This window comes from Hemiscyllium ocellatum, chromosome 3, assembly GCF_020745735.1.
Source record: "Hemiscyllium ocellatum isolate sHemOce1 chromosome 3, sHemOce1.pat.X.cur, whole genome shotgun sequence".
Lineage (NCBI taxonomy): Eukaryota > Metazoa > Chordata > Chondrichthyes > Orectolobiformes > Hemiscylliidae > Hemiscyllium > Hemiscyllium ocellatum.
The window spans coordinates 80,099,379-80,219,742 of NC_083403.1; the positions used below are offsets into that span (position 1 = coordinate 80,099,379).

At 40.5% G+C, this 120,364-nt stretch overlaps 1 protein-coding gene across 1 annotated transcript; it reads right to left on the minus strand.

Moving 5' to 3' along the window:
• Nucleotides 1-27,992: 27,992 nt before the first annotated feature.
• Nucleotides 27,993-109,636, minus strand: LOC132833043 (adhesion G protein-coupled receptor F5-like). Its single transcript, XM_060851276.1, has 17 exons — nucleotides 109,519-109,636; nucleotides 107,474-107,513; nucleotides 106,727-106,785; nucleotides 88,951-89,067; nucleotides 84,421-84,487; nucleotides 75,138-75,296; nucleotides 72,291-72,638; nucleotides 69,753-69,859; nucleotides 67,974-68,032; nucleotides 62,256-62,380; nucleotides 55,016-55,188; nucleotides 54,174-54,341; nucleotides 41,997-43,379; nucleotides 38,938-38,979; nucleotides 38,793-38,849; nucleotides 33,960-34,026; nucleotides 27,993-30,111 (listed from the first exon to the last, which is right to left on the minus strand). Exons 4-17 carry the CDS (start codon nucleotides 89,065-89,067, stop codon nucleotides 30,038-30,040), a joined length of 2,946 nt encoding a protein of 981 aa, XP_060707259.1. The 5' UTR covers nucleotides 106,727-106,785; nucleotides 107,474-107,513; nucleotides 109,519-109,636; the 3' UTR covers nucleotides 27,993-30,037.
• Nucleotides 109,637-120,364: the final 10,728 nt, after the last annotated feature.

Genomic DNA, 120,364 nt, shown 5'->3' on the forward strand with positions numbered 1-120,364 from the left:
TCAGAGTACGCAACCACATATATATATTTTTATCATATTGTCTTGCTGTTGCAACACCCTTAGCCTTTCAGGACTAAACACTTCTGTCTGACCGTCTGTCTGTTCAGGCTTTTCCTGCACCATTACATCAAACAGGGTATCTGCTAACCGAACTTCAACTCCCTCATCTTTTTCTTTTCTTTTCACTTTGTGCTGTGACTTATGATAGTGGGATCTGGTTACCACACAGTCTGGGAAAGTACCAGGACATTTCTGTATTAACTCCTCAGTTTCTTGGTCTTCCTTGGGCTTCTCCACAACAAGGGATGTCACTCCCACAACAAGGGGTATCACTCCCCACCTTGGATCCTGCCAAATCATTCCCAAGAACAAACTGAATTCCTAGAACTGACACTCTATCAATCAGATTAGATTACTTACAGTGTGGAAACAGGCCCTTCGGCCCAACAAGTCCACACCGACCCGCCGAAGCGCAACCCACCCATACCCCTACATATACCCCTTATCTAACACTACGGGCAATTTACCATGGCCAATTCACCTGACCCGCACATCTTTGGACTGTGGGAGGAAACCGGAGCACCCGGAGGAAACCCACGCAGACACGGGGAGAACATGCAAACTCCACACAGTCAGTCGCCTGAGGCGGGAATTGAACCCAGGTCCCTGGCGCTGTGAGGCAGCAGTGCTAACCACTGTGCCACCGTGCCGCCCTAACACTCCCACTGTAACATCCCCAGTCTTTAGTTGGCACTCCACCCTAACCTTACATAGGGGATTGCTAAATTTCCTGTCCATACATCTCCCAAATTACCATACTCTCAGGTAACAGATCGGAAAGAGTGCTTATTCGCTCATCTCTTACTATCAGCGACTGGTTAGTTCCTGTATCTCTCAAAATTATAACTTCTTATCCTTCTCCCCCTGTTCTTTCTGAGTAACCTTTACCCAAAGAGGCAAATTCTTTGTAGAGATCAGGTACTAACTCCATACCCAGCCCCTGCCTAGGCTGTGCACTCTCCTGCAGCTCCACAGCTCTTCTTGGGGTCTCCTTTACTACTTTTAGTAATGCCACTGGCTTAGCTTCTTTTACCACATCTTTTCCCACAGTGCCTTTATTTAATGACCAGCACTGTGACTTTACATGTCCCACTTTACCACAGTGGAAACACCTGAAGCCTTTCACCTCCCTTCCACCCTCTTGGGCTTCTTTTTTATCCTGTGGTAAATTCTTAACAGCGCTCTCTACTCTTGGTTTCATAGTGTAGGATCTCCCCTTCCCCCAACTTCTATCCCTCTCAAATTCTGGTTGGAAGCTTGTCTTATGCACCAACGTATCTTCATTTGCTAATTTTGCTGTCCTTCTCACTTCTTGAACTTTCTGTTCTCCACACGAATTCTCACCATCTCTGGAAATGAGTTTTAAAACTCCTTCAGCAGAATAATCTCTCGTAGAGCCTCAAATGTCCTATCGATTTTCAAAGCATACACCCATCTATCAAAATGACTGCATTTAAATCTTTCGAACTCAACATAGGTTTGACCCTGGTTTCTGACCTGTTGTCTATATGCTTCTGGTACCAATTCATAAGCACTTGAAATAGCCTGTTTAATCTCATCACAATCTCTTGACCCCTCATCTGACAGTGCGGCAAGTACCTCACTAGCTCTGCCGACCAGTTTAGTCTAAACTAGCATTACCCAAAAATCCTCAAACCACTCCATCTGCCTAACCAATTTTTCAAATGAAATAAACAAAGCTTCAACATCTTTCTCATCAAAATGTGACAGAGTTTTTATATATATATATATATATATATATATATATATATATATATATATATATATCACTGCCTTCTCTTTTCATTTCCCTCTTACTAACTGATTGCTGATGAAGTCACAACTTCTCAAGTTCAAATTCTCTCTCTCTTCTCTCTCTCTTTCTTCTCTCTCGTTGCTCAGCTAAGAACCTCCTCTCTCTCTTTTCCCTCTCTCTCTTCTCTATTTCTTTCTCTTTCTCTTTCCCTCTCTTCTCTCTCTTTCTCTCTCCCCCTTCCTCTCTTTCGCTCTTTGTTTATCTTCTAACTCCATTTTCCTTAATTGTAATTTAAGTTTTTCTACCTCTACTGCACTTGTCTGTTTCTCTGATATGCCTGAGTGCTTGAGTAACTCCCTTACAATTTCAGCTTTACCTTTGTCCTTGTTTAAACTCAAATCTAACTTTGTGGCTAATTCTAAAAGTATGGCCTTTTTCTTTCCTTCTAAACATTCTTGGCAAATTTGAGAATCATCTTCAAATCCCAGAACCCCTTTAGCAATTTTAAGAGCCATTCCTCTCAGTTTTAATTTAATCACCACAGGTCAACAAAATTAAACAAATTGCCTCACCTATGTTTTATTTAAAGAAAAGTATATTCCTGTCAGGGTGAAAGGGAAGGCTGGTAACTATAGGGGATGCTGGATGACTAAAGAAATTGAGGGTTTGGTTAAGAAAAAGAAGGAATCATATGTCAGGTATAGACAGGATAGAACGAGTGAATCCTTAGAAGAGTATAAAGAAAGTAGGAGTAAACTTAAGAGGGAAATCAGGAGGGCAAAACGGGGACATGAGATAGCTTTGGCAAATAGAATTAAAGAGAATCCAAAGAGGTTTTACAAATATATTAAGGACAAAAGGGTAACTAGGGAGAGAATAGGGCCCCTCAAAGATCAGCAAGGTGGCCTTTGTGTTGAGCCACAGAAAATGGGGGAGATACTAAATGAATATTTTGCATCAGTATTTACTTTGGAAAAGGATATGGAAGATATAGACTGTAGGGAAATGGTGACATCTTGCAAAATGTCCAGATTACAGAGGAGGAAGTTCTGGATGTCTTGAAATGGCTAAAGGTCGATAAATCCCCAGGACCTGATCAGGTGTACCCGAGAACTCTGTGGGAAGCTAGAGATGTGATTGCTGGGCCTCTTGCTGAGATATTTGTAACATTGATAGTCACAGGTTAGGTGCCAGAAGACTGGAGGTTGGCAAACGTGGTGCCACTGTTTAAGAAGGGTGGTAAGGACAAGCCAGGGAACTATAGGCCGATGAGCCTGACCTCGGTGGTGGGCAAGTTGTTGGAGGGAATCCTGAGGGATAGGATGTACATGTATTTGGAAATGCAAGGACTGATTTGGGATAGTCAACATAGCTTTGTGCGTGGGAAATCATGTCTCACAAACTTGATTGAGTTTTTTGATGAAGTAACAAAGAAGATTGATCAGGGCAGAGCATTAGATGTGATCTATATGGACTTCAGTAAGGCGTTCGACAAGGTTCCTCATGGGAGACTGGTTAGCAAGGTTAGATCTCATCGAATACAGGGAGAACTAGCCATTTGGATACAGAACTGGCTCAAAGGTAGAAGACAGAGGGTGGTGCTGGAGGGTTGTTTTTCAGACTGGAGGCCTGTGACCAGTGGAGTGCCACAAGGATCGGTGCTGGACCCTCTACTTTTTGTCATTTACAAAAATGATTTGGATGCAAGCATAAGAGGTACAGTTAGTCAGTTTGCAGATGACACCAAAATTGGAGGTGTTGTGGATAGTGAAGAGGGTTACCTCAGATTACAATGGGATCTGAACCAGATGGGCCAAAGGGCTGAGAAGTGGCAGATGGAGTTTAATTCAGATAAATGTGAAATGCTGCATTTTGGGAAAGCAAATCTTAGCAGGACTTATACACTTAATGGTAAGGTTCTGGGGAGTGTTGCTGAACAAAGAGACCTTGGAGTGCATGTTCATAGCTCCTTGAAAGTGCAGTCACAGGTAGATAGGATAGTGAAGAAGGTGTTTGGTATGCTTTCCTTTATTGGTCAGAGTATTGAGTACAGGAGTTGGGAGGTCATGTTGCGGCTGTACAGGACATTGGTTAGGCCACTGTTGGAATATTGCATGCAATTCTGGTTTCCTTCCTATCGGAAAGATGCTGTGAAACTTGAAAGGGTTCAGAAAAGATTTACAAGGATGTTGCCAGGGTTGGAGGATCTGAGCTACAGGAAGAGGCTGAACAGGCTGGGGCTGTTTTCCCTGGAGAGTCGGAGGCTGAGGGGTGACCTTATAGAGGTTTACAAAATAATGAGGGGCATGGATAGGATAAATGGATAACGTTTTTACCTTGGGCTGAGGAGTCCAGAACTAGAGGGCATAGGTTTAGGGTGAGAGGGGAAAGATATAAAAGAGACCTAAGGGGTAACTTTTTCAAGCAGAGGGTGGTACATGTATGGAATGAGCTGGCAGAGGATGTGGTGGAGGCTGGTACAATTGCAACATTTAAGAGGCATTTTGATGGATATATGAATAGGAAGGTTTGGAGGGATGTGGGCCGGGCGCTGGCAGGTGGGACTAGATTGGGTTGGGATATCTGGTCGGCATGGAGGGGTTGGACCAAAGGGTCTGTTTCCATGCTGTACATCTCTATGACTTATGACTCTATCTAGGACACTAATCTGCGAGTGTTTAAATCTGCTAGGATTATTCGTACCCCCAAATCTATTCAAATCTCTCTAAACCAGTTCAAATCCCGGACAAACGCCCAAACTGCTATGCCACGGGGTAAACCCTCTTGCTTAATTTAAACCAGCAACATAGAAAAGATTTATCTCGTGCACTAATCTGTGAAAATTCAAGACACCAAGTATTTAAAGTAAAAATTAACAACTTTATTTCTTAAAGTATAATGGAGAATAATTAACTAACTACTATTTATGACTCCTTCCTCTCACCTGTCTTTTACTTTCGCTTCTATTACACTAGTCCGATAAAACCCCGATTAAGATTTACTGGAAAAGTCAAATTTTAAAACCTGTCAGTGAATGAATCTTCTCTTCATATCTTCCTCTGCAGATTTGCTCTCCAGGTCAGTGTAGATGTTTCTTGTTGTGCAAACTCCTTCTCTAGACAGGTACCTCTCAACCAGTTCTGCCTAGCAGCCTACATCTGTTGGTCTTTTGGCAGTTCTCCCCCAACTGTTGAATCTTTCCCAGTCTTATATCCCCAAAGCATTGTATTGTGTCATTTGCTTTTAATATTGTCAATATACTAAATTCAAACTCGATTGGAGTTTGGTATTTTTGGGGCGTATAATTTAAACTGATTGGTCTAATTCAAGTTTGTTTTTATCTCCAGACAACCAGCTACATGAGCTGCCGGACCAAAAGGTTATATTATACTTTGTTCAGAACATTTGGTGCTGTCAGATAGTTCTGCTAGCTTTTAACTTTCTTAAAGGTACAATATACCCACATCTTCATAACAGTATGGAATGAAGACTTAATGCCCATGAAGACAGTACAATATGTGAAGCTATCCAGGATCCAAAAAGTGCCAATAAGTGATCCAACAGTAGTACAAATGCATTAATTGTCATTTTCAAATATTTCAAATGTAACAGGAACAAGGCACATAAGTGAGATGATTGCCAGCATGGGAATGTGAATGCCACAGTTGTAGTCAGCATCCTTTTCATAAATATTGTCATTCTAAACCTGAAAGTAATGAAAGTAAATGGCAAAAAAATTTAAAACACAATCAGATCCAAAAGTAAAAGAGTCAAAGCCATCGATGTTAAGCAACTTTGGAGAGCTCGATTGACTCGATGTTGTATACCGGCAGAAGTGAGTGCTGCAGATGCTGGACATTAGAGTCAAGATTAGAGTCATGCTGGAAAAGCACAGCAGGTCAGGCAGCATCCGAGGAGCAGAAAAATCGATGTTCTGGGCAAAAGCCCTTCATCAGGAAAGTCCTTCATAGATGTTGTATATGCTGGTCATAGAAGGATATAGAAAGACATTCGACTGAGTTTGAATTGTACTTTGGTACAGGGATCAGTATATTGAAATAATTAAAACAAATGAACTTAAAACCTTTTTAAACCATAGAATCCCTACAGTGTGGAAGCATATTATTGGCCCATCAAGTCCATACCGACCCTTCAAAGAGCATCCCACCCAGATCCAAACCCACCCTTGTAACTGTCCGTATCCCATAGTGATTCCACCTAACTTTCACATCTCTGGACAATTTATTATGGCTAATTCCCCCTAACCTGCACACCTTTGGGCTGTGGGAGGAAACACACGCAGACATGGGAGGAATGTGCAAACTCCACATAGACAGTCGCCTGAGGGTAGAATTGAACCCAGATCCCTGGAAGCAGTGTTAACCACTGAGCCATCATGCCACCCACAAACTACAGGGCCCAGAAAAAAAAACCAAGGCGACAAAGTATGGTACTGGAAAAGCACAGCAAGTCAGACAGTACCCGAGGAGCAGGAGATTTGACATTTTGGGCCCAACACTTCATCGGGAATGTGGAGGGGGTAGGGGGCTGAGAGATAAATGGGGGGTGGATGTGGGCTGGGCGAAGGTAGTTGGGATGGTGATAGGTGGATCCAGTAGGAGGTAATTGTGATAGATTGGTGGGAAGGGTGGAGCAGATATGTGGGAAGGAAGATGGACAAGTAGGACACATCTAGAGGGTGGTGTCGAGTTGGAGGGTTGGATTTGGGATGTGGTAGAGGGAAGGAAACCTGTCCATCTTCCCCCAGCCCCACACAAATCCCCCCCACCCTCCCACCCCGCTCCCTATTTATTTCTCAGCTCCCTCTCCCTCCACATTCTTGATGAAAGGCTTATGCCCAAAACATCGACTATCCTGCTCCTCAGATGCTGTCTGACCTGCTATGTTTTTCCGCATTTTTTGATTCTGACTCTCCAGCATCTGCAGTCCTCACACCTCCCAGAAGAACAACTGTAAAGGTCATGTCATGGCACCATTAAAGTGTTAAGTCAGAGCATTAACCAGACTGTTTTGTATCTTACAGAGGAAGGAATGCACTTCTCGGCAAATCAACATGGAAGTCAATATAGAGTCACAGAGCATAGAGTCATAGAGCACAGAAACAGATCCTTCAGTTCAACTCAAACCAAATCAGTCCCACCTACCTGCTCCTGGCCCATATCCCTCTAATCCTTTCCTATTCATGGACTTACCCAAATGTCTTTTAAACATTGTCATTGTGCCCACATCAGGAAGTTCATTCCACACACAAACCACTCAGATTAGAGTCAGAGAGTCACAGAGATGTACAGCATGGAAACAGATCCTTCGGTCCAACCCGTCCACGCGAACCAGATATCCCAACCCAATCTAGCTCCACCTGCCAGCACCCGGCCCATATCCCTCCAAACCCTTCCTAGTCATATACCCATCCAAATGCCTCTTAAATGTTGCAATTGTATCAGCCTCCACCACATCCTCTGGCAGCTCATTCCAGACAGGTACCACCCTCTGCGTGAAAACGTTGCCCCTTAGGTCTCTTTTATATGTTTCCCCTCTCACCTGAAACATATGTGCTCTAGTTCTGGACTTCCTGACCCCAGGGAAAAGACTTTGTCTATTTATCCTATCTATGCCCCTCATAATTTTGTAAACCTCTATAAGGTTTAACCTCCGCCTCAGAGGGTGTAAACCTCAGCCTCTGACGCTCCAGGGAAAACAGCCCCAGCCTGTTCAGCCTCTCCCTGTAGCTCAGATCCTCCAACCCTGGCAACATCCTTATAAATCTTTTCTGAATCCTTTCAAGTTTCACAACATCTTTCTGATAGGAAGGAGACCAGAATTGCATGCAATACTCCAACAATGTCCTGTACAGCCGCAACATGACCTCCCAACTCCTGTACTCATTACTCTGACCAATAAAGGAAAGCATACCAAACGCCTTCTTCACTATCCTATCTACCTGCGACTGCACTTTCAAGGAGCTATGAACCTGCACTCCAAGGTCTCTTTGTTCAGCAACACTCCCTAGGGCCTTACCATTAAGTGTATAAGCCAAGATTTGCTTTCCCAAAATGCAGCACTTTGCATTTATCTGAATTAAACTCCATCTGCTACTTCTCAGCCCATTGGCCCATCTGGTCAAGACTCTGTTGTAATCTGAGGTAACCTTCTTCGCTGTCCACTACACCTCCAATTTTGGTGTCATCTGCAAACTTAGTAACTGTACCTCTTATGATTAAAGCACATTGTTTAAGTAGAGTAAATTGTTCATGAAGACAGCAACACAGAATTTAGAGAAGCATTTCCTAAATTATTTTCAGGATGAGTAAGCTGAGAAATCATTAACATATTACAGTAAAGTCAAATATATTGCCTATTTGCCTTTTTACTGCAAGGGAGGTATATACCTACTCATGCGAAAAGTGAAATAATGCAGTAAAAGGGGTAATTTCATCAATTACATTCTTACTAACAAGTGCTCAGATGTGGGCACTGTTTCTAAACAAACTGAAGTATCAGGATTTGTGTGTACCTAATGCAATTTAACTCGGTTACATAAGGGAAATATATCCAATGTCATTAGTTGATAATAGCTTAGCAAAATTGATAAATAGAACACTGCTCTCTTAATTAGATGCAAACAGTGGATTTTGGCAAGTATTCTTAGACAAGGAGTCAAGATTATTAACTCATTTTATAATATATTTTTATTGATATTTTTTAAATTGACTCATTTGGAATAGCATCAACAACTCAAAACATTCTCAAGAACAATATCCAACAAAGGAAGGGTAGTATGCATATGGATGAGCCCCGAATACATGGTTCAAAGAAAGAGAATGATGGTCGTAGAATTCAATACATTCCAAAAATACCACAGTAATGCCTGAGCTTCAATGTTCTGATCCATTGAACTCCAGCTTCATAGCTATTCAGGTAAAACTCCTGCAAAATCAGTTACAATGGATTGAACACTGCCCTTAGGATTCATATGTGTCTTCTCCACCAGTCCCGACTTTCTCTAATCTACAATGGCAAGTATTCCAGGAGACGATATTTAAAATGCTACCAAAACACACTGAAGTTTTTCTTGAAGTACTGTAACATTGTCATTCTTCTCTGAGAAGAGATTGCCATAAGACATTCAAAATGTTAAAAACTACATCATACTCTACGTCCAGATGGTTTAATAATGATACAAGGCAGTGGCAGAGAAGGAAAGAAAAGCAAACAAATCTTGGTCATTGGAGCCCACTGCTTCCAGCAATAAATTTCCCCATGTGCTCCAAGATCTATGGGTTAAGAATTAATCTGTTCAGTCACATAAGAATCCAAGGCAGAAACTCACAACCCTGAGTGGGTGATATCTGTAACTCAAGGCAACAATGGTGATTTGCTGTGTTTGTGACTAGTTTTCAAATAGCATGCAGCGATTAGCTGGGTATTACAGAGATCAGTGCTAAGACCCCAGTTATTCACAATATATATTAATCACTTACATCATGGAGCTAAGATAATATTTAATGCTAATATAGTTAATTTAATATCTCCAAGTTTACAAATGACACAAAGTCAGGTGGGGAAGTGAGTTGGGAGAATGTAGAGATTCATTCAGTATGATTTCAACAAGCTGAGTGAGTGGGCAAATACATGGCAGATGCAGTTTAATGTGGATCAATGTAAGGTTATTCACTTTGAGCGGAAAAACAGAAAGGTGGATTATTATCTGAATAGTTATAAATTGAGGGAGGAAAATGTGCACTGAGACTTCGGTGTACTTGTACACCAGCAACTGAGGGTAAGTATGCAGATGCAACAACCAGTTAGAAGGCAATTTGGTTAATAGTTTGAAGGTGACTGGGAGAGTGACATTTGGGGTTTGGGAAGTTTGCTGGCTAATGTATAATTTTGGAATATTCTGTGAAAATAAATGAAAACAAATAGAACACAACAAAATATGAGAGAACATTTCCTCATCTGCATCACACAGAACATCTCATACTCTTTTCTGAAATATGGATTTATGAGAACAAGTGTGCTGAAAGACCATCAATATTTCTTCATATCTGCTTTAATCCTCATTCAATCTCGTTGCCCCAAATCCTACACACAGACCTACAGCTACTTTTTCACTGGGTGATTATACTTACCATGAAGTCTGTCCTTCTCAACTCCCCCCCTTGTCTGAGGTGTGGTATCCCACAAGTTAAATGATCACCAGTTGTCTCTGTCTAATGATAGAGTAACCCAATGGCTTGGTAAAACTATGGCGACTTTATGTTCACTGCCTAATCTTGTAATATTTCCCAGCCAATTTATAGTATAAGTCATACAAATATTTCCATTGATAATAATAGTCACATATCAAATTTAAAGAAAAAGAAACTGTCAAGGTCAGAAATAGATTGCAGGGTATAACTGAATGTGGGTATCGCTGGCAAGGCCAGCTTTATTCCCCAGCTCTAATTCCCCAGCAGGGAGGTAAGATACCGTGTTGCTGTGGATCGGAAATCATGGGTTTCTGATCATTTGAAAGAGAGTAATGACTGTTTAATAATTTAAATAAGCATATTTCAAAACTTTAATGATGCATTGCAGCTAAATAATTCAGCTCTTTAAATGCTGACTGACCTGCTGGACATTTAGCAGGTCTAATGTGACAGTTCTACCTTTTGATTTTTCCTCCAGCATTTCAACTATTTCCAGCTATTTTTAGCAATGCTGTACATTCATATAACCTTTAATTACTAAAAAGGCTCAAGGAAATTTAGAGAATGTCATCGAGCAAGCACATTTGTTCTGAGACGCTTGGTTAATAAGAACCTCAGATCCTGACTCTGTTGATGCACAATTTTACAGGGAAATCTGCAATATGCAAAGGGAAACTGTCAAGACCTGAGTCACACTGCAGATTTTAGCTGGCTATGACTCAGACTAATCACTAAATCTGCCATCTTTACCTGGTCTGGCCCACATGTGACTCCAGACCAACAGCAATGTACTGGACTCTTGACTTCTCTCTCAACAAGCCATTCAGTTCATGGGTGATTAGGTATGGGCGACAAATCCAGACCTTACCCATAATCCACATTCAATGAACATTATTTTAAACTCCAACACAGTCTACAGCTCCATACATTCCTACTCCTACAGATACAAAAACTCAATTTTCCAAAGTTTTGGCACACAAATGTAACATTAAAACACTGAATTTCAAGTATTCCATCAATGTAAGTCAATTTAGCCATTTCCAACATAACAATGACAAATTGGAGTTGCACTGCAAATCCTGTGAAACCCCAGCCATTTTGTCACAGAGCATCAGTACCATTCTAAATTTACGCCGCTACCTTTAGATCCATACACATCTGAATTCGCTCAACAGCAATATAAAAGTCAGAATCGAACTGCGATAACAGGTGACTTTAGAGTCATAGAGATGTACAGCACGGAAACAGAGCCTTCGGTCCAACTCGTCCATGTCGACCAGATATCCCAACCTAATCTAGGGACTTTAACATTGATATCATTGTCACAAACTCTTCTAATGTTCCCTGATATAAAGAGCTTGACTATTTCGAAGAGGGAGAATGACCTCTTGTTGGGTGAGTGGTAAACTTGTTTATAAACAACCAGGTTACGATCTCATTGAATATCACACACAAAGGAGATCTTCCACCTATCACAATGTCAATCTGGAAATGTATTTCAGCTTTAATATATGTTTTCTTTGAAGACTTATGTTTACGAACACTTTTCTTTCCGAAACGGGCAGTCTTTCTTACCTTTGATTTTCCTCCGAGAGAAAGGCTGATTCGGTTTACATCAAAGCTGTTCTTACCCCGTCTGAGGATCGCTGGCAAGTTTTGAGTCCAGTCCAATCGGGTAATGTACTTCCTCCTCTGTTCCAGAGTCACTGAGAGTGACTTCAGGCAGGTCCAGGCACCGCCCACTAGCCCCAGGTTAAACTGCGGGATGCCTGAACCAGAAACCGCCGAGGCAGTACAGCGGAGGGGGGTCAGTGGGACAGCTATATCCCGGAGAGATATGTAAAACCTTAAACTCATGCCTAATTTCCTTCTCTAATTTAAAATATTGAAGACGTTAACTTGTGCTTTCATCAGTTCTTTTTCTTGTACGGACGGTATAGCTGGTACCCAGTTCAATTAAATGCTGAGAAATTTAGTCGGATTCAGAGTTAGACTTCGCTTTGCATCAATTTCAAAGTTAAAAATCACACAACACCAGGTTATAGTCTAACAGGTTTAATTGGAAGCACACTGGCTTTCGGAGCGCCGCTCCGCGACAATCACCTGATGAAGGAGCGTCGCTCCGAAAGCTAGTGTGCTTCCAATTAAACCTGTTGGACTATAACCTGGTGTTGTGTGATTTTTAACTTTATACATCCCAGTCCAACAACGGCATCTCCAAATCATCAATTTCAACAACGTCTTCAAGGAATTTTATGTGGAGGGAAGAAAGTATGAAGTCAATAAAATGATAATTCTAATATTTTATAAAACAATAGGGGTAATATGCAGAAGGAAATCTTTCCCAATGTGTATATAATCTGTTGAAGTTAACTAAAAACTCGTATTTTTTTCATATTATTCTTGGAGGTCACCAGATTAATTTCTTTTGTTGTTATGTATCCAGAGTGCTCCTACCACAACTGGGCATCTTTCCTACCACCAAATCACCATGCTGGGTTTTTTTTGTGTTTTTAACTATTAACTGCCACCAGGAAACCAATTTCATTTTTTTCAGTTCAAGTGGCAATGATGGGTGACTTAGCATCAACTCTAGAAAATTGTGATTACCTTTGATTTATTAATTGATGATGATTTGATTAATAAATACAGTTTCAACAAAGGAAGTTGAGCCGTGCAAATAGGGCAGAAATAAGACCATCATGACCTGGAATCGCTGTCTGAGAGTAATGTCATTACATTAATTAAAGTTTCCAGGAAATTAAAAGGCAGGGCATGCCAGTGGTAGAAGCAATATTTAATTAAAACAAGAGAAACAACTTGACCCTTGTGGTTTCAAAATACTGTGTAACAGCTGTGGTATGAAGTATGCTAATTTTTAAGATGAAAATATTTTAAAATATCTAAACAAAGGTAAAATATTTTAAAATTGTCTGATTTTGAATTTGAACATCTTTGTGTTTACTCACTGATCAGTCAGTTTGTGTTGAATAATTGTGTTAAATTTGTGGGTCAACTACAAGGAAGCCCATTTTTCCCCTACCATTATTTATTAATAGGTCAAGGACTTAACTAAAAGATAAAAAAGGTGGATGTATTTAAATAGTTTTCATTCCACATTTTCACATACATAATATTGGCTTTGACAGTTTTACATAATTAAAGGGTATGAATAGTTTCAAAACATTTACAAAACTGCTGCTGTCTAGTAAACCTTGTGGCAGTTTATTGTTATTATTTCTTGATATGAGCCAGGTGATGTACCTCTGAAATCTGAACAATCGGTTCAGCACATACCAACAAAGCCATTTAATTTCACTGATATTCGGAGGAGACTTATTCACTTCGGTTCACTTCCCACCAATCAGGAATGTGTGTGGGAAAATTGTCTGCACTACACCCCTACTATCTCTTGGCTGTCTTTTAATGGATGGAGATGCACTGGCATGAATGTTCAGCATGGATTAGAAATACTCTGTTAGTTTGTAAGATTATCCTACAATATTAATTTCAATAAGCGGCCTGCATTTATATAATGCTCAAAAATATGTTTGCAGTATATTTTTTTCCTATCTACAATATTACTTTGACCATCAGTTAAATAATTGAATGTTGTTACATCTTTCTTCACATTTATATTTTCCATATATTATCTTACCCATAATTATGTAACATATATAATGCAAGGATGGTTGTTTTGTAGTAGATATTGATTCTTGTTGATTTTGTTTAGAACAAGGCAAGAGAAATGTGGTTGATTGATTTTTTTTTTGTGTTTCTGGTGGTGATGGCAAGCTTTTCTTAAATGTCAGTAGTTTATAAAACTAGCATGAATAATGATTATTAAAGGTAATACTTAATGAGAGACTCATGACTTATGATTGCATTCTTCTTAGTGTGATTCCAAGAACAACATTTAGATTTTAGAAGCAATAATGAAGGAAAAAAATCAATGGCCACTTGTGCAAGCGTGCATTGGTTAGTGATAGCCAACAAGGATTTGTAAAAGTCACACGATGCTTGATTTATCTGTTTGAATTTCTTGATGAAGTAACAGAAGATGTTGGTGAAGATATTGTGGCAGATGTTGGCTATATGGATTTTAAGAAAGAATTTGACAAAGTACCATCTGACAGGCTGGTTAACAAGCTTGAGGCATATGGAATAGCAAGGATAGAGTAATACATAGAGTAAATAATAAATTTACGTAAGGACTGAAAACAGTGAGTCATGGTAATAGCTTATTTTTAGGTTTGAATACAGTCGTGACATTACTCAAGAGTCAATCCAGGGCCACTACTTCTTTAAAAAAATGTAAGTTGGATATGGATACATAGTGAAATTTAAAATTTGCAGATAATGCCAAACTTGGATGAGTAATAAAATGTGAGATTGATACTAATTGATAAGCTAGCAGAATGGTAAACCAAGGGCAGATTCAATTTAATACAGAGGAATTTGATGTGATGCATTTGCTCAGAAGGGATAAGGATAGGCAAGGTAGAATTCATGCTAATATTCTGGAGTGGTTTCAAAAACAGAGTCTTTGAGGTACTTGCGTATAACTCCCTAAAGGTGACAGGACATCGTGAAACTATATTGCACAAAATAAATAGGATATTGAGCTTCACAAATAGAGGCATCGAATACATTATAATGAATTATAAAGTTTGGATTAGACAACAATTACAATATTTTAATCCAGCCTGGTCACCCTTCTTTAGGAAGGGTGTGAAATTCTTTGAAAGGATGAAACAAAAGACTTACCAGAATGGTCTTAGGGATGAGAAATCCAGGAGATAAGGTTAGGTTGGACAAGATGGCATTTTTCTCTTTGGAAAATGGAACTTGTTGGTAGATTTGACAGAGGTGACCAACATAATAAGAGGTTTAGATAAAGCAGCAAGTAAAGCTGTTTCCTTTAGTATAAGAGGGAGCTAGGGTTTGGGTAAATGACTCAAGGATTTGGGTAAATGATGCAAGGGACTGATGAAAAATATTTGTATGTGAGGAGTAGTGATAATCTGGAACTTGCCTCATACGAGGACGATGATGAAAAGAAAATTGAATGGGCACTCAAAAGCAATAAATGTGCAAAGATATGGGAACAAAATTGGGAAAGGGACCAGACTGAGTTGCTCTAGAATTGATGGATATGATGGGTTGAATGGTTCCCTTCGGTGCCATAAGCAGTTGTTTCTGAGCAGCTTCATCATGTTTAAAGAAACATTCCATGTCTGGCCTTGAAGTTCACTTGCAGAGGTTACATAAACTCATGTCTTTCTTTTCACCATTTGTGTATCACCAATGTTGCTCATATTACCTTTTAATGAACTGTATAAAATTGTGATCTCCCTTGTGTTCCAATTGCTAATCATGTTGTGGAACAATGGTGTTTAGTAAAACAATTTTTATTCTTTCGTGAAATAATGAATTTAGATTACAGCAGAGTCCTAATTTAAGAAAGGTTGAATTAAAAACTATAAGGTATAGGGTTAAAATTGTGCAGAATAAGGGAACAGGTGTTGTTTCTGCAAAAGCTTACATTATAAAATTAGGTTGCGCATGGAAATACTAAACAGTGAGAAGCGAAAACAGATAGAATTATCTATGACTAATAAGGCAGAGCAATCGTGGAGTGGGATGTACCAGGCATAGGAAAACAGAAATAAGCAAAAACAGGTAGAATTATCTCTGACTAATAGGGCAGAGCAATTATGGAGCAGGATGTACTAGGCATAGGAGAATAGGAGAAGCGAAAACAGGCCGAATTATCTATGACTAATAGGGCAGAGCGACCGTGTAGCGGGATGTACCAGTAACAGGAGAATAGTGTGCCAGTCTCAGGAGGGATGTGGCCAACGGATGGAATTTAGTTTGGCAGGATGATCGCACGAAGACAGCAAACTATGCCAGGATAGTCACATATAAGGACTGAGATAAATAAAAGTAAGGGGCAACAGGCTTAGAGTAATGGTAGAAGTAAACAGAGGCGGAGAGAAGCTAGACAAAGGTGGAGCGAAGCTACAGCTTGTGATAGGCTATGCGCTACAGTAAAAGTAATTAGTGGGGTGAAAAGGGAGGACCGAGAGATGCAGCTGAACAGCATAAATCAGAATGTAACTCTCAGATCGGTGTGCTTACTCATTAGGCACCCGTTCTTGCAAGTACATATCAATAAAATTCGCTGCTTCAGAATTTGACTCGGACTGAAATTTACTAATATGTGAGTTTTGTTTCTCACAAAAACCCAGTTTTGGAATATGATTATTTGTTTTAAGTATCTGCTCAATTATTTTTCCCACTAAGCCTTGTCAGATCAGTGTATTGTTTTTCTTCAGATGTAAAAAATACTAATCATATACACGGATTTGTGAAACAATACTCTGAGGTCTGTATTTGAATATAAAACTATATGCAGATAGAGTTGACAGGGAGATGAACTAGAAGGCATTTGATCTCCACGCTGCAATGCAGGTTGACTGCAAATCATGAGAATAATACATTATTATCTGTTGAGGTAGAAACTATTAACCGTCGTTTAAGTTCCACTCCCTTAAAATGTATCCGCAATGAATTACGACATCAACTTTGTTGCAACTATATGTTTACCCTGAAGGGATCAAACAATTTCTATTAATCCAAAACAAAGTGACATTGCATTTGATGTGATTTAACACAGATTAATAAATTTTCAAGTCTCTGAGATGTATTGGCAGTCTGCCTATCTGTCCAGGTTTAATTATGGTGATCATTGCTGGAGGTTGCTGTTGATGTACAATGTTTATATTGTTATTTTTAGATTGTGTTCTCACTATAAAGAATTGATTGCAGTTTCTGGTTGTGGTATAATTCTGATTTGAAATCTGTTTCATCGCACAATCATGATATTTAGTGCATGCACTTGAAATTACCTTAAGTTTCAGCATAAGCTGACGATTTTTGTTGGATTCTAGGTGCCATCGGTTAGGTGTTGTGCTGAAACTTTCTACCCAATGTTTCCATTTGTAGTTCATTACTTGCATACTATTCAAAGACATCTTTCATTTTCCCCTTGTATTTAAGTAATGCATTGTGTACTCCAGTTTCTATCCATGAGTGATGACTAGAAAAGTTTGTCTGCACTAATCCTCCAAATAATAATTCAGCATTGGTCCCTCAGTGTAACACTTGCATGTTTGGAAAACATTCAATTCAAACAGTATCATGTAGCCTTTTGACTGGTGATTGATAATAATAGAATCCCTACAGTGTGGAAACAGGCCATTTGGCCCAACAAGTCCACACCGACCCTCCAAAGAGTATCCCAACCAGGTCTATTCCCCTGTCCTATCACTTTACATTTCTCCTAACTCATGCAGCTAATCTACATATCCCTGAACACTATGGGCAATTTAGCAGGGCCAATTCATCGAACCTATTTTGCAGAGTTGTGATCATCTCCTAGTGTAAGCATAAGAGTTCTGGTGGTGCTGCTTTTGGTCTGTGGTATTCATCATTGTCTTGATAATACACATAGATGGTGACCAAGTACAGGTTCCTGCATGCCATAGCCCTGCAATCAGTGGAGCAGTGGTGTTCATAACAGAGATATTTGGAATAACCAGTCACCAGATTTTTGCAGCAATACCTGAGTTAATGGATTCCAGAGTCAACATTCCAGTAGAATGTTTCAGAGTTAATGCTTCTGTTGAAGGGTCACAGACATTATACATTAATTTTGTTTCTGTCAACAGATGTTGCTCTTCGCTGCTGAATTTCCAGCTTTGGGTAAAAAATGAGGTCTGCAGATGCTGGAGATCAGAGCTGAAAATGTATTGCTGGTTAAAGCACAGCAGGTTAGGCAGCATCCAAGGAATAGGAAATTCGACGTTTCGGGCATAAGCCCTTCATCAGGAATGAGGCGAGTGTGCCAAGCAGGCTAAGATAAAAGGTAGGGAGGAGGGACTTGGGGGAGGGGCGTTGGAGATGTGATAGGTGGAAGGAGGTCAAGGTGAGGGTGATAGGCCGGAGTGGGGTGGGGGCGGAGAGGTCAGGAAGAAATTGCAGGTTAGGAGGGCGGTGCTGAGTTGAGGGAACCGACTGAGACAAGGTGGGGGGAGGGGAAATGAGGAAACTGGAGAAATCTGAGTTCATTCCTTGTGGTTGGAGGGTTCCCAGGCGGAAGATGAGGCGCTCCTTATTGCAGGTTAGGAGGGCGGTGCTGAGTTGAGGGAACCGACTGAGACAAGGTGGGGGGAGGGGAAATGAGGAAACTGGAGAAATCTGAGTTCATTCCTTGTGGTTGGAGGGTATTGCAGGTTAGGAGGGCGGTGCTGAGTTGAGGGAACCGACTGAGACAAGGTGGGGGGAGGGGAAATGAGGAAACTGGAGAAATCTGAGTTCATTCCTTGTGGTTGGAGGGTTCCCAGGCGGAAGATGAGGCGCTCCTTATTGCAGGTTAGGAGGGCGGTGCTGAGTTGAGGGAACCGACTGAGACAAGGTGGGGGGAGGGGAAATGAGGAAACTGGAGAAATCTGAGTTCATTCCTTGTGGTTGGAGGGTATTGCAGGTTAGGAGGGCGGTGCTGAGTTGAGGGAACCGACTGAGACAAGGTGGGGGGAGGGGAAATGAGGAAACTGGAGAAATCTGAGTTCATTCCTTGTGTATTGCAGGTTAGGAGGGCGGTGCTGACCTCTCTGCCCCCACCCCACTCCAGCCTATCACCCTCACCTTGACCTCCTTCCACCTATCACATCTCCAACGCCCCTCCCCCAAGTCCCTCCTCCCTACCTTTTATCTTAGCCTGCTTGGCACACTCTCCTCATTCCTGATTAAGGGCTTATGCCCGAAATGTTGAATTTCCTGTTCCTTGGATGCTGCCTAACCTGCTGTGCTTTAACCAGCAACACATTTTCAGCGCGAATTTCCAGCTTTTGTCTGTTTTTATTTCAGATTTGCAGCATGTGCAGTATTTTGCTTTTCAATTAGAAAAATTACTTTGTATCAAACAGCAACCAAAACAGATTAAGCAATCAATTCAAATTTGTCAAAATTTGTCATGAAATAACAAGCACTCAGAAAATGACCAAGCAATTTGCCCACCTGAGTCGGAATTTACCCAAATCCTGATTGATGTGGGTCAAGGTGAAAAAAAAGGGAAAATTGGGTGAGACATTTAGGTAGGAGCTTCTCAATGAGAGAACAGAAGTCTCAGTGTCCAACCAAGTGTTCAACAGTGAAATGCCATTCTCACTGGTGAGAGACAAGGCCCTATATGCATTCTTGTGGGTGAATCACCACAAGTTACCTTTATTCAGCTACTTATTAAGAAATCTCACAGACTATCAAGTATTGAAACAATGATTTAAACTTTATTGCATTTAACAACTAAAATAAGGCACCTCAAGTAAACAAGTTAAGTCTCAGAATCCAATTTGGATATTATCCCAGTAATGGTGGAACTTGGCCACAATTCCACCAATACTGTCTGTCTCTGTTTGTGACCAATCTTTATGCAGTGTTGTTCTTCAGAGTTCTGCTAAAGGGTGAGTTCTGGTGTTTGATTCTTATATAAATATATATTTATATCTTGATATGATATTTTATATATTGATGTGATATACTGATGATTCCCCAGAGTCGTTTCATCCAAAATATTGATTATTCTCCTGGAGTCCTTAAGACTGCAGCTTGCTTCCTTATGAGAAGTAACTTCTTTGTTCCTTGTTACATTTAACCTTAACTGCTTGTTTGAAGACACAGCTTTCCTGTGATTACTTAATTCTTCTGCAGGGCAAACCTTGTCCTTTGTGGCAATAAGGCATTTAGTTTACCAGAAGGTGTCAAAACAGTTTTGTTCATGTAGTTTCAACTCCCTCTTTTCATAAATTGTTTCAATTCCTGTAGAGGTTTGTCCTTATTTTTAATAGTTTCATTGAGATGGAATTATTTCTGCTTCTCCTCTCTGACTTGACAATCCTTAGCTTCCTTTATTGCCACAGTGAATCAGACCTCAAATTGAAGGAACAACACCTGCCAGGGCAGCATCCAGACCAGGGGATTCAACATTAAGTTCACCAATTTCAAATAAGCTCTCTTCCCAACCCCTGACTTCCTTTCCAGACCCGACCCTTCCTCGTCCCTTCCATTCCACTTATCGATCCTTCCTTCTAGTCACCAATTGGATTCATTCCTCCCATGACTAACCAGGCCGTACCCTCTACCTGTATTCACCTATCACTGCCTCACCATTCCCCCCCTTTCCCATGCAAAACCCTCTCCCACATCCCGCTTATCTGCAGCTCCCCCCGCCCCCGCACACACCAGCCTCAAGGAAGGGTTCTACCCGAAACATTGACTTCTCTGCCTCCTGATGCTGCCTGGCTTGCTGTGTTCTTCCAGCTTCCTGTTTGTCTTCTTTGGATTCCAGAATCTGTAGTATTTTGTTTGTCTCTTTCCATATGTACCAGTTCATTTTTTGTGGAATCATTCAATCCATCATCTGTCATTAAAGTTCTGCAATTTATAATTTCACGGTATGCATTAGCATTTCATTATTACTTCATCTTACCTCAATAATATACAGTTTTCCCTTCTTACTCTCACCAGATAAAGACTGGATGCTGAGAATTCCCAGCATGAAAATGAGAATGGTTACCCAGCGACTCCAGCTTGCCACTTGCTCCTCCAGATCTCTGCCTTAGACAACTGGCACAAGTATCTCAAGGCACGTTCCATAGACAGGTGATTGCACACATCCAGTGTCCACAGAAACTGGCAACTGACAGGAACCAACTTCACCTCACATTAAACTCGTGGCACAGCTTTGATTAATTTAGAATACCTTTCTGCCCTTCAGTGCTGCACTTTAGACCACATGGTGCTTATCATTGGAGTGTTGCTGCAAGGACATTTGCAAGCAGGGATGTGCACCCAGCCCATTGATTGGACCAGGAAGCATCTCACTCTTTGTGCTGACTCACTTTAGGCCTACTTTAGGTTCCAGCCTTGTCTTTCTGTGCTTTACCTCTTCAGTCAGCACTTAAAGACTCATGGTACTTCTACCCTGTCTCATTATTTAGTGCAGGCACAAAGCCAACCAGTTTTCTTATGGTTGTCAGCAGTCATTCATTAAGGGTGTGGACACCTTGTTGGACAGCACATTACTAGGCTACTCTCACACATGCACCATGTATCATCTGTATGCAGATCAAACACACTGCATGTTTTTCGAGCAAAACTCCCGGCAAAAGTGTAAGGTGAATAATTCTCAATCTGGAATTCCATACAAAAGACAATTGGGGAGCTGTACAGATCATAACTCAGAGTTGTCCATTTCAGTCACTCAAGGGGATGTACTATAGTCAGCCCTCAGAATCCATGTTTAGTCTGATTTAATCAGTCAGGAAAATCAAAGACTTTGAGTAATTTGACTAAATCTTGGGATTATATTTCAGTATGGACTGGTTGGACCAAATAGTCTGTTTCTGTGCTGACTCTATGACTCTAAGGGAACTTGAATATCAGTGCACTTTCCCAAGTGGGTCATGGCACAGAAAAGGGGTAATGCATTTGAATGTTAATCAAAAAAATTAAGAAATACGACAGGTTTATAGCCAAACTGAAGAATAGCCGGTTGTGATTATGAATTGTTTTTGATACATTGTTTTCTGGAAATATGATGACTTTAATATGAGACAAATTGATGACAGTGAAACTTTATTTCCAGCACTGCACTACATATAAACTAATTAGAGAAACAAAAAATCTTTTGCACCTTTTGAAAAAGACTTTCAAAGTGACATACTTTCAGCATTCTAGATTGCAATAGTTCCTTTTAAGTTTTCTTCCCCAGAAAGGGAATTAACCCTTTTCCCTCCTTCCAGCCTGTTTTATGTTGCTTAGATAATAACATGTTTAGACACTCCTGTATTGTTGCCACAGCAGCTTACGCTACATCATTACAGGTTGGCAGGTGGAGTGGTGTAAGCTTTCATTAATATAGGCAGGGCTTTATTTTAAGCATTAAATGACTCATAAGTGATGCCCTGAAGCCTGCAGTGTCTTTTTCATGTCTATATTGAAAAAAAAGACATTATGAGCAATCTAAAGCTCACTGCGTGAAGGGTGGTACTTAGAATGCCTAAGGTATGGAAACAGACTCTTCAGCCCAACAAGTCCACACTCCAAACAGTGACCCACCCAGACCCATTCCCCCTACCCTACATTTACCACTGACTAACGCACCTAACCTACACACCTCTGAACACTATGGGACAACTTTGCATGGCCAATTCACCTAACCTGTACATCATTAGACTGTGGGAGGAAGCCGGAGGACTTGGTGAAAACCCACACAGATACGGGGAGAATGTGCAAACTCCACACGGACAGTCACCTGAGACTGGGATCAAACCGGGGTCTCTGGCGCTGTGAGACAGCAGTCACTGAGTCACCCATTTTAATGACCACACAGAAGCTTATTTTGTTGCATTGTCAATTTTGACTGTTTTTCCTAACATTAGTGGATTTTCTTTTGTCTCTCATGACTGTAGTATCATTTCTCAGCACCATTACACTCAGCAATGGATGTCCAAATGGGAATGCTCCGTTCTGAGATACTGAAAAGAGAAAAATCCTGCAATAATGATAGGCATATTGCAATAGAGGAAAGGGCTCATTGTGCAGCCATTAATACCAACAATGTCCTCTGCAGCTAAAACTAACTAAACTTTGTTTTTGTACATGTTCAGTACAGGGAAAGATTATAAGAAAAAGCTACCTGAATTATTTGAAACAGAAGACAGTTGCATCTCTTCGGCTTCAGTGGTCTGATTTGGTCAGTGTTCTGAGACAGGGCAGAATTACTGTGAGTGAGGTAGGTAAGGGGACCTTGAAGCTAGAAGCACGGGAGTCTCAGCCTTTTCAATTTCAGCCTTTTCAATTTCAGCCTAATAGATTGGAGAATCTTACAGTTTGTTTGGATTAAATTGAGGGCTGCAGCGTGACTAGGCTGACTGACCACAATACCACATTACAAGAAGCCATTCAGGAGGGGAGAAGTAAGGAAGAATGAAGTGTTAATGTAATAATATAATGGGAGGGGGATTGATACTATTCTGCAGCAAAATGAATCCAGGCAACTATATTGCCTTCCCCATGCCAGGGCTCAGGACACCGGCTAAAACCAGTGAGGAACTTGCAATGGAAGGCATTGGATCCAATTGTCATTGTTCGTTTAAGTACAAAAATTAGCAAGACATAAAAATAGAGATTCCACATTGTCAGTATGAAGTACCAGTTGCCCCATTAGGAAGTAGAATCTCAAAGATCATTACTTCTGCTTTATTATCTGAGTCATGTGTAAATTGGACCAATGAGTTTAGAGAGATGAATGAGTGGGTCAGAGATATTTGAGTTCGAATGATCAACCTTATATATGAACATATAAATTTAGAGAATGAGCAAGCCATTCTGCCCCTTCGGCGTGCTCTGCCATTCACTCAGATCATGGTTGATCTAGCTGTAACATCAAACTCATGCCTATTTCCAATAAACTTCCACTTACTTGCTTTACATGAACCTATCTATTTCTGCCTTAGAATATTCAAAAATATTTTGTTTCAATTGTCTTTTTAGAAAAAAAAATCATGTTGTGGGCTTTGAAATGTCAGGACACCCTCAGAATTAGTTGATTAGTTAATCCTATCTCATTCATAATACCAAGTCTAGCATAGATCGCTCCTTGATCGGTTCAGAACGTGCTGGTCAAAGGAACTGTCGCAAAAATGATGGGACATATCTAGGCTAGCTTTGCACAACTGACACTTTCGATCTTTATGGATTAAAATCCCCCATGCTTATCACTGTGCCTTTCTGAGAAGCTTTCATTATTTCTTCCTTTATACTAAATCCTGAGCATATGATTATTGTTAGGGGGCCTGTACACTACTCCAATAATGACTTCTCATTATCATGAACTAACAAAGGCATACGCCCAGTTTTTGCTGCTTTCCTGTTGTACATAAATATTTTGTACTCTTCAAGATTCAGGGCCAAATCTAAGTCATCCTGCAGCCACTTGTCTTGAAAGGCTACCAGATTGTTTTAATTAATTTCCTCTCATTTACGTTTCTTACTCTTACTTAGACTTTCTGATGATCTGTTTTGTTTCAAATACCAAATGAATTTAGATATAGAATCTTTAATTTTATCATTTTATTCTCTGTTTAAAAATTCTAGTTTTAACTTTTCATTAACTTTTGGATTCATACTCTTTTTGTCATACTCCCTTCTTGCAATGATTTGTTTATAATTTCTTGCATTACTACCTTTCCCTTTGATCTTAACTCTACTGTTTGATATATCACATCATTTTAAATTTGTCCCTTTCCCCACTATTTCATTTAAAATCCTCTTTACTTCCCAGTCATGTGACCAGCAAGTATTGGATTGCAATTTTCTGAGTACTCAGTGAACTTGAGCACATTTCTCCTAGAAAATGCAGCAAGTGGAGCATATGAGGTACAGGGTGTACCGATGGAAGTGGCCACCTTGGCCAGGCCGACTGAGCTGGGAAACACCACTTAAGTGTACGCAGTTCCACAGCCTCATGCAGAACATATACTGAACAGAGGGAACTCTAGATTAGCCCAAAGCAAACTCTCAAAACATGCTATTGTAGTTGCTGCCAATATGCAGACATGAGACAGCAAAAAAAGTCCCACTGGGCCTGAATTGGGTAGGCTGGTATCCAGGAGAGTGCACACCCTGGAATGTCCACCTACGTCTGGCTTGGAACAGCCAAATTGCTTAACAAATTCCAATTCAAAACATTTAAAATGAAGGTTTGGTTAAATGGTCACCTGATTTCCAATGGAGGGTGTTACCAGCATGGCTATGTCAGTGATTGCAGAACCAGTCCTTAACAAAATTCAGTCTGAACTCCAACTTTTAAGTTTGTGTTAGCCCTTGGCTAGACTGAGAATCTATACAAGGGAACTTTCACAGATGAAGGGTACAACTTCAGTTCCTGTCTCATACAAGAAGTAACTAGTGCAGTTAACATCGATTGTAGCAAAAGGCTTGGATCCAAGCTTGAAATTGGTTGAGAAAGTTTCTCCTTGATTGGCTCAACATTTTTTGACTAGAAACTGGCTGCTTGACTGAAATCCTCATAAACCAGAAGTTTTCAGGAAGGTCTCGGGGCTATCAGAACAGCAAGGCTACCTTGCATGTTGACCAGGAAGCAATTCTGTAAGGTTACCCAGTACCATTTGCTTTATGAACAAACGTAGAGGCAGAAATCAGGAGGCTGGAAAGCGGAGGGATCATCAAACCAGCCCAGTTTGTGGAATGGGTAGCCTCGGTTTTACTGTGGAGCCCGACAGGTCATGTCGCCTTTGTGGGGAATTTTAAACAAACGGTAAACTGCTTCTCGTAGCTGAATAAATATCCAATCCCTTACAAGAGGATTTATGAACAAAGCTGGTGTGGGGCCTGTCCTTCACGAAGCTGGACATGAGCCTGCAATTGTGGTTAGATGAGGAATTCCAGAGGTATGTACAATTAATACCCATAAGGGTTTTTAGGAGTGTACAAGACTACCTATTGGGGTGTCTTCAGCCTGTGGTATTTTTCAGTATAAAATGGAGAATATTTTAGCCCAGATTGCAGTTTATCTGGATGACGTGCTAATAACAGAGAAGACCAACAAAGAGCACTTAGATAATGTTAGAATACTCCTTAGACATTTCTCCAAGGTGGATGTACACCTTAAAAGGGGAAAATATGTGTTTCAGGCACCCCCAGTGACCTACTTGGGCTGCACAGTCCACAAGCCCAGGGTACGCCTGTTGGAAGATAAAGTGAGGGCGATCAAAGGTGTCCCAGCTCCCACGCCTGCCCTGGAGTGTAGATCTTTCCTGGGTTTGGTGAATTATTATGGAAAGTTCATACATAATCTGGCCTCCATTCTGGCATCTTATATCTGCTACTGAAAATGGGTCAGCCTTGGAAATGGTCTCGTAGCCAAGACGTAGCCTTTAGGTAAGTGAAGAAGCGGCTATCATCTTCTAAGCTGATGGTGTACTATAATGCCAAGCAAGATCTACTTCTGATACCTTGCCTTCCCTTATGGTATCAGGTTAGTGATGGCTCACAGATCACCCAAAAGAGGGGAAGATCCAATAGCATATATTTTCTTCACGCTGGCTGTTGCACAAATACATCCAGATAGAGAAGGATGGTTTGGCAGTAATCTTTAGTGTGAGAAAGTTCCACCCATACTTTTACAGACATACATTTGTAGTAGTAACAGACCACAAACCCTTGCTAGGTGTACTCAAAGAGGACAAGTCTGTGCTGTCCATAGCTTCAGGTCAAATTCAGCAGTGAGTTCTCATTCAAAGTGCTTATAAATACAAGGTGAAACACTGTCCAGGAGGCCAACTAGCAAATGCGGATGGCTTGAGCCGCTTCCTGCTGGCAGATACACCATCGGTGGTGCCTTCCTGGAAGAGTTTCATTTGATTTTAAACTTTCTGGATATCCTTCATTCACCACTGACAATATCAGACTGTGGACATAAAAAGTTCTGGTCCTGGCAAAACTGAAACACCTGGTGGTGATGGGGGAAATAAAAGAGCCATCACAACAAGAACAGAAACCTTTCTGCAGTTGGTGAGACCACATCAAAGTAGAGAATGTCATTTTACTATGGGGAGCAAGAGTGATCGTCCTGAGCAAAGGTCACTGCAGATACTGGCTGAACTCCACCAGGATCATCCAGGGGTGTCCAAAATGAAGATGTTGGTGAGAAGTTATGTCTGGTAGCCAGGACTGGATGAAAATACAGCTGTGTTGGTGGATCAGTACCCAGAGTGCCAACAAGGACACATATTACTGCTCGTAGTTCTCCCACATTCATGGGAATGGCCAAGAAAACCCTGAACTCCATTACATATTGACTGTGCTGGCCCTTTCACCTTAAAGTGGCTGGATAAGCATAGTGTTCATTTGTCAAACATGGAGCAATGATACAAATTTGGTGTCATTGTTGTGTTTTTAACTTCAAGCACATCTATTCTGCTCTTCAGCACAGTCTCTACTTTTGAATTATCCCCTTGTTTGTTTTCCAAACCATCCTCTGTCTAATTGCAACAGCCTACAACTTGCAGTTATATCCCTGTTCATAGAATTCCTACAGTGCAGAAAGAGGCCCATTGAGTCTGCACCAACTCACTGAAAAGCAATCCATCTAAACACAGCCCTCCTGCCTCTTCCCCACCCTCACCCATCCCCCAACCACTTGCCTGTAACCCCACATTTATCACAGCTAATCTGCTCGCCTGCACATCTCTAGACCAGAAACCAGAACATCTGATGGAAACCCATGCACACACGGAGTGAATGTGCAAACTTCACACACACAGTCGTCCCAAGCTGGAATTCAAACCAAGTCCCTGGCGCAATAAGGCATCAGTGCTAACCACTGAGCCATGCTGACACCATGTTCCTATCAAGTTTTTGGTGGATAAGTTGAAATGTATTACTTTACCATCATCATTTAAAAGATTACCAGAAGACAATAATTACTGAAATATGAAACATATAATAATACAAAAACATCTATAAATCTGCATTCTACATGTAAAACTTAGGTCACCATAATTTTAGAGAACATAGGGGTTCTTTCTTGTTCGAGAAAGATGACTGCTGGTGGTTTATCCTGAGGCTCACCATGGCTCAGGCAAGAAGAGACATTGGGAAGGACAATCCTTCTTGGTAACCTCAATTGTTGTAGGAATTGAACACGTTGTTGGCATCAGTCTGCTTCACAAATCAGCTGTCATGTAACTCAAATGGCACAGAGAAAATTCAATAATGTTACACTGAAGGTCCCATCTTTACAAACGGTTTTGTTTCTTTATTATATCATTCCTTCTTTAACTAACAAATTGTGTTCAAAAAGAGTTGTATCATGTAATCACAAATTTCATAAAAATACACAGAGGAAATATCTTATATGAAGAAAATGAAAAGAACAGAACAAATTCATATTTGAACTTCATGGTAATTTCTAAATGACAATTTTGTTTGGATATAATTCCATTCACAGTAATATATTCGTAATATTTAAACCAGAGCTACTCCTTCATAAGTTTAAGTAATTATTCAAAAGAATTTTAAATTCACAAGTTAAAAAAGAGATTTCAAGTCTACTATAAAAGACATTTTAGCGTAAAATTCAGCAATCCTATGCTAATAACTGTAATTGCAGTTTATACCTAACCACATTGTTAAATTTAGTTACATTTACTATAAATAAAATGCAAATTATTTTCTCATATGCTTCCTTTCAAGTATTTTATTTCACGTTACTCAATGGTTTTGAGTTCACTGAGTATTTCATATAGATGAACAAAGGCTTTAGAATTTATTTGAAGATGAGCAAGACAATTATTTTCCTTTTCTATTTTGTAGAAGGTTTTGTGTTGTAGATCCATGAAATTTAATCCATGGAATGGCTTTTGCCTTTGAGGAAACAGCAAGCTGTGCAAACAAAGGGGTGAGTTGTAGTATGTAGTGATATTGGAGGAGATTGGTGGAGGAGGAAGGGAGTGATGGAGGGAGGACGGGGTTACTAAAGCATTACCCAGCTTCCTGGTAAACCTAGAACTCCATATTGCAGAAAGAGGCATTCAGCCCAGCGGGTCTGCGCCGACTCCCCCCAAAGAGCATCCAACCCAGAAGCAACGCATCCCACATTCATCATGACTAATCCACGTAGCCTGCATATCCCCGGACACTATGGGACAATTTTGCATTGCCAATCCACTTGATCCACACATCTTTGAGCTGTGAGTGAAAACAGCAGCACCCGGCAGAAGCCCACAGAGAACATGCAAACTCCATACAGATGGTCACCCAAGGCTGGAATTGAACCTGGGTCCCTCATGCTGTTCGGCAGCAGCACTAACCACTGAGCCATCGTGACATCATCTTTGGCAGCAGGCATTTTTCATTTTTTTTCCTATAACTAATCCTACCAGAACAACTGTGCCAACCTGAGTTATTGAGAACAAACCAGAATGTAAGTTTCCTGAGGAAAGTTTCACCAAAATTCTAGATAACAGAAAATCAAGTAAATTTTCAGTGCCCTACACCAATTTTACATTCTTGTAAACATTTGAAGCCCAAGAATTTAAGGGATTCTGAGCAGACCCATAGTAGGGCCTGGTGGAAAATACCCAAGGTATTTGAAGGGGAAGGAGAGAGAAAAAGAGGGATAAGCACTTTAACAATTAAACAAGACAGGAAAACACTTTTCTAAAGATACTAACAATGTTGTCTGCAAAAATAGATTGATTATAAGAAAAGAAGAATCTATATTAATGGATAAGTCTCTAATATTAATATAATCTTAAAATGAGCTTAATAGCATTGCAGGCAATCATGAGTTTACATCACATTATGGAATCCCTAGAGTGTGGAAGTAGGCCCTGTGACCCAACAAGTCCGCACGAACCCTCCAAACAATAACCAACCCAGACACCTTCCCTATTACCCTACATTTACCCCTGACTAATGCACGTAACCTACACATCCCTGAATACTATGGGCATGGCCAATTCACCAGACCTGCACATCTTTGGATTGTGGGAGGAAATCCACGCAGACACAGGAGAATGTGCAAACTCCACACAGAAAAACACCCAAGGCTGGAATCAAACCCAGGTCCCTGGCGCCGTGAGGCAGTACTGTGCCACACTTGCTCTTATGTTTACTTTTGTTGATAAGAACTATTTCCTCAAGACACAAGAAGATATTTCTGATTGCAATTAAAATAATCATTGTTCATGTCCCATGGTACATAGTTTTACGCATTTTAATTTCTTACATTCTTCAGATAAGCAATATTTTATTTCTTGAATTATTTCTAAAATGTTTTCTAGGGATGTAAATGCATTTTAATTTTTCCTCCTGCATCGAAATATGCTCAGTTTGATGTATTGAGTTCCAGCAGTTAACTCAGACTTGAATAGCTAAGAGATGGGTTGTTATCACTTGAGTGAAGTTGCTGAGTTAAATTGTAACTTTCTGAAAGAGTGAAGAAAACAACAAGATCAGGAAGAGTTGAAATTCAGACAACAACACTGGATTATTCTAAATTAACTTATCTGTTCAGCTTTTATTTAAACTACGGCATTGGGCTACAACAACAACAATAATTTGCACTTCATAGCACCTTTTGATGCAATAGAAACATCTGAAATGGCTTGGTTTTAGGACACTAGTAGTGATGGAAGGAAGGTAAAGCAAAGTAAAATAATAAAAAGGTAAAGATTGAAGATGTGATCCTAAAAGTGAATTATGAAGAGCTTTTCATGTGGTGTGAAGGGATTGTGGAAAGTCATAAAAATATGGAGTTGAGAAAGCTGAAGGTTATAATCTAATGAAATGATGACAGGGTGAGATGGAAAAACTAGAGGGCATGTTCTGGAATGTAGATCTACAGGAACTGGCAGACATAGTGAGAGTTAAGGCAGATTGAGAAAATAATTGAAATTGATAAGAGCTAGAAGATGAAGGAGCAGGATTCCTGGTATACAGCAGAGCTTTGAAATTTGGATGGTTGACAAAAGACCACTACAGTAATGGAAGTCAGAAATGAGGAATACAAACAGAAAGTGCTGGAGAAACTCAGCAGGTTTGACAGCATTTGTAGAGAATGAAATAAAACGGGCAGTTCATGACTCTGTGCATGAGACAAATATTGCTGAGGTGCAAGCTGATAGTCTTAGTAATGGATCCAATGTAGAGTTTGAGACACAAGTCAAGGTCAAACACAATGCTAAAGTTCTGCACAATCTACCAAGAGGGGGGAAAGCAACCTTTAGCACTAGAGCATAGACTTTGTTTGGCAAAGTTGAACAACAAGACTGTGTTAAAAATTTCATTGAAAAAAATAAGATGGAGACCTTTATAACAATGTCACATGCCACGATGTCACCAAGTTGCCTTAAAGCTATATTGCCTTCCGAAGTAATAACACAGCAAAACTTTCTTAAATGCTTCAGGCATTTGCAATAAGATAAACGAAAATGACAAAATTTAAGGTAAATGATTTAGTTCTAGTAGCGATTAAAGAGGCATGGTGATCAAGAGTGAGAAATAAATATTCCAAGGTTCATAATGTTTGGGAAGACAGGCAGAATGGCAAATGATGAGAAATAGCTTTGAGAGTAAAGGAGGACATAAAGACATGAGTGAGAAAAGATATAGTGTCAGAAGATCATGAAGTAGAATCAATATGGGTGGAAATTAGAAAATGCAATTGTTAGAAAACATTGTAAGGGCTAATTTATATCCCTCTTTATAGGAATTACTGTATTATGCAGAGCATTAAACAAGAAATTATTACATGGAATTTTAATCTTCAATAAACTGGGATAATAAAAATTGGCAGGAGTGCAGCAGAAGATAAGTTTGCATAAACTTTCCTGTGTTGGTTCTTGAAGTAATAGTCAACTACAGTAAAGCCATCTTAACTCAAATATCGTGTAATGAAGCAGAAATAATAAGTAATGTCACAGTCAATGATGCTCTGGGAAAAAGTGAATAAAACAAATTGAACTCAATGTTATATTTGAACATGATACTACAAATTTAAACAGTGATCTTTAAATTAAACAAAGCCAGCTATATGAGTATGAGAGGAGAGCAGGCTAAGATTAATTGGGCAAATAGACTAAATGCATATAGCTGGAAGTGAACAGTTAGAAAATTTAAAGAAATAATTGAAAATATTCAACAACAAAAAATACATTGAAACTGAGTTCAGCAAACATAACCATCTGTTGGTTCACTTGGGAAAATTAAGGATAATATTAGAGTGAAAAAAGGCTTATAAAACAGCAGGTTTTAGATCTCAGGTTTAGATGTGTTTTACAAACCAGTAAAGGATAACCAACACATTAATAGGAAGAGAAAAAGTAAAATCAGAGACATGTCGACTAGAAATGGAAAAGCTGATTGTAAGATCTTTTACAAGTACATAAACATATTAAAGTAAAGCTAAGGTGGTTAAAATAAACCCTGATGAAGGGCTCCTGCCCGAAACGTCGATTTTCCTGTTCCTCAGATGTTGCCTGACCTGCTGTGCATTTCTAAGTTTGACTCTAATCTCCAGCATCTGCAGGCCTCGCTTTTTCTCAGCTAAAATAAATGTCAGTCCATTAGAAGCAGAGAGATGAAAACTTATGATGGGGAATAAAGAAATGGCTGAAGCATTGAACAAATATTTTAAGTCTCTCTTTACAGTAGAAGACACAGTTTTCTTTCCAGAAATAGATGGTAACCTAGGGGCTAAAGGGAGTGAAGAATATTAACGTTTTGGGGAAACTTAAGGGTCTAATACCTTCCTATCCTTCGGACCCAATGGATTACACCCTAGGCTTCCAAGAAAGATATCTGCAAAGAGAGTCAGTTTCCTGGTTGCCATTGTCTAAAACGTCTTAGATTTGTGAATGGTCCTTTCAGATTGGAAATTGTCAAATGTTACAATTTTTTTCAAGAAGAGAGGGAGAGAGGAACTAGAAATTACAGGCCAGTTAGCCTAACATCAATTATTAGGGAAAAATTGGGATCTATTATTAAGAAAATTTGAGCAATACTGTCAGAAAAGCTTAATGATTAGGATAAACCAATACGGTTTAATAAATGGATATCCCATTTGATATATCTATTGGAACTTTTTGAGGTTGTGACTAGAGTTAAATGAAGTGCAATCAGTTGATGTAGTATATCTGGATTTCCAAAAAGCATGAAGTATTATGCTGCACAAAAGGTAAATAGTCAAGTTAGGGCTCATGGAGCTGAAAGCAATATATCAACAAGATGATTATCAAACAGAAAACAGTAATATACATATATGTGATATTTTTAACTAGGCAGGCAGTGCATGGTAGAGTGCCACAAGTGTCAGTGCTGGGTCTCAATTATTTATAATGTACATCAATGACTTAGTTGAATAAACAGAGAGTAATGCATTAAGAATGTTGACAATATAAAGCTTAGAGCAAAGGTTAGCAGTAGAGAGGATATGGTAGAGTGCGACTGCAAAGGGATATAGTCTGATATAGGGACAAAGATATTGATGAATTGAGTGGATAACAAGCTGACAAATGAATTATATTGTCGGGATGTGTAAAGTTATTCCCTTTGGTTATAAAAATTGAAAAACTGTGAAGCCTGTAGGTGTAGGTGTTCAAAGGTGTACCCATGCAAGATATGCAGAATTTTATTATGCAAGTATAGCAAGCAATTAGTAAGGCAATATAGCATGTTGGCTGTTATTGCAAGGAGGCTGAAGAGAAGAATAATGAATAATTGTTGCAACTGACCACATGTGGGATACTGTGTGGAGTTTAAAAACAATTGCATTGGAACAAAGATTCAGTAATTTATTACCTTAGTTGAGAAGGTTGTATTATAATGTTCAGGATGTTGAAAAGGTAGATGGTTAAAGATTGAAAGATGTTTGCTGGTTCAGCAGTGATCATATTGAATTGTGGAACAGGCTATCATTCCCCAATTCTTGGTGTTCTTATAAGTTCAGGGACTCAAGCATACATTTACTCTCTGTCAACAGGCAGACATAGACCTGCATGATAATATATTTCTTCCTGCTGACTTCCATTCATGCTTGGCCATTAAAGTCCACCAAGTTTTCTTCTGGTGCAGATGGGCAGAGAAACTCAAATGCAGTTTCTCACCCGAAATCTTCATGTAGTAGAAATTTAGGGCCAATTTGATCACTTATTATACAGAGCAAGATCTCTTCACTTCAGTAACAATCATTAAATTACTGCTAATTGCATAAAATATTTTTTGGATAGCTTCATTTGTGGTTCCTTTTTTTTGTTCGAGTTCATTATTATACTTACTCCTTTTAGCACGAAATCGAGGATGAGGTTTTGAGGAAGGCTTTGCAGTAGAAACGTTCTGACTAGTCTGAAAAACAAAAGAAAACATGTTTTAATGTATGGTCGCATACATGTTTATTCAGTTCTCACTTTTATTCCTGCTTTTCCCATTTCTCTGTTCCCTGTAGAGGGATTTGATAAGGGTTAGAGCTCACTGGGAGCATGTCTCAGGAAATTACCAGCAATCAGCTGGTAATGACAAATCATGAGATTTGTCTCTACAAGCACCACTTGTAGAGACAAGATTGTGACAATTAGGCTTTTTTTTCAAATTTACATAATTCCCAAAGGGAGCCATCAGCAGACAATTTACCTCCATGTCATTTTGTGTCCAGACACCTGTTGTTTGAAAATGGCAAAAGTAATTCATTAGCATTCTAATGATTTTAAGGGCAGCCGAGCTGACCAAATGACCGTGCCACCAATCTATAATATAGTATCTGCAGTTTATCACATTGCAACATCAACCCATTATTGGATCTAAGGTAGTTGGGAACATTGCTAATTATTTCAAAATATCTTATCATATTGTTATCCTCATATTTTAGTGTCCAGTCACCAGGTATATCAGGAATTGGATCCATTCATATATATTCAATACAATTCATCCCTCCAGTTATCAACCTAATATCCAGAGCTGGCACATCCAAAAAACAAAATTATTTCAATGCATTTCATTTTTAAACTCAGAGACAGGGATGTTACCAATAAACTGAAGGTTCAGTCCATTGAACTTAAGATGATCTCGACATTGGGCAACTCCTTGCGAGCTCTCTACAGCAGATCTTATTCTAACATTTCTTGTTTGCTGAGCTGGAAGGTTTGTTTTCAGATGTTTTGTCACCATACTAGGTAACATCATTGAGCCTCCGGATGAAGCACCACTGATATTGCCCACTTTCTATTTGGTGACGAAACGTCTGGGAATGAACCTTCCACCTCAGCGAGCAAATCTACATCCAGAACTACAACCTGAGCTACAAATCTTTTCAAAACTTGTTAATTTCTTGTAAGCATTTCACACTTTGCAACCTAAATTCTAAGTTTGTAAAAATTGCTAATAATGTTCTTTTAAATCACCTCCTGTGCAATGTAACTTGAATGCCTCACTCTGTCTAAGCACCCTATGATCTGAATGTTCTTGCTTTCTATGATCTGCCTGTACTGCTCACAAACAAAGCTTTTCACTGTATTTAGGTACATGTGACTACAGTAAATCAGTAAAATCAAATTTACTTCATAAAATTGAACAATTTCAAGGAGATACAAAATATAGAAATTATAGAGAACTGTAGATATAGGAAACAAAAACAGAAATTTCCAGGGAAGCTCTGCAGGTGTGACAGCAACTATGGAGTGAAAAGGAGTCAATGTTTCAGGTCCAGTGACTATTTTGAGTTCCATCACTCAAATAATACCTGCGTCTTTCATGGACTAAAGTTGTTTTTAAAAGCCGCCAGCAAAACTGACTTATGGTAGTCATAGGTGCTACCTGACTTGCATAGTTTGGCTAAATGTAATCAAACCAATGTGGCTTAAACAAGGAAAATCTGAGCTCCTTTTATTTCCGACCAAGGCTAGTGAGGCAGTCAAAATTGGAGAACAGCAATATTCCTCATAATGGAATTAGAGTATTAATTGAGACAAAATATCAGCCAATTTTTGTCAAGATGGTAATGATACCTACAGTGTTGAAACTGCCTGAAGAGATTAGGTGTTCAAAGTCCATTCTCAAACTTTGCATCTTTAATTTTTGCAGTTGTGGGATTGGGCTGGATTTGGACTACAGTTCCACCACATGCAGTTCCTGGAAGAAGCTGGCAATTAAATGATCTCCACTGAAATCAGATTTTCAAGTCCCTGGTGTTTGTAGTTCAGATCTTAGACTGGTTAAGAACAGGTCTATTCTCATTGCCATCTCCTTGAGAAATTGAGGTACTTCTATGGTCCCAGACCATTTTAGTCTGGTGGTCAGGGATCCTTTGAAGATGGTAGTCACAGATGCATTGGGCAGACCAGTTGCCTTTGGGATTGTGAACTGTGGACAAGATTATATATCAATCCTTTGTTATTGACCAATTTGCCAAGAACGGTCAACAAGTGATGAACTGTCAAGATGAGTCTACAACAGCAGAGAAGTATCAACAAGTGTCAAAATGAATATTTATGAATGAAAGTGCTTTTCTCAATATTTTGCAGTCTAGAAAATAGAAATTTGAGTATTTTCTCTAATGTGCATGGGTACATGAAAATACTCAAAGTGTTGGCACTGGGAGGTGAAAGCAAAAGGACTGTGAGTGAAATAGGCATGGGTATGAGACAGCATTGGGGATGGAAAGATGGCATGAGGTTGCATGGGTTGGCACGGGTGAGCCTTGGTCATGTCTAGATGTAACAAAGGCAAAAAAGGAGTTGCAAAATCAAATTCATGTCTATATAGATTGAAAACAAACGTGCTGGTAAACACAACAGACCAGGCAGCATCTAGACTTGAAATGAGTTAAAAATCAACCAACACCAGGTTATAGTCCAACAGGTTTATTTGGAAGCACTAGCTTTCAGAGAGCTGCTCCTTCATCAGGTGGTTGGAGCGGCGCTCTGAAAGCTGGTGCTTCCAAATAAACCTATTGGACTATAACCTGGTGTTTGCAATTTTTAACTTTGTACACCCCAGTCCAACACCGGCACCTCCAAGTCATAGACTTGAAAATATTAGCTTGCTCTCACTCTACGCAAGTTATCTGACTCGCTGAGATTTCAGTACAAATTCCAGCATTGGCAGTAATTTGCTTCTACCTCAGATCTACATAGACAGTCTTAGTGATGCTAAGTGAGCTTTGTTTGCTCTTTAATTGGTGGAATGCCCTCTTACTGATGGAGTACTGTAGTCAAGAGCTGGGACTATCCCCATCCTGGCAGTGGTGAGACAGGTGGAAGAAGGGATAATAATGGGATGAGTTTGCCTGAGACAGTTGCTGTCTCTTCTCATCATGTCTGCAATGAAATGCTCGGCGAAATGTTGCTCCCTTAATGAGATGATAACCAGTGAAAAGCAAAGTTAATACAATGGTAGAGAACTATTTATTAGCTGTAACCTGACACACTGCCCTCCACACTTTGCAAGAGAAATCGGTAAATTATGCCTGAGCATTCTATTGTCAGATCAGACACAAGTCCCATTCTTCACATCTAAGCTGTGTGTGTGTGTGTGTTGGAATGAATAAGAACCACTGGAATTACTTTCAATCCTTTTTTTGTTAAGTGGTAGTATATTGCTGTTGCCTAGAGTTAGACCTTAGACCCAGCCAGCATCTGCTGTTATCCTGGGATTGACTGACCCACCTTCCAAAGAATGCCAAAATCCTGCACTGAAAATCCCCAGCTAGATTCACAGAACAATGAAATTCACGACTCTGCACTTCTAACCCAGGAATGAAAATTGAAGCCTGTGGTTCTATGATCAGTAACAGTTTTATTTTAGTGTGGTTAAATATGGAGCAGATTATCAATGCATACCCCGATTTTTCTTCACTTCACACATAGTCTCAGGTTTACCTCATCTCTAGAGCCTTTTCCAATCTTGAGTATTTATCTTTATCCTTTGGTGTTCCAAATTGGTCCCCCTTGTATAACTCCTCTCCTTTATATTCACAGCTTCAAAGTTCATACAGTGCAGAAAAGGCCCTTCAGCCCACTGGGTCTCTACTGACATAACTACCACCAAAAGTGCAATAATCCCAATTTCCTGTACTTGTCCCATATCCTTGAATGTTATGATATTTTAATTGTTCATTCAGATACTTTTTAAAGGTTGTAAGGTTTCTGGCCTCCATTACCTTGCCAGGTAGTGCATTCCAAATTCTTACCACTCGCTGAGTTAAAAAAGGTTTTTCCCAAATCCCATCTGAATCTTCTGCCCCTCGCCCTAGAGCCATGTCCCCTTGTGATTGGCCCCTCAAACAAAGGGGTTGATTCTCTCTATTCACCCTGCCATACCCCTGGTATTCCTACACACCTCAATCATGCCCCCATCAGTCTGCGCTCTACAGAAAGCAATTCAAGCTATCTAGTCTCTCTTTACAGCTCAATTTCTCTATCTCAGGCAATATTCTCTGTATCCCCAGCAGTGCTTTCGCATCCTTCCCATAATAAGGTGACTAGAACTGCATACAGTACTCCAGCTGTGACCTGACCAATGCTCGTTACAACATCAATGTTACCTCCTTGCTCTTATACTCTATGCCATGACTGATGAAAGCAAGTGTCCCACATGCCTTAACTATCCTATTTATGTATTCTGCCAACTTCAGGGATCTGTGAATAAGTATCTCAAGATCCCTCCATTCCTCTCAGCTACTCAGTGTGCCCTGTCATTCACTAAACACTTCTTCATCTTGTTTCTTCTTCCTTTGCCCTCTGATTGCAGAAAAGCTTCTTGCTAATCCCTCAGGGTTCAACCTAAGTGGTTGAGAATTTCATTCCCAGACTGTCCGTCTCTCTCTATCCCTCTACCTTCCCTTAAAAACCTACACTAATCTCATTCCTTACAAAGAGTCTTCAAGTATCCATTCCTCTTGTTCATTCTCTGGATCATGCTATGGGACATTGTGTTAAACATACATATATATATAAAAATACATCACATACACTGTTAATATCCTTTGTTTTGTTCATTATTACAATAGCAAACCAATTATATCCATGTTAGCTTTGAGAAAGGTTTCTACCAAAATCATTAATATATTTTTCGGTTTCATATGCATATTGCTGTCATTCTTAGTTTCATAACCTCACCTTTGATCTTGAAGAAAATCCTCTCAATGAAAACTTCTTCAGCAAGGCTTCACGTACCTACATTAACAGCAAAACAAGGCATTTCATCAAGTGAAGTGAAAACAGAAATGTTAGAAAAGCGGTGGAAATGGCATCAATGGCTCACCTTATTGTCCATGAATGTTCCAAAGACTAAAATGAAGAATCCCTAAAAAATGAAGATAATTCTTAAGCAGTTAATCAATAGATCTTTAGATTGTAAACACTTTTTAAAATGATTATCTTAACTATTAGAAAAACTGTCAATACTTTATTCATACTGAAATAGAAGCTAAAAGCATAGGTTTCTTTCAAGCAATAATATCTAACAGAATGCTTCTCAGAGCAAATTTCTGGTGAATCTGCAGAACAACATCAAGCATGTTGCTTGGCTGGCTTTAAGCCTACCAACTCTGCTCCCTCTTACTGCAGATTTCTTCTGCAGAGGTGATCAATAATGCTTAACTTTCTCATTTGTGTTTTCAGATCACTTCATGACCTTATCCCATTCTGGAACATGGGCTGCAATCTTTTGAGATGTCTGTCTATATCTCTGTTATGTCCTCCTGTGTATTGCTCATTATAATCACTCTCCCACTGGAGCTATGCCCCAAATTTGGATGTTCTAATTCTCCCTAATGCGTTCCAAACAGCATTTCCTTGTTTTGATACATACCATGAGATGGGAATGGAGAGTGGATAGACAGTGGCTGTGAAATATAGATAAACGTGGTTTTAATCCTCCGTTTCATGTATGGAAGCTGACCAAACTGAAGGGCTTATCCACAAGACTGCAGCAGAATAGGACACGGAGGATCTGGAGATGTTGGGCAGAGAAATCACAGCGAGAGGGTGTGTGGTTTGATCAGTAAGGAAGTTGTGGGAAGAGGCTGTGAAGGTTACAACATAGTCCAAGATCACAAGGAAGAGAGTGAATAGATGAAGTATGGAGGTCATGTGGAGGTGTTCTGGAATTGGCAAGAGGAAAGTTTTAAGGAGGAGTTCTGGACAAAATGAGGAAGAGCTCTGGAAGAAAGTGCAGAGATCACTACAGAGAGTTCCCAGAGATCACTACAGGGAGTCAGTATTATAATGAAGTGTGGGGTCATAGGGACTGATCAAATGGATTGGGTTCTGGACATTGCAAGAAGAAAGAGGTTTGGAGATTTCACGGAAGATTGTCATGGAAGGGAGGAGCCATCACAAAGAAACCATTGTCAAGGAAAAACTCCAGAAATAAAGGTGGAACAAGCCTTGAAAGAATGAGGAGGAAGAGGACCTGGAGACAGAGGATGAGGCTGTTTAGACACAGTGAGCAGAAGAGGCTGTGGAGATCACAGCAGTTGTTCTGATGATTGCTGGACAAAAATGGTTCAGGAAAATCACTGCTACCTTTGTATCCACAAGCTGTTTTGGAAATGCAATTATCATCTGCAACCTTATCTTCCATATTACTGCCAGATTTTCTGAGCCCATAAATCTCAAAAAACAGTAAAATCTGAGACTGCAACCTTATCATGTTATAATTACTTACTTAGCCATGAAGGTGCAGATACTCACATGGATTCAAACCTAGCAGCTTTAATCAGAAATTGGCTTATTTGCTGGCATCTTTATGTGATATGAAACTTAATATTGACTTGGCAAAGACTTACCCCATGATCTAACTCTGCCACAATTAATACCTCACATGTTCCAAATTTTGCCTCATGATGCACAGAGATAATCATTCCACAATATTCTAAGCGTTTTCATGATCTCAGCTAATAATATTTCTGGACAAGTCAAATCCCGGATTTAAATCTGGCTTGATATATCATATATGGTTTTGATTTCTTTTTAACAAGGTGGTCTCCTACTGAAGCACTCATTTAACAATAAAACAAAAGTCTATCAAATCAAAGAAATGAAAGGAAAATAAAATAAACCATACTGTTTACTTATAAGAAAAACTTAAATGTTTTGGAACACACAGTAACATATCATCTGATCAATTCCCAAAAATCTCCTTTACAGTACCCAAAAGCACACTTTATACTGTACTCACCCAGAGAATAAAATGTCTTCATCGAGTACTTCAAATGATTTACGTTAACTGTGACATCAGCTCCACACTGGGAAAATCTGATAACTTTTACCCGGAGTTATCATATATCTGTGCTTAACCAATTTCAACTTCAAATAACCTCTTCAGGATTTTATGAAATCTTTGGACTGGGACAATTACTATTCCTTGCTCTAAGTTACTTTTCCTTTACTAACCCCTCTATTTCTTGGGAACACTGCTTTATACGTCCATTTTGTTTTATCCATAGACGACTATGGAACATGAAAATGAATAAATCATTTTCTTCTAAGCAATAGGCATTTCCCATATATTTTCTACTAAGGAACCTAGAACAGAAACTTTAATTCACAATTATTAATATTGTTGATTTTTAACTTCCTAATATAAGCAAAAGCCCATTCATCCTAAAGGCAAATTTCCTATCAGGTTGTTTGAAAAGAATTCACCAAACCCATCAGACAAACAGAAAAATCCATTTGTCACGAGTTGAAAATGCGAACATCCAAAGTTAAAAGGAAATAATATTAATATATATATGTAGAACCACTGGTAATCTATGGAAGACTAAAATATCTTCCTTTCTCCACATTATAATGAGTAGACCTCAAAAAGTATACTGGACAAACTTAGGGAAGTTCTGTGAGACACTACATAAACAAATCCCATATGAAATAGTGATATTCCAGTTCATTTCCTTACCATAGAGAATAATTGTCAAGAAAACTAATCCTTTTTGCTCAAAAAGCAGAAATTGCTGGAAATGCTCAGCAGATCTGGCAGCATCTGTGGAGAGAAATCTGTGTAGAATGGGGTCCTGAAGAAAGACCTTAAAAATTAACTCTGATTTCTCTCCACAGATACTGCTGGACCAGTTAAACATTTCCAGCAATTTCAGTTTTTGTTCCTGATTTCCAGCATCTGTAGTTCTTACGGTTTTAATATTTTTGTTCTGTTGGCTGCACTGGGCTGATTTGATGTCGGATTTTCATCATTTCCAGATACAGAAAGTACTAAACTAAAGGATCACAGTTTGTTGATAACTGCCTGATGAATTCTATTGCATAAATATGGGTTAACCAGTAGGAAGTCAAAAGTTAGAAATCTTAAATAATACACACCTGAAAAGCATTGAGAATTGTAAATATATAATGGAAAGCAAGAGGGGAATCTTGTTGAAAGGTTGGTATTCCAAACGCCCAGGTGAGTCCAAGGATTGGGGTTAGCACAGCAATGCTTCTCACAATCTGTTTGAATGCATCGCTCTCCTGATTATTGGCTCTGGATCCATCCCCAATTGTTGGTCGCAGCAACTTAAAAATGACTATAATCAGAATGATGACATTGATTGCGATTATAACCAATGCAGGTATAACAAATGCAAGCAGAGGGTATTCGGTCTCCCAGCCGAGCCAGCAGGCATCTTCTCTGGTGTAACTGTTTCTTGGAAAGGTAACTCCGATTGTGATGATCGAGATTATCAATGGAGGCAGGTAACCAATGGCAAATGATATTCCCCTCATAACTGATCTGCTGAGATCATGGAAAGGGAATAGTAAACGATAGACAAGCAGCAGGCCCAGGGTTAACATCCAGAAGAATAAGGCAAGATAGAAAAAATGAATGAAGAAAGTTGCAGCTGTGCAAGCCTGTATATTTCCTGTTTCTATAGCTGAAGCCACAATGAACCATATGTCAGCGACCAGCAGATTTACTGCAATATTCAGAATTCCAACATGGCGAATGTATGAGGTTTTATTTTTGGTCACGTGCTTCCACACTATGGCCTCGATAATAATAGTGATCAGTAAACTTCCAATTGAGATGGCAACTCCGATAATGGTGATGTAACTCAAAGCCAGGCTGTCTTTGGTATCAGGGGACATTAAAATAGAAAAGGATGTTAAATGCTGACAGTGACATATGATTTCTTCTTCCCTTATTTCGGATTCACAGCCAGTATCATTCCACATATTGCCACTAAAATCCCAAAACGCACACGTGGCACTGTTGAAATCTAATGTGCGATTTCTTGGTGAGAAGGTCATGTTGATGTTTATAGGATTCTCAGCATTTATTGTTACTGTCACGACGAGACTATTAATCAAGAAGTTTTTACCAAAAGTTGAGGTATTGGGTAAAATGTCAATCCATGTTGGATATGCGATACTGATTATTGTGGCATTTGCTGCATCTGAAAATTCTTCAGACGAAATGAATATATTAGCACTTAAATTGGAATATTCCACAGCGGCAAAGTTAGCAAAGGTGACATTAAAATCAGAGACGTCATTCTGTTGAACAATTCTATTAGCACTGAGTTCAAGGTTATTTTCCTTAATACGTAATGTGTTATTCTGCAACTTGAGCCGAGTATTAAAATTTTCTACTGACTGCAATAATTGAGAACTAGGATTGGTATTGCTTTGGCTGGTATTTGAGAGAATTCTCCACGTATTTACTGACTCAAAAGATATAACTGAACTCACGGTTTCTAAGAAATTCTGAAAAACACAAAAGAAAGCTTTGTTAATCAAATAATTACTTGCAATTTTTTCTGAAAATTAACATACTTGGCACCAGAAAATGGCCAAAAGATGGAGGCTTGAATAAGGAATGAATCAAAGTGGCACGCTGAGAAAGCACAACAGGTCTATTAAACCTGTTCCATGCTGAAACTCAGGAATGATCTAAGTAATCATGCCTGCTACACAACCTCACCAACACCACCCACCACCTACCCCCCAAATCCCCGCTACCACCAAGTACTCCATTCCTTCTTGCACAGTCATAAAAATCTCCCAAAATGCTAGAAAGAACATATTTTTCATGAAGTAAAATCAAACTGTTAAAACGTCACTTTAAACCACTCAAGTGATCCAAACCAATCCAGAATGTATTGGACTGGTGGTGTTATTGCTAGACTATTAATCTCGTGACTCAGGTAATGTTCAAAGATCCTGGCTTCAAATCATTCTATGGCAGATGAAGTTTGAATTCAGTAAAAATCTGGAATTAAAGAGTTTAATGATGACCATGAAACCATACTGATTGTCAGAACCTATCCGGTTCACTAATGGCTTTTAGGACAGGAAGGTGCTGGATTACATGTGACTCCAGACAATATGGTTGACTCTTAAATGCCCTTTAGGCAATTAGGGATACACTGGCCTATCCAGTGATGCCCACATCCACTTTTGATTAGATTAGATTAGATTACTTACAGTGTGGAAACAGACCCTTCGGCCCAACAAGTCCACACCAACCCGCTGAAGTGCAACCCACCCATACCCCTATATTTGCCCCTTACCTAACACTACAGGCATGGCCAATTCACCTGACCCGCATATCTTTGGACTGTGGGAAGAAAACGGAGCACCCGGAGGAAACCCACGCAGACACGGGGAGAACGTGCAAACTCCACGCAGTCAGTCGCCTGAGGTGGGAATTGAACCCGGGTCCCATGAGTGAATATTAAAAAATGATGCCTCATACCACCCAGTGAAGGAACATTTAATATTCAGCTTAATTATACTTTAGCACTTAATCTAACTAATTTATTGTGTTATATATATTTATGCATGAAATAGAGATTGGATAAGGCCATTTGGCTCTCTGAGACTACACCTGCAAATCATTAAGATCATGGCGTTTTCTTCAACTTTAATTCCATCTTCTTACACTACCTCCATTTATCAAAAAAAAGATTGAACTGTCTTCAAAATCTCAAGAATTAAGCATGCACAATTCTCTATGCTGGAGATAGAGTCATACAGATGAACAACACGGAAACAGACCCTTCAGTCAAACTCGTCCATGCCGAACAGATATCCCAACCTAATCTAGTCCCCTTTGCCAGCATTTGGCCCGTGTCCATCTAAACTCTGTTATTCATATACCCAAGCAGATGTCTTTTAAATGCTGTAATTGTACCAGCTTCCACCACTTCCTCTGGCAACTTATTCCATACACACATCACCCTCTGCATGAAAATGTTGCCTCTTAAGGTCCCTTTTATATCTTTCCCCTCTCACCCTAAACCTATGCCCACTAGTTCTGGACTCTCCAACCCCATGGAAAAGACCTTATTTATTTACCCTATCCGTGTCCCTCATGATTTTACAAATCTCTATGAGGTCACCCCTCAGCCTCCGACATTCCAGGGAAAACAGCTCCAGCCTATTCAACCTCTCCCTCTAGCACAAATCCTCCAACCCTCACAACATCCTTGTAAATCATTTCTGAATCCTTTCATGTTTCACAACCACACGTGACATCACTTCCGCCCCTCACATCATCGCTGATGTCACACGCTCAGTGACTTCCGCCCCCCCCCGCCACTGCCATGTTTGCTACCACTTCCTCCCCCACCAACGCCACTCACCTGCATTCTGCTGACATGCCCCTCCCAGATCCCACTGTCACCATCCCTGCCCCCCAGAACCCTGAGGGGAACACCAACCCTGCTCATGACACTACCCCTACTCCCCCCACCACCACATCCACTCCAGTTACAGACTCCGCCCCCACTCCCAGCTCCACACCCACACCAGATCCCAGCTCCCAGCCCTGCCGAGTGTTCACCATCCCTCCAGTCCTCCCCCTCACTGAGGACGAACGATTAGTCCTCAGCAAAGGACTCACCTTTATCCCCCTCCGCCCACGCATCAATTAATTTAATACACACCGTGACGTCAAACATTCCTTCCGTCACCTCTGTCTCCGAGCTTACTTTCACAATCTGGACTCCCGCCCACCTTCCGAGGACCCCTTGACTCACCTCCAACACACTCCATCCACCTGGAACCCCGCGCTGGCCTATTACCTGCCCTCGACCTCTTCATTTCCAACTGCTGCCGGGACATTAACCGCCTCAACCTGTTTACACCCCTCCCCCACTCGAACCTATCACCCTCACAACGCGCAGCCCTCCACTCCCTCTGCTCCAATCCCGACCTCACCATTAAGCCAGCAGATAAAGGGGGTGCAGTGGCAGTCTGGTGCACTGACCTCTACACCGCTGTAGTCAGACGCCAACTTGAGGACACTTCCTTCTACCACCCCCTCGACCATGACCTCACCCCATCACCAAACCATCATCTCCCAGACCATACATAACCTCATCACCTCTGGAGATCTCCCACCCACAGTTTCTAATCTCATAGTCTGGGAACCCCGGACTGCCCGGTTCTACCCCCTTCCCAAGATCCACAAGCCTGACCACCCAGGCCGACCCATTGTCTCAGCATGCTTCTGCCTCACTGAACTCATCTCTACCTACCTCGACACTGTCCTATCCCTCCTAGTTCGAAACACCACCCATGCCCTCCACCTCCTCCAAGACTTCCGTTTCCCTGGCCCCCAATGCCTCATTTTCACCATGGATATCCAATCCCTCTGCACCTCCATCCTCCAAGCCCTCTGTTTCTTCCTCTCCCGACATCCCCAACAGTATCCTTCCACTGACACTCTCATTCGTTTGGTCGAACTGGTCCTCACCCTTAACAATTTCTCCTTCGAATCCTCCCACTTCCTCCAGACCAAAGGGGTAGCCATGGGCACCCGAATGGGCCCCAGCTATGCCTGTTTCTTATTTGGCCACGCAGAACAGTCCATCTTCTGTAATTACACCAGCACCACTCCCCACCTCTTCCTCCGCTACATTGATGACTGCATTGACATCACCTCATGCTCCCGCGAGGAGGTTGAGCAATTCATCAACTTCACCAACACATTCCACCCTGACCTTAAATTTATCTGGACCATCTCTGACACCTCCCTCCCCTTCCTGGACCTCTCCATCTCCATTAATGATGACCGACTTGACACTGACATTTTTTCACAAACCCACCAACTCCCACAACTACCTGGATTACACCTCTTCCCACCCTACCTCCTGCAAAAATGCCTTCCCGTATTCCCAATTCCTCCGCCTCCGCCGTATCTGCTCCTAGGAGGACCAGTTCCACAATGGAACACACCAGATGGCCTCGCTCTTTAGAGACCGCAATTTCCCTTCCCATGTGGTTAAAGATGCCCTCCAACGCCTCTCGTCCACATCCCACATCTCCACCCTCAGACCCCGCCCCTCCAACCGGAACAAGGACAGAACCCCCCCCCCCCAGTGCTCACCTTCCATCCTACCAACCTTCGCATAAACCAAATCATCCGCCAACATTTCTGCCACCTCCAAGCAGACCCCACCACCAGAGATATATTTCCCTCCTCACCCCTTTCTGCCTTCTGCAAAGACTGTTCCCTCCGTGACTACCTGGTCAGGTCCACACCCCCCAACAACATACCCTCCTGTCCTGGCACCTTCCCCTGCCACCGCAGGAATTGCAAAGCCTGCACCCACACCTCCTCCCTCACCTCCATCCAAGGCCCTAAAGGAACCTTCCACATCCATCAAAGTTTTACCTGCATATCCACCAATATCATTTATTGTATCCGTTGCTCCCAATGCGGTCTCCTCTACATTGGGGAGACTGGACGCCTCCTAGCAGAGTGCTTTAGGGAACATCTCTGGGACACCCGCACCAATCAACCACACCATTCTGTGACTCACATTTCAACTCCCCCTCCCACTCTGCTGAGGACATGCAGGTCCTGGGCCTCCTCTACCTATGCTCCCTCACCACCCGATGCCTAGAGGAAGAACGCCTCATCTTCCACCTCGGAACACTTCAACCCCAGGGCATCAATGTGGACTTCACCAGTTTCCTCATTTCTCCTTCCTCCACCTCACCCCAGTTCCAAACTTTCAGCTCACCACTGTCCCCATGGCCTGTCCTACTGGCTATCTTCTTTTCCACCTATCCACTCCACCCTCCTCCCTGACCTATCACCTTCATCCCCACCCTCACTCATCTATTGTACTCTATGCTACGTTCTCCCCACGCCCACCCTCCTCTCATTTATCTCTCCACCCTTCAGGCACCCTGCCTGTATTCCTGAAGGGCGTTTGCCTGAAACATCGATTTTCCTGCTCCTCGGATGCTGCCTGAACTGCTGTGCTTTTCCAGCACCACTCTACTCTTTCCGATAGGAAGGAGGCCAGAATTGCAATCAATATTCAAAAAGTGGACTAACCAATCTTCTCTACAGCTGAAACATGTCCTCCCAACTCCTATACTCAATGCGCTGATCAATACAATAAAGCATACTAAATGCTTTCTTCATTATCCTATCTACCTGTAACCCTACTTTCCAGAAACTCTGAACTTGCACTCCAAGGTCTCTTTGTTATGCAAAACTTCCTAGAACCTTACCATGAAGTGTATAAGTCTTGCTCTTATTTGCCTTTCCAAAATGCAGCACCTCACCATTATCTTAATTAAGCTCCATCTGCCACTCCTCTGCCCTTTGGCCCATCTGATCAAGATCCTGTTGTACTCTGAGATAATCTTCTTTGCTGTCCACTACACTTCCAATTTTCATGTCATCTGCAAACTTACTAACTTTATCTCCTATGTTCACATCCAAATCATTTATATAAATGATGAAAAGTAGAGGACCCAGCACGGATCCTTGTGGCACTTCACTGGTCACAGACCTCCAGTCTGAAAAGCAACGCTCCACCACAATCGTCTGTCTTCCATCTTTGAACCAGTTCTATATCCAAATGGCCAGTTCTCCCTGTATTCCATGAGATCTAACCTTGCTAACCAGGTCTCCTAAGAGGAACCTGTCGAATGCCTTACTGAAGTCCATATAGACCACATCTACTGCTCAGCCCTCATCAATCCTCTTTGTTCCTTCTTCAAAAAACTCAATCAAGTTCATGAGACATGATTTACCACACACAAAGCCATGCTGACTATCCCTAATCAGTCCTTGCCTTTCCAAATACATCAAAATCCTGTCTCTTGGGATTCCCTCCAACAACTTGTCCACCACTGATATCAGGCTCACTGGTCAATAGTTCCCTGGCTTTTCCTTACCACCTTTCTGAAATAGTGGCACAATCTTAGCCAACCTCCAGTCTTTCTGGACCACAACTATGACTATCAGTGATCCAAATATCTCAGCAAGATGCCCAGCAATCACTTCCCTATTTTCCCACAGAGTCCTAGGGTACTCCTGATCATGTCCTGGGAATTTATCTACTTTTATGTGTTTCACGACATCCAGCACTTCTTCCTCTGTGATATGGGTATTTTTCAAGATGTCACCATCTGTTTCCCCACATTCTATAACTCCCAATTCATTCTCCACAGTAAACACTAATGCAAAATACTCATTGAGTATCTCACTGCATCTCCTGTGGCTCCACACAAAGGCCGCCTTGCTGATTTTCATGGGCCCCATTCTCTCACAAGTTACCCTTTTGTCCTTAATGCATTTATAAAAATCGTTTGGATTCTCCTTAACCCTATTTGCCACAGCTATCTCATGTCCTCTTTTTGCCCTCCTGATTTCCATTTTAAGTATGCTCCTACTGCCTTTATACTCTTCTAAGGATTCACTCGATTTCTCCTGTTCCTTTTCTTAACTAAAACCTCAATTTCTCTAGTTATCCAGCATTCCCTACACTTACTGGCCTTTCCTTTCACCCCAACCAGAATATACTTTCTATGGACTCTCATTATCTCATTTTTGAAGACTTCCCATTTTTCAACTGTCTCTTTACCTGCAAACATCTACCCCCAATCAGCTTTTGAAAGTTCTTGCTTATTCCCATCAAAATTAACCTTTCTCCAATTTAGAAATTCAACTGTTAGATCTGGCCTATCCTTTTCCATTGCTATTTTAAAACTAATATAATTATGGTTGCTGGCCCCAATGCGCTCCCCCACTGACACCTCAGTCACCTACCCTGTCTTATTTCCCAAGAGTAGGTCAAGTTTTGCACCTTCCCTAGTAGGTACATCGACATACTGAATCAGAAAATTTTCTTGTACACACTTAACAAATTCCTCTCCATCTAAACCCTTAACACTATGATAATCCCTGTCTATGTTTGGAAAGTTAAACTCCCCTCCCATCACCATCCTTAAATTCTTACAGATAACTGAAGTCTCCTTGCAAATTTGTTTCTCAATTTCCCGCTGACTATTGGGGGTCTATAATACAATCCCAATAAGATAATCTTCCCTTTCTTATTTCTCAGTTCAACCCAAGTAACTTCCCTAGATGTATTCCCAGGAATATCCTCTCTAAGTACAGCTGTAGTGCTATCCTTTATCAAAAACATACTCCCCCTCCTCTCTTGCCCCTCTTTTGGTCCTTCCTCTAGCATTTATATCCTGGAATATAAAGCTGCCAGTCTTGTCCATCCCTGAGCCACATTTCTGCAATTACTATGATATCCCAGTCCCATCTTCCTAATCATGCCCTGAGTTCATTTGCCTTCCCGATTAGGCCTCATGCAGTGAAGTAAATGCAGTTTAAATTATCACTCTTACCTTGTTCCTGCCTGCCCTAACGGTTTGACTTGCTCCTTTTCCCATCTGTACCAGTCTCAGATTGACCTCTTTCGGCACTATCTCCCTGGGTCCCACTCCCCCAACCTTACTAGTTTAAATCTCCCAAATTGGTCTAGCAATCCTCCCTGCCAGTATATTAGGCCCCTTCCAATCCAGCTGCAATCCATTCTTTTTGTATAGGTCCCTTCTACCCCTGAAGAGATTCCACTGATCCGAAAATCTGATCTCCAAGGAATCAAAACAGTTCTCCAAAAACACAGGGAGAAGAGAAAATTCACCCTGAAACCTGCCAGTGCCCAGGCAAAAAAATTAATCTCCATAACTGACAGTACCTCTGAAATGCTGCTTCTTTAAGCACAGGCTGATTCTCTCTCCAGTGTTCAGTGCAACTATCAAGATTAGATTACTTACAGTGTGGAAACAGGCCCTTCGGCCCGACAAATCCACACCAATCCGCCGAAGCGCAACCCACCCATACCCCTACATTTACCCCTTACTAATTCACCTGACCCGCACATCTTTGGACTGTGGGAGGAAACCGGACCACCCGGAGGAAACCCACGCAGACACGGGGAGAACGTGCAAACTCCACACAGTCTGTCGCCTGAGTCAGGAATTGAACCCAGGTCCCAGGCGCTGTGAGGCAGCAGTGCTAACCACTGTGCCACCGTGCTGCCCATCAACAGCAAACATGGGAGAGAAACAGCCTATGGTTAGAGAAGCAGTGACAAGTTTAATGGTAACCTTAATCAAATTGGGGCCAGGCTGATAAAATGGAAGTTTCTGGTCTAGCTCTGGAGAAGCACAAATTCCTCTGTCATGGATGGAAAGTGGGGGGGGGGTTACAGGAGACCGATAAGAAAGAGTTTGAAAGGATGGTGAACAGCTGTCAGCTGCAAAGCAGAGACAGCATTTTCATACTACTTAAAGGGATATTCAGCTGATTGGGAACCAGGAAAATGTGAAGACACTGAGGTGAGGAACATCTTATAAATGCTTGTGGAATTTCTGGTTTAAGGCTTGTAAGATTCAGACCTTATACACTGCCGAGAATGTAATCAGTTGTTATTGAAATGAACATTGTCAATTGTTAAATCAATCAAATGCAGTGAAAAAAGAAGTAACCACCAACTTAAAATCTTCTAGCTTTGTGGGTATATAAAGGAAATGCTTTTCATGTGGCCTCAACAGTCTATGGAAGACCTGCTTAGATTGATGGCTTTGTGTCTTGAGATGTGTCTGTCAGTCATTTTGGGATTAACTTTCACTGTTAGCTTGTGTATTCTGTTATGTTAATTTAATTGCTGGGGTGTCTGTGAAATTAGTGAATGTGAATCATAAATTTAAGTTTAATAGAGGGGTAATGATCCAATTCTGATTCTAGGCGCATCTAAATAATTCACATGTCAATACAAATATTGAACCAGCTAATGAATTTGTTTGTGAGAATGAAAAAAAGGGGATACTCCAAACTAAAATGTAAACTTTGAAAATGAAAACATAGCTAATGAGCTTGTTTCTTTCTAAATATGAATAAATTCTATCCCTAAGAGTCTTCTTCAATAAATTCTCTCCCACTGATGTAAGGCTCACTGGCCAGAATATCCCTGTTGCCCTTCTTAATCAAAGGAACAACATTGGCTATTTTCCAGTCCTCTGGGACACCTTCTGTGAGTAAAGAGGACACAAAAATTTTCTACAAGGCCCCAGTAATTTCCTAGCTGCCTCCCTTAGCATTCTGGGATAGATCCCATCCGATTCTGGAGGCTTGTTTACCTTAATGCTTTTCAAACCATCCAACTCCTTTTTTATACTGACTTGTCCTAGAACATCAACATACCCCTCCTGAGGCTCAACAGCCACCAGGTCCTTCACCTTTGTGAATACAGAGACAAAGTATTTGTTAAAGATCTCACCCACTTCTCCGGCTCCACACATTAATTCTCTCCTTTCTCCATGAGTAAACCTACCTTTTCTCTAGCTACCCTCTTACTTCTTGGATATATGTAAAACACTTTGGGATTTTCCTTAATCCTTTTCGCCAAAGACATTTCATGGTCCCTTTTAGCCCACCTGATTCCTTGTTTGAGATTTTCCCTGCTGTTCTTGTATTCTTGTATTCTGTCTGTCCTCAATTTCCTAAACCTTACATATACCTCCTTTTTTTTTGACTAAGTATTAAATTCTTGTATTCTGTCTGTCTTCAATTTCCTAAACCTTACATATACCTCCTTTTTTTTGACTAAGTATTAAATTTCTCTTGTCACTCAAGATTCTCAAACCTTGCCACCCCTAGCCTTCATTTTCAGAGGAACATGCTGTTCCTGAACTCTAATCAATTGACCTTTAGAAGGAAGCTATATGCCAGATGTGGATTTACCCTCAAATAGCTCTCCCCAGTCTACATTTCCTAGTTCCCGTCTAATATTATGGTCATCAGCCTCACCCCAATTTAATGTCATTCAAAGGCTACTCTTGTTCTTATCCATTAGTAACTTGAAACTTACAGAATTATGGCCACTGTTCCTGAAATGCAGCCCCACTAGAATTTCAATCACCTGACTGGGCTCAATCCCCAATATTAGGACTAGAATGGCCACATATTTCAAAGACCATTTGCTTATAAATTTCTTTAGGATAATAAACCTGGGGAAAATGTTATTTCCAAATATAGTAGAAATGATTCTATATGGAACTTAAACAACACTATTGGCCAGATCTCATTAGAAACTGAAGCATGCTATAATCCATATCTGATGCTTCTTCAAATGGATTGAGGACACTGAAATTTCATGTGCAAAAGGATGGAAACCTGTCTATTATGCTACTAGATAATTCACCAAGATGGACCAGCAGCTTTAACAATTGAAAAGGTGGCTTTAACAGGAACATGGACATGCAGAAAATGTTCAGATTATGTAATGGGTTCACAGTTTAAGAAAGACGTTGACCATTAACCATTGGTCAGTCTTCTGAACACAAATTAAATAGCTAAGATATCTCCTAGATTCAATGGTTTAGATTGAGGCTAATGAACAACAACTGAATACGTGCCGAGGAAGTACCACTTGACAGCAGACACAATAACTTGGATACCAATATGTGGAGCAGAGAAAGCAAACACAGATTTCCTAACAGAGTTAAAGTTTACATGTCAGAAGCCAGAAGTCAGTTACCAGCTACAGGAAAGAAACCCTACAAGAAAATTGGGAAGCACACAAATGGTGATGTAGAATTCATCCAAACAAGATCTGGTTTGGAAGGCTAACGAGATGAGATATTAAAGAATGCTATACTGTGCCAGTACTTTGAGCAGTGTAGCATCTTACTATCATCAATAACTTTCTCATCTTCAATGAGAGATTAATGATAGCAGAGCACTTAAACTTGAAAATATTCAGAGAATTCATTGAGGTCATTTGGACATTAGAAAGTGTCATGTGAGGGCACAACTGTCAGAGTGCCAAAGATCTCAAACTCAATGTAAAAAATGATCAATAATTGTGTTTTATGCATAGTGAACAGCCAAAAGAGAAAAAAATTATCATCTTTTCTCTTCAAGGCCATGGGAGTCCTTGGGAATATATTTCTTCAAGTTCAAAGGCAAGGTGTTCATTATTATCATAGATCACTGCTTGAGATGGAATGAGATAAATCACTTTCACAATATTACGACAGAAACTACATAACAATTGCTTAAGATAATCTTCCCAACACACTTATAACTAACCTTCAAATAGGTCTTAGTGTGATTCCATAAACTACACATACAACTTTCACCTTGTTAACCTTCTCTTTCACATTAAACATTAAACAGATACAAATCAGAAAGTAGGCTTGTGATTGTTTCTAGTAGATGATGATTCTTACCCTCATATCTGTTTCATTAACAGTGCTATTTACATTTGAAATTTGTCTCATAATTTCAACCACAGCTTGAACATTGCCAGGCGTGTTCACTGTGTCCTCATCTGTCACATTGGACAACTGTTCAAGAAGACTGGAAAAATTGTTTTCCAAATCAGTCGTGTTTACTGCCTGCAAAATAAAATTAGAAATGATAATTAGCAAAATCATGCATATTCCTGCTGTCATGATACAACTGACAATCATGTTCGCTGTACAGCCTCCAATCCCATCCCATTAGCAGTTGCAGAATTTCGTCATAAAGGCAAAAAAAGCCAAAACTTTTTAAATGCCCTATGGAAACTCAGGAGGAAAAACATTGGAAAATTCCTCTTTAGCCCATAAATGTAATGAACACATGTTTCAAGGAATCACTGTGCTAATAATGCAATGTTCTATTTTCCTTTTATTTGCTACATTATCAGCCAAAGTGAAGATTATGGAGTTTTCAAGCTTGATGTTTTGGAACTGTTTCTTTAGAGTAAAACACAGAAGCACAGGACATTACATGAACAGTTCTGACTTCTGCCTGACAATCTTGATTATTAAAAGCTAAAAGGGGACCTTGAGTGTTTGACTGGGAAAATGGTGCAAGACATTCATACTCTGAATCTGAGATGGACACAGTGGTTGTCGGCGCCTTGGTGCCTTTGCTGCCTGAAGAAGAGGATGAATTTCTTTCGAGACACTTACATGCCGCCTGTATCAGAGACAAAGATGGAGGAGCCTGACATGCTGCTAAAAGGCCCCAGGAGAGCTACAATAAAATAAAGACAGCAATTACTTTAGCTTCTCATAATTCGTACCTCAAGAATATTATTGATTTCCTCTGATATACAGAAATCTAATACTTCTTCATATACTCCATTCCTTCCACATCTTCTTTTCTTGACACCTGGCATGTTTTCACATGGGATTTCTGCGACGATATTAAAATTTGTTGTGCCAAACGTTTGATCCGTACATGGTATTTCATCAGCTGTTTAAAGAAAACACTCATACGGTTTTTCCAAAATCTACAAAATGTAGTCCTTACTGCTCCTTTAAATTTCTAATTTATTTCACACTAACTTAGTCTGTATGTACTTGATTACTGACTTCTGAATAACTTAACATGTTTCCATTCAAGCACATATCTTCAGATCATGCAGAGCAACAGTAGCTTTGTTACTTTTGCACCAGAACATCTAAGTTCAGGCCTCACCTTCCACAGAGTAAAAAAGTGCATCTTTATTGTTTGAGTGTTTAGAAGTATAACATGCTATATAACAATTTGTTATAATGATTCAAATGCCCATTAGTTTGAATGGAATAGAACGTGTTGACTTTCTAAAATATGTAATGAATGAAAGGGGAAGAGACAATTGAAGCAAGGTTGTAAAGTCCAGTACATGAAGTCAGCTATCCAAATAATTGAAGCAGCCAAGAACCATTTTTATGCCTGGGACTCATTTAAGTATAATTGACAAGCTGTCTATAAATCTGTAGTGGATGCATCAAACTATGAATGATTAGATACTAGTTTTTAAACATGATATGTATTTTTCTGATGCCATGTGTTAGTGAACACAGGAATTGGTGGATGGAATAAATGAATACATGGCTGAAAAGGAGCGAGGGCTTTAGATTCCTGGATTGCTGGGGCTATTTCTCGGGAAGATCAGACTTGTACAAGTGTGACACATTGCACCAGAACTGGAACAGAGCCAATGACTGTCTGTCTCTTCTCTGTGTCCCTCATGGCCCTACATACTTTGATAGGGCATGAATGGGACAAAGGGTACAGGGCACTGAACTCTGTTGTTCACGAATTACATACTAATACCTTCCTGCACGATTTACACTTCTGCAAAAGATATTAACCGCTCTCATTGCTGGGTGAGTGCTTATATTCCCATCCATTCTGAAGGGGGAACCCCCCCCCCCGACACATTCCATTCAATGAAGCCAACACTGCCGAGTGGTCAGACATCATGTTCACTCTTGAGACCCAACTTTGAGTGAGCTACATCAGTGTCCAGGTTTTCCCATGAGAATACCAATACTGGACACAAGACTTCTCTAGGTGAGAGAGATAGTTTACTTCAGGGGATGACATTTAATATAGGAATTGAGGGAATGGGCCTGAATGGATAAGAGGCATTGTTGGCAGGAGGTCAGTGGGAAATTGGGAAGCAAATATGTAAGGAGATCTCAGATACCTCAAAGAAAAATAGGGTTGTAAAGGTAGAGGTTCTTAACTTTCCAAACATAAACTGGGACAGTCATAGTGTTAAGGGCTTCAATGGAGAGGAATTTGTAAAATGTGTTCAAGAAAACTTTCTTATTCAATATGTGGATGTGCCTACTAGAGAAGAGCAATAGTAGTTCTATTGTTGGGAAATAAGGCAAGGCAAGTGACTGAGGTGTCAGAGGGGAGCACTTTAGGGCAAGTGATCATAATTTTATTAGTTTTAAAATAGTGATGGAAAAGGATAGAACTGATCAAAAGTTAATGTTCTAAATTGGAGTAAGTCCAATTTTGACAGTATTAGGCAGGAATATTCAAAAGTTGATTTGTGGAGGCTGTTTGCAGATAAAGTGATGGTTGGGAAGTGGGAGACAGTTAAGAATGAGATAATGGGAGTTCATAGACAGTATGTTCCTGTTAGTGTGAAGGGCAAGGCTGGTAGGTATGGGCTTTGAGATATTGAGGCTCTAGTCAAGAAAAAGGAGGCATACATCATATACAAACAGCTGGGACTGAATGAATCCCTGGAAGAGTATAAGGCAGTAGGAGTATACTTAAGAGGGAAGTCAGGAGTGATAAAAGGGGACATTAGAAAGCATTAGCAAATAGAGTTAAGGAGAATCTAAAGTGATTCTATAAATACATTAAGGATAAAAGAGTAACTAGGGAGGGAATAGGGCCCCTTAAAGATCATCATGGTCATCTATATGTGGAACCACAGGAGATGAATGAGATATTAAGGAATATTTTGCATTGGGATTTACTGTGGAGAAGGACATGGAAGTAGGGAATTTGGGGGGATAAATCATGATGTCTTGAAAAGAGTTCACAATGCAAATGGAGGTGCTGGAGGTCTGAAAATGCATAAAAGTAAATAAATCCCTGAGACCTGATCACGTCTATTCCAGAAATTTGTGGGAAGCCAGGAAAGAGATTGCTGGGCCCTTTGCTGAGGTATTTGTATCATTGATAGCTATGGTTGAGGTGTGCCAGAAGACTGGAGGTTAACTAATGTGGTGCCATTATTTAAGAGAGGCTGCAAGGAAAACCAGGAAACTGGAGACTGGTGAGCCTTAAGTCAGTGGTGATGTTGGAGACGATTCTGAGGGATAGGATTTATATACATTTGGAAAGACAAGGACTGATTAGGGATAGTCAGCATGGCTTTGTGAGTAGGAAATTGTATCTCACTAACTTGATTAGGGTTAGGGTTAACTTGATTGAGTTAGGTGAAGAGGTGACAAAGAAGAATAATGGGGGCCGAGTGGCAGACATTGTTTATCAGCAAAGCTTTCAACAAGATTCTGCAGGACAGATTGTTTACTAAGGTTAAGTCACATAGGATTCGGGGGAGGGGGAAGGAGTGGCTTGTCAAACTGAATACAAAATTGGTTTGAATGTGAGAGAGAGAGGGTGGTGATGGAGGATTCTTTTATGGACAGGAGGCTGCGACCAGTGATGTGCCACAAGGATCAGTGCTCTGGGTCCAGTGCTTTTTGTTATTTATATAAATGATTTAAGTGTGAATAAAAGAGGTGTGGTTAGTAAGTTTGCAGATGACACCAAAATCGGTGGTGTAGTGGACAGTGAAGAAGATTACCTCAGAGTACAATGAGACCTTGCTAAGATGGACCAGTGGGCTGAGGAGTTGCAGATGGAGTTTAATTTAGATTGATGTGAGGTATTGCATTTTGGTAAGGCAAACCCTGGGTAGGTCATTTACAGTTAATGTTAGGAGCCTGGGGAATGTTGCTGAACAAAGAGACCAAAGGGTGCAGGTGCATATTTCCGTGAAAGCTGAGTCGCAGGTAGACAGGATAGTGAAGAAGATGTTTGGCACACTTGCCTTTGTTGGTCAAAATAATGAGTATAGGAGTTGGGATGTCATGTTGCTGTTGTACAGAAAGTTAGTGAAGCCACTTTTGGAATATTGCATACAATTCTGGTTGCCCTTCTACAGGAATGAACTTGTTAAACTTGAGAGGGTGCAGAAAAGATTTACAAGAATGTTGATGGGACTGGTGGGTTTACGCATTTTGGGGGGGGTTCCCGGAAGCATCAGAGGCTGCGGGATGAACTTATATGGGTTTATAAAGGTATGAGGAGCATGGATAGGGTGATAGGCAAGGTGTTTTTCCTAGGATGTGGGAGTCTAAACTAGAAGCCATAGGTTTAAGGTGAGAAGGGAAAATTTTAAAAAGAATGTGAGCGGAATCTTTTTCTTGGAGAGGGTGATGCCTGTGTGGAATGAGCAGCCAGAAAAAGTGGTGAAGGCGGGTACAATTACAACATGGTTTCAGCTTCCAAATAGATATACAAATAGAAAGGATTTAGTGGGATATGGGCCAAATACTGAAAATTAAACTAGGTCAGATTGGGATGTCTGGTCAGTGTGAATAACTTGAACCAAGGGGTCTGTTTCTGTGCTGTACGACTCTAAAACTCTACAAAAAAAGGCACTCATCTCTACCTTAAAAGCAAGATGTTTGATGTTTCACCCATATCATCTAGTGTCCCCAAAAGAAGAAACATCCTTCAGATACTCACTCTGTCTCATCTCTCAAGATAGGAAAATACGATCAAGAATAGGTGGAGCCATATTGCCTGTCAAACCTCCCCCACTGTTTAATACAGTCATTGCTGAGGAACATTTCAATGTCTTTTACCCAACTATTCCATAAATCTTTATACCATTGATAACCAAAAACATATCAACTACTACTTCAGATAAACTCAAGACTCCGATTTCACAGGCCTTTGAGATAGACAATTTCAAAGATTGACAATCAGCTGAGTAAAAGCTTTCCTCTCATCTCTCTCCTAAATAGCAGCCCTTTTGGTTTAAAATTGTGCCCCTAATTCTAGACTCCCCACCTTGAGAAAACATTTTATCTGCATCTACCTTGGATACTAATTTAAATATTTTGTAAGTTTCAATGAGATTGACTCTAATTTTTTAAAATTCTGTATTACAGGCTCAGTTTACCCAATCACTTTACAGGACAGTCCACTATTCTGGGTACATCTGACAAACCATCATTTTACTTCCTCAATTACAATAATATCTTTATTGAGATAAGAATACCAAACACATGCACAGTACTCCAGTTGCGATCTAGCCAAATTCCTACACAACTGAAGCAAGACTTCACCATTCCTGTGTTCACATTAACATGTGATAAAGACTACCATTCTACTATTCCCTTAACCTTCCTGTTAGTTTAGTACACAGTAAGTAGAAAGTACACAGTAGCTTTCAGTGACTTATTGACAAGAAAACATAGGTCCCTTTGATATCAACATTTTCCAAAGCTCTCTCGATTTAAGAAATACTCTACACATGTGTTCTTCTGGCCAAAATGTATAATCTCATTTTATTCCACTTCAATTCTAAGCCTGCCTGGATCACCCTAAAAACATTTTACATATTCATCATGACACACATTCCTGCTTAGTTTTGAGTCATTTGTAAATATTACATTTGGTCCCAAAGCATGGTATATATTGTGAACAGCGAGGGCCTAAATACTGATCCTTGTGATACCCATAAGTCACAGTTTGATAATGCAAAACTTAACTATTCATTGAAACATAAAAATCACTTCTCTTTTAAACTGCAGTAGATAGGCCTAGCCTGCTTAACGGAGAAAGTGAGGACTGCAGATTTTCTTAAGAGAGCTTCTTCAAGGAAGGCATCCTTGCAAGAGAATTCGCAGTAGGTTAAAATCTTCTAGGAGATGCCTGAAGAAGGGCTCATGCCCAAAACGTCGATTCTCCTGCTCCTTGGATGCTGCCTGACCTGCTGCGCTTTTCCCGCAACACATTTTCAGCTCTAGCCTGCTTAACCTTTTGTTGTACCTACTAGGAATGGTATTTGTTCAAAAACAGTCTAATACTTTAGTCAAGCATGATTTATTTTTACTCAGCCAACTTGCTTCTGTCTGATCACATTCTGATTTTATAAATATTTGGCTTTCATCTCTTTTGTACTTCTCTATGACAGATGTTCATTTAAATGGCCTATAATTTCCTCCTTTCTGTCTTGAATTAAAGGTCCTACTTTTGTTATTTGCCAAGCTTCTGGGATCCTGAAGAATCTTGGTATCTCAGGAATTCGACTGAAAGATTCTAACCATTACTTGTAGTATCTGCAACATTACGTCTTTAAGCAATGTAAGATCCGGTCTTGGGGATTTATCAGCCATTAGGTTGAACAAGTTTATTAGCACCTTTTCCCTGCTGATGGCGATTATTTTAAATCCATCCTTCCTTCACCTCCTGATGTTCAATTACCTTTGGAAGGTTCCTAAGCCTTGTACAATGGAAACCAATACTAAATATCTGTTGCAAAGCCTCAACCATTTCTTTATTTTCTATGATCAATTCCCCAAATTCACTTCCTAGAGTTTGCTGCTATGTGTCTTTTAGGTGGGAAGTACAGCTCCAATTGTATATAAGCAACAGAGAGAGTACATTAGTTGAGGAGATAGATGAGATGGCAAGCAAGTTGGGCTGCTTTTCCTTCAGTACTGTTCAGCTTCTGGTGTTTTGTTGAAACTGTGGTCACCGAGGTAAGTAGGCAGTATTCCATCATACTGGATATAGATTTGCTCGCTGAGCTGGAAACTTCACTTTCAAATGTTTCATCACCATACTAGGTAACATCTTCAGTGAGCCTCTGGATGAAGCACTGGTGGTGTAGCCCATTTCCTATTTATATGTTTGGGTTTCCTTGGGTTGGTGATGTCATTTCCTTAGGGGATGTCATTTCCTGTTCTTTTTCTTGTGGGGTGGTAAACACTATGAAAGCACTAAGCATTCCAACCAGAACTCTATCAACAAACACATTGACTTGAATCCCATTTACCAAAGTGAGCTACAAATCTTCTCAAAACTTGCTAATTCCATCATACTCCTGACATGTGCCTTGTCGATGGTGGTCAGAATTCAGAGAGTCAGGAAATGTGTTACGCACCACAGAATTCCTAGCCTCTGACTTGCACTTACAGCTGCTGTATTTACACAGCTGCTCCAGTTCAGTTTCTCAGAATGGTTTAGTTTCTATTAAATGTCAGGATGTTGATAGTGGAGGCTTCACTGAATATAATGCCGCTGCATGTCTAGAAATGATCTTCCTGTGCTTGGAGGAGTCATTACTTTGGACGCATGTGCTGCAAATGTGATTTGCCACTTATCAGCCAGGTTTGGATGTTGTCCAGCTTTTGCTGCAAATTAACATGTACTGCTTCAGAACCTGAGGCATCACAAATAAGCGGAATATTATGTGACAGGGTCCCCACCTCTGATGTTATCTCAGAAAAGAGGCATTTGATGACGCAGTTGAAGGTAATTGGGCCTAAAACACTACCCTGAGGAACACATACAGTGATGTTTTGAGACTGAAATGTTTGACCCCCAACAACCACAACCATCATGGTGATATGATTTTAAACAGAAGAGAAATGTTCCCTTGATTCCAATATTATTCAGACTCCTTGGTCATATTTGATCAAATGCTACCTTGATGTCAATGGCAGTCTCTCCAACCTTGGTTCTAGAGTCCAGATTTTCATCCATGTTTGGACTAAGGCACCAATAAGGTCAGGAGCTGATTGGCCCTGGTGGAATCCAAGTGTGGCATCATTGTGTAAGTCACTAAGCAAGTGACTCTTGTCAAAGACCCCTTCTATCACTTCGCTTTAACATCCACTAATGCAAACATAAAAATTCTGTTTCCACAAGAAATAAGTAATCTATTTCTATAAATTATAATTTCAAGCCCTTTTTCACAAAATATTGCATGAAAGACTACTTACAAGGTAAAGACTCAATTTTATAATCTGTAAGATTGTTTTGCAATTTTTCGCGACTGGTGGAGAATTCGTCAGGAGTTAAAGATGCATCGGTGATTACTTCAAACAGTATAATTACACTCCCATTTCTAAATTAATAAAGCGAAAAAAAGAGAATTATCGCAGGCATTTTTTAAATAATGTAATTTAACCTAAACAAACGAAAGGGAAATTCTATCTTTATCTCACATAGTTTAAAGAAAGGTTAAAATAAATGCTGCATTCTCTTCAACAAAGGTTCAAAACTTGAAATTGGAGATTCACCAGTCTGACAGACTCACCAATCTTCCACCAAAGTGGCAGCAGTTCTTTGGAGTAACTTCATTAGTTCCCTTGCCATATCGAGAATCCCTTGATGAAAACGTAATATATTTGTCCATACCCATGAAAATGTTCTGAGATTTGATGCAATTTCCAGAATTTTTTATCCCAGCCTGTTCATTCCTGCTATCCAGGGGAGCAGGAAGGAAGGCCAAATTAAAACAAGAACAAAGTTTGGTTTTTACTGGAATTGTTGCCGAATTATCTTGGAAAACATCATTGACTTTTTCTCTGTTTGGGTTTGTGGAAACCGTGGGCTACCTGTACTGGGATTGATTCCCAACAATCTCTTGCCACCTATACAGCTCACCACCATGACTGAGATAGAGATTCAATACTCTGCTGCCAGTTTAAGGCAGTGGTCCACCCACATTATGATAAAGCTCAGCCTGAGGAGAGTACGAGGTAGATCCACCAAAAGCAGAACTCTTGAGCAATACTTGTCGGGAAGATGGAGAAGAAATTGCTGATCAGGAAATGTTCTTTACACTAAGGGAAGTAACAAAAAGTCTCAACTGTTTCAGTCCAAGTATGAATTGTATTGTGCTACAAAGGAGATACGTGAGAGCCAGTTAATTTGTTCTCGATTATCAGATCCTTACACTGTACAGTGAGAGAGAAGCAAAGTTAATGGACTGAATCCTACCAAAAATTGACAACCTGACATTTTTAGCAAGTTCATAAAAGTTTTCTCTGTGTGATGCCAAGTGAATTTTTTTTACTACATTTGTAAATTTGCCTGATGCTGCTCTAACACCCCATTCATCCTACTCTCCCATTTGCTATGGGTGGAAGTACTAACTATTGCTAGGATATCCATGGATTCCTGGCACCAGTACCATGTTTAAAAGTTTGTTGTGCACCCAATCAAATATTGACAGTCTGGAGATGCCCTGTAAATTGATGCCATTTACTGTAGATAAAGGGAGAATTGGTGTGAGTGTGAATCTTTCAAAAAATAGTGGAAACTACTGGAGGTACAGGGGCAACATGTTCCTCGTGAGGTGGCAACAAATCCAATGAACACTAGATGTTTTTGAATATACAGTGTTGGACAAGAAAAAAATGGAAAGTTTAGAGGTAGCTACCCAGGACTAAAATAACAACCAGAGTATAGAAAAAGGTAACTAAAGGAAAATAAGAGTGCAAAGAGGGGGCTTGAAAAAACTACTGGCAGCTTAAGTAAAGGAAAATCCAACGGTCTTTCATAAATAAGTTCGTAACAAGATGATAGCCAGAAAAAAAATAGGGCCCACAATAAACCAAAGTGGCAATCTGCATGCTGAATCAGAAGATTAAGATTTCCAATTAGTAGTGTGCATCTTTATTCACAATAAAGAACAGAACTGCAGCTGTAGAAATCAGAGAGTAGGACTGTGATAAACTAAAACAAGTAAGCATCGAGAGTGAGGAGATATTAATGGTTTTAGCAGGCTTGAAATTGGACAATTTTGTAAACCCAAATGAGACACTTCCCAGGCTGTTGTAGGAGGCAAAGGAGGAGATGGAAAGGCCTTTGATATAAATATTTAATTCCTCTCTGGCCACAAAGGATTGGAGGACATTTAATGTGGTACCATTTTTCAAGAAGGGTGTTACAAATAGGCCACCAAATCTAACATTGGTGGTAAAGAAAATTTTGGAACAAATTCTGAAGGGTAGTATGGAGGAGCAAAGACTAACCAAAAATCATCACCATTGCTATATTTGCGGGACATCAGTTCTAACAAATTTGATTGAATTTTTCGAGAGGTGACCAGATGTCTAGCTGAGGGTAATGTAGTTGATGTTGTCTATGTAGACTTCAGTGAGGCTTTTTGACAAGGTCTCACATGGGAAACTGATCACGAAGGTAAAAGCCTATACATTCTGGTGCAGTTTGAATCCGAAATCAGCTCAGTGGCTGGAGACAGGGGGTACAGGTAGATGGTCGTTTTCATGGCTAGAAGCCTGTATCCAGTGGTGTAACATAGGATACAAAGCTGAGTTCCTCATGCTTGTTGTATTGATCTAGATCTGAATGTGGGAGGTTTGATCAGTAAATTCACAGATGACAGAGCAATTGGTGGTCAGGTAACTTCCAAGGTGGAGATCTAACTTCTGAAGGTGATAACCAGGCAGATCAGATGTGCAAAATGTGGTAAATAGAATTAATCCTGAACAGTGCAAGATGATGACCTTTTGGAATACTAATGAAGCAAAGGAGTACGTGATGAATGAAAGGATCCTAACAAGTACAGAAGAGCAGAGGGACCTCAGTATGCACGCCGATGGATCATTGAAGACAACAGGACAGGCACATAAGGTGGTTAAGAAAGTTTGTGGAATACTTTTCTTTATTAGTCAAGGCATAGAGTAGAAGAGAAAGGAGGTTATGATGAATTTATATAGAATGTCAGTTAGGCCACAGAGGGACAATATGCAGTTCTGGTCACCACATTGTAGGAAGGATGTGCCAACACTGGATGGTGGTGTGCAGAGGAAATTCACTGGGATATTCCCTGAGCCAGAGCATTTTAGCTGTGGACAGAGATTAGTTCAGCTGGAGTTGTTTTCCTTGGAACATAGAAAGCTGAAAGGAGACTAGGTTTTTTTACAATCGGGAAAGAAAGTAAATTCACCATAGTCCTACAGGACCATCTCTCTCATTGGACAGAGAGAAAGAGAGAGAGAGAGAGACAACTAGCGATGATTAAACATGAGGGTCACCATACCTCAGGCAAGGGAAGACATGAGAAGAAGAATCCTTTAATGGTAACCTTCATGAAGCTCTTCAGGTATAAATAGATCAAATAGGAAGAACCTTTCTATCTAGTGGAGACGTCAATAATCAAGGGCACAGATTAATGTAAGGGGTAAGTAGTTTAGAAAGGATTTAAGGAAAGAAAAATCTCCCAGAGGGTATTGAGCATCTGGAACTCACCACCTAAATGGGTGATAGAAACAGGAACCAACACAACATTTAAAGAAGTATTTACATGAACACTCGAAAACTCATATCATACAAATCCACTCGCCAAGTGCTGAGAAATTAGATGAGAGTGAATAGGTACATGGTGACTTGGCACTGATGACTGCCATAGACATGATGGGTCTCCTTCCGTGGTCTAATACACTTTGAGTCTATGAATTTCCAATTGTGGGCATTGTGTCATCACTCAGATTAGGATACCTCCCCTAGAACTCCACATAGCATTAACCTCTCTGGGTACTTTAGCTGTAAAGTCTTTCTTTGGCTCAACGTGCCATTCTTGGCTTTGCCTTCTGGAGTCATAGAGGTATACAGCATGGAAGCAGACCCTTTGGTCCAACTCGTACATGCTGACCAGATATCCCAACCCAATCTAGTACCATTTGCCAGCACTTGGCCCATATCCCACTAAACCCTTCCTAATCATATACCCATCCAGATGCCTTTCAAATGTTGCAATTGTACCAGCCTCCGCTACTTTCTCTGGCATCTCATTCCATACACACATCACCTTCTGTGTGAAAAGGATTGCCCCTTAAATCTCTTTTAAATCTTTTCCCTCTCACCCTAAGTCTGCACTCTCCAGTTCTGGACTCCCCCACTCCAGGGAAAAGACTTTGTCTATTTGTCCTATTCGTGCCCCTAATGATTTTATAAACCTCTGTAAGGTCACCCCTCAGTGTCTGACACTCCAGGGAAAACAGTCTCAGCCTCTTTAGCCTTTCTCTGTAGCTCAATCCTCCAACCCTGGCAATATTCTTGTAAATCTTTTCTGAACCCTTTCAAGTTTCACAACATCCTTCCAACAATTTTCCAATAGTGGCCTAACCAATGTCCTGTACAGCTGCAGCATTGCCTCCCAACTCCTATCCTCAAAACTCTGACCAATAAAGAAAGCATACCAAATGCCTTGTTCACTATCCTATCTACCTGCGACTTTACTTTCAAGGAGCTATGAACCTGCACTCCAAGGTCTCTTTGTTCAACAACACAAGAACTGGTAATTTATTGATTTCTGGATTGTCACAACTTTTAGGTCCTTACACCCAGTAATTCTGCTACAATCAGATCATGGATCTCTATCATACAAAAAAATGGTGATGCTTGTGTGCAATTAGTATACCTGCACTTTAGTGTTGTCACTCCTCTATAATAGGTGGATGAGTCTTTATACTGTATTAGCATGGCTCTTATAAGTTGTGAAAACAATTGCAACTTGTTCAGATATACCAATAGGTGCATAATAACCAGTAGAATATTAGCAATATCTTGAATGCATGCCTTCCTTGATAAGACTTATGATGCTAATTGTAGCATAATCCTCCAATATAATAATTGTCTTCATGCATTATACTACTTCAGGGAGATGGTTCACTTTTGTGTTAGAGGATTTCTTTTTCAGCATTTTTGACATGGTGTAATTTGCTGCCTCCTTCATGGACGCACTTGTGTTCAGCCTGATCTTAGGCATATTCTTTCTATGTAGCATTTACTTCTTATTTTCTAATGCCTTTTCAGCTACACCGTGGATGAGATTCAAGTAAGTGAACAGTGAAATCCAGGCCCTGCCTTTGCCTCTGATCCCTCATCACTGGATACCCCAAGGTGTAGGCCTTGACCAGCAGACCTTAGGAGTGAAAAGCTGCCAGCCTGTGTCTAGTTGGTGGCTTCTGGCTTCATTCAGTGAGAGAGAGAGAGAGAGAGAGAGAGAGAGAGAGAGAGAGAGAGAGAGAGAGAGAGCGGAAGCAAGTATGCTTGTGTGCGTGTGATATTTAGTAAATTGAAAAATTCTGCCCATGTCTTAAACATATCTTGCTCACCTCACTGACAGCACTTGCTGTTCCTAGAATCTACAGGGCGTGCCTACCTGGAAGAATTATTATAAATATGCTCCCATCATTAGAATTTAAAACATTTTATATACATTACATTGACAACATTCACTCTCTCCACTATTGATGCTTATTAGCAGTAATATATTTCATCTACAAAATGCTTGGCAGAAATTCACCAAGGCTCCTGAGATAGCACTTTCCAAACCTGTGACCACTACCTGTGAGTACTATCTAAAATCCCATCTCAAATGTATCACAGCATTATCATATCCTAAGAACCTCTTTCAAAACCTCCTAAAAGAACCTCTATGGCTAATTTATAAAGCAAGTCACTTTAAGTTTTTTCTTAGTTGCAGAGCAGATATTTGAGGCTCAGGCAATGGTGATAAAAATGAAAAATTACATCTTAATTTTCAAAATAAAAATTTATCTGTAAATGTTTTTTTCCCTTCAGATGTCATTTTCCATCTCTCTCTCTCTATCTAAAATACATATAAGAAACTCTGTGACTGAAATGTGACTGAAAAAGTTTTGCCTCAAAAAAATTCCACTTACGAGAAACCTAGAATAATCACCACAGCACCAGGACGTACACTTTGGATGCTGCTTTCCAGCTAGACAAACAAAAAGAAATTTTAGAAAAATGACATTCTAAAAATAAATTTATAAACAACAGAAGAGTGACAAACTATATTAATTATACAGGAAAATAAAATGAAATACTTTCATATCAATAATCAACAATACTGTGACAGAGAACTTGACATAACTGGCTATGTAACTATATCAACAGTCCATTAGATTTGTGCTTATATATTTAAGTTTTTAAAGTTTTTGCTGGCTTGCAGACAGTGCAACTTCCTTTCAGCTCAGTGAGGAAAACCGTCAATTAACCAAATGAGTAAATACAAAACTTCAAAGTTTTAAAAGCTTTGGCAACAGATAAAATCAAAAGGAATAATATTTCACATTTGTAATGGTTAAGTTTCAGAGGTAAAGAGGTTGGTTGACAGTAATTAATATTTAACACACCGTTAACAGAGCAGTTGGACATATATTTAACCTCTTTGTGGTGAGATTAATTTGTATCTTCATTTGAACTTCACTTTATTCCATGAATGCCAATGATATAGTGGACAATGCTTTTTTTTGTGAAGCTAATGTAACAGCAGCAACATCTTAATGAAATTTTGGTTTTATATTTTCTAAACAACCTGTTCATTGATGTTAAAACACACCTCTAGTGCAGGTAGAACTTGAATCTATGCCTCCAGACTCAAAAAAAGACATGACTACCTGTGCCACAAGGACCCTGAACTTTGCTTTTATTCATTCATTCACAGGATGTTTGCATCACTGACAAGGTCAGGTTTTATGACTTGTCCACAATTGTCCCCAAAGTTCGATGTAACTTAAGGTTTTTTGTTTTGCTAAACCATTTCAAAAAGCATTTGAATCCATTATTTTGTTGTGTCTCGATTCATGTCAGCCAGATGAGGCAAGGGCAGTAATTTCTTCTATTAAAAGGACATTAATAAACCAGATGGGGTTTTGATCCATCTCATGGAGGCCAGTTGCATAATAACTTGGCTATCGTGTTCCACTATAATAGCCAATTAAAACCTGCATTAAATAAACAAGACCACAGGTACAGAAGGTACCAATGCAAGAAGAATTTAGTACCATTATAGAAGAAACTTATGGTTGGGTTGTAGCTGAATTTTTCAAAAATATTATTTGTTATTGGGCTTTGCTGGCCAGACCATTTCTAGCTGACCTGGGAAAAAAATGGTTCAACTGTCCACCACATTCATGACAGAACCAAATCAGGAAACAAATAAATCAATCAAGATCTGGATAGTTTTTATGCTTAAACTTTAGTTTGCAAAACATTTAATTAAAATATTTCATAGTAACTATTTGGGTTAATTTACTGCTAAACCAAACAAGCTATATTTACGTATTATTTAAAAACTCTGCAAATCTGTGTTATGCATTGCCTGAAACATCACTTGCTGCAGATCTTTCATGGTAACATTTAAAATGAGAAGCTACATTGAACTTTTTATATTGGGAATTAATGTGAAAGGAATTATTGTCACTGTTAGTGAATTAAGAAATACATTAATTTTTACTTTAATCACAAGTATTAGATACTGCACAGTGGAAAGACTACATTTTCCTACTTGAAATTTTAAAATCTCAGTGAATGGTTTCACTTTAATATAGCAATAGGAACTTAAATCAAAACTTCTGTTATACACTCCTGACAGGAAGGGTTACCTGCCAGCAAGAGACATTTCACTTTGTAATGTTATCCATTTAATGACATACCGGCATCTTAAATCGATTTAAGAGATCTTTAAACTCAGGTGAAGAAGAATTGCTTAGTTCCTTTGTAAACTGTAGTTCCACAACTCTGAATGCATATCTCTGTCGTTCTGCAAAAAGAAAAATTATTATTTTACTACTTTAACTATTAAAATGCATAATTGCTTTAAGGTACTTTGTTTACTTTATAACCTAATATTCAACAAAGAATTACGGGTAGAATTTTTCAGCAAAAAACAAAATATAAAATTGCCACTCAGATTATTTAGCAAAATAGAATAATCAATCGATGATATTAAAAGAATTACTTGGTGTCAAATTAAGAACATGTGCACACAGCATTTGTGTGTGATCAATGGCCATAGAGCTTGGAAGTGGCATCTGTAATATGCAGAAAAACAACTTTTGAGTGAGTTACAGGGACACCATATTTGTGATGATCTTAGTATGTTGTAATCATTGAGTTGCTGGAAATATCTACAGCGGGTACACCATACGTATTTTTTATGGATAGAGGACATCTTTCCTTTTTTTCACTTCTAGCAAGAACTTGAATGCTGTATCTGAAACCCTAGATCTTGCTCTCCCATACTATTTGCTATTTCTCAGTGTTTCACAGGTAAGATTCACTTCCTGCATAAATACCAGCATCAGAATAGTCACATTGAACACCTCCTTTAAGCCGGGCAGCTAAAATATGAGCCTTTTAAAATCTTGACATCTTGCTGAAGAGTCTTGTTATGAAAAAAGATATTTTTCTTGCTTCCCAGCACCTGCATGAAAATAGTTCCTGAGGCTATATAAGTAAAGGGAGAAATTGTATATGTAAATTTGTAATTTGGACCCATGTGTTCTGCTTCAGACCAAAGCGTTTCCATCAAATCATCCATATGTTACCCTATATGATGTGCAAAAATGCCTTTAAAATGCTGTGTCTGCTCATCACACAGATTCATTTCTTCTCTCATAAAAATCACGTAATGTATATTGGGAGTACATCACCCTTAGGTTTATGCTGTACGAAATCTGTATAGAATGCACTCATCCAAACCCTGTCCCCTTTGTATGAAACACAGCAAGTTGGCGTGCAGATGTCATAAGGGCTAAGAAAGACAAATGGACTGCTGTCAATTATTGTGGAGGCAATTGAATGTAAAAGCAGGGATCTATTGTTACAGTCACATAAGGTACTGATAAGAATATCTGGAGTAACTTGTATAGTTTGGATATAAATTTGTTAGAGAAGGGATGGTGCTGGGGGGGCAGAAAGGGATGGCTTATCAGGCAGAGCCTTAATCCATTAAGTTTGGAAAAATGAGAGGTGATCTTTTATTGAATCTTGCTAAGATCTTGAGGGCACTGATAGGGTGGATGCTGAAAGGAAGCTTTCCTTGAGGGAGAAAACAGAACTAGAGGCCACAGTTTAAGAACAAGGGGTCACCCATTTTAGATGGAGATGCGAGGAGTTTTTCTATCTCTCAGAGCAGAATGGATCATTGTAATTTTCTTCTCTGCATGTTCGGGAAGCAGCATCATTGAATATTCTTCAAGATAACTCTTTGAATCTTACTGAAGGAGTCAAAGGGTGTTGGAGGTAGGTAGAAAAGTGGAGATTAAACTACAACAGGCTTAAAGGAACTGAATGGACTACTCCTGTTCCATTTTGTTTTAATTGGCATGTACAAAAATGTTATTGCACATCTCTGAAGCAGATGGGACTTGAATTCAGGCCTCCAAGTTCAGAGGTAGGTGTGTCACCATTGCGCCACTACAGCCCCTAATTAAAAATCTGTATATTGTAATAGAAAGTGCACTTGTGATAGTATTATGCAATTTCAGGCCTGAAATTGTGCAAATGGTTTCTCTCATGTCCCTCAAATTTGTCAGGGTTGAGGATTATGTACCTTCAAAACAGATTGGGGTTTTTGTACGACAGCTTTTCTTACATTCTTAAGTTCTAAATGGGATACCTGAGGAGGTACTTAATGCACTAGCTATGTCTTCCAAAGTTCCCAAGATTCTTAAACAGTCCCAGCAAATTGGAAGTTAACAAATGTAATACATTTCAGGAAAGAAAGTAAAGAACACAGGGAATGACAGGCAGTTTGCCTGACGACAACCATTAGGAAAGTGCTGAAATATGTTTTTAAGAAAGCCTGAATAACACATTTAAAAGTTCATATAATTATCAAAGTCCGCATAGTTTAACAAAAGAGAAACCATGTGAGAAAAATGTATTTTTTTTTAATAGGATGGAACTGATTAGGTTGACAAAGGGAAAATATCAGATGTAGTATACATGAATTTTCAAAAGGTATTCAAAAACAGACCATGAAAATGTAAATATAAAAGATAAGGTCTCAAGGAATAAAGGGCTGAGACAGAAAGTGATATCACAGGCCCTAGGACAGCTCCTGGCCATCCCATGACAATTGTAAAGGACGTGGTGAGACCACACATGGAATACTCTATGTTGTTTCAATCACCATGGTTAAGCAAGGATATAATTACATTGACTATAGAAGAAATAAACATTGTTACCTAAACCAGGTGGCAAAGTTGTTTTTGGTGTCATTGTTGTGGGTGTTGTTGGTGTTGTTGTGGGTGTCATTGATGTTGTTCTGGGAGTTGTTGTTGTGGGTGTCATTGATGTTGTTCTGGGAGTTGTACTTCTTAGCGTAGTTGTGGACATGGTGCTTGTTGTAGGGGTTGTCATTATAGATTCGGACATGCAGAACATCCCTTCGGTAGGTTCACTCCTGATGCAGTCACAGCTCTGGCCCTCTGTGATACTCCCACTGCAAGACTGGTATTTACTACAGAATGTTGAATTCCAAATAAATCCACCCTCGCACGTGCACTGAGTTTCATTGTTCACATTCCGACAAACTAGGTGAAAATAAATATAATTAAAACATTTCCATTATCTTATGGGGGAGAAATGAGTTTATGTAGTAACAATCAAATATATACAAACAGTGTAATACGATTCCAAAGTGGTAAACAATAATTCTCATTAGTTTTATCAATGATTCCAATCAGGAAACCCATACAGTTCATGTAAGATTGTAGGGTGCGCTTTCACCCAAAACAGCAACACTTTCCAAACAACTTTCTCCTCCATGTTTTTCATGTACACTGAAAATAATTATTTTCCCTATCACTTAGTAATTGAATAAATATGTACGTAACAAATCTAACAAGTCAATGATAGTTAAGTTTCTTGAGGCACTTTGTGAACTAAGTGTAGAGATCTACAAATTTAATCTAGCCATCAAAGCACCTTGAGATGGAAAACCGTTAACAAATACATTCTTATGTAAATTTTCATTGAATTAAAAGGGTCAGAAACTATAATTGCCTGATATATGATGAGAAGGTGCTGGTGCTGGTGCTGAACTGGGGTGTGTCGACAAAGTTAAAAATCGTACCTACCTGATGAAGGAGCAGTGCTCCGAAAGCTAGTGCTTCCAAATAAACCTGTTGGACTATAACCTGATGTTGTGTCATTTTTGACTGATATATGATGCCGTTTATAAAAATTAAAGCCCAATTTACTCTGGAAATGTGTCATTTCATTCTTATTTGTATTGTAGTGAAATGAACCAGCAATAATATTCAATTAATTCTTAACCTTTCTTTAGTGTTCCTCTTTACATAAAAGGAATTGAGATACATGATGCATGCGATATTCATAATAATGGTCCAGGTATTGTAGTGGTAATGTTCACAAGACTGCTTCATTTTTGTGATTTTTTACGATGATAGGAACAGACAATTTACCTCAAATCTGTTCTGCCATTCAATTACATCATAGTTATTGCAAATCCTGTAACACCTTTCGGAGACCACAAATCAATCATTCTCAGGTTTAAAACTAACAATTGATCAGTTGTCATTTGTGAAGGTAGTTGCAACCTGATAGGTATGGAAAGGTTTTCTATTCTTGAAAAGTCAGGAACAAACATTCTAATCATGTCCCCTAGTCAAACAGTTCTTATTACCAGAAATAGTTTTGATCTACTTATCTACTCAAATTTTCTTAATATCTTAAAAACTCCTACCAAATCACTCCATAACCTTCTAAATTTATTGGATTACCACATCAGTCTGTGTAACCTCTCCCTGTATTCTGATCCTTAGAATCCAGATGTCAATCTACCCCTGAAGACACTGACTCTCACTGTCTCAGTGTGGAATGTTAGTATGACATTGTTAGTCTAAAGTAACTCTCTCCAACAACACTCAAGTTTGAAACCATCCAGGACAAAGCAGTCCACTTGATTAGCACCACATCTACAGATAAACAGTCAATCTCTCCACGACTAATGCTGAGTAGCATTGCATATCATCTCCAAAAATATTACCAATGTTTCTCAAACCTTCCAAAGTCACTAACATCTAGAAGGGCAAGGAATGCAGATGCATGGGAACACCATCACCTGCAGGTCCCTTCCAAGACTCCCCATCCTGACTTGGAAATCTATTGCTGTTTCTTCAGTGTCATTGATTCAAAATCCTGGAATTCCTTCCCTAATACCTACAGCACAGGGACTGCAGTGGTTCAATAAGGTAGCTCACCCCCACCTTCTCCAGCGCAACTAAGGGTGCGCAATAAATGCTCACCAGCCAGCGATGCCCACATCCTATGAATAAAGAAAATAGTACCAGTAAATCAGTATTTCACCTGGAAGAGAGTTTGGACCATTGAACTGTGAGGTGCAAAGATGTAGAGGAGCAGTTGTTTTTCCTGAACTTGCATGAAAACATACTGGAGAAAATGGAAAAAATCAGTTTGGTGAGGCAGGAAGAGGCTAAAATGTTGATTTTCACTGGACAGGCCTGTTTGTGGAGGTTGGAACAATGTTGAGGTATGCCATTTGAGGTTGGGACACAAAAAAGTTTGAGGTGATGGAGCGAAGATCTCCAAAGAAGATCAATTCAGGAAACAGGGATTTGATGATTGGTGGTGGGAACACAGTCCACAGCAAGGTAGGAGCAAGTGATGAGTCGGCATTCAGTCTCTGGTAGGTAACAGCTGGTGGACTAGACAACAACAGCACCGCATTTGTCAGCACGTTTGTTGATAATAACATGGTAACTCTACAGTGAGGCAGCAGAAGAACTTAGTAAACCTAAACAATCAGATGTATTTGAGAAGCCCCAAAAGACCTCCTCCGTGTCATACTTGTTATGAACCAAGCTTAAGAGACTTTTCTGCTTAAGTGATGTGTAGATTAAAATCAAATTGTCATGTCAAAAGAAAGTATTGGTTATATTTTACCACATCACAATTAACCACAGGCCAAGTTTAAATCAGTATGAAATGTACTATTGTTGCAATTTTGTATTGCATTAAGCTTTTTGATATAATTCATCTACACTCACCTGTTGTAATGTTGATGTTAGTAATATTTAATGTTCCATTTTCAAAAGGGACTGATATTGGATACACTATACTGTTCAGTAATAATTTCAGGTCATCATCACTGAAGTTTTCTGTTATGTTTACCTCAATGTCCAGTTCATATTCACGTTGTTGAATAACTGCGGTATTCAGCAAATACAACAAAGAGTTAGATCAATGCCAAAATAATTAACAGTATCATCTAAGATCAAACCATTCAAATCTGCTCAATACTTTGTCATCACCAAAAATAAAACTTCAATCGGAATAAAAAAAAGAGAATTCTGGAGAAACTCAGCTGGCAGTACCTGTAGAGAGAGAACTGGAGTTAGCATTGAGTCCAATACAGGTCCTCATTATTTTTCCTTAATACTGAGAACTCTCAAGCAATACTAGTTAGACATTGTACTAAAGCACAATTATGGGAGGGAGACATTTGTTTTATCCTCATTGGTTGAAATCTTCATTCATAATTAATCAAGTCCCCTTTGTTAAAGCTGGATTCCCCAACTTTTCCATTTTACCATTCAGTTACAAACTGTGCTGAATTAACTGAGCAGTTCATAAATAGGATATGTGCACATGAAAGAATCTGTCAATGCTCTTTGGTGGAAGATGGATATACATGGAGAATCACAGAGGTGAACCCCCAATCGAGTTAGCATTGAATCTTCCAAACACAATGAGTACATGTCAGCCACCTGGTCAGCCACCCTAAAACATTCTCCCCACCAGCAGACATAAATTCAGACTACAGAGATATTTTCAACAGTGTAACTGATTCCCTGCTACTGTGAGAAGCTAGAGAATTCATCTCAGGTGATAGGAATCGATTTCCATCTGCACCTTCTCAAATTTATTCTCCAAAGTCGCAAATACAGCATCATTAACATTAGAGCCCACCACTGAACCTCCCCAACTGGGAACATAATGACAGATGTACTGGGTGCCCATGGAGGAGAACCACAGCAACCCCCTATTCCAGGACAAATAGACGCCATCGCTGTGAACCAAACTAAGGTTAAGCACTTGGTGCAGGCTCAGAGCAGTGACATCAAGTTACAGTATGTACAGGAGGGAACGATCCCCACCTCGTACAGCAAGTGGGACGACAAATTAAGTACTAAGGACAGACTTGTTCTGAAAGATGGAGGCTGTGTGACTCCAGTTCAGGACTGAAGTCAAGTGATTTATTAATACCACAATGTTCAGGGTCATCAAGAGACAGAAGCCACAACTGACAGAATTGAGGAGTTGTGTTGTCGACAAGAAATTGAGGCACCTCCTCAATGCTTCCTGTCCCTCTGCCTATCTTTGTACTGTCTGCAAACTTAGTGAGAATGCCCTCAGTTCCTTCATCTTGATCATTAATGTGTAAAGTGAATAGTTGTGGTCCCAACACTGAGCCTTGCACAACATCACTTGTCACTAGCTGCCACTCTGAGAAGGATCCTTTTTTCCCCACTCTCTGCTTTCTGCTAGACGGTCAAGCTTCTATCCATGCTAGCACCTTGCCTCTAACACCTTGGGCCCTTATTTTACTCAGCTGCCTCCTGTGCAACACTTTGTCTTTTCGAAGTCCAGGTAGATAATATCCATTGGCTATTCTTGGTCTAACCTGCTTGTTAACTGCTCAAAGAATTCTCACAGATTTGTCAGGCATGACCTTCCTTGATGAAACCATGCTGACTTTGCTCTATTTTATCACACACTTTCAAGTATTCAGAAATCTCATCCTTCACAATGGATTCCAAAATCTTACCCACGACTGAGGTTAGGCTAATATGTTTGTAATTTTTCATCTTTTGCCTTACATCCTTTTTAAGGGGTATCATGTTAGCAATTTTCCAGTCATCTGGGACCCTCTCTGACTCTACTGAATTCCAAAAGATCACAATTAATGTCTCTACTATCTCTTCAGCTATCTCCCTTAGAACTCTGGGGTGTAGTCCATCTGGTTCAGGTGATTTATCCACTTTCAGACTTTTCAGTTTTTCTAACACCTTCGTCTTGGTGATGGCCACCATACTCAGCTCTGCCCTCTCACTCTCTTGAATTTTTTGCATATTACTCATGTCTTCGACTGTGAAGACTAATATAAAGTAATTATTCAGTTCCTCAGCCATTTCCTTGCTCCCCACTACTGTCTCTTCAGCGTCATTTTCCAGTGGTTCAATGTCTATCTCTGCCTCTCTTTTGCCTTTTGTATTTCTAAAGAAACTCTTATAGTTTTCCTTTATGTTACTGGTTAGCTTACCCTCATATTTAATCTTCTCTCTCCTTTTTTTTTTGTTGCCCTCTGTTGGTCTTTGCAAGCTTCTCAACCCTCTGGTTTCCCACTACCCTTTGCCACATTATATGCTTTCTTTTTTGCTTTTATGCTATCCCTGACTTCCCTAGTCAGTCACAGTTGCCTCATCTTCAGTGTACTATGCTTCTTTTTCCGTATGGTGAATCTCTCCTGCGCTTTCCAAATTACTCCCAGAAACTCTTGCCATTGCTGTTCTACTGTCTTTCCTGTCAGGCTCCTCTTCCAGTCAATTCTGCCCAACTTTCCCTCATGCCTCTGTAGTTGCTTGATTCAGCTGTAATACCATTACCTCAGATTCTATCTTCTTCCTCTCAAATTGCACAGTAAATTCAATAGTATTATAATTATTGCCTCCTCAGGTTTCCTTCACCTTAAGCTCCCTCATTGTGCGACACTAAATCTAGTATTGCCTGTTCCCAAGTGGGTTCCACTACAAGTTGCTCCAAAAAGTCATCTTGTAGACATTCACAAGTTCCTTTTCTTGCAATCCACTACCAACCTTATTTTCCATGTCCACCTGCATATTGAATCCTCCATGATCACTATAACTTTGCCTTTCTTACATACCCTTTTTGTCTCTTGGTGTATCTTGTGCGCCAGCTCCTGAATACTATTTGGAGCTTGTATATAACTCCAACTATATTTTTTTCTACCTTTGTGGTTTCTCAATTCTGCCCACACAGATTCTACACCATTTGACCCTATTTTGTTCCTTATTATTGATTTAATTTCATTTCTTACTAATAAGGCAACCCCACCCGCTCTGCCCTCCTGCCTATCTTTTCGATAGAATGCACATACTTGGATATTTAGCTCCCAATCCTAATCCTTTTACAACCGTGTCTCCGTGATGCCCACCACATTATACCTGCCAATTTTGATCTGCGCCACATGCCTTTTATTCCTTTTATTGCATGAATTCAAATATAATACCTTCAATCATGAATTAACTGCCTGTCTTCTCATTGTCATTTGTTTGCCCAATGTGCTTGATGTTTGATTGATTATCCTTTCCAAACACTCTGTCTTATTTGTGTCTGTGCTGGAGCCTTTAATAACTTCTCCTGAGTTCTCCTTCCCTATCATTTCTTTCATATTTTTCCACACAGTTGAATCCAGACCTACAGAAGTTAACCTGTTGCTTTTTTTCCCCACTGGGGAAAGATTTACCCTTCCCCAACCCCCAAATTTCCAGTTTAAAGTCCAGTTGACCACCCTTTTTGCTACATCATTGGTCCCAGCTCAGTTCAGGTGGAGTCTGTCCTAGCAGTATACATCCCTATGGTCCAATATGATGCCAGTGCCCCATGAAAAGGAACCCCTATTTCCCACACCATTCTTTTAGCCACATGTTTACTTCCCCTAGCAACAATGAAGGATATTGGCGTGACTCCACTCGATGATTTAAATCCAGTTCATGATCCCATTGGCTAAAGGCTTCAGAACATTCTAGGAGGTCTGGGGTGGATCAGTCTCAGACTGCTACAGTTAGGAAAAAGACTAAGTCAAATACACAGGACAGGCAAAACAGAGTAGAGAACGAGGTAGGACTGATAAATTGAATTGCATTTATTTCAATGCAAGAGGCCTAACAGGTAAAGCAGATGAACTCAGGGCATGCTCAGGAATGGAGTACTAGGATATCTTAGCAACTGCAGAGACATGGACAGCGATGGACAGGACTGGAAGCTTAATTAACCAGGGTATAGATACTATAGGAAGGATATGGAGAGGGGAGGAAGAAAGAGAAGAGGGGACTGCAGTTTTTGATTAGTGATAATGTTATGGCTGCACTTTGGGAGGATATTCCTGGGAATATGTTCAGTGAAGTTATTTCGGTGGAACTGAAAAATAAGTAAGCGATGATCACCTTATTGGGATTGTACTGTTCTCCCCATCAGTCAGCAAGAAACTGAGAAACCAATTTGTAAGGAGAGCTCAGTTATATGTAAGAATAATGGGATGGTTACCATTAGGATTTTAAATTTCCAGACATAGACTGGGGCTGCCATAGTGAAAAGGGCTTGGATAGAGAAGAATTTGGTAAGTGTGTACAAGAATTTTTTTTGATTCAATATATGGATGTACTGACTAGAGAAGGTGCATAATTTGACCTACTACTGGGAAATAAGGCAGGATAGGTGACTGACGAGTCAGTGGGGAAGCACTTGGGGGCCAGTGACCATAATTCTATTAGTTTTAAAATAGCATTGGAAAAAGATAGACCAGATCTAAAATTGAAATTCTAAATTGGAGGAAGGCTGATTTTGATGGTATTAGGCAAGAACTTTCAAAAGTTGATTGGGTATGAACGTTCACAGGTCAAGGGATGGCTGGAAAAAGGGAAGCCTTCAGATATGAGACAACAAAAGTACAGAGACAGTATGTTCCTATTAGGGTGAAAGGAAAGGCTGGTAGGTGTAGGGGATGACTAGAGAAATTGAGGTTTTGATTACGAAAAAGAAGGAAGCACATGTCAGGTATAGACAGCAGTAGTGATTTCCTCAAAGAGTATAAAGGCAGTAGGAATGCACTTAAGAGGGAAATCAAGAGGGCAAAAAGGGGACATGAGATAGCTTTGGCAAATAGGGCTAAGGGGAATCCAAAGGGTTTTTACAAATACATTAAGGACAAAAGGGTAACTAGGGTGGGAATAGGGTCCCATAAAGAACAGCACGGCAGGCTATGTGTGGAACAGCAGGAAAAGGGGGAGATACCACATGAGTATTTTACATCAGTGTTTACTGTGGAGAAGGATATGGAAGATAGAGAACATGGGGAAATAAGTAGCGACCTCTTCAAAAATTTCCATGTTACAGAGGTGGAAGTGGTGGATGTCTGAAATGCTTAAAAGTTCAAAGCTTGTGAGAAGATTTGTAGCTCAGTTGCTCATTGTTGTGGTTCTGTTCGCCGAGCAAGGAATTTGTGTTGCAGACGTTTCGTCCCCTGTCTAGGTGACATCTTCAGTGCTTGGGAGCCTCCTGTGAAGCGCTTCTGTGATCTTTCCTCCGGCATTTATAGGACAAACAGGAAGACAGCTAACGATCCGCATCCATGAACACCAACTAGCCACAAAACGACAAGACCAGCTATCCTTAGTAGCCACACACTCAGATGACAAGCAACATGAGTTCGACTGGGACAACACTACTATTATAGGACAAGCCAAATAGAGAACAGCCAGGGATTTCCTAGAGGCATGCCATTCATCCACAGATTCAATCAATAAGCATATCGACCTGGACCCAATATACCGGCCACAGCAGCGGACAGCTGGAACTGACAACTGGAAGCGGCAGATACGAATCACTGTAAATGCTGGTGGAAACATCACAGAAGCGCTTCACAGGAGGCTCCCAAACACTGAGGATGTGACTTAGACAGGGGACGAAACATCTGCAACACAAATTCCCAGCTCGGCGAACAGAACCACAACAACGCTTAAAAGTGGATAAATCCCCAGGACCTGATCAGGTGTACCACAAAATTCTTTGGGAAGCTGGGGAAGTGATTGCTAGGCCCCTTGCTGAGATAGGCAAAAATAAGGACTGCAGATGCTGGAAACCCGAGTCTGAATTAAAGTGATGCTGGAAAAGCACAGCAGGTCAGGCATCATCCAAGGAGCAGAAAAATCGACGTTTAGGGCAAAAGCCCTTCATCAAGAATAAAGGCAGGAAGCCTCCAGGGTTGAGAGATAAATGAGAGGGGAGTGGGTGTGGGGGTGGGGAGAAAGTACCATAGAGTACAATAGGTGAATGTGGGTGGGGATGGAGGTGATAGGTCAGAGAGGAGGATGGAGTGGATAGGTGGAAAGGAAGATAGGCAGGTAGGACTGGTCATGGGGGTGGTGCGGGGCTGGAAGGTTGGAACTAGGGTAAGGTGTGGGGAGGGGAAATGAGGAAACTGGTGAAGTTCACATTGATGCCCTGGGATTGAAGTGTCCCGAGACAGAAGATGAGGCGTTCTTCCTCCAGGCATTGGGTAGTGAGAGAGCGGAGGTAGAGGAGGCCCAGGACCTGCATGTCCTCGGCAGAGTGGGAGGGGGAGTTGAATATTTGTATGATCTATAGTAACAGTTGAGGTGCTGGAAGACTGGAGGTAGGCTAACATGGTGGCAGTATTTCAGGAGGCAGAAAGCAAATGTCAGAGATCTATAGACTGGTGGGCCCGATGTCAGTGGTGGACAAGTTGTTGGAGGGAATCCTGAGGGACAGGATTTACATGCATTTGGAAAGGCAAAAACTGATTAGGGACAGTCAACATGGCTTTGTGCATGGGAAATCATGTCTCATTTGGTGTAATGGGCAACAAAGAAGGTTACCTCAGAGTACAGCAGGATCTTGATCCAATTGACCTATGAACAGCAGAAGTTTAGATCACAGAATCCCAACAGTGTAGGAAACAGGCTACAATGACTCTCCAAAGAGTACCCATTACCCTAACCTATTATTTTACATTTACCCCTGACCACTGCACCTAACCTACACATCCTTAAACATTATGGGCAATTTAGCATAGCCAATTCACCTAACCTGCTCAACTCTGGATTGTAGGAGGAAATCAGAGTGCCCAGAGGAAACCTGTGCTGACATGGGGAGAACGTGCAAACTCCACACAGATAGTTTCCCCGAGACGGGAATCAAACCTGGGTTTCTGACGCTGTGTGGCAGCAGTGCTAACCATTGAGCCACTATGCCACCACATTAATCTAGATAAATATGAGGTGGTGCATTTTGGAAAGGCAAACCAGTGCAGAATTTGTACACTTATTGGTAAGGTCCTGGGAGCAATGCTGAATAAAGAGACGTTAGACTGCAGGTTTATAGTTTCTTGAAAGTGAAGTCGCAAGTAGACAGGATAGTGAAGAATGCATTTGGTATGCTTGCCTTTATCGATTAGAGCATTGAGAATAGGAGTTGGGAGGTTATCTTGCGGCTGTTGGTTAGGCAACTATTGCAATACTGCAATTCTGGTCTCCCTCCTATAGAAGGATGTTGGGAAGCTTGAAAGAGTTCAGAAAAGATTTACAAGGATGTTGCCAGTGTTGGAGGGTTTGAGTTATAGGGGGAGACTGAATAGACTGGGGCTATTTTCCCTGGAGCAATGGAAGCTGAGGGGTGACCTTATAGAGGTTTATAAAATCATGAGGGGCGTGGAGAAGGTAACAGACAAGGTATTCTTACTGAGGTTGGCGAGTGCAATAGAAGAGGGCATAGGTTTAAAGTAGAAGAGAAAGCCTTAAGAGATGTAAGGGGCAATGTTTTCACGCAGAGAGTGGTGCATGTGTGGAATGAGCTGCCAGAGAAAGTGATGGAGGCTAGTACAATTACAATGTTTAAAAGGTATTTGGATGGGTACATGAAAAGGAAGGGTTTAGAGGGATATGGGCCAAATGCTGATAAATGGGGGACCATATTCATTTGGGATGTCTGGTTGGTAAGCACAAATTGGACTGAATGGTTTGCTTCCGTGCTGTATATCTCTATGACACTATAACAAGGACATAAACATATACCTGACAACAACCCCCTCGGTAAAGACTCACAGTGAAGATTTGCAGAAAGTAGATTGCGCATCAATCCAAGAAAACCATGGACAAGATCCATCCTGACCTGTGGGACCCTCCTTTGTGGAAGAGAGCCAGCTCAACAATCGAAAGGAAGGGGATTGCAATGGCCCAGCACAAACATGCAAACCATTGCAGGTAATATCTTTTCTCAGGTGGACACTGCCAAATAGAGTCTAAATATTCTGGGAATTTGGGAAATGCACATATGGTGATTTTAATGAGGAATATTTTGATTATTAAAATCAAGTTGAACTGCAAGCTGAATTTTGTGTCACTTTCTCCACCTCACTGATAAGAGAGGTTGGATAAAGTGTCTTTAATATGTAAACTGGTCCAAGTCTCCAAAGCATGGAAAACACTGTCCCAAATCTTCTGAACCTCTTCCCTAGATTCAAACTGATAAACAATAAATTGAATATTTGATGAACTGATATTCTTTCCCTTCTCTTCCAGAACCATCCTTCATTTCTCCAGATGCCTCCTCGTCCTGAAGAAAGGTTATACCAAAACATTGACTTCTCTACCTCCTTATGCTGCCTGGCCTGCTGTGTTCTTCCAGCCTGCCACTTGTCTCCTTGGCTTCCAGCATCTGCATTTTTTTGGTTTCTAACCACGTTTTCATATGCCCCAACACATAGCAAAATGTGTCATCTGCCAGCATCCTTGGCAATGGCACTTCCGGTCTCGCTTGAGCAGTTGGAACACACACAACAATCTGGAAGGGTCCCAATGCTGATCCTTAGAACTATCCAACATTACTATTAATAAAATAATAAATTAGTTGTCATTTGGTAGCCCTATGAATGTCTCCTTTTGCCATTATATATAACATAAACACAAATTTTACCTTAAAATTGTACACCGAATTGTCTAACATGAAAAGGGTTATGCATATTTGAGTTATGTATTGTCACATTCAATATGTTTCTCACTAATTATGTATTACTGGCTCTGTACTTCTTCAGAATGAAAGTCACTGTGCTACAGTTTAGACCAAAGATCAATTTCAACACTATTGGAAGAACTGTTTGGGATGGATTCCACAATCTAAATGTGAATGCTATTGTAATCTGGAGAATACAGTACTTATCCTTTAAAATAAAAAAAAGCTGAACAACAATTCTACTAGCTTAAAGGATTTTAACAGAAGACTGACAACAAGGTGTTTTGGCATTCTTCCTCGTACTTTGAAATTCAGATTTTAGTTACACACATTAAATGCTGCTTTAGCTTTGACTTAAACAATTTCAAAAGTCAATTTGACAATTTTAAATAAATCTTAACCCATAAAAGCAAATTAAATTAGGAAGTAATTCTGAATGTCTCCTTAATCTTTAAAAATCCAAAGGAATATCTAAAACCATAACATGCACTCATCTCCTACCATTTCTTTTCAGTCTGTTGTGATGAATTTGAATATTACTGTCTTCTGTTAAAGAAGGATCTTCTGCCTAAATTGAAGTACATTGATGTTATTTGGTTGCACAGTTCTGTCTAAAAAATCTACAGATACACAACATTCACTCAAAATATTTTAAAAACTCACAAAGCTTGGCTTTTTCATAAAAGATGTAAAAACTACTATGCTCCCACCAAAGTGCCATAAGTTAGAATGCAGGTGCAGCAAGCAATCAGCAAGACTAACTGCATGTTATTTTTCATTTGTCTTTCTTGGGATGTGGAAATCACTGGCAGGAGCAGTGTTGTCCATCCCCAGTCGCCGAACTGAATGGCTTGCTGGGCCATTTCAGAAGATTGTTACGAGTCACCCATATTGCATTGGGTCGGGAGTCAGCCAGAGGCCAGACCAAGGGCGGGAGTTCCTTCACTAAAGGAGATTAATGAACCAGAATGGGTTTTACAGCAGTCAATGATTGTTAGATTTGTTGAGACTGTATCTGAAGCACTGTCCAATTTGATTCATATATGCAGGGAAATATATATTTACGTTCAGAGGTGCAAGGAATATTCACAAGATTAATCCTTGGGTTGTCGGATGATGATGGGCTTTATTTATTCTCTAGTGATGAGTAAAGTAGGAGGCGTTTTTAATGAAAAGACAATATACTGAAGGGGTTTGATCAGATAGATACTGAGGGATTATTTAAGCTATCAGAACATTTAGATCATGGTGGCATAATCTTATGCTATAAAGCCAATCATTCAGGAATGAGATGAAAAAAAATTTTACTTTACTCAAAGGTTTATGAATCTTTGGAATTCCATCCCCCAGAAAGTTGGGGAGTCATCATTGCTAAATCCGGTTAAAACTAGGATAGATTGATGTTTGGGCTCTCAAATAATCAAAGGATAGATTGAAAAGGTGAAGCCTGAGATCAGCCATGATCGTGCTGAATAGCAGAGCAGACTCATTGACCTAAATGTTCGACTCCTGCTCTCATCTCTTATGTTCTTTGTTCTTTCAGATATCTGATGAAAATTTAAAATTGAAGCTGTGAAACAGTTGTTAGCACCATCACTATGGAGGGGAAATCTGTCTCTATAGCAATTGTTTGGCAACAGCTGCAGCATTTTTAGTATTTGTGATTCGTTTATTGGGCCATTAAGAAGAGTCTCAAGTTACTGAAGCTGGTTGGTTTTTTCTCATTAGCACAATGATAGTACCATGTAACACGATTCTCAGTGCGGAGATGGGACTTTGTTTCTTCAACGGCAGTGGTCACTCATTCAGATATTATTGTGTGACTGGCAGATTGGTGAAGATGAGGTGAAGTATCTTTTTCTCCCTTGTTAGTTTTTTCCTATCTGCTTGAGTCTGGTAGTGCCTTCAATTGGAATCCACAAGCTCACTAAGTACTGGGGCCACATTTCTTTATGGATATTGAAATGCCTCACTCAGAGCACATTCTGGTTCCTGTCACCCTTAGTGCCTCCTCCACTTGCTGTTAATCTCGGAGGAATACTGATCCATCAGTCAAGCGGAGTCAGCCAGAGGTCAGCGTGAGATTTCCTTATCCATGTTTAACCTGATATTATGAAACTTGATTGGGTCCAGAATCAATGCTGACTCCAATCATGACTGTGCACTGTGCCAATGCCTCTGTTGATGATGCTAAAAATCACAGAACACCAGCATATAGTCCAACAGGTTTATTTGGAAGTACTAGCTTTTGGAGTGTTGCTCCTTCATGAGGTAGCTGTGGAGCAGGATCAAAAGATCTGCTGATGATGGTATTGTCTGCTAAATTGTCCATACTGTTCGGTGCAATAGTCAGAGGGAAATGGGTCTGGGTGGGTTACTCTTTGGAGGGTCGGTGTGGACTGGTTGGGCTGAAGGGCCTGTTTCTACACTGTAGGAAATCTATATCTAATCTAACCTAAATCTATTTGTGTATAAGGTATGATTGTATGGGTGCATCACACTGTATCAATTTGTGGGGATTGTCTCCCAGTTTTAGCCCTAGCCCCATATTTGGGAACGAGGACTTTGCAGGGTTGACTGGCTTGAATTTGCCATTGTCATCTTTAATGCCAGGTCATTCTTCCATTTCCTTTCCTTCACTGAGATATCTGGAGTCACATATAGGCCCAGGGAAGATAAGCACGGCAGTTTTATATTCTTAAATGACATTTATGAACCAGTTAATCTATAAACGATGTGGAACTCAAACTCAAGCCCCTAGAAATTTAGCTGAGTTTCTGGGTTACAAGTCCAGTGACAGTATCAGTGTGCCCTCACCTCCCCTGTGATGAAGTATATATTACAGCAACCAAGAGGTGTGTGTGTGTGTGTGTGTGTGTGTGCGTGTGTGTTTACGCACAGCTTGCAAACTCATTGCAGTCTCACAGGTGAACAAAGTCACAACCTTCTGTATACATGGCACAATCTTTCAAGGTACATTCTCCTAAAAGCGAGGTTTACATACTATACACTCTGGCCTAGATTAGGGGAGGCAATGGCCCAGTGGTATTATCGCTATAGTGTTAATCCAGAGATGAAAATGTGTTGCTGGTTAAAGCACAGCAGATTAGGCAGCATCCAAGGAACAGGAAATTCGACGTTTCGGGCTAGAGCCCTTCATCAGGAATGAGGAGAGTGTGCCAGGCAGGCTAAGATAAGAGGTAGGGAGGAGGGACTTGGGGGAGGGGCGATGGAGATGTGATAGGTGGAAGGAGGTCAAGGTGAGGGTGATAGGCCGGAGTGGGGTGGGGGCGGAGAGCTCAGGAAGAAGATTGCAGGTTAGGAGGGCGGTGCTGAGTTCGAGGGAATCGACTGAGACAAGGTGGGGGGGAGGGGAAATGAGGAAACTGGAGAAATCTGAGTTCATCCCTTGTGGTTGGAGGGTTCCCAGGCGGAAGATGAGGCGCTCTTCCTCCAACCATCGTGTTGTTATGTTCTGGCGATGGAGGAGTCTAAGGACCTGCATGTCTTCGGTGGAGTGGGAGGGAGAGTTAAAGTGTTGAGCCACGGGGTGGTTGGGTTGGTTGGTCCGGGCGTCCCAGAGGTGTTCCCTGAAGCGTTCCGCAAGTAGGCGGCCCGTCTCCCCAATATAGAGGAGGCCACATCGGGTGCAGCGGATGCAATAGATGATGTGTGTGGAGGTGCAGGTGAATTTGTGGCGGATATGAAAGGATCCCTTGGGGCCTTGGAGAGAAGTAAGGGAGGAGGTGTGGGCGCAAGTTTTGCATTTCCTGCGGTTGCAGGGGAAGGTGCCGGGAGTGGAGGTTGGGCTGGTAGGGGATGTGGACCTGACGAGGGAGTCGCGAAGGGAGTGGTCTTTGTGGAACGCTGATGAGGGAGGGGAGCGAAATATATCCCTGGTGGTGGGATCCATTTGGAGGTGGTGGAAATGACGGCGGATGATACGCTGTATACAGAGATTGGTGGGGTGGTAGGTGAGAACCAGTGGGGTTCTGTCTTGGTGGCGGTTTGGGGGGGCGGGGCTCAAGGGCGGAGAAGCGGGAAGTGGAGGAGATGCGGTGGAGGGCATTGTCGATCACGTCTGGGGAGAATCTGCGGTCCTTGAAGAAGGAGGCCATCTGGGCTGTACAGTATTGGAACTGGTCCTCCTGGGAGCAGATGCGGCGGAGATGAAGGAATTGGGAATATGGGATGGCGTTTTTTCAGGAGGCAGGGTGGGAGGAGGTGTAGTCCAGGTAGCTGTGGGAGTCAGTCGGTTTATAGTAGATGTCTGTGTTGAGTCGGTCGCCCGAGATAGAAACGGAAAGGTCTAGGAAGGGGAGGGAGGAGTCTGAGACAGTCCAGGTGAATTTGAGGTCGGGATGGAAGGTGTTGGTAAAGTTGATGAACTGTTCAACCTCCTCGTGGGAGCACGAGGCAGCGCCGATACAGTCATCGATGAAGCGGAGGAAAAGATGGGGGGTGGTGCCAGTGTAGTTGTGGAAGATGGACTGTTCCACATATCCTACAAAGAGACAGGCAAAGCTGGGACCCATGCGGGTGCCCATGGCAACTCCTTTAGTTTGGAGGAAGTGGGAGGATTGGACTGGGGCCCATGTGGGTGCCCATGGCAACTCCTTTAGTTTGGAGGAAGAAAAAATTCCCGCCGCACCAACCAGTACCCTTCCATTGAAGAAAATTAACCTACTGTTAATCCAGAGACCCAGGTAATATTCTAGGGACCCGGCTTTGAACCCCCACCCCATGGCAGATGATTAAATTTGAATTCAATAATGTTCTGGATTTAAGAGTTTATTGATGACCGTGAATTGATCAGTGTTGATTATCAGTAAAAGCTCGTCTGGATTTACTAATGTCCTTCAGGGAAGGAAATCTGCCTTCCTTACCTGGTCGGTCCTACATGTGACTCCAGACTCAGAGAAATGTGGTTGACTCTCAATTGCTCTCTGGACAATTAGGGCTGAGCAATAAATGCTGGTCCAGGCAGTGATGTCCATATCTCATGAATAACTAAAAGAAGAATTTACTCACCAGAAGAGGAGGATTTGAACTGCATGGCTGACCAAATTCACTTTGTGCACAATGACAAACTAGCAACAGAAACAGCCAGTATAATACAACCTTGTGTCGAGACATCACTCTGGGCATCTAAAATCACAAAAATATTGAGATGAATGCAAAAAGCAATGAAAACACGTGATTATGAAACCACTATATGGTTGCCAAAGCAGAATACAATAGAGATTGGAAATCTGAAGCAAAAGCAGAAAATTCTTGACATGTCCTCCACTGTGCAGAGAACAAGACAAACATTTCAGCACAGCAGAAACTGTTCTGAAATAACATATTTTCTATTTTATCGATTGTTATATATAATCATCCTTGTAAATTTATTTATAATGAAAATGATGCAAAGTCTGCAATAGTGTGGAGCCTGTCTAGAGTGAGTTACAAAGTGCATTTCACAAGAGTGTCACATGATCATGATGTCTCTGGTAGTGAAGTGATGTAATCGGGACAAGTCACATAATGATTCTGACTGGAGTTACATCGCTTATATTTCTCCTCCTAAACATTGCAACATTGCCTAAGATGTCTAATTTTATATGTTGCTTTGTTAGGTTTCTGTTCAACTTCACTCATGCACTTTCCAATTTTCACATTTTTTTTTCAGTTGTAAGTGAAATATAAATTCTTAGACTCAGCAAAAGCTAATTGATCCATTTTATGTTACGCAACTAATATCCTTTTCCAAAGTCAGGTACAAAAATACAAGACTTCATTTCCCCCAGAGGGCAGCATCACTCAAAATTTCGACAATAACAATACAACTGCACTGCCACCTAGTGAGTGTCCACACTGTGAACAGAATCTCATGAGAATGTTGTTGCTCAGCCTCAGCAGAATACCACATTCATGTCTTTCAACAAAAGCAGAATTCTGCAGAATTTGGAATAAGAGACAGAACATTTTGGCAGCACCTACTGGGTTATTTTCTTTCATTCATGTGATGTGGGTGCACGAGTGCTGGGCCAGCATTTTTATCTCTAGGTGTCCTTGAGAAGGTCGTGGTGAGCTGTCTTCTTGAAATGCTGCAATCCAATTACTGTAGATGCTGTTAGGGAGGGTGTTCCAGGACATCAAAGCAGAAACACTAAAGGAACAGCAATATATTTCCAAGTCAGGATGGAGGGGGAGTAGAGGTGCAGTTGCTGCCCACATCCTTCTAGACAGTAGTTGGCTCTGGTTTGGAAGATGCTGCCTAAGGAACCTTAGTGAAGTTCTGCTTCAATTTATATAAATTGTACTCACTGCTGTTACTGAGTGTTGGCGGTAGATGGAATGAATGTTTGTGGATGCGCTTCTGAATCTTTGCTTACGTCTGTGGGTTTAAATTGCGGCATGACATCCGCAACCCTGTTATAATCATACCCCTGTTGAAATTCCCTGAGTTAGATGTTGCCCAAATTGTTAAGTCCCCATGTGAGAAGGGATGAATGGGCTGACGTTCTTTATTCCAACACTACTTCAAGTGGTTGTAACAAGATTAGTTTATAAAGGATCGGAGCCTTTTGGATGTTTTTACTCTCATAAAAGACTGAGTTTATAAGTTATGTAAGTCATAAAGCAGTAAGTAACTCAAAATACATGAAGTAGTGGAGGGTTGTGCAATTACAACATTTAAAAAGGCATCTGGCTAAGTATATGAATAAGAAGGTTTTAGAGGGATATGGACCAAATACCGACAAATGGGACGAGATTAATTTAGGCTGTACAGGACATTGGCTAGGTCACTTTTGGAATACTGTGTACAATTCTGATCTCCCTCCTAAAGGAAGGATGTTGTGAAACTTGAAAGGATTCAGAAAAGATTGACAAGAATGTTGCCAGGGTTGGAGAATCTGAGCATGCTGAAAAGGCTAGGGCTATTTTCCTTGGAGCATCGGAGGCTGAGGCGTGACCGTATAGAGGGGTCATGAGGGGCATGAGTAGAGTAAATAGATGAGGTCTTTTCCCTGGGGTGGGGGGATCCAGAACTAGAGGGCATAGGTTTAGAGTGAGAGGGATAAGATTTAAAAGGGACCTCAGGGGCAACTTTTTCACACAGAGTGAGGTGCGTCTATAGAATGAGCTGCCAGAGAAAGTAGTAGAGGATGATACAATTACATCTAAAAGGCATTAGAATGGGAATGATTTTGATAGATATGGGGCAAGTGCTGGCAAATGGGACTAGATTTATTTAGGATATCTGATCGGCATGGATTAGTTGGACCGAAGAGTCTGTTTCTGTGCTGTTCATTTCCATGACAAGAAGTAATAACTTAGAGTCATGCAGTCATAGAGATGTACAGCATGGAAACTGACCCTTCGGTCCAACTCGTCCATGCCGACCGGATATCCCACCCAATCTAATCCCACCTGCCAGCATCTGACCCATATCTCTCCAAACCCTTCCTATTCATATACCCATCCAAGTGCCTCTTAAATGTTGCAATTGTACCAGCCTCCACCAATTCCTCTGGCAGCTCATTCCATATATGCATCACCCTCTGCATGAAAAGGTTGTCCCTTAGGTCTTTTTTATATCTTTCTCCTCTTATCCAAAACCTATGCCCTCTAATTCTGGACTCCCCCACCCCAGGGGAAAAAAAAACTTTGTCTATTTATCCTATCCATGCACCTCATGATTTTATGATTCTATAAGGTCAGTCCTCTGCCTCCGATGCTCCAGGGAAAATAGCCCCAGCCTATTCAACCTCTCTGTATAGCTCAAATCCTCCAACCCTGGCAACATCCTTGTAAATCTTTTCTCAACCCTTTCAAGTTTCACAACATCTTTCTGATGGGAAGGAGACCAGAATTGCATGCAATATTCCAACAGTGGCCTAACCAATGTCCTGTACAGCCGCAACATGACTTCCAAACTCCTGTACTCAATACTCTGACCAATAAAGGAAAGCATTCCAAACTCTTTCTTCACTATCTTATCTACCTGCGATTCCACTTTCAAGGGGCTATGAATCTGCACTCCAAGGTCTCTTTGTTCAGCAACACTCCATAGGACCTTACTATTACAATATAAGTCCTGTTTAAGATTTGCTTTCCCAAATGTAGCATTTCACATTTATCTAAATTAAACTCCATCTGCCACTCCTCAGCCCATTGACCCATCTCATCAAGATCCCACTGAAATCTGAGGGAACCTTTTTCGATGGCCACTACACCTCCAATTTTGGTGTCATCTGCAAGCTTATTAACTGTACCTCTGATGCTCACATCCAAATCATTGATACAAACGATGAAAAGTTGTGGACCCAGCACCAATCCTTGTGGCACTCCACTGGTCACAGGCTACCAGTCTGAAAAGCAACCCTCCACCACCATCCTCCGTCTTTTACCTTTGAGCCGTAGACACTCAAATGTATTTACTGAAACTTTTTAATATATGCTTTGTTTCAGTTGCAGTTACACAACTGTGAGTGCAAGATCTAAGTAATGTCCTTTTCAAACTTTTCTAGTTCAACCACAACAGTGACATCAAACTTAGAAAATGGAAAATCTTCGAGGAATGCTTTTTCCATGCAAAGCAAGACAAATCCAAATCATTGCTGCCCCTTCAGTCCACTCCAAATCATCAGCAAAGTGATGGAATATGTCACCAACAGTGCTACCTAGTGATAGTTACTCAGTCCTAACCTGCTTAGTTTAGGTTCTGCCACAACTTTTGTGAGTAGGCAGCAAAGAGGGCATACAGACTTAGTGGTTTTGGGGGCTGTTGTTGGTCAGAGTGATTGAGGGAAGATATTGCAGGCAATAATGAGAGTGGTAATGCATAATCCTTGTTAGGTGGCAGAAGATGGAGTGAGTTCAAGGTATCGGTAGGAGGATTGTGGCACCTCGGCTGGCAGAGTAGAGAAGGTCATTGACCGTCTTTCTACAGTGTTGAGCATTCCTACAGATGGCCAAGACTGCACTGAGCCTGGTGGCAACCTTGGACCATGCTGTCATGGTTTGGTGTTGTGGCCTCCTCTACTTGTCTTGTGGGAACAAGATGTCTCACGTACACTCCACCCCATCCAGCAGGATCTCTAGGTCCCTGCCTGAAAAGTGGAGCACCAAATTGCCTTTTTTCTCTTGTGTCCAGGGCAAATGCGAGGAACTGTGCAGGGCAGCTCCAGTGCTTGTCTGGATGAACAACATCCTGCTAAAGATGGTACCAGCATAGAGATAATGGTCAATTCCAAGATATACCAGCACAGGCAATCTGTTCCAGTAACATCATGGTAATATAGGGTTAGAATCAGACATGAGGTTCAACAAAGCAGTAGAGTCGGTGGTTAACCCCTTACCCGGCAAAGACGAGTTAACATGTCTTCACCCAATTTGTCTTTTTCAGAGTGCGACGAGTAAACTCGTCCAAAACGTATAATTTCAAAAACAGCCGCAGGCGAGTTTATACGTCAATTCTCGGCATTTCTGGGCCCTTCTCAGCTAGAAATGAGTATACTTGGTGACTCATACGTCTGGTAGCTGTGTCTCTTCCGCCTCAGGCATTGCAAGAAGCGTCAACGCACCGCTTTTGGGCACACACTGTCATTCGGTTTTTATTGTTTTTTTTCACAAATTACGCCCAGATGTCGAGCTCTGAAGATGACAATGAGGATGAACCTTCTATTAGAAGCTTGGATACATCAGATGAGAGTGCAAGCTCGTCTGATAAGTTATTTCCATAATCAGCATTAAAAATACAATAAAAAAAAGCAATAAAAAAATTAGTCTGAAAATTAAACGTTTTCTCCAAAAAAAGTCGCCAGGGAAGGGGTTCATGCATTTGGTAAGGTATGGTGAGAAATCTCATTCGGTCTTGCAGTGAAAATCCTTTCAGGAATATCAAAGGAACTCAGACAAGGCCAAAAAAGACATTGAATTGAGCCCAGGGTTTTTCAAGAACATTACTCAAATCAAATTTCTTTATATTACTGTTATGACATGAATAAAATTGATCGCTATATAGAAACATGCTGATATTCCTACAGTTACATTGGCACATTATGCTTTATCTAGAGTAAACCTTTTGACAGCAGGCATAAGCTTATTGGGACATAATAATTTGCCAGAAACTTTCAGGTGGGAAAGGGATTGAAGGTGCGGCTAGTAAATTCAGTCTGATCCATTTTTGACTTGATGTCTTTTTTTGTGATGATGTAGTGATGCAGTACAGGTAATAGTGGGGTTACCTTTTAGGCCAAACAAGACAAAACAATTCCCACTGGCAAAACTTTGAAGAAAGGCACACATGGAAATTATTGGAGATGATTTCCTACAACACATTTGAAATGTGGACTGGGATTTCTTAATGAATCAAATAAAGGTTGGTCATGCACATGAACATGGCAAACCATGATGACTGATGAATATATATGCCTGAGAATTAAGGTTAAATGGCATGGGGTTTGGGGCTATCAGGACAAGGGATTAGAAGGAGTCAAGAGATGGACGTTCTATGCGGGGAGGAAATCATGAGGGCCTTGGGTCTCAGGCTGAGATGAGGGGTAAAGCTGGAGATTGGGTCTTAGAGAGGCCGATTAGGAATCCATGGAAGATCAGGCTGTGGTCGTAGAGACAGGGACAAAGGATCAGTTATATATCAAAGTTCAGGTTTATCACTTGTCAGTAGTTACAGCAGTTTAAAAACCTCTAATATTCCCTACATAACTATTCAGGTAAATGAGTTGAAATCATCCAAAGTCTCCAACTCCAATTCAGCATTGAAGACTTTTCAGAGGATTCCAGATGCAGGGTAATTACTGATTTATTAATCCTGCAGAATGAGCAATATCAGGACTTGTGCATGACCTCAACATGCAACTCCAATTGACAATTTGGCAAGTGCTATTGTCCTACTGGAAGATTTGAATCCAATCAACTTATTTCTCTTTACTCTTCAAAGATATCGATGGAAATATTTACAAAACTAGCCATACCTTATTAGGTTGACCTTGGATATGGAGGGATTTTCTACTGAGGACAGGTTCACTAGTTTGGATTGGTACTCACTGGGGTTTAGAGGACTGAGAGGAGATCTTATTGCACCATGAATGGAGCATAGAGGCTTACCATCATGGATGCAGGAAGGTTGTTCCCCCGTCTGGGTGAGCTTAGGACCACAGGGTATAATCATAGAATGTAGGCTTGCCTATTCAATACAGAGATGAGGAGGATTTTTTCTCTCTTAGAAGATCATGAATCTGTAGAGTTCTTTGCCACAAAGAGGGTTGTCGAAGTTATGTCAATGAGTATACATAAAGGCAGAGATAGACAAATTTTTAATCAGGAAGGGGATCAAGGGTAATGGGGACATTGCAGGAATGGTGAATTGAGGATTATCATATCAGCCATGATCTCACCAAAAGAGTAAGCTCAATGGTCCAAATGGCATACTCTACTCCTATGTCTTATAGTTACCTTACGTACATTATATGTAACATACAGATAACATAGGCAAGAGGAAAACAGAGGCAAAAATGCAACAATGTGTAGTATTTCAACATTATGCTCAGAATGATGAAACTGGCATGAAATCAAATGGAAACAAAAATGTTTGAGCTTTTGTAAATGCAGCCTCTTATTAGAGTTATTATCGTGGACTAAACTTACCAAAACAAAATACTTGAGTAATTGTTCCACTTCAGAACTCTAAACCCTCACAAAAGTTTGTACCAATGTGACCACACCTAATAAAAGACAGGTGGTAATAGATTGGGAGTGGATCATTTCCCAGACATATTCCTGATGTGTGAGAGGTGAGTCAAAACAAAAATCTCTCCTCCTATTACCAGCAAGACAAGTTAATGGTTTCAATGGTATGTGTAAATCAAGTTGTTAAATACCTTTGGGCAATTAACTGATGCATGGAAACTGGTAGTATAGGTAAACTGCCACTTCAAGGATACTTCAAGTAAACAGTTAAAAATCACACAACACCAGGTTATAGTCCAACAGGTTTATTTGGAAGGACTAGCCTTTGGAGTGTTGCTCCTTCATCAAGTGGTTCGGACTATAACCTGGTGTTGTGTGATTTTTAACTTTGTACACCCCAGTCCAACACGGCTTCCCCAATCAAGTAAACAATAATTTTAATTTTGACACTATTCATCTTCATCTTCCATGTAATAGTATCAATGTCTGTGGAATAATATTATTGGAAAATGGGATGAAATCAAACCATATTTAAATATATATGACCACATTTTTATCCTTTGCAATTGTTCAGACACCAAAATGTGTTACTGGAAAAGCGCAGCAAGTCAGGCAGCATCCAAGGAGCAGGAGAATCAACGTTTCGGGCATGAGCCTGAAGAAGGGCTCATGCCCGAAACATTGATTCTTCTGCTCCTTGGATGCTGCCTGACCTGCTGCACATTTCCAGCAACACATTTTCAGCTCTGATCTCCAGCATCTGCAGTCCTCATTTTCTTCTTCCCATTGTTCCGACAGTTCTGTTGGAGATTTATCATCTGTCAGTAAAAGGTCATGGGTGCAGCTCTATTTTTCTCCTGTTGTATTCACAAATGTGCTCGCATCAGCCGAGTGGAACTGGCCAATCAGTAGATAACCACTGATGTGCTCATCTGAAACTATTGCTGAACTGTGCATTTACCATCACTGCATCATGTGTAATGGGACTAATGCACAGGGAATGGAAGCATCATTGTGAAGGTGACTAATACCATCTTTCTTGAACTAACACTGATGACCACCCTCAGATCAAAGGACAGCCCCATAACCAACTTTGGGACTAAATTGTGCGAATGTCTGCTGTTGACATCTGCAAAAGATGTCAATCTCAAAAAGGTAAAAAATAAGGTCATAAAGAAGCTAATTGACTTAAAGCCAATCAGCAAAAAATTGCAGAAATATAACTCCAAAAAGTGTCACCTCTACATTGCATCTGTAAATTTAAATACATTAATTATTAAAGTAAATTAATTAATTTAATTAATGAATTGTCCATATTTGATCCTGGATTAGGACAGATTTGTGTACAATGGAGTGCAGCATAGGTGTAATTAATAATGCTGCGATTTATGTATTTGAAAGGTGAAGTCAAAAGCTTCAATCATTTCTGCTGCTCGTGCTCTTTATTGAAATCAAAAATTTGTATCTAATTCAGTACAGAACTTCAGGCACATCAAAAGAACTGTGGCTTCCTTCAAGACTGAAATTCCTATCAATACTCTGAGGGTACAAGAAAGATTCTAATTATTTAGGAATGCAGTGTGATAGTTATCTGGAACTGCTTTTGTTAGTGTGGTTATCTTATTCCACAGAAATCAATGACTCATTCTGTTACAAACAAGAAGAACCGGTACCAGCGAATCTACCTAAGGTGTCCCAAATGGATCAGGTGGACATCACCACAACAAAAAATATCAGCAACTGCTGTAAAAATCCAGCTGAGCCACTGAAGCCACTTTGAGAAGGAAATCTGCCATCCTGATCTGGTCTGGTCTATGTGCGATTTCAAACCCACATCAATGTGATTAAATCTTATCTGCCCCTGAAAATAGCTAAACATGCCAATCTGTTCGAGGGCAGTAAGGAATGGGGAGTGCTCTTGCCTGTCAAGCCCATGGCCCATGAACTAATAATGAAAGAAAGTGATTATTTTAACTGATCTGGAAGATGGTGCTTATATTCAATATAGCAGGAGGCAATGATGAAATTATGTGACTAGTTCCGACAGTTGAGGGCCAGAAGTGAATTCAAGAACTTCAGCAAGCAAGAAAAAATTTTGAGCTGTAAATTAGGAAAATATGGAATCCTATCATGGTGATGGACATCCTGTCACCCTCATGGCTGGTTTCTTAAAATAAAAACTGAAGGTCAGCAGCTGAAGGACATTCTTCTTGTGATTCTTTTTCCAAAGTAATAATAACAACTGATTGTCACACTGTATCACAGCCAGAACCTATTTGCCCTATTTTAGAGGCTAGTCATCAGAGAAACCTCCTACATTGGCCCTTTTATAAAAGTGAAACATCAGTAAGTAGTCCCAGACTGAATCATGAGTAGATGGAAGAGACTGTGAACATCTGGACTGTCAAGGGAGACAAATGGGCAATGGCTAAAGGAATATCAAAGTTGTAGAGAAAATACTCCAAAACAGAATCCCATGATGAGATAAAGACATGAATGGGAGGCTAACAGAGGGATATAAACCACATAGACATAGAATCTCTACGGTGTAGAAATAGGCCTCTCAGTCCAACAAGTCCACATCAATCCTCTGAACAGTGTCCCACTCAGACCCAGTCCCCAAACTACAAATCCGTGAACACTATGGGCAATTTAGCTTAGCCAATTCACCTTACCTGCACATGTTTGGACTGTGGGAGGAAACCAGAACAAATTCGCACAGACATGGGAGAATAGGCAAACTCCACACAGACAGTCATCTGAGGATTCGAACACGGGTCCCTAGCACTGTGGGGCAGCAGTGCTAACCATTGAGTCACTATGCCGGCAATTAGTAGCAGGTCTAAATAAGGATCAGGAATGAAAGCTTGACGTGCTGCAGGGCCTGCTCCTGCGTTGTATTGTTCTTTGTTCTTTATTTAATAATTTATATAATAAAAGGGAAAGTACTTCAGGAGAGCAACAGGTTTGGTTGCTTATCTAAAGAGAGAAACAGGGCCAACGAAGCCAAAAAAGTCCAACATTACATTTCAAATGTTAACTCCCTCCATAAAAGCAGCCAGACTTGCTGATAAGATTTTCAGCATCTGTATTATATTTCATTATAATTTAGGTGCTGGATCCATGAATGAAAAATGCTTAAGACCCACTGGTATCCCTAATGCATGTTCAGACATTCTAAGTAAGTAGGAGTAAATTACTGCAGATTCTGGTTTCTAGGCTGAAAACGACCAACGCTGGAGATCACAGCAAGCCAGACAGCATCCCTGGAGAGACAGCAAGTTAATGTCTCGAGTCTAGTGATGGAATCATTCCCGAATGATGTGGGCATTGTTGAGAAAGTTGGTAAAATAAGGCGAGATCAGCAGTAATGAGATTTGAGTTATTGAGGTATACTGCAGGGAAACAGACCCTTTGGTCCAACTCATCCATGCAAACCATAATCTTAAACTGATCTAGTCCCATTTGCCAGCATGCCACTCATATCTTTCTAAACTCTTCCTATTCATGAACCCAGCCAGATTCCTTTTAAATGTTGTAATTGTACCCTGTTCCACCACTTCCTCTGGCAGCTTGTTCCATGCACCCACCACCATCTACATGAAAAAGTTAGTGCTCAGGTTCCTTTTGAATCTTCTCCCTCTCACCTTTAACCTTAGCCTGCTAGTTTTGGACACTCTTACCCTGGGAAAAACAAAACTTGGCTATTCACCCAATCCATGCCCCTCATGAATTTATAAACTTCTTTAAGGTTAGCCCTCAACCTGTGATGTTCCAGGGAATAAAGCCCCTGCCTATTCAACCTCTCCCTAGAGCTCAAACCCTCCAATCCTGGCAACATTCTTGTAAATCTTTTCTGAATCTTTCAAGTTCAACAACATCTTTCCTAAAGCAGGGAGACCTAATTGAATGTAATATTCTGAAAGTGGCCTCATCAAAGTCTTATGCAGCCACATTATGGCATTCCAACTCATATACTCAATGTATATGTCCAGTACTCGAGTGTGCCAAGGACTGATGATTGCTTCCGAGTCACCATTACTGAGGTGATCATAATATTCCAGATTTTTTAAACTAAATTTTTAAAAATTAGCTGATGTTGTAAGATTTGAATCAGAGCCCAAGAGTGTTAGCGTGGGCCTCTGGATTACACATTCACCATTAATGCCACTGCATCCCCATATCAGCAAGTTGAGTAACCACAACTAGTTTGATTTTCTAGATCGTAGACCTTTGTTTTATATCAAAGAATCAATTGTTTCACTTCTGAAGCAGTGGCTCGCAATCAAAAGCATGCTGCTTCAGCTCTGGTCTCAGGGCTAGTGAAAGAGTCAGTGTGTTTCAATGAATTATCTGCAGACGCTACCAGATGCAGGGAAAGTTGTGCTCAAAGCATTGACGAGATGAATTACTGGAGGTTGTGAGTGGCGAAAGCCTCTACTCCACCTCTGTTTGTCTCCGCCAAAGTTGTTCAAAGCGTCTTATGTCTTTACAAATGAATCTTTTTAAAATTTTAGCTAGTCAGAAACCAGGGCCTCATGCATTTCAGAGATGTCTGACCTCCTCAGGATGCTTTTAAGACATTCCAAAATCAGTTTTAAGACCCCTAGAGTCGCTTGCCATGATCAAGACCGGAGAGGAGCAGTTGCTGCAGGAATCTTGTCATCCCTACGCATGACATACCTTGCTCAGTCAAGATGATTTGAATGATTAGCACTTTAATTCTGGGCTTATTGATCTAGGAGAGGTTGCTGCTGTTGGACTATTTTACATTCTTGATGTTGAAAACAAAGAGTCCAATTCTCTGACGAAGTGTGAACACAGATGAAATTGCTGCCAGTGAGTGGCAAAAGGCTATTTGCAATTATTTGCATGCATCACATATTATTATTATCTAATTTTGAGTTATTTGTCTGTGGTTTCCCATTCCCAAACCCACTGGACTGAAATCCAGTCAGTAATGATTTCTGACATGAAATTCTGAGGGGGTACTTGGTGACTCTAGCTCATTGTTTGCTCCTCCAGCCCTCTTGGAATCCCTAGACAGCCACTGTCCCCTCTCTTGTTCATGGATGTTAGCAGCAGACAAGTACCTGCGCCACTGAACTCTCCAACTCCCGTACATTATATGTACAATGTATGGGATTGAACCAATATGCATCTCAGGGCTTCTTAATTGGTTTTTTTTAGTGCTCACTCACTTTGTGCCTACTTCGATGTTCACACTATCTCTGCTTTGCCTTGCCTTTTTGTGCCTTGGCCCTCAACAAGAGCTTAAAATTTCACTGTCTTTCTACCTTGCCTTGGGCCTTAGTGCAGACATATCATGGTTGTCAGCAGAAATCAGTCAAGGGAGCATATATGTTAGTACCCACATAGTGCTACATCAAACTCGCACTTACTCTGTTTGTCAGCAGCACACACAGCAAAACCACCACTTATGTCTATCTAGTTCCCAGTCAGGACAAGGGAAGATACCTTCAGCCAGGAAATCTTGCCACTGTAAGTCAAGGGCTTCATTGTTTATTTGTCCATGGATTTCAACATGGTCCATCTTCCACTGAGAGTGGTCAGGAGCAGTGAGTATGTACTTTTACAATCCAGGGAGTTGGCTGTTGTCAGTTCTGCAGGTCCAGTGTAACTGGTCCAAAAGCAGTGATAAATCAACTGGGGAGCTGTACTCAGATCTACCAGGGGTCTGGTAGGTTAGCAGTTGGGCTGTCCTGGAGGTCAACTCACTGGAAGTCACTTCGATTATGGGGATTGAAAGCAGTTCACTAGGACGAGAAGGGAACAATGAATTGTGAAGGCTGTAGGGGGTTGAAAGACATGGGTTGCTGTGGGAGGGGGAAATCATGGAGTATTGCTGGTCACAACTATCTTGGCTTTGATGATTGTACAGTGAAGCATGGCAATTCATGGAATAATAGAATCCCTACAGTGTGGAAGCAGGCCATTCAGCACATTGAGTCCACACTGACCCTCCTACCCTGTCCATGTAACATTTTTCCATGGCTACTCCACCTAGCCTGCATATCCCTGGACCATCTGGGTAATTTAGCATGGCGAATCCACCTAACCTGCCCAAATTTGGACGGTGGGGAGGAAACTGCATTATTCAGAGGGGACTCACACAAACATGGAGGAATGTGAAAACTCTACGCAGTCACCCAAGGCTGGAATCAAACGCAGGTCCCTGGACTGTGAGGCAGCAGTGCTAACCACTGCATTATTGTGCCGCCTAATAATTAATACGCGATAGGCTACATTGGGTATTATGGAAAGTGTAGCACTCCTTTATGCAGGATTGTCAGATGGGATGATGCTAAGGATGGACAGCCTGTGGAGCTTGGTTCCTAAACAGCAACACCTTTACAACTTGTATCTGTAAATGACATGCCACTACTACACCTATGTGCCCTGAGAGGCATTTTATTTTGCTTCCCTTCCCGATATGTATATGGTGAAGGGCAACTCCTGTGTGGAAGCACTTGACTGAGTGCATGGCAGAGCTTTACAAAAGGCACCAGCACCGTGAAACCTGGGTGAGCCTGACGATGACAAGTACTTCTGCCTCTGGCAAGAGGAAAGGTAAGACGAGTAAGGCATCGGAGAGGTATGGTGCATAACTAATTTGGCCAGTTTTAGAAATCAGAGAAATTGAGAAATTTTTCTAGGGCTCAAGGAGAGAAACCACCCCCACTTCTTACCAAAATTGACACTTAGCCAACTTCTGGAAAAACCTGAGAATCCTAGGAAATTAATAAGGAAAGCAAAGTGGAAATGTGAGGAGACAATCTTGAAAGTAGTAGCATAATGTGAAGCAATCTACACATAACTCAATAAAAATTAAGTTCATCAATGTGAAATGGAGTCCAGGAGCTGCATTTACTTAGAAAAGAAGGAAGAGAGTGTTTACAGCTACTTGATCGGCAAGTTGCACAGTCAGAAGATCTGCACCAGTGTTTTTTGAGAGTTTGTCCCAGTTATTGTAGAAGTTCTTAGATCCTTTACCCTCACAATCCTTCACACTCTCTCTCTGCTTCACTATCACCACCTAAGTAACATTTCACAGTCTCTCACATCCTCCATGCCAACTCAATAAGACCATTAATAGCTGCAGCCTGTTTTATAACATTTAACATGCAGGAGACTTAAAAATCTTCAGATCAGACATTATCCACCCTTCAAGAGCTTTTACTTCTACTAAAAAAAGTTGTAACTGCCAAAGGGGGCTCTGTTTGTCCTCTCTCCAGAGTTCAAAGGTACTTCCTGAGTTCAGGCTTGCCTCCTGTACAACATGCTCCCTGTACCCTGGAGCAAATAATGGACATCAGATATTAAGTGTTTCAAGAGAGATAGAGGTTTTATTAAGTAATGGAATTAAGTGTTATGAGAATAGACAGGAAAGTGATCGAGGATTATTGGACACCCAATGAGTCAGGACCTCATTGAATGGCAGAGCAGACTCAATGGGCTGAATGGCCTGCTTCTGCTCCTATGTCACATGTTCTTATAGACAAGAGGGCAGGGACTTCCTCATTTGAAAAAAAAATTATAAAGTCCCAACAGGTTTTCCTGACTCCTCAACAAGCATCCCTTGGGATTAGGTAGGTGGACCAAGCACAATGTTATCAACAGATCATATTGGGACAGGGAAGTAAGAAAGTGGCATTGTCAAATGCCAAGTAGATTTCAGAATGATTTTGTTGCATTTGAGCCAATTCTAGAACTTACAGGAGGATATCCAGAATGACTGATGTACATCATTCTTTGCTGCAATAAGAAATTTATAGCTCCCTCATTAGCCTCACTTTATGTCTCCTTTCATTGGTTTGATCATTCTATATTATTCATTTCCAAGAGTAAAATGATGCTGCATATTGGAGAACCTCAATGTGGTGGAAGATTTTAGGATTCCAATAGTGTATTTACTGTAGGATTCTGCCTGCGAAACTGGAAAGCATAGTGATCATCCTCCTGGGTTGGGGGTGTCTCTGACTGCCCCTACCTGGGGCCATCAAAGGTAGAGATGAGGTAATGGGACGATCTATGAAAGTCAAATTTTTGTCCTTGCTTCTGACCCTGTCCTCTCTACAGGACCTACCTTGAACTTTGAAAAAGGACTTAACCTGTGATAGGGTGTAATACGTGTCCTTTCTTGCCTTTCAGCTCTTGAGCTGTTTGGTTGGTAGAGACTGTATGTTAGTTGCCACCAAATACACTTGTATCCACACATTAAGAAGAAAATAAATTGCACCTATAAGTTCTGTCTGCGGCATTTTTCTTTTCAATCAAAAGGCCCAGGGAGGTTCCTTAATATAAAACCATTAAGTTACATTTGCCTATGCTGCTGTTAACAAACCAATTGGATATTAATGAGTAATGAATAGTCTTATATACCATTGGACAAATGACTGCAAGTATGGAGTCAGTGATCTCCTGGGTCCTGAGGAAACCAGCAGAACCATACAATTGTACAGGTGAAGCCCAATAAATCTAGAATCATGATTACATTGTATATCTTGCAAATACAGAGAAAGATATCAATTATTTACTTGATGCACTTATTGCCAATGAAACTGAATAGTGCACATCTTCCCTCAGCTAGCTCTGGGTAGAAACATTGATCAACCCAAGAGCTATCAGTATCTTTTGTGATTATTGGATGTTGTCAGCAGGTGCTTTTGAGCCAGTGGTAAAAGTCTGCCAATGACTTTTGGTTTGACTTCTAAGAAACTGCTCTAGGTAGCTGTATGAATAGAATACTCAATGAGTCTTGAATACCACTCAATATGTAATCTTCATTTTCCTCTACTGAATTGCCCACTAAAAATGCAACAAATTAAGCTCCATATCTCAATATTCTGAAAATTACCACTGTTTTAAATTTTCCTTGCAACTGGTCACTGAGTATTAAATCGAAGCTACAGTTGAAGCATCAACTCTAGCCCTAATTGTTATGATCTCTCAGTGTCTCTGCTGTTTAGGATTTTCATTTGTCTTCCCAATCTACTTGGAAGCCATCAACTGTTGTCCTAAATTGGTCGCTCAAATCCTTCCAATCCATATTGTACATTCTTTTTTCCTCCTGCTCATGAATGCTAATTTTCTAGGTCATTGCTAGCTTCTTATTGAACGCATCCTCCAATACATTAATGATTAAAGCTTGCTCAATCTTGGAGCAGGAAGTAAAATTTAAGATAAATTCAGGTATTTGTTTTCTTAATGTTCATCAAATTATAATATTACTTCCTTGTGTTTTCGAAGCTTCGGGCTTCATTTCAAATTGACGTGGTCAACTATTTCTATGCTCTGCAGTCCCTTCTCCCACTTCAATTAATTTCATGTTTAAACTCACTCACCTTTCGCGCACCTTTAATGTAATGAAATGTTACACAATGCTCCAGTCTAAGCGGCAGTTTTTGAAATGTCTTAGAGGAGGAACGTGAGCTAGAGAGGCCAAGTGATGAGAGGAGGGAATGTCAGAGCTTTGGGGCAAGGTTACTAAAGGCACAGTCACCAAAGGAGGTGTCATTAAAATGTGGAATGGTCAAGAAAGCAGAATTAAAGGAGTACAGAAATCTTGGAGAGTTGTGGGGCTGGCAGACTTTGAAAATAGGTGGTGCTACAATTTAAAAACGAGGGTGAGCATTTTAAATCAAAATGCTTGCATGACCAGAAACAATTGTAGGTTACAGAATATAAACTGGGATTTCTTATAAATTGGGAAACAGGCAGCAGCATTTTGAATAATTTCAAGTTTACAAAGGGACAAACAGGGAGAACAAACATGTGTATATTGTAAATTCCTGAGGTTACAAAGGCATGAATCAATATTTCAGCAACAGCTGAGGTAAAGTGAGCTCAGCCAATGTACCAGAATTGAAAATGTAGTGTTCTGATAATGGCATGATTATATTGTTAGAAGCATATCATGGGTTTAATTAAGCTAGCAAGATTCCAAATAGTCTAGTTTAATGCCAAATAGCTAGGCAGCTAGGGAATGAAGTTGGAACCAGTTGCTTATATACAGTAGGAGAAAGTGAGGACTGCAGATGCTGGAGATCAGAGCTGAAAAATGTGTTGCTGGAAAAGCGCAGCAGGTCAGGCAGCATCCAAGGAGCAGGACAATCGACGTTTTGGGCATAAGCCCTTCTTCCTGAAAGTGGAGTCGCAGGTAGATAGGATAGTGAAGAAGGCGCTTGGTATGCTTTCCTTTATTGGTCAGAGTATTAAGTATAGGAGTTGGGAGGTCATGTTGCATCTGTACAGGATATTGGTTAGGCCACTGTTGGAATATTTCATGCAATTCTGGTCTCCTTCCTATCAGAAAGATGTTGTGAAACTTGAAATGGTTTAGAAAAGATTTACAAGGATGTTGCCAGGGTTGGACAATCTGAGCTATAGGGAGAGGCTGGGGCTGTTTTCCCTCAAGCGTCGGAGGTTGAGGGGTGACCTTATAGAGGTTTACAAAATTATGAGGGGCATGGATAGGATAAAGAGGCGAAGTCTTTTCCCTGGGGTCAGAGAGTCCAGAACTAGAGGGCACAGGTTTCAGATGAGAGGGGAAAGATATAAGAGAGACCTAAGAGGCATCTTTTTCACGCAGAGGGTAGTACGTGTATGGAATGAGCTGCCAAAAGATGTGGTGGAGGCTGGTACAATTGCAACATTTAAGAGACATTTGGATGGGTTTATGAATAGGAAGGGTTTGGAGGGATATGGGCCGGGTGCTGGCAGGTGGGACTAGATTGGGTTTGAATATCTGGTAGGCATGGATGGGTTGGATTGAAGGGTATGTTTCCATGCTGTGCATCTCTATGACTCTACGTAGACTGAGACCAACTTGCTATGGCAGTCCTCTTCTAGCTTTGCACTCTTTCACTTGTTCTGCCACTAAGGACATTTTGGACCACACTTTCTCTGCACCTCTCACTCCCCATTTGGGAACCTTGTCACTAGGGTGACCCTATCAGGAGGAAGAAGTCAAATTTCTGTCTATAAACTTCAAGGAACTGTTGAAACACACAAGCCTCTCCATTGTGTCAAGGTAATAAATTAAGTAAATGTACTATTTAACGGGATACTATACCAGACAAAATACCTGATTTAATCTTTGGTGTTTCTTAACATGTTTCTTGCATACAAGTGCGCATCCTTGAGCTAAACAGGGAAAAGCAATTATTCTAATTGTTATATTGCACACAGACATAATCATAAAGTTAAAAATCACACAACACCAGGTTATAATCCTACAGGTTTAACTGGAAGCACACTAGTTTTCAGAGTTTTACATGAGCTCAAAAAACTGCATGAATTTATGTAAAACTCTTATCTCACTTTTTAGATTAGAATCAATCTAAACATCAGGTCATAGACAGAGAACACAGGGGGCTAACACCTTCAACATATTGTCTAGCTATCACCATTGTTAACAGCTGACTCGAGAATGCAACTTTAAAAAAGAGTTTTGTGATTTACACATGAAAGAAGTGAAACTATCACTGTATTCTAACAGATGAAAGGATTAACAGACAATCAATTTTTCAATGTATAATTTCAGTTACATCACACTGCAAACTTTTGCTATAAATCTGTGTCACGATCGAGCCCTCCACAATCACCTGATGAAGGAGCGTCGCTCCGAAAGCTAGTGTGCTTCCAATTAAACCTGTTGGACTATAACCTGTTGTTGTGTGATTTTTAACTTTATACACCCCAGTCCAACACCGGCATTTCCAAATCATGCAAAATCATGAGATGAAAGGACTGGGCTTGGTTACAATGTCCCTCACCTATACACGTAGATCACCCTGTCAACACCCTTATAACAAGAATAGAATTTACGTAACTTTCTGGAAGCTACTTGTTCTGTTTGAATGATTCAGTGCCTTCAAAAAAAGAAAGAAAATTGTTGGGAACACAAATCATTAAAAAACATAACATTTATACCTCATCTTTGACATGAAACCTATCTAAACTGAAATTTCATATAAGATTATTGAGTGCAATGTAAATGATGTCATTTTCTTAACAAATTGTTAAACGCTAAGTGATTTAGCAGGTTTTACTTTTTGGTAGGCAATCTGGGAAAGTCAGTAATTCACAGAGGGGAGAGATTGCTGGGGAGGACAGGGAGGAAGTGCGTGCAGGCAGTGTTAGTTAGACGATTGATCATTTATGAACATTGAAATATATCCAAGGCAGCCTGCTCAACTAACATTTCCTTATCTGGTTGATGTAGCACCTTTCATATTCTAAATTCAACTAGGTTAAAAATCAAACAATACCAGGCTATAATCCAACAGGTTAATTTTGAAGCTTTAGCTTTCGGAACAACGCTCCTTCATCAGGTGGTTGCAGTGCTCCGAAAGCTGGTGCTTCCAAATAAACCTGTTGGACTATAACCTGGTATTGTATGAATTTTAACTTTGTACACCGCAGTCCTACACCAGCACATCCAAATCAAAAATTCAATCCATTTCAGATTCTTTCCTTGAATCAAAAACTTGAAGATAACCAAGGTCACCAGGACGATAAAAGAAAAAACAAAGTGCCTTGCTAAGCTATTACCTGAAATGAATTTTGACCCAAGTTTTCTGCTATGTGTAGTAGGGTTACCAAACAGGAAGGATGGATTTAAAATGATTATGCTGAAAGAACACTGACCTACCCCAAATCTTTAACACAGACCCATAACTTGTTTATTATTGGACCAATATTGCCTAATGTTATAGTACTCCCATCCCAGCCACGTTCTTAGATGGATTATATAAATTTGATCACTGACACTAACAGTCCCATTCCTTATCAGATTAAACAGAGAAACTGTGATTGTTAAAAAAAAGCTACTCCACACTGGAAAAGTTCAAAGTCAATTTATTATTTTATAGAGGTACACTTTGCAACGACTTAAATGTTGAATTACGAGTAAAAATATTCAGCAATTTCTCTTCTTTAGGCACCGACTGACGTTTTGGACATTTCAGTGTTTACTGGGACTATTAGTGCATTTTTTTCAATTCAATACCTCAACCTAAAATTGCAAAAGAGTGTTTGATTTGTGTACCTTCTTTGTTTTTTAATAAAATGCCCCGATGTACTACACAGAACGTCATCAGACAAGTACATTTGATCTGAGACTCTGTGGGGAGCTGGTAGGCACCAGGATGGGGCTGTCCAGAACCTGTGACCCTGCTGAGGCAAGATTATAGGAAAATCTCTGAGGAATGTAAAGGGAAATGACCCAGATTGGATTCAAACTGCGGATTTTATCCAGCTCTCATTCAGACTATTCTCACCACGAGTGGAACTCCATCAATTCATAATCAAAGTGTTAAAATTTCGTTTTCCAGTGGAATATTTGAGCATAGCAAGAAGAGATGTCCACTTCTTTGTAATATTAAAGAGATTCAATATAAACTTTTTTAAAGTGCCCAAGAAATTTAAGTCTATTTTAAATTTTTCAATTCCTGATTAAAACTGTAAAGCTTCAGCACTTTCTTTTCCTGCATAAAGTTTCACATCAGTACCAGACTAACTTTAGGCCGCTGCCTTTAGCTTCATGTACACCTGAACTCGCTTCACAGCAACATGTAAGTTAGAACCGAACTGCAATAATAGTTAACCGACTTTAAAGTTGATATAATTCCCGCAAAATCCTCGCCTATTTCCCTGATATAAAGAGCTTGACTATTTCGAAGAGGGAGGATGACCTCTTGTTGGGTGAGTAGTAAACTTGTTTATAAACAACCAGGTTACGATCTCATTGAATATCACACACAAAGGAGATCTTCCACCTATCACAATGTCAATGTATTTCAGCTCTAATGTATATTTTCTTTAAAGACTTATGTTTACGAACACTTCTCATTCCGAAACGGCAGTCTTTCTTACCTTTGATTTTCCTCCGAGAGAAAGGCTGATTCGGTTTACATCAAAGCTGTTCTTGCCCCGTGTGAGGATCGCTGGCAAGTTTTGAGTCCAGTCCAATCGGGTAATGTACTTCCTCCTCTGTTCCAGAGTCACTGAGAGTGACTTCAGGCAGGTCCAGGCACCGCCCACTAGCCCCAGGTTAAACTGCGGGATGCCTGAACCAGAAACCGCCGAGGCAGTACAGCGGAGGGGGGTCAGTGGGACAGCTATATCCCGGAGAGATATGTAAAACATACAAAATAATCACCATTAATGGCAGAGTGTGAGGGAATTGAAGAGAAAGTATTCTCAAAGGTCGTTGAATTCCCATTCTTTTACAGAAATTCATGCTAAACAAAGGCGCTGTTTTATTACACAAAGACGACAGAACAATGTTTTATAGTCAGGCAGGTCCTGAGATTTGAACAGTGAGTTAGTCACTGCATTTCCGCAGGGAGACCAAGGCACTGACCTGAGCCAACTTTTGAAATGTGAACTGGAACCCAACACAAAACCATGTCCTGATAGTGAATGCTGTCGTGGGCAAAAGTGAGGACGGCAGATGTTGGAGATTAGATAAAAACAATGACTGCAGATGCTGGAAACCAGAGTCTAGATTAGAGTGGTGCTGAAAATGCACTGAAGGTCAGGCAGCATCCAAGGAGCAGGAGAATCGACGTTTCGGGCATAGTGGAGACAGGGCAGATCACTCTTCAGCAGCTCATCATCTTTCTCTAGGAGGCTGTCAAGCAGGAAGAGAGAGTGCTGGAATTAGTGAAATTGCCTGAATTTTAAGAGCTACGGTCTGTAACATAACTATAAGTATTATTAGTTTACAGTTTTTTGTTCTGGACTGAATTGGGGAAAAAAACTTTCACAACGGACGATTGAGAAAGAAATTGCTGTACTTTTAAAAAGCAAGTTACTGAAACTTGTTGCTTACCCTTGCCTTGGTCGCTGAGAGAGGTCGTAAATAGATGGCATGGCTCTGGTGTATGTGTAGAAGTGAAACTTGGCTGGTAACAAGTAGCTAATTGGTTGTGGAGTTGTGACCAGTTGTGGATGCCAGATGCATTACAATGACTCGCTGATTGATCCATGAGTAGCTGAACAGCTTATAGGTGTAAATGTTACAGGGATCACTGGGAGGGGAGGTGGTGACCCCTCTCTCTCAAGCAAAAGATGTGAAGCTAAAGAATTGAAGTTGTTTACTCCCACCAGTTGTTGTAAGCTTTTGATTAGATTACTTACAGTGTGGAAACAGGCCCTTCGGCCCAATAAGTCTACACCGACCCGCCGAAGCGCAACCCACCCATACCCCTACATTTACCCCTTACCTAACACTACGGGCAATTTAGCATGGCCAATTCACCTAACCCGCACATCTTTGGACTGTGGGAGGAAACCGGAGCACTCGGAGGAAACCCACGCAGACACGGGGAGAACGTGCAAACTCCACACAGTCAGTCGCCTGAGTCGGGAATTGAACCCGGGTCTAGGCGCTGTGAGACAGCAGTGCTAACCACTGTGCCACCGTGCTGCCCACCATTTTGATTCAAATCAGTAAGTCACAGACTTCCCAATTTGTCAATTAGTCACTCTGTATCTCCTGTGTAGAAAAACCCAAAGTAAAATCTCAGAAAACTAAAGAATTTGGGAAACCAAATAAACCCATTCCATCGAATCCTGTGGACATGTGCTACTGAAGGGTCCTCCCTACTTTTCTCCTCTCCATGCATACAACCTTTTTTGTCTGTCTGTCTGTCTGTGTCGGACTGTGTGCACATGTTGGGAGCAAGTCTCAGAAGTGGATTGGAATTTTAACCAGTAGAGTTACATGTTGGCAGTTCAGAGTTGTCTACCTGTAGTTAGAATCTATTTATTTGTAATGAATAGTTCTTGTTAAGTACAGAAATCTGGTCTGTGTTTTCTGTTAACCCAAATCTATTGGGGACTTGCAAACTTGCATAAACTTTTTAACATGTGTGACAACTCCAGGAATAGCAGGGATTGATTTCCAGCATGCTGCTCCAGAGAGGTGTAACAATAAACTGCATCCATGTAACCTATGTATTTCCCATTAGGAAAACCTTTTTCTTAATCTAATGGGCATCTATACATTTGATATACAATTAGTGACTGGACAGAGGGTCATGCAGGTCTGAGTTTGAATTCCTGATGGTCCTGATGTATAAATAATGTATTAATTCCCAATCCTTGTGTTCCACCCAGACTCTCAGGTAGCAGATTTATTTGAAAGGGACAAGCGATAATTTCTCACCAACTATCTGAAGAACTCTAGTCGCTTTCATCAACATTGTTTCCTTGTACTTTTCAGGTTGACATCCAATTGAATTAAATTTGGAGAAATTCATTTTGATTCCAGGATTTAAATTTGCTTTGTGATCAGTTCCAATGACATTTTTAAGGAGCTTTACCTACAACAAGGAAACACAAATTCAATAAAACTATGATTCTAATATTTCACAAGCTATTAGAAATAATGTACAAAAGGAAATCTTTTCCAACAAGCATATAACCAACTGAGTTTAGCCATAACCCGCGTTATTCACGGAGGTCACCAAGTCACCATTCCACTATATTTGAGTTAAAGTTGCAACAATAATAACTCACCATTTATTCCAGAAAATTAGAATTTACATTGACTTAGAAGAGGAACAACAATTTGATAATTAACTTAAATACTGTTTCAGCAAGGGCAAGTGCAAATAGCACAGAAAACCGCGGCATGAATTAAGTCAGAATTAGATCACAGTTTCCTGGAACCTCTTTTCTAGAATAATAGAGTACATAATTATTATAGCATAAGTTTTCGGGGAATTCAATGGCAGTATGTGTCATAGGACTGGAATACGCCCAAATCAATATCTAATTTGAAAACAGAAGACAGAGATAACCCAGTGGTTTCGGGTTATAAGTGTAAATAAAGAAATATTTTTTACTTCTAATCAATGATAAAAAAACACTCAGATGAATGGAACATGAGTACATTGCTTATGCACTGATTTTTTGAATAGAGGAATAGAGATTTGCCCTGCTATCTGTACAATCCTGCCCATTGTATCACTCCCAGCACAGCATGGTTAATGAAGAAGACCATCATCACTTTCTCATGAACTGGTAGGATTGAGCAACAAGTACATGCCTTGCCTATGACACTCATCCTAAAATTAAGTGTATTAAAAAAATTCCTCAAATAGAGAATACGTGATTGTGCAAATATATTCATTAAAACACTGCCAAATTACATTCTTTAAAAAAAATCCCACTAATGCTTGCTAGAAACATAATATATTCATATGGAGGGCCTTGACCTCTGTAGGCATAATGAACATTTCCATGAATTATTCACTTTTTGAATGAAATAGAAGCATAAAGGGTTAGTATAATAATGTCAATATCTTCCTGGTGCAGTGTCCATGTCAATGCTTTGATCAATCAGAAGCCTTTTCACACACAATTACATTTTGTAGCTTCCTTTGAAAATTGACACTCTTGTGTCTGTCTTGATAAGTTTCTTCTTATTCATTGCATGTGGACATCATTGGCTGTCCAGCATTTATCATCCAACCCTAATTGCCTATCAGAAACTGGTGATGAGCTGCCTTCTTAAACTGCTGCAGTCCATGTGCTGAAGTTGACACAGTGCCATTAGGGTGGGAAATCCACAATTTTGATTCAGTGACAGTGAAGAAACAGTGATTAATTTCCAAGTCAGGACAATGATTGGCTTGGAGCAGAAATTGCAAATGATAGTGTTGCCATTTATGTTTGCCCTTGTCTTCCTATATGGAAGTGGTCATGGGTTTAGATGGCCCTGTATATGATAATTTCTGCAGTGCCTCTTTAAGGTAGTGCACACTGCTGCTACTGAGTGTTGAAGGAGGATGGAGTGGATGCTTGCAGATGTGATGCCAATCATGTGGGCTGCTATGTCTGGACAATGTCCTGGATAAGTGCAAAGTGAACGGACTTGACAACATTGTTGTGGTTCTGTTCGCCGAGCTGGAAGTTTTTGCTGCAAACGTTTCGTTCCCTGGCTAGGGAACATCATCAGTGCTATTGGAGCCTCCTGTGAAGCGCTGCTTTGCTGTTTCTTCCGGTATTTATAGTGGTTTGTTCTTGCCGCTTCCGGGTGTCAGTTTCAGCTGTAGTAGTTTGTATGTGGGGTCCAGGTCGATGTGTCTGTTGATGGATGTTCTTGCCGTTTCCGGGTGTCAGTTTCAGCTGTAGTGGTTTGTATATGGGGTCCAGGTCTATGTGTCTGTTAATGGAGTTTGTGGATGAATGCCATGCCTCTAGGAATTCCCTGGCTGTTCTCTGTCTGGCTTGTCCTATGATGGTAGTGTTTTCCCAGTCAAATTCATGTTCCTGGTTGTCTGAGTGTATGGCTACTAGGGATAGCTGGTCGTGTCGTTTTGTGGCTAGCTGATGTTCATGAATGCGGATTGTTAGCTGTCTTCCTGTTTGCCCTATATAGTGTTTTGTGCAGTCCTTGCATGGTATTTTGTAAACTACGTTGGTTTGGCTCGTGCTGGCTATTGGGTCCTTTGTTCTAGTGAGTTGTTGTCTGAGTGTGGAAGTTGGCTTGTGTGCTGTTATGAGTCCTAAGGGTCGCAGTAGTCTGGCTGTCAGTTCTGAGACGCTCCTGACGTATGGTAGTGTGGCTAGTCCTTTTGGTTGTGGCATGTCCTCGTTCCGTGGTCTATCTCTTAGGCATCTGGTGATAAAGTTGCGTGGGTATCCGTTTTTGGCGAATACCTTGTATAGGTGTTCCTCTTCCTCTTTTCGCAGTTCTGGTGTACAGCAGTGTGTTGTGGCTCTTTTGAATAGTGTCCTGATGCAGCTTCGTTTGTGTGTGTTGGGGTGGTTACTTTCATAGTTTAGGACTTGGTCTGTGTGTGTTGGTTTCCTGTGTACCCTTGTGGTGAATTGTCCGTTGGGTGTTCTCTCTACTAACACGTCTAGGAATGGGAGTTGGCTATCCTTTTCCTCTTCTCTCGTGAATCGTATTCCTGTGAGTGTGGCGTTGATGATTCGGTGTGTTTTTTCTATTTCTGTGTTTTTGATGATTACAAAGGTGTCATCGACGTATCTGATCCAGAGTTTGGGTTGGATTTGTGGTAGGGCTGTATGTTCTAACCTTTGCATAACTGCCTCTGCTATGAGTCCCGAGATTGGTGATCCCATGGGTGTTCCGTTGATTTGTTCGTATATCTGATTGTTGAATGTAAAGTGTGTGGTGAGGCACAGGTCTAGTAGTTTAAGTATGCCGTCCTTGTTGATAGGTTCGGCCTCCTGTGTTCTGTTATGTATGTCCAGTAGGTTGGCTATTGTTTCTCTGGCTAGGGTTTTGTCAATTGATGTGAACAGTGCCGTCACGTCGAATGATACCATGGTTTCTTCTTTGTCTATGTGTGTATTCCTGATGATGTCCAAGAATTCCTGTGTTGATTGTATGGAGTGTTTGGATCAGCTGACTAGGTGTTTCAGTTTTTGTTGTAGTTCTTTGGCCAGTTTGTATGCTGGTGTCCCTGGTAGTGATACTATGGGTCGGAGTGGGATGTCTGGTTTGTGTACTTTGGGTAGTCCGTAGAATGTGGGGGTGTTGTTGCTTTCAGGTTTCATTCTTTGCTGGTCCGCTTTGGTTATCTGTCCATTTTTTTGTAGATTCCTTAGTGTGTTGATTATTCTATTGGTGAGTTGTGGTGTGGGGTCGGAATCCTTCATTTGGTAGGTGTTGGTGTCTGCGAGTAGTTGTTGTGCTTTATTGATGTAGTCTGATTTATCTAAGATGACCGTCATTCTGCCTTTATCTGCCGGTAGTATGATTATGTTCTTGTCATTTTTCAGTGCTTTCAGTGCTTCCCTCTCCTTGGTGTGGACCTGTGCCTCACCACACACTTTACATTCAACAATCAGATATACGAACAAATCAACGGAACACCCATGGGATCACCAATCTCGGGACTCATAGCAGAGGCAGTTATGCAAAGGTTAGAACATACAGCCCTACCACAAATCCAACCCAAACTCTGGATCAGATACGTCGATGACACCTTTGTAATCATCAAAAACACAGAAATAGAAAAAACACACCGAATCATCAACGCCACACTCACAGGAATACGATTCACGAGAGAAGAGGAAAAGGATAGCCAACTCCCATTCCTAGACGTGTTAGTAGAGAGAACACCCAACGGACAATTCACCACAAGGGTACACAGGAAACCAACACACACAGACCAAGTCCTAAACTATGAAAGTAACCACCCCAACACACACAAACGAAGCTGCATCAGGACACTATTCAAAAGAGCCACAACACACTGCAGTACACCAGAACTGCGAAAAGAGGAAGAGGAACACCTATACAAGGTATTCGCCAAAAACGGATACCCACGCAACTTTATCACCAGATGCCTAAGAGATAGACCACGGAACGAGGACATGCCACAACCAAAAGGACTAGCCACACTACCATACGTCAGGAGCGTCTCAGAACTGACAGCCAGACTACTGCGACCCTTAGGACTCATAACAGCACACAAGCCAACTTCCACACTCAGACAACAACTCACTAGAACAAAGGACCCAATAGCCAGCACGAGCCAAACCAACGTAGTTTACAAAATACCATGCAAGGACTGCACAAAACACTATATAGGGCAAACAGGAAGACAGCTAACAATCCGCATTCATGAACATCAGCTAGCCACAAAACGACACGACCAGCTATCCCTAGTAGCCATACACTCAGACAACCAGGAACATGAATTTGACTGGGAAAACACTACCATCATAGGACAAGCCAGACAGAGAACAGCCAGGGAATTCCTAGAGGCATGGCATTCATCCACAAACTCCATTAACAGACACATAGACCTGGACCCCATATACAAACCACTACAGCTGAAACTGACACCCGGAAACGGCAAGAACATCCATCAACAGACACATCGACCTGGACCCCACATACAAACTACTACAGCTGAAACTGACACCCGGAAGCGGCAAGAACAAACCACGATAAATACCGGAAGAAACAGCAAAGCAGCGCTTCACAGGAGGCTCCAATAGCACTGATGATGTTCCCTAGCCAGGGAACAAAACTTTTGCAGCAAAAACTTCCAGCTCGGCGAACAGAACCACAACAACGGACACCCGAGCTACAAATCTTCAACCAGACTTTAAACTTGACAACATGTCTCCTCTCAGCAATACTTAGAAGAACATTTATCAAATCATGATCTTGTTCTTCTGATTAACAGCAATGTGATGTCATGGAAATTGATGTCAACACTACACACTTCTCAAAAATTGGGACTGGTAAAGGAAGAATGTTTGACCACCTGCTGATGATGCTGAATCATCTAGTGCACCAATGGATGATGATACCAATTTAGAAGCACTTTCAAAGACAGCAGATTCCAATATTGCAATAAAATAGGTGAGGCACAGGCAGAGCTGCATGTCCTCACATTACCAGTGCTGAATTATTAAATAAATTAGATTCATTGCATAACTATTTTCAACAGGCCATCAAAACAAACAAAAAAGCATTTGAGTTACTGGCAGTTTTCCATTCTTATCAGGAAACAATTGTCAAAAATGAAACAATTGTCATTGAAAACTATTTTCAAAGGGCAGGTATACAATGAAAGCAAGTTTTGGGATTTGGCAATTCTCATTTTTGTATTCATTTTGAAATTGGTAATTAGAGGTGCACGCAGACGTCAACAAAAATTTGTAATATGACCACTATCATTGAGCTCACAATGCGCACATATGTGGCCACCACTATTTCGCATCAGTAATGACAATGGCCTGTAATGTTGACAAATTTTATGTGCCCAGATGTATTGACATAAATATGTAATGCTGTCAATGCTTGTATATTAATTTTCCAAAATTCATGCATTCTAGAAAGGTTTCATCAGGCTGGAAAGCAATAAATACTACCCCTCTTCAAGAAAGGAGGGAGGCAGAAAACAGTAACCTATAGGTCAGGTAACTTGATGTTTGTCATGGATGAAGGTGTTGTAAATGATCACTAATTGTTGTAATTGTGTGTTATAGACTCATAGAGTCATAGGGTCATATAGCATGGAAACAGACCCTAATGTCCAATTCATCCATGCTGACCATGATCCCAAACTAAATTAGTCCTATCTACCTGCATTTGGCTCATATCCCTCCAAATTCAAATGTCTTTTAAACATTGCAACTGTATGTGCATCCATCACTTCCTCTGGCAGTTCTTTCCATACTCTAACCACTCTCTTGTGTAAAAATGTTGCCCCTCATGTCCTTTTTAAATCTTTCTCCTCTCATCCTAAAAATATGCAGATCAGTTTTGAACTCCCCCACCTGAGGGAAAGAAGTTTGCTATTCACCTTATCTATGCCCTCATGATTTTATAAACCTCTGTCAGGTCACCCATTAATCGCCTACCCTCTAGTGAAACATGTTTTATAATTCAAAACCTCCATTCCTGGCAAAATCTGGTAAATCTTTTCTGAGTAAAAAGTGAGGTCTGCAGATGCTGGAGATCAGAGCTGAAAATGTGTTGCTGGTTAAAGCGCAGCAGGTCAGGCAGCATCCAAGGAACAGGAGAGTCGACGTTTCGGGCTAAAGCCTTTCATCAGGAATGAGGAAAGTGTGCCCAGCAGGCTAAGATAAAAGGTAGGGAGGAGGGACTTAGGGGAGGGGTGATGGAGATGTGATAGGCTTCCAAGGAGCAGGAGATTCGATTCCTGATGAAAGGCTTTAGCCCGAAACATCGAATCTCCTGGTCCTTGGATGCCTATCACATCTCCATCGCCCCTCCCCTAAGTCCCTCCTCCCTACCTTTTATCTTAGCCTGCTGGGCACACTTTCCTCATTCCTGATGAAGAGCTTTAGCCCGAAACGTTGAATCTCCTGCTCCTTGGATGCTACCTGACCTAAATCTTTTCTGAACCCTCTCCAGTTTAATAATATCCTTTCTCTAACAGGGTAATCAGAACTGGACACAGTATATGGAAAATAAAGAGCATGAAAGCATGGAAAGGGTTAAAGCATGAAGACCACTGTCAATCTGTGGTTGTGGAAGGCAAGGTGGGATAAGAATAGTGGAATGCTCTTAGCAGAGTAAGGTTAAGGCTGAAAGGTCATGTCGGCAAGATGAGATAACAGTAGAGCCAATTTCCCTGTTAAGTATCATTATGACAAGATTGGGACCATAAATATTTGGGACATGACATTAAATATCTAATTAATAGTTAGCAGAGTCAGCTTAAGACAGGAGACTACTGTAATAGATGGAATAGCTAAATATCTATCATGACAGGTTAATCTGGAATGGAAGATCACTGTAGCAGAGGTGATAATAAACATCTAACCATGATGTTAGAATAGCATTAAGTAGAATGTACAACTAAAGAGATAATGGGAACTAACATCACTGGTTTATTGTGTAGTTAGAGTGAGGTACTTTGATTCATATAGTTGAACATGCTGATAAGCTAACAGAAACATAATTAAAATAATATGAAAATCCACAGACCCTGAGGTTCATGGGCATTCAAGAATCTGCTTTCTCAGTGTTACGGCTTTTTGTTTGCAAATAAAAGACCTACTTCTTGAAGAACTCTCGGTGTCTCCTGGTGATTCTCTACATTTTCTCCATGACAAGTACTTCAGAAGAGGCCTCATCAATGTCCTCAACCTCAATATAATATCCCAACTCCTATATCCAAGCAGTGTGAGCAATGAAGACAAACTTGCTAAATGCCATCTTAATCACTCTGTCTACCTTTTATACAAATTTCAAAGAATTGTGCACCTGAACCCCCTAGATCTCTCTGTTCTACAACTCCATCCAGGGCCCCATCATTAATTGTATGTTTGTTTTATCAGAATGCTGTGCTTTTCCAATGCCACACTTTTTGACTCTAATCTCCAACATCTGCAGTTTTCACTTTCTCCAATTTACTAACTATGCCTCCTACATTCTCATCCAAACCATTTATATAAATGACAAACAATAGTGGACCCGATACTAAGCCCTGTGGTATTAGGTCTCCTGTCCTAAAAGCACTCCTCCACCACCATCCTCTGTTTCCTACCATAAAGCCAATTTTGTATCCAGTTTCCAAACTCACCCTGAATCCTATGTGATGTAACTTTATGAGTTGGTGTACCATGCAGAAAATTATCACAGCCTTTACAAAAGTCCAAGTAAAATGATTTCCACCACTGTGCCCATATCAATCTTTTTGGTTACTTCCTCAAAAAAATTCAAGCTTGTAAGACATGAATTCCCTGGCACAAAACCATGCTGATTATCCCTAATCATTTCTTGCCTCTTCAAATGCATATAAATCCTATCTTTCACAATTACCTCCAACAACTTACCCACCACCGGTGCTCACAGGTTTATAGTTCTATAATGTGCTGTAACTGATTATTGAAAATATTCAAGGTAATGAGGATAAATTAGCACAATCATGTAAAAGGGATAATGTGTTTAACCAATTTATTGGAGTTGTTTGAGTAAACTTTGAGTAACATGCAGTATGGATGAAGGGGGGCCTCTAACGTGCGGTACTTGGATTTCCAGAAGATGTTAGAAAAGATTTTATATGAAAATTTTTTTGTGCAAAATCAGAGTTCATGGTGTGGGGAAGTGATATACTAGCATGGATAAAATAAATTGGTTGGCTGACAGGAAACAGACTGTTGGGTCATTTTCAGACAGGCAGGATATGACAAGCAGGGTTCTGTCCTGGGCCATCAACTTTTTACAATTTATAGCAATAACTTA

Bases quoted from the DNA above. Each gene is read 5' to 3' on its own strand.
- LOC132833043 (XM_060851276.1), bottom strand. From the start codon at position 89,067: ATGCCCAGAGTGATGTCTCGACACAAGGTTGTATTATACTGGCTGTTT. The intron at 54,342-55,015 runs GTACGAATTATG...TTTATTTTGCAG, and splicing joins AAATCAATAATATTCTTGAG to GCAGTAAACACGACTGATTT. The intron at 34,027-38,792 runs GTGAGGTTATGA...TTTGTTTTTCAG, and splicing joins GATTTTCTTCAAGATCAAAG to ACTAGTCAGAACGTTTCTAC.